This window comes from Spermophilus citellus (assembly GCF_964194105.1).
Source record: "Spermophilus citellus genome assembly, chromosome: 1".
Classification (NCBI taxonomy): domain Eukaryota; kingdom Metazoa; phylum Chordata; class Mammalia; order Rodentia; family Sciuridae; genus Spermophilus; species Spermophilus citellus.
Genome location: NC_138182.1, coordinates 203,839,907 through 203,984,085, shown reverse-complemented (window position 1 = coordinate 203,984,085; position 144,179 = coordinate 203,839,907). Strand labels below are relative to the sequence as shown.

At 33.1% G+C, this 144,179-nt stretch overlaps 1 protein-coding gene across 1 annotated transcript; it reads right to left on the bottom strand.

Annotated features, from left to right (window-relative positions):
* Positions 1-51,496: 51,496 nt before the first annotated feature.
* Positions 51,497-143,098, bottom strand: ST8SIA4 (ST8 alpha-N-acetyl-neuraminide alpha-2,8-sialyltransferase 4). The gene is made up of 5 exons (XM_081289900.1): positions 142,664-143,098; positions 136,616-136,747; positions 128,892-129,149; positions 95,464-95,757; positions 51,497-55,988 (listed from the first exon to the last, which is right to left on the bottom strand). Exons 1-5 carry the CDS (start codon positions 142,774-142,776, stop codon positions 55,706-55,708), a joined length of 1,080 nt encoding a protein of 359 aa, XP_081146026.1. The 5' UTR covers positions 142,777-143,098; the 3' UTR covers positions 51,497-55,705.
* Between the last annotated feature and the right edge of the window lie 1,081 nt (positions 143,099-144,179).

Genomic DNA, 144,179 nt, shown 5'->3' with positions numbered 1-144,179 from the left:
CAACCTAAAGCTTAAGAATATTTTTTTTTAAAAAAGATCAATGGTACAGAATAGAAGACACAGAGAAAAACCCAGATAGATACAGTTATCTCATACTAGACAAAGTTGCCAAAACCATACATTGGAGAAAAAACAGCCTCTTCAACAAATGGTGCTAGGAAAACTGGAACTCCACATGCAGCAAAATGAAATTAAATCCCTATCTCTCACCATGCACAAAACTCAACTCAAAGTGGATCAAGGACCTAGGAATTAGACAAGAGACCCTGCACCTAAAAGAGAAATAAAGACCCAAATCTTCATCTGGTTGGATTAGATCCCAATTTCCTTAACAAGACTCCTAAAGTGCAAGAAATAACACCAAGAATCAATAAATGGTATAGATTCAAACTAAACAGCTTCTTCTCAGCAAAAGAAACAAACAATGAGGTGAAGAGAGAGCCTATATTTTGGCAGCAAATTTTTGCCACACATATGTCAAATAATGCACTAATCTCTAGTATATATAAAGAAATAAAAAAACTTACCACACACAAAAAAACCCAAATATATGAAAAACAAATATATATAAAAATGTTCAACATCTCTAACAAGTAGAGAAATGCCAATCAAAACTACTGTAAGATTTAATCTCACTCTAGTCAGAATGGCAGCCATTAAGAATACAAACAATAATAAATGTTGGCAAGGATGTGGGGGGAAAAGCACACTTATATATTGCTGGTAGGACTAAAAATTGTGCAGCCAATTTGGAAAGCAATATGAAGATTCCCTAGAAAACTTGGAATGGAACCACCATTTGACTTAGATATCCCACTGCTCTGTCTATACCCAAACGACTTAAAATCAGCATACTATACTAACACAGCCACATCAATGTTCATAGCAATAGCTAAACCGTGGAAGCAACATACATGCCAATCAATAGATGAATGGATAAAGAAACTATTGTGTGTATATATATATATATCAATGGAATATTACTCAGCATTAAAGGAGAATAAAATTATTGCATTTGCAGGTAAATGGATGGAGTTCAAGAATAACATGCTAAGTGAAGTAAGCCAATCCCCCAAAGAACAAAGGCCAAATATTTTCTCTGATAAGTGGATGCTTACCATAATGGAGTAGTGGCATGGGGAAAATGGAAAAACTGTGATTGGGCAAAGGGGAGGAGGGTAGTGGAGGAGGAATGGGGTCAGGAAAGATGGTAGAATGAGATGGACATCATTATCCTAGGTACATGCATGACTGCATGTATGGTGCCACGCTACATTGTATACAAACAGAGAAATGAAAAGTTATGCTGCAATTGTGTACGATGAATCAAAATGCATTCTGCTATCACAAACACCTGATTAGAGTAAATAAATACATTTTTATAGAGCTAGCCCTTCTGTAAAAAACAAAACAAAACAACTTATTTTATACCTGATAATTCTTTAGAATTTTTGTCATGTTCATTGTATTTTTCCCTCTACACTTAACATTCCTAAAATCTTTATAAGTCTTCATGTGCCATGATATTCAGACATATCAATTGTAGCTGCCCTCTTCTATGCACAATATTTTGAACTTTTGATCCTAAAAAAAATATTGTATATGCAACTGGAAAACAAACAATTCAAATGTGGGCTGTTAAAATATAGCATACAATGAAATCATAATCATTCTCCACGAGCACACTAAGACATTCCTAGTGAGGGCTCTTTGCATGACTTGCCTAACTACTTTAAAAGGTACCAGACTTTGAAAAACAGCTAAAACTGTATCCAGGTCTACCAACTGTCACCACTGGAATGACTCTGAATCTCTTTAAACAGAGAAAAAGCCATAATCTTAAGTGAAGTTGAATTTATATTAAAAATCTTCTTTCCATAAACTAACCCAGAGAGTTTTGGCTTGTTACTGTCAATACATGCACTGAGATTGATCATTCCTATGGTCATGCATCACAAAACTGCCCTTAAGTATAGTAAATCTGCTATTGTAACTTATTTCACAGGAGATCTAGTTTCCTTGGGCCACTCCAGGGGAAATTGCCCATAATAATGCCCTGACATGTCTCTTCCCTATATTTAGGTAAGATTTTTTCCACATCATTCAACTCTCAGCATGGAAATACCTGAGAAAATATTATAAGGATAATTTTTCCCCTCCAGGAAAGAATGGAGAGAAGCTTAGGAACTAGTTACGAGTTCTATGTGAGGGAAAGTCAACCTGTGAAAAATCCTGTCAACCACAATGACACGCTGCTGTAGTCTATCAGCTCACCTTCCATGCACTATTAAAGGATTAGACGCATCACCTCCTCATGCAAAATCCAGCTGGTATATCAAAATCCAGGGAAAAGACCCAACAACATCATGGTATAAGGAATTTGTTGAAGTTCCTGCCATCGATTTTCTTACCTTTTTCTCCATAAATTCTTGCTTACACTGCTTGAAAAATAAATACTTCTACAGCTCCGAGCTTCATCATATTTTCTATGCAATTTCTAGCTTATTTTGACAAGCTGTGTTTAGGTAGTATTTGGACATTCTAAAGCAATTTATCTGAATGCATTTAGAATCAGCTTAGAAATCTGTTGAATTTTGTCTGATTTTATGCTAGCATAATTTATCTCATCCTTCAAAATCCAAGTTGAAGGTCATCTCCTCGGTAATGCCTTCCCCTTGCTAGAATTAATGCTTTGCCTTTTGATGCTCTTTTTAAAGATAGTTAAGAGCATGATTATAGTGTGCATTCATTCATTCATTCATTCAGAAACATTTGAGTGCTCTTTACAAAGCAAACTCTGTGTTAGGTACTAGAGTTGAATAAAAATTCTTTTGCTTTAAAGAAAATCAAAGTCTATTTGTAGAGACAGATACATAAACATAGAATTATGACAGTGTGGTAAGTCCAATAATGAAGGAATGTGTACAAAATCAGTTTATTAAAATCAAATTGCCTTGGATTTAGATCAGCTAAACCTTGGTAGAAGGAACACTTGACTGAATTCTTCAAAGAAGAGGCATTCTCTTTAAAAAGTAGGTTAGTTTTTAGGTATTGACCACCTCTGCTGGACTGATGTGCTATTTTAGGCTAGAAAACATAAGTTCATTATATTTAAGTTACTATTATCTGTCATGGGAAATGATATATGACAAATGCTCAAAAATACTGGATATAGGGGATAGGGTTATATCTCAATGGTAGAGTGCTTGTAGCATGTGTGAGGAACTGGGTTTGATTGTTACCACCACATAAAAATAAATAAACTAAAGGTCTTTTGACAACAACAACAGAAATTTTAAAAATACTGGATATAGGTGTATATTTTGAAGCAGGGACTATGTCTATTACTAAATGCCCCAAATCTCACCTTCAATAAAATATCCCTCCTAATTATCCACACAGATTATAATAAACAGTTTTAAAACTTTCACTAAAATATAAAAAAGGGGAAAGAAAGTACCTATTATATAGGATCAAAGACTCTAATGAGGAATTTTTTTCTGTCAATCTGTCCCTGCCCCCACTTTATCCTCAGGAAGAACCTAAGTTATACAAGGTTTATGTGGGTTTTGCTTTCCTAGATGGCAGAAAGGAATCATGCTAAATTCTTTTTCATCCGTTATAGCTTATCCTTAGTTTGCTATGGGGAATCTTTCCTGTGCCCTATGACAGCTAATCCTTCTAATGCCGTGTTAGTGGCTTAATATGTTATCTCACCTGAATTTTGTGCCTGGGTTTAAAGCAGGGATCTTCCACAACTGACTCAAAATAGTGACCTCATGGATGGGACTTTTCAAACATTATGACAATTCTAGAGGAAAAATATGGTGAAACAGGAGGACTTCTTGATGTAACTGAAATTCTTTTTAATACATTCATTGAATCAAGACAACTTTTCTAATTTTCAAAGAAGAAAAAATGGATAATTTATAGATGGTAAATATATCTCTAAGCTGAAAGAGCAACCCAAGCCCTCTCCACTTCATCTTCAATTACTTTCTAACATAACAATACATTTTTCTAAGTCTTTTATAATACATTCCTAAAGAAAAGTTATTTCCATTCTGATGTTCATGTCACTTTAATGATTATTAACTTTAAAAAAATAACCACATGCCAGTGGCTATTACCAGTGATTTTAGTCACCTCATCAACAAAAACTCGTAAAGCATGTACATTCTCCCTGTATTACTGTTAATTAAATTAGGGCTCTGTGTATTGATCACATCACACAGGAAGCACATACTTGAATCTAAGTCTATCTAATCTGAAGTTTCAGTTCATTTCATTAAATCACTGTAATCAAGGCTTATAAGTTTGTTTTGTAAATTAATAGATTGTTGACATTCATGAACCAGACATTGGGATATCTGGAGTGGAGAAAAATGGTAGCAGTTAAGGAGAACAAGATCAGACTCTTGCCGTATTAGTGTGTGGGGAAGAAATTGGGTAGATGAAGGTGTTATCCATAAAGGCAAAATGTTGCAACAACCAAGAAAAACTAAGATACAAGTTGTTACTGGACCTAAAAAAAAAAAAAAATGAGTGTGATCAGTCTCTGACACTGTAGAGGAAGTGAGGGAGATGTATGTACAGAAATAAGTTAGGCTAAGGCTGTCAAAGATACAACTCAATCTATAATTTTGTGCTAGTGACCAAGTGACCAGTGAGCAGAAATGAATTTCATATAATTCAGGGATGGTTTACAACTTCTTCTTTGGAGATTGTGGTACACAGCACCCTACTACAGTTTTGATTCTTATTTCTGGAAATGTTGTACCTCTCAGTACTGGTGTCTGAGACAAGGTTGGAGTAAGAAGGTAGTGCTGTTTGGCTGGTCTCCATACTATTAAGTGGGAAACATGTGGTCATTTAATTCCTTTCTTCCTGTGGAGAAGTTATCTGATCCTATCTCCGCATAAAGCCAGGGGAGACAAACATGCACCAAGTAGTTCCTGGATTTGTGCATATGAGATTATCTCACCCCTTGTCCAGTCTGGAAGCTCTAACAGTGGCCCTGGAGAGTGAATTGGATTATTCTTTCTTTCCACCTTATCATTTTTTTGTTGTTGCTGTTGTTTTGCTGAGTTGCTTGAGATCAGGGCACAGCATTAGAGCAGTATTGATGCACTGATTTGGGGTGATTCTCCTTCACATTACACAAAGGATAAAAAGACCATGCAACCATTGAACAAAAAAGATGCTGCAAGAAAGAGTTATCTAGGGGAGACAGTGCTGGGAACCACAGTGGAACTCCCCTGTAGTGACAACAAGAAAGAATTCCCATGTCGGGGATCTTTTCTCTGAGCCAGCAACTTTCTTAAGCATTTTGTAATTGGGAAGGAGTTAAAAATGGTGGTGCTACAATAAATTGAGCATGTCCTAGGAAGCCTTAAAAAAGTATTTTCTTCCCATAAAGACATGGCTTATATGACTGAATTTTTAATTGAACAAAATACATATGTGATATAGCCATGACGGATGTTTTAAGGTTACTATGACTACTTCTTTATGTGTTTACTTCTTTAATTTTATGTCATTTGTCAGAAGTGTGCATAATGTATAATAAAAAGAGTTAAAGAGTATTTTAATTTTCTTTTTTTTTCCTTTTTGGAGAAATAAAAGAGAAAAAAATCTATAAAGAAAAACATGAGGGGCTGGGAATGTGGCTCAGGCGGTAGGGCGCTCGCCTGGCATGCGTGCGGCCCGGGTTCGATCCTCAGCACCACATACCAACAAAGATGTTGTGTCTGCCGAGAACTAAAAAATAAATATTAAAAATTCTCTCTCTCTCTCTCTCTCTCTCTCTCTCTCTCTCTCTCTCTCTCTCTCTCCTCTCTCACCCTCTCCTTAAAAAAAAAAAAAAGAAAGAAAAACATGACATACTGGACAAAAAGCAGAAACAAGAGCCTCAAAAATTATCCACTGAGACTGCCTCTAGCGCAAAGTTGTGATGTTCATCTGGGATATTTCCCTTGGTTTCTGCACTGTGGACTTATTTATGCAGGCCTCATATGGTTGCCAAAATGTGTTAAAGACTGAACTAAGTACATGAGGTTTTGAAGTATTAATACGGATCACCATAGTCACATGCACTTTCAACCTGAAAACTGCTCAGAGCTCATTTCTGCTCACAGTTCACTTTAAACTTCTGAGAACTGAATGAGGCCAAAAGTTATGTCCCATAAATATACAGTCTAGACTTGGGGTTAACTTTCTTCTTGTCCAGTCTATAATTCCACATGGAGAGTGGCTTGAGAAAATTTTAACACAGTTAAAACAGTCAGCCATAAGTTTTTCTCATTTAAATTAAAGCAGATTGATTTTTTTCACAAAAATAGATGCAAACTCTCCAAAAATTATAGGCTATAATATAGTCCTTTGTTGTATTATGTGAATCCCTGAAAATACATTTTAACATATAACAATATTCATCTTATGACTTCTTTAGCGATTAGATTTTTTTTTCCTCCTAGCTCCTATAAGCATTTATGTTGGTATCAACTGATTAACTACCAGTATGACTCTGCACCAATGTATAGCTGGAGGAATGAGAAGTTGTGCTCCATTTATGTACCATGTGTCAAAATGCATTCTACTGTTATGTATAACTAATTTTAGAACAATTTAAAAAATTTAATTTTTTAAAATAAAATTAATTAAAAAAGAAAATATAAGCCAGGTGAAGGAGTCAAAATGATGGGAGGTGCAAGAGAAAAAGTTGGACAGTGAACACTTATATTCTGAAACCTTCTGGTAGTTGCAGGTTAAATGAATAAGTGGCAGTAGGAGAGTTAAGTTTAAGGGTAATTTAGGTAAACTGACACAACAGTTTAGGAAATTTTGAAAATAATAACAATTGAAGGTGAAGCTATTAATATCATAATTAACATACATAGATCACTCTTAATTATCTTAACCTACAACATCAGAAAGTACCACTATCATGTAGCAAAATGATAAAAAATGATTTTTAAAGCACAACTAAAGAAGATTATACTGTAGGGAGAAACAGAATGGGAAAAGGATACGTATTAGATTGTGGGGGAAGGGTAAAGGCTCTATACTTTTTAAGATAAAGCAGCCAATTCAATTAAATATCACTTAAAGGCCTTCCTTTTGAAACCAGCCTCTTTATCTTGAACCTGACCTTCTCCCTGGGTACTTACATTTAAATTGCTTATTGATACAATGCATGATAAAGGTCACAACTAGTATATGCTTGACTCTATGTTATACATCAGGCTGGTTTAATGCTTCTGATCAAATCCCAAAGGAATGAACATTGGCCAAAGACTTTAGCATTAGGGAAATGTTTGGATTTAACTGGCTATGCAATACAAAATTATTTGAAGGACAAAGAGAATGCATAGTTGGAAAGGTCAAGTCTAAAAGAGAAGAGAGTATTGACAGTGTTGTTGCTTTTTTTTTCCCCTCCAGAATATACAAATCCTCCAGGAAATGTTATTTGAAGTACTTAGGCAAAGATCTTAAGCCACCAAAAGGAAAGTCTTCACAATTTGTCTTTACTTTCAGATATTTTAGACAAATTCATTTCAACAGAGTGGGAAGGAGAAAGATAGAAAAGGGTAACAATATGTCAATGAAGGGACTAAATGTATCTTCATTTCATTTGATTTTGTAGTTATTGTAACACTACTTCTAAGTGTATGCCCCTGTCAAAGGGTAAGAAGAGAACCTCCCTAAAAGAATGAAACTTGAGTTGACCCTATGTGGTTTCCCAGGGGAATGAAGTTATGGTTCCAACCTCATCAGTTTGAGGGGAAATTTTGAAAATAATAACAATTGAAACCACATGTTTTTCCAGGATAGTATAAAACTGAGCCATTTACCAGTTTTTTAAAGCATTTTAAGCAATCACAATTCTAAGCACTTTAAATGTGTTCCCTTAACAAGTCAAGTAGCCCAGAGAGGGATTTATAAGTATTTTCCTATTTCATGCTGGAGAAATAGGCAGAGTCTAAGTAGCTTGCTAAGATCACAAAGCTGGTAGAAGGCCCATGATTTGAATCCAGGATTTGAGTTTAGATATTTAACTCTGCTGCCTTCCCTAACTTGGTTTCTAACTCCAACTCTAGTCCTCTGATCATTTGCCCTATGTTGCAACAGAATGCCTGGGAAACACTTTTCTTTTCTAAATTCATAGAATACAATTGTCAGAACAAAGTTCAGTCTTTAGAAGTATATTGTTCTTGACATTTTTTTAACCAATTAAAAAGTAAGTCCTCAAATGGTACCACACTGTGTAAGTATAAAAGAAGAAAGTAGGATCCAACAATATCTCTGGATATGTCTGAATATCATTGGATATTTCTTCATTACTTCTATATTTCAGGCATGGTGTCAGTATAGTTTGTTCCATTTCACCTACTGCAATCCTTCATTGGAAATCCACTTTTAAAAAACAGGAGACACACTTTTATATCATTTTTACAGTAGTCATCAGAGTGGGGTGCAAGGTAAATGTAGGTGGACTGAGTGAGAAATCATTTGAAAGAGGCAGATGAGGCAGTCTCACCCCACATACATCTTTTCTCTTCTCTTTCTCTTAAATGGTTATAGTAATTTACCTGAGATTGAACTTGGGTTCTTCTGTTTTAATTCATCTTCTTACTTTCTTCCCACACCACCCCCATGTTCTCAAAAAGCAACCAAATTTATTCTGGGTGACTTTTCAATTTTGAAGCATTTCCCAAAATACTCTTTCTAATAAAATAAAATTGTCACCAGGCCTCTATTTTCCCAATTGCATTTAGTTTTTAAAGTATTATGCTATATAGTTTCCCATATGACCTAAGACATTAGGAACTCTCAAAAACTATTGTGACAACATTACTGTATTTTATAAGTATGTTACAGAATTGAAGTCTAGATAGTCTTCCTTGACTGTAAGGTATCTATTTACCACTGTTGACTTTTTTTATTTGATTGTACAATGACAAAAAAATAGAATGTTCAGGCTGAAACACATTTATTTTATTAACCAGAAAAAAACATACAATACACTTTGACCTTAAACTATAAAATAATAACAGCAATGTAAAAAAAAGTGTATTCTCATTGTCCATAAAAAACTTATATTGAATTAGGTATTAAAGTGTAATGTACATTTCCCCAAAAAACTTTCTTTAAAGATCAACCTTTTTGAAAACAATCTTTAAAAACGCCCTTTGAATTTCTTTTGTTATTCTTTGTCACCTTTACAAGGTTCTTGCAGAAAGTACCGATTTTATGTTAAAGTTTTAATCAATATTTCACACAATGAAATCTTTTTTTTTTTTACACAATGAGTTATCAAAGCATTTTTTTTTTCTTCCTGAGGCAGCAGGTTTGAGCTGCAAATGACAATAGATTTTGTGGATACTGCCCATGCCAGGATAAGATCTGAAATTATGGGGATTCCTTTTCATGTTTACAACTCTTAAATCAGTATAAGCAATACAAAAATCCCTTCATTCTACAGGTGAGTTTTTTTTTTCCTCAGAGGAATAACTATTACTAATCATATTTGATTTTCATTACTTCAGAAACAAAGTAGAGCTGTACAGTCAGAAATAGACTTGGATAGAGGATTAATTGATTTTTCTTTCTTTCAAAATAGTTGACTCCAAAACTTCAGCAAAATTTTCTCCTTAATATATTTTTTTCTGCAGTTTAAATAACATATGTAATTAAATCTTTCAGGTAAACAGTCCTCTTTCAACACAAACTTTTTTCTTTCATTCAAGAAGGAGAAGAATAAGAGCAGGAGGAGGAGGAGGAGAATGATGATCACCAGCCATACTGTATTGCAAAAAATAACAAAATGGGATTGGATTTAAATCTGCAAATAGTTTTCTGTATCTCTCTTTGTCCTGCTCTTTCCATGTTTATACATATTTTATGAGGTATTTTCTAGTTAGATTTGTCTCAGTAGAAGGATTTTCTCCTTTTAAGACAGGGAGTAGGGCTATGGCATAAGGGCTGACGAGAATTAGACATCAGACTTGTGGGGGCTTGAATCCTCTCTTCTACTTAGTACTTTTGAGACCTTGAACAAATCATTTGAATTCTCTGTGTACCTTTGCTGACATGTAACCCTTCCTGACTCCCTGGCAAGTACAAGAAATTAATGGAATAATCTATGTAAACACTTAATGCTGTGCCTGACACATAGCCAGTGTTTAATATATGCTAGCATCATTATTTATGCAAAAATTCTGAAGTATACAGAGGTGAAATATTTGCTTAAAAGTGGATTCTACTTATTTACCAAAGGAAGGAATTATTCTCTCCCCATTTCTCTTTAATTTATATCTATTAGTTTTTTCCTCCCAGTGAGCCCTAACAGGTAAAACAAAATCATTACTTTTAAATTTTAATTTTATTGGTTCTTTTAGTTATATAAGACAGGAGGATCCATTTTGGCATAAAATTCTGCCTCCAGTACCTCTCCTTCCCCTTCCATTTCCTTACCCCTTGCTCCCTTTCCTCTATTGATCTTTCTGCCATTTACCCATAGTTACATTTTAAAAATTATTTTCTTGTGGTTGTAAATGACAATCAGATTTGCTGTGATGTATTCATATATGTACATCAGAAAATTATATCAGATTCATTCCACTGTCTTTCCTTTTCCTATTGCCCCTCCCTTCCCTTCCTTCCCAAGTGGAACAAAATCACTTCTAAGAGTAGAAAGTAATTGGGGTATAACTAATAGGACATTCTAAGGCTAATATTTAAAACATGGATTTTCTGTGGCTGATGTTGTGGCTCAGTGGTAGAGGGCTCCCCTAGCATGCATGAGGCACTGGGTTCAATTCTCAGCACTACGTAAACATAAAATAAAGATATTGTGTCCACCTAAACAAACTAAAATAAAGAAAAAATAAAGAAATAAAACATGGATTTTCTTATGCAGTCAATAATCTTTAATATTAGGCAATTCCATATTTTTTTTTTATTTCAGTATTCTGTGATCAGCCAAGTTTAAGTCTCTTTCTAAAATTTTCCAAACTGGTAGGTTCTAAGAAAAACATATTATTGAGATTTGAGAGAAATTTTATTGATGCCACCTAATATGATATAAGTTGTGTTAGGGTGGAAGTGGCTATCTGGGTTAGTCATGGCTATCTGGAAACCTTAGAAGAATTGGGTGAGTAGAAGATGAAGCCATTTTCTAAGGCTTGGCCCATTTCCCTGTGGTCTCTTTACTCTGAACATTTGGTGGGCCCATGTGAGCAAGAAAAGAAATGTAATGATGACATGAAAAAGTATGTACATGAACCATGAAGATGCATAGTGCAAACAAAACCATTTTAGCAAAGCAGGGTTTGCAGTTTTTTCTCTGTAAACAGTAAGTACACACTCCAGAAATCAGCCAGTTTTTAAAATTTTAATTAGTTTGAGACCGTAAGTGGACTTTAGATACTTACTTTCATGCTAAAGGCTGGAGGAAAGTTAATCATCAACAGCATTTTTGGGAAAGAGGATTTTTCCACACCCAGGAAATTCTCATACATGCAAAAATTTTATATATGATTTTAGTCCTTTTAACTAGGATCTAAATTATTAATTTACATAATCCTACATTCAAACAACTTTATAACATGCTTTTCTGCACAATGATTCATAAAATATACAAGAGAGATACTGTCACTCTAACTACATAAATGGTAGAATTTCTTAAAAAAATAAAGTCTACAGCAATTATTCAAATGATTAAAGGAAACCTAGTATGGTGACACACGTCTATATTCCCAGCTACTGGAGAGGCTGAGGGAAGAGACCAAGTTGGGCTCAAGTTGGAGACCAGACTTGGCAATTTAGTGAGCCCCTGTCTTAAAACTAAATAAAAAGTGCTGGGGATGTAGCTCTGGCATGGAGTCCCAGGTTTCAATCCCTAGTACCACAAAAACAAAACAAACAAAACAAAAACTTGTTAAATGCTTATGGCAAATGAATGGAACACTACCTAAAGTAGGATTCCCCTTTTCACCTTGGCTATAATTATTCCTAGAATTTTATACGCCAAATCACACTTTTATTTTGTTACTGAGAGTATTGCTTTACAAATGGGCAAAAGAATTGTAGAATATCTTTTTGTGTTGAGCAAAGGTCACAAAAACTATGGCTTATTCCTAGAGTGCCTACTGCTTCTAAGTGAAAAGCAAGTACCTGTTTTGGTAGTTTATCTAGACCTAGGTCTGGGGAAATAGCTTAAAAGTAGAGTGTGTTTACCCCATATGCATGTGGCCCTGGATTCAATCCACCGCAGCACTTAAGATTTTGTATGGTTCTTTGCAGAGTGTGGGATAGTTTCAAGCCACCATCAGCAACTTACCAAGACCCTGCCTCAAAATTAAAAAAAAAAAAAAAAGATCTTGGAATGTAGCACAGTAGAAAGCACCCATGTGTCCAATCCCCAGTGTTGAAAAATAAATAAATAAATTGATTAATTAATAAATAAATCTGAACAAGCCCTATTGATATTTCTCCAATTCATTCCTAACCAATTTTTCTAACAATTAAAATGGAATTTCAAGCTAGGCTTAATGAGATGAATTTTTCAAAAATTTATCTACTGTCTATCTCATTTGTCATGTTGCATGACTATTTTTCCAGTTTACACAGCCTAAACTGAATGATCTGATGTCCTTTCATGGGGATCACAAGCAAGTTTGTGCCAGAGGTGTAGGTGCCTATAAAGAGGAGCAATTGCCCTCACTCTGTGATTTTAAAATGTAACTGCCATTTGCCATCTGCAAGTCCTGTCTCCCTGTGGTGCCTGTTCTCAGAGAAATGTGACAAAGGCTTGGAACCTGACTGCTTGTAATAGAGCTGCCCTAAAATAAATAGAGAGGCTGTGTATCCCCCTCACTGTTAAGCATATCACGTTTCCTTAGTCTGAAAATGACCATTTTCCAACCGAAACCATCAGCTCCTAAAAATTAGAAAAAAGAAATAACTATGCTACCTTTGGTTTTATATCATGTTATGAATCAAAGTTGTAACATAATATGATCTATCTCTGGTCCAAAAGACTTTACAAATATTTAGAATAAATTACAGACAAAACTAAATGAACTAAATCATTGAATATTCTTTTCAAAATGGTATTATAATTTTTATCATTGAAAGAGCACATCCAGAATTAAAAGTATCAATAAAGAGTAATTTGTTATGGACAGTTTTATAAGTTTCTGGTATATAATATGCATGTTGAAACAAACTGGCAATTTCTCTGGTACATATATATGATGACATTGATATTGATGTTGGAAGTGATGGATAATTATGTTTTGCAAGTCCATGTATTGTGTCTTTGTGAAATTATAATTCAAAATTTCAGTGACATTTTTGTACATATGACTGAAATTATGTGATATCATATTACATTAAATGAATCTTGCATACTGATAATTATAAATCAAAGATTCAAGTATGCCATTTATATAGATAACAACATATATTATATGTATTATATGTGTATGTTCATATATGTATATGCCGTATATATATGTTGGTATATTTCCTGTCCCAATATTTGTTAAAACACAGGCACTCTTTGGTGTTTATACTAATTCCAAAATGTTTTGGCATGTTAAGTTGTTAGAAATGCTAAGGTTTTTGTAACTGAGAAGTTTGGTGACTGTTAATTGGTTTGAAGCTAGAGATGTTGGACTTTTTATTCTATTATCTGAAAACTATGATCAGAGTTTGTTTTCCTTACCTGCTTCACTCAAAACTTTCCTATATTTTTCTATTAAACAATGATTACTTTATACCATGTTTACTTTCAGGCAGTCAGTTGGCATTTGTGAGCACACAGTATTTTGCCATTTTGTTTACTATGGGGGAAAGAACTATCTTGTTTATCAGTTTATACCCCAGAGACCCACACATATCCTGGAACATAGCAGGTAATAAAATCCTGTCTTTGAAGGAATGAAAATAAACAAATGCCACGCTACAGCAGATTCCTGAGAGGCCATCTTATTCACCAATTTATGAAGAGTTTACAGTGATGAATTTCTTTACTACCTTGCATCAACCTCATCTGCCACACATCACGCTCTTTAATTGCGATATAAGATGGAGTCTTTCTGCCATCTTTTCCCACATTCTCAGCCAATGCAGTTTTGTATTGTCTTTAAGTATGACAAAGCCTTTATTAGTTTTCCTGCACACATTCTTTTTTGACTTCTGAAATCAATATTCAATGATTAACAAATACCCATACAGTTACACTTTTTGTTTCATCAAGAAAGTTGTCTTAACTTGTTCCTTTCAATTGACAAGGTTGCTCTCCTCTTAAGCCACTACTTCCTCTTTTAGGGAGAAAACATGCACTTTCCCACGCTTCATTTTTTTTTCAGCGTCCGAAGGCATGTAAGACATTCTCCTGTCTTCTTACATCCTGCAATCTCAAGGGGGGGAAAAAAAAAGAAACCTTGTTTCTGTGGTTGAAGACATTTGCAAAGGATCATAAAAACATTAATGTTTGAATTGTTAATAAGCATGAATTATTTTACAAAATATGTATTTTTATATATAGAGAGAGAATTTTAATTTTTTTTTTTTTTTTTTTTTTTTTTAGTTTTTGGCGGACACAACATCTTTGTTTGTATGTGGTGCTGAGGATTGAACCTGGGCCGCAGGCATGCCAGGCAAGCGCGCTACCGCTTGAGTCACATCCCCAGGCCCCCAAAATATATATTTTAAGGTAAAATAATTCGTAGCTGCTGTCTAATTTATGCTCTTCCACTTTACCAGATACATATTCTTCACTTTCCCTTTCTATCTAGCCGCCTGCATTTCCTTAAGATTCTAGAACCTAGCTCAACACTTTCCTTGCTACCATTACTTCCAATATGGTGGGCAGCTTTAGTAGCATCCTGAATGATTCAAACAATATCCTAGAATGACCAATCATTAATCTCATCTCCAGTGGCATTCGTATGGTTTTTACTCCAGTTACTCGCTTGCTAGAATGAGTCAAATCTTATCACCTCAAGTTTAACTTTGAAACCAGAAAGCAAATATTGCTTAACATTACACAAATTACTCCCTTTATTTCTTCCTCATTATTTCTTATTAAACTTAATCTTTAACTCTATCAAGAAATCCAAACATCTTTTTGGTCCATATTTTTTATTGATGCTTTATAATTGTACATAATGGTATTTGTTGCTACAATTTGTACATGCACACTATTACAATATAACCTAATCAATATTATTGCCTGCTATTTACCCTTGTCTTCCCATCCACTCTCCCCAAGGTCACTTTTCTCTTTCTATTCTGTCTGGCCAGCTCATTGTTGATCACAAAATCTGGAACCAGATTACCTGACAATCCTAATACTGATGTTTCAGGTGGTCGTCTCTCACCCATAGATGCTTTCTTCCTAGATCACTCATTTCTCATGACTTTGCAGAAGTATCAGATGAGCAGATTTCTTATTTGAGTCATTAACACAGATTCTTCTCTTGAACTCCAAACCCATACTAACTTCTCCCACTTGAATTAACTCTTGGAAATCTAATATTTAATAACATCAAAATTTATGTTATTGTTTATTGCTTCAAAGGACTGTTTCCTATAATTTCCCTCTGAAAATCCAATCAGCCCTCAGCTACTAGAATATGCTCTTTACTCTCAAACTTCTTTCTTTTCTACATTGAACTTCAAATTTCTGTTGAATCTATCTCTAACTTATTTCTCAAATCCCTTTTGCCTCTGATTCCTAATACCAATCCTGTATTCCAAACTATTATCACTATCTATTTTAGGTAAATTTCTGAAACCCTTAATCTTGCCTCAGGCTTTCTTGATTGGGCCTTTTCTTGTATATTCTGAACTGCACTTTCATGATTAAAACTTCTACATTGTCATTGGGAAATAGTGGCCCATAGATCCTTGAAATTAACCCTCCATTTCATATCATTAAAATTTATACTGCCTATTGGGTACCAATAATTGTTTGAAAAAAGAAAAATTTAAACAAACTAGTTATTTTCATCAGAGTAACAAAGAAATCACATACTTCCATTTCTGTAAATGTTTTAAAATTAAATAAAATTAAAATGGGAGTTACTTGACCAAGATGCAGGATTGGAGCAAAAATGGTGCTATGTCTGTAATGGGATTGGGAGGAATAACAAAGTCTGGGTCTCATGGAGAGTCATCTTTTAGTGAAAAACCTGTCCCCTTCTTTTCCTTGTAAAGAAGATAATGCATAGATGCAACTGGTTTTTCTAAACATTAGTGGGAGATTGATGTAAAAACTGAATTATCTGAAAATGCTGCCTATCCATTTGCCTGCAGTAGCAGAAATGACCACCTAGTCAAGACAAAGAAACATATGGGATTTGACTACTTGAAAATAGGGCCAGTTACTTATTGAGCAAATGACACCTTGAACTTTTGCTTATTACATTATAATAATTGTATTGATCACCAAACTTAGTTCTAGCTGATGCCAATTTTTAAATCTTTTAATAACCAAAGTGATATGTATGCAGTGACCTACTCCATATTAAAATATTGACCAGGAGCACAATGTTTATCTTGGATGGACTCATTAGTTTTAAGGATATAAATTTATGAATGAACTCTCAATTATAGTAAGCAATATTCCTAGCATCTGTATTCTTGTTCACAGTAACTTTCAGAGGATCATCTTAAAAAGTTCTAGAAAAATGCAGGAGTAAGTATATTGAAAATTAAGCTCAAGCTTCACTCAGCCATGATTTCCCCAATGACCCACCCTTTACCTGCATATTCTCACCAGAAGTTATTATTTGTATTTTTGATAATTTTTTATTCTAACAAGGGTGAGATTAAATATCAATGTAGTTCTGATTTTTACTTCCCTAATTCCTAGTAATGCTGAACATTTTTTATATAATTGTTTGCCATTTTTACTTCTTTTGAGAAATGTCCATTTAATTCACTTATCCATAAATTGAATGGGTTATTTTTAGTGTATGGTTTTTGAGTTCTTTATATATTTTACATATAAGTCCTTTGTCAGAGAATATCTGGCAAAGTCTTTCTCCCATTTGTAAGTTATTTCTTTTCACAGTTGTTTTCTATGCTGTGTAGAAGTTTTTTAGTTTGATGCTGTTCCATTTATTGATTCCTGGTATTTTTTTTCTGAGTCAAAGATGTCTTATTGAGTAAGTCCCTGCCTGTGGTTATATATTGGAGTATTGCCCCAATATTCTCTTCTAGAAGTTACAAAGTTTCTACTCTTACTCCTGGTTCTTTGAGAATTTTAGTTTTCTTTTGGGCAGGGTGAGAGGAGGAATGTATTTTCAATGTTTTACACATGGATATCCAGTTTGCCCAGCACCTTTGTTAAAGAGGTTGTCTTTTCTCCAATCTAACTTTTTGTAGATATTTTAATGGGTTTGTCTCTTTGCCTTTTATTTTGTTCTGTTGGCCTACATGCTTATTTTTATGCCAGTACCAAGCTATTTTTGTTATGATGGCTCTGGAATATAATTAAAAGTAAGGTATTGTTATGCCTCCAGCTGTACTATTTTAGCTTAGAATTGTTTAGGCTATTCTGGTTCTTTTTCACTAGCAAATAAATGTCAGGATATATTTTTCTGCTACTGAGAAGAATATGGTTCATAATTTAATGGTTCATATTTAATTTAATGTGTTCATATTTAATTTAATCAATCTATAGATCACATTTGGTTGGCCATTTTAACAATATTAATTCTGCCTATCCATGAACATAGAAGAGTATTCCATTTTCCAGTATCTTCACTTTCTATTTTTGGTGTTCTGTAATTTTTCTTATAGAAATCTTTCACTTATTTGGTTAGATTTATTTCTAAATATTTAATTTGTTGATTTTTTTCCTGATTTTATTCTGATTAATTTCATTATTAACATATGTATTAAACTTTATCTTTTTTATGCTGATTTTATATCCCACCGCTTTGTTGAACTTATTTTGTTCTCTAGAATTCTTCTGATGGAGATTCTGGGATCTTTGAAGTATGTGATCATATCCTCTACAAACAGGGACAATTTGACTTCTTAATGATTAGAGTTCTTTTTTATTTCCTTTTCTTGCCTCTAGTTACCATTTTTCTATTCTTGCAGTTTTCTATTAGCAAGATCAGGGAAGGGTTCTTTGATGGAGTGGTTAGACTGAAAATAAGTTTATTTCAAAGCAGTTTAACAAATGAGACAGACATGTGAGCAGAGTTTTAAAAAAAATAGTAGAAATGCATTTGACTCAATTTTAATTTTTGTGGCTTCTTAGGCCAGAAATGCACAAGCAAATAAAATAAAATAATCAGCCACTTAAAAAAAACACTGATGCATTATAAATATTAATTTATTAATTATTTTGTTTAGCACAACAAATCAGACATCAGTAGAAATGTTTAAGAGTAATTAATCATTTATACAGACTGTCAGTAATCTCTGGTTTGCAGCACATATGTCTACAGAAAAAATAATGCCCTGACTGACAAGAGATTATTACATATTAAGATCTATTTTACCTACTATCACCAATAATAGACTCATGATTATCTACAATCAGTTATAATTTCAGTTAAAAAAACACATTTCCATTCTAAAATAATTATGCAGCATATTTTTGAAGTTTCAATTCATCAAATAAGTTTGTATATTAATTCATAAAATGTAACTAAATTACATTTTAATTATTATATTTGAAAAACATGAGTATTTTTTGACAAAATAACAGAGAAACTAACAAACCTGGGTGGGGGCATAGAGGGTTGTTTCTAATGCTAAAGGGAAAAATAATTAGAACTATTTGAAAATTTTCTGTAATATAGATAATAATTTGTTTTTTAAAAGCTTTTTAATAAAGTACTTTCATAGACAACTTAGAAAGGTGATTTTTGGTAAATCATAGGAAAAATTAAAAATTGCAGTAGCTGTAGGTTTCATTCAATGGCTTATATCACCTGTGTGAAGAGGAAAGCAAGAACAGATTAGTCTCCTTTGAAGGGGTCATTAGTTCAGCAGAAGGCCTGTGACTGGAAAATACATTTACTATTTACTCTGGTAGAATGTTTTCTTAACATGTGGTACAACTTAGGCAACACCTGGGAGCAATTTTAACTTCCATAATATAAAAAGGGGGGAAAAAAGCAAGATTTTAAGAGCTGTCATTTTAAAAGTGTTTTTGAGTCTTTGTTTATTCAGAAATATACTCTACCATAAAGTTATTAAACAGAAAGTAAAATCCACTAGTTCTAACAATGAGATGGGCTAAATCCAAATGGATTACTTCACAAGCACAATTTACCTTAAGTCCCAAAAGAACAAAGGCAATTTTGGTAGTTGAACTATTCTTTTTCTCAGGATTGTTTATAATTGCTACTGATTTGACAGATAAATAAGGTCAAATTAAAAAAAAACTGATGGATTTGCTTATTAGACCTTCTTATTAACTGCAATACATCAATAATGCTTAGAAGTAAAATGGAATCACCTCAGTTGTAGTAGAGGTCAATATACCCTTATACGTTCCCACCACATGTTTATTTTTAAATTTTGCATTTGAAGACTTTTAGCATAGTGCTAGTCATTTCAGTTCAAATCAGAGCAATAAGACTATATTAAGCACTTACTCTGTATAAAGCACAGTGCTAGATGAAATGTGGGATAGGAAGGTATTGAAACTTGACAGCTGGCCTCTAAGGGATCACAATCAAGTGGGAGAGAAACGAGTTTAAAGCAATTAACCATAAAGTCAGACATAGTGTATTAAGTGCTATAATATAGATACCATGTGACAGGAGAGTTGAACAAAAGCAGGAATTAATTCAGACTGGGGAAGAGTAAAAGATTCCTGAAAAGTTTTGTGAGATATTTCATTTTGAAAAATTCTCATTTTGATAGATTCAGAAGGAAGAAAACTCAACACATATGGTGGGGCTTGAGCACATCCTAGGAGTAAGAACCTGGCCAGAAAAGGAGGTGCAGCACAGGTTGAAGCTAAAAAGCAACGTGGAAGTTAGCTCATGAAGGACTCAGGGATGCAACCCTAAGGAATTCTCACTCTATTCTGTATGTGATAGCAATCCACAAAAACACAGAACAAAGCACTCTGACCTGTGTGGGGGAAGGCATGCTCGGAGGCCAACACAGGAAAGGATTGTTGAAGCCAATAGTTCAAGTTAAGGACATCACATAATAATTATTAACACTACATTGAGGGGACACGAAGTATTGAGCTATATAAGTTGTGACAAAGAAAATGTAGGAGAAAGCCAGTGAAATCCAATGACTGATAGGGGTGAGGCAGAAACATGAGTCAAAAAGGACATTGGATCCTGGACAATTAATGATGTATTTAAAGAAAATGTAGACTGAGAAAGTTTGTATGTGCAATGATGATATTTCATGGTTTTAACCATTACAGTTTTGTGCATAATTCTTAAACTAGTTTCATCATCCAGCTCTCTGCTAATTACTAGTACTACATTTCTAATTAGCTCATCTTAGATGCTTTGCTGTCACTTCTAGCTCAATAGAATACATTGAGTAATATATAGTGAGCACTAGAAATTATACTAAAACTTAGAATGTCTGTGATTTAAGAGATCATAAAACTCATGAAATCCAGTTCTTCTTCACTGACTGAACATTAGAAGCAGCTAAGGAGCAATATTTCAAAAATACTGATGTTTGTAATCTGCTTCATGAGATTTGGATATAAGTGGTCTGGCCATGTATCTATTTATATTTAAGTTTTCCAAGTCACATGAAATGTAGCCATATTTAAAACCCCTAAAACAATCTGTGACTTTTATTTTTATTGTAAAGATTATGCTGATATTCAACAAGATTTGGATCCCATTGAGAAGTTTCCATTTTATGGTGGATCATGGTGCTGACTCTTCTTCCCCTGCATCTGACTCCCCTTCTTCCTTCTGTAACCATTATTTAAAAAAAATTGTTCTTTTTAGTTATTCATGATGGTGAAGTATATTTTGACAAATTTATTCATACATGGAATGCATCTTTTTAGGATCCCAGTCTTGTGGTTATACATCATGTGGAGATTCACTCTAACCATTCTTTTTGCATTTGTACAATGAATCTCATCAATGAGGTGCCAAGTATTGTTTAAAAATTTAAAAAAAATATGAAAATGACTACAGCATGTCTACTGTTTGTATATGCAATGGTCATATTTCATGTTTTTCATGGTTTTAATCATTACATTTTGGTGCATAATTCTTAAATTACGTCCCTCTTCCAGCTTTCTCTTCTAATTCCCAGTTCCACATTTGTAATTTGCTTGTCCTGAATGTTCTGCTGTCACTACAAACTCAATAGTTCTAAATTAATTTATCTTCCTTCCAAATATTCATTACTAGTTACACAAGGATAAAATGAGCTACTAACATACATCTTTAGTCATGCAAAACCATCCACATATTCATTCAAATTTAAATGATTTGAGTCACTGTTGCCTGTCACCTTTGATATGAGTCTACCTTCTAGGTTTTCCATGGTACTTTGTATTCAACAGGCATGTTACTGATCAATATTTCCATAGGTTTTTCTCTCAGAAGCATGATCATGAATTCAGGACTATTTTCCCCTTCATCATTTCCCTTTCATCTTCTTCTTTTCCCCTTCATCTTTATTTTTCACTCACCATATGTATACAAACATCTAAACTGGGATAATTTTTCTTTAGCTGACATAGAGAAGTGGAGAGTGAGGGATGGGAAAGCATCCTCCTTACTCCTAACTTTGTTATTTTCCTCACCCCCCCAAATCTAGTGGGCTTTCTGTAACCATTATCTGTTTTATATATATTGAGCTTGAAGTGACAATAGAATATTATCTTAGGTGGCATTTGCCTCTCACACTGCATTACTAAAGTTAGATTTGAGGACAATAAAAAGTCTAAAGACTGGCTATTCCTTTCTTTTTATTAAATCTCATCTTACAATGATGAATATATTGCTTGATTTGGAGGACTTAGGTGGAAATAACAGAAAGAAAAAATTCTAAAAATATTTCACTTTTTAGAGCTTTATTTTAACCTCTTTCTGTTTTACATTCTCAAAATTAAAATAAGGATATTTGTGCTTAGCTCTCATGATTACTACAAAGATTAAATAAAAATAACTGATCAGCATCACTTATTAACTTTTAACATTATTATTTTTTCTGATGGTCTCAGATTTCACCATTGACATCTAGTCAACTGGTGGTTTTTGTCACGAAAAGAATCAGGCAAACAACATGCATGTTTAGGAAGAAAAATATTAGCTATGAGTAAGGTTGCTACAGAATTGTCATTAAAATATATTTCCTATAATATTAGCAAATAATGACTCTCAGAAGGTCTGGGAGTGACAAGTGATCCTGGAAAATACATCTTCAAAAGCAACCCTGGAGGACTTGTCAGATGTCATGATTAATTGCTGTTTCTGAAGCAGAAGTAAAAGCATCACAAAACCGTGAACAAACACCAGACATCCAAATAAGCTCCCATCCAGCACAGTTCCACGCTAGCCAAGGTACTCAGCTGTAAACTGGAGGTACTTGCTTGCCTTCTAAACTCATCAAAAAGCTTAGCCAACCAGTAAATGATAACAATAAACAGTTAACCATGCATGAAACAAGAAATCAGAGTTTTCTACTTGTATGCATGCTTAAGGTAGGAGAGATGCCAGTCAATGAGCTTAAAAAAAAAAAAAAAAAAAAAAGGTCTGAGGCAACAACAAGATGGCTATTTGGAATCTCTGTCAAGACCTAGGAAAATATGTCTAGTGCCTTACATAGTGGAGGGGAGCTGTGGCTCCTGGAGGTCCTATGAGATGAGCTTCCTGCAGTAAGCAGGGCAATTAACCTAAAGCAGATTCTGGTTGCTAAGTGTGGTAGAAGGGTCTCTGGTCAGCCAGAGACTTCCTTGGTTCACCCTTCTGAACCACTTTTTCACGCAAATATAAGTTTCCTGGGTTCAGCATCTTCCTCACAGAAGAGTTGTAAAGATCTCACTTCTGCCATCCTGATTGCACAGCTGAATTGAGAGGACTGAAGGAATTTGAGGGTGGATTGGCCTTGCTGAGAGCTATGTTCACCTGGGGAAAGGAGAGGAGATGTGCTTTCGTAGTTCCTTTGGATTCTGCCTTTTTCTCACAGTTTAATTATTTACTGAAAGTGAGAAACAAAATCATGTGTTTTAGCCCTTGATTAAAAAGAGGATAATGTTTTGTTAGAAAAGTCAGCTGCAGAGATTCAGTCTGAATGTGGCGGCTGCTGCTGCTGAAAGGTTTTGATTTAGCTAATCACAGAGGTTTTTCTGGAATACTAACTAAGGATCCCAAGCAGAACAAATTCATTGCTGATGAAGTCTTGCAGCCGACAACGTGTAATAATTTGAATCACAGACCTGTGAAATTTGATCAGGATGGAATTAAACGACTTTCCCAAAGTGATTTGCCAAGTCTGTTTTAACCAAAGTGCTGCGGTGAACCTCAGTAGCTGGTGAGGGACAATTTTCATTGGCAATCTCACCTGTGGTTCTGCTACTACGAGAAATTCTGAGATCCATACCATGGAGGTCATTCTTACTTGTCTGAAGTCAAATTTGAAGATATGCTGCAAACTCACATCTTCAGTTTACTATCTTTTATGACCCCATCATTTACTAAGATGTCTAGATATTTCCAGGATCTATTTATGCTAGATCCACCTCTTGGAGATGATTGTTTCTTGATGTTTTCATTGTTTGAAATATAATTTATTTTTTCTCATAAAATTTGCATCGTTTACATTTTAAATGGTACAAGCTACATGCAGATGGAGAAACACTCAAAACTAGCACAAAACCCAGTCTAATCTTGAATTATAATGCCCCCAATGTAGGAATTCTCTTTAAGTTTAATCTTGATGAAATATATTGAAACATTCACTTTTGTTCTTAGTGCTTATTGATCAAGTGTTATCAGCTTGGCCTTTTGAGGATAAGGTGAGGGTGGAAATAAGAGAATGAAGGCAAAGTGAGACAGAGGCTAAAGTTCTATAATATCAGCTGTGAATTCTGCTGTTTAAATGAAACAGTTTGTACCATGATGGTGGAAAGATGTATGGATCTTTGAAAGAAAATGTTATAAATCATTATTAAACCATTTTTATCATAAAAGAACATCTGAAAAAAATATTTTTAGTGTTATGTTCTACTACTGTTTTTTTTTTTTTTTAGATACTAGGCATAATAAGGGAAGTTTTTAGAGAATGATACATAGGCCATACTAATCGAATTTTAAGAGGTTAAGATTACAGATGTTTTCAAAGGAAAGAATGATACAAAAGGGAAATATTTAGGGGCAGCTGTGAAACTTAGTGGCAGAGTGTTTATTGAGCATGTGTGAAGCCTTGGTTCAATAATCAGCATGGGAAAAAGAAATTACTGAGTTTCAGAGAAATAAAGTAAATAGGAGGCGAAGATGATTCAGGAAAATATAGCATTCAAATTACTATATTTTTGCAACAAACATTTTATTGATTAATCATAAATGTCATCAAGTGTGGTAACAAGGGAAATATTATTGCTAGAGCTAGGCACCAAGCAAATGGTTGGGTTCTCCTTGCAATAAGAAGGCTTTCACTTTAATGTACTTGCACTGTAGGCTGGTACATCTGTTCTTGGTGGTGTTTAGGGGGACATTATTGGTAGAGACTGAAGGGTGCCAAAGCCTACAATTGTGATATTAACCTACAAATACATATGAATATGGCCATGATTTATGTTTCAAACATTTTCCAAATTCAAAGAGAATTCATTTTAAACTAAGCATTGCTCTTCTAAAGTATTTCTAAGTGGAATGAGGTTCACTCCTCCTTTGTTCATTAGGCAATACTGTATTTTAATAATAAGGAAATTAGGCCAATTCATGTGATGTATTTTCTTCCATATCATGTAAAAAGAAATTACAGCACACAAGTTAGACTAATTCCATACTTTAGTTGAATTCACACATTAGTTCCCCTATTTTTCCCTGTAGTTGAAATGATACAGATGAAGAAACAAAAGCTTCTTCCTATCACAAGTCTATTTTATGACTATCCTCTATGGATTTAAGTATTTTTAACATCTATGATTGCATATTATATATATATATACACACACACACACACACACGCACACACACACGTATCTGGTCTATAATATTCTGTTATTCTGAACTAAGACATGATTACATTTAACAAATCATAATTTTATCGCTATAATTTCATATATTGTATGTACATATTTCACAAACCATAGTTGTTTGTAAAATATAAGACACATACAGAAAGTGCTTAATGAAGAAGTATGTGTTGCTGACTCACAGAATATACTACAAGAAGAACTTTGTATCCTCAACTGAATTCTAATATCAGCATTACTTTAAGGGAGAGAGGAATGCCTTTAGCAAGCTTAGTAGCAACTATTTGTATGTTGTTATGTATTGAATATGTGTCGCCTCCAAAATTTATATTTTGAAAACCCAAACAGCCATGAGATGATATTTTGGAGGTAATTAGCTTATGAGGGTGGAGCTTTCACAAATGGGATTAGCACCCTTATAAAAGAAACCCTAAGAAGTCTCTCTCTCTGTTTTTCTCTCTCTTTCATGAGAGGATATGGCAAAAAGAAACCTGTCTGAAAATCAAGAACGGGGACCTTACTAAACACTGGATCTGCTAGTGCTTTGGTTTTTGATATCTCAGGCTCCAGACAGGTAAGAAATGAATGTCCTATGTTTACGTCTCATAGCGTAAGGTATTCTGTTATAGTGGCCTGAACTAAGTAGGATTATACACAGCCATTATTTTCCTCAGCTACTTTATTCAAAAATAAACTGTGAAAAAGTAGAAAAAAATAAAAATCTTATTTGGAAGCAAATTGCAAGACAATCCAAGTGCTACTTATATTAAATTATGCATATTATGTCTCTGAATTATTTGAACAAATATGGCAAATCACTTGATATCTCCTCCTAAGAATATCTAACTGGGCATGGAGATGCTAATCCTTATGTTATAGGATTAGCTAATATGCTAATATTTGCATTAAATGTCATACATGCTGATAACATCTTTTGATCCATAATAATGGCAAACATCTGTGGAGAACATTTTTTTATATTCTCATGTTGAGTGCATGAGATGAATGTTATTAGAAAAAATTGGATCCCTGCAAAAGCAACTAGTAAACATTTGAGAAATTTCTATACACTGTACAAATTCCTGACTTAGACCACATCATTTCCTTCAGACCTGATAAAAGTGTCCATTTCATGGAGTGTATCTAAACTCTTCTCTTTGGTTTTTCTAACGAATTTTTAAAATGTTCATTAGCTCTGTATTCAACAACAACTCCTCATTAGGTTCCTGGGAGTTTGTCTTTGGTTTTTCTCCTACTGAATCATGCCTTTATTTCCTGTTTTGGGTCTTCTTTGCCCTTCTGCTCCATAAATGTTGACCACTGTCAAGTTTCCATTCTTTTTCTATGATTTCTCCTTCATACGTTTCATATGGCTTCAAATTTTACTACTAAATTGTAGTTTTTTAAACTCATTTCTTTAGCATCAAGGCTATGTTAAGATTTCTGGTTAAAATTTCAGTTCCCTAATCATAGGCTCCATTTATGCCTCCTATGTATTATTTTGGCTTCCAACTTTTCCTAAACATTTGGACTTGGGAAATATATTTTACTTGGTGTATTTGCTTCCCACTTCAAACACCAACTACCTCTCTGATTTAAATATCCCAGCTCCAAATCAATACATTGAATATATTCAACAGACAACTTAATAGTTCTACATTAATGTCAAAATGTTACAGCAATTTAACTTATACATAGAGATCTTGCCTTAAATCTCTCTCAATCTGATCTTTTTCTATAATTCTTTGTTTCCATGAACTATATCACTATGCACATTGTTTCACGAGCCAAAGACATAGAAGTTCTTTTTGCATTACCCACATAGGCAATGCAATCCAACCACACTGCTGACTTAATAAAAGTTATCATTGTCTTTCTTTGTATTACCACACAACTTCCTATTTTCTCCATATAGGCATTTTTTTTCTTCTTTAATCTGCTTTCTTTATTGCAACTAGAGAAAATACTCATTTTCTTTGTTTATCTGAAATTCTATGTATTCTTAAAATCTTAGCTGTGGTTGAATGTTTTCTCAAACTCTTCCATGATTCCCACTAGCCCTGAAATAATATTTTAGTTTTTAAAGTAGCAGTATGATAGAAAATGTATGTGCCTTGCTCATACCCACTAAACAGAGAAATCAAAGGCTTACAAACAGAAATAATATGTCTGAAGTCACCTATCTAGTTGGTAGCAGCAGGGCTTTGAAACCAGATTTCTGTCACTTAAAATTCATCCTTGTCTAAATTACTATGTTGTTTAGTGTTCAGTCTTGCCTCTTAATATTAGTGCTTCACCGTGGTACTCATCTTGTACTTCAATTTGCTCATATTCCCACCTGAAGTAGAAACTCTTTGATAGAGCAACTGGGGCTTCATTCACTCACTTATCAAGTGCTTTTGTGTAAGTACTGTGCTGTCATGTAAGATTTAATAAATAGCAATTTCCAGCATAAAACATGGCATTTGGATGATCTTAGTAATAATTAATAGATTAGGAATATAATCTGCTTTTATTTTAACATTATTAATAATCTCCACTAGATTTTGCCCTTCTAGATTTCAGTCACTAGAATCTTTTAGTTGTTTGTAATATAATTCAGGTTTTGAAGATTCAAATTCTTTCAAAGAAATATCCTTATAAAATAAATACTCAGAGGTACAATTAAATTTTACAAACCCTTTAGAATGTTATATAATGTTTAAAATAAATGGCACATTTAATAGTACATATTATAGCAACTCACTGACTAAATTCAGAAATAATTAAATAAATGGATGTCAGTATTTGTAAGTAATGGGAACAACTTTATTGTGAATAATAGAAGGTAGGTTCAAATGCTCAACAAAAAGCACTCTTGTTAAACCTAGAGGAGACATGAAATTGTAGGGCCTGCTAACTATTCTGGAACACCTAAGCTGCTCTTCCTTATCCCTTTGCCCATGGGAACATAGAACAGATGAGATTATTTAAATATTAGGGGAAAATAAAGGGGCATAAATTAGTCTAGCACACTTGATATATCTAGACTGTGAATCTGTCTAGGAATCTGAGTGTATCCTCAGTGGCCAAATCATCCAAAAAAAAAAAAAAAAGAATAAAAGAAAGAAGAAAAAAAAAGGAGTCAGTGCTTACCAAGCAATTAGTATAGCTATGCTGTCAGTGTGTCACTAGTGGGCACCTATCTAAAGTGATCAGCCTATCTGGGTCACGAGTGTGCTTGGCTGTGTCATATAGCTAGACCATTAACATATCTAAATTGGTCACTATGTTTGGGAGATGTGTTTGCCTGAAGTCATCAGTAAGTTCTGTTCTTGCCAGATGTTGGCTGTGCCTTTGTATCTTAAATTGAGGGTAAGTAGACTCTCTGGTGTCAACTGGAATCTGTCAGCTTATTGTACCACATAAGCAAGATGACTGATATCACCACTCTGGTCTGCCAAAGTCCGGCTGCAGCAAAATAACCGGGGGCGGATGACGAGCAACTTGCATAGATTGATACAGCAGGAATGGGAGCCGTTTATTGTAGGACAACAGAGGTATTTATACATTCCACACATCTTATCTTAATTAGCATAAACTCAAATCAGCAGTCAACCAATAAGGAATCTCCACACTTAATGGCTCGCTGGAGTTACTTCACAAACCACTCCCTCTGGCAAAATGCCAGGCGCCATCCAGACTTGTTTACAGACCCTAACATTTGCCAGGTGCCATCCTGACTTGTTTACAGACCCTAACACTGGTCATGTAGAGAAATTGCTAAATTCTCAAAGGGAAAGGAATCAGCACCCTAACATCCAGTCTGTATCCTAAGATCACCTAAGAACAGGATAATAAATCACCATGATCAGAAGGGTGATGGTATAAAAGCAAAGGGCAGTCAGGCACAGTTTCACATAATTGTAATCCCAGGAATTCATTAGGCTGAGGCACAAGGATGGCAAGTTCAAAGCCAGTCTCAGCAATTTAATGAAACCCTCACTCCAAAAATAAAAATAAAAAGGACTATGGATGTAGCTCAATAATAAAGCATCACTGAGTTCAATCTCCAGTACAAAATAATAATAATAATAAATAATAATAATATCATCAACAAAGGGTAGATGTCATCAGCCTTGACTTTAAATCTGCCTCTGTGTGACAATTGAGTAGTGGCTATAGGGAGACCTGAACAAAGGATCTTATAATTTTCTAGACAAAAGATTATATTATCATTAACTATTACAATGGAAAAAGGGTTGGTGAAAATTTTATGTATTCAATAAATATTGAGAATTGCAATGAATGATATTTAATTTTTTGTAGGGACTGAATAAAACAGATGACTCAGTCTTGGTGTGAGTAACTAAGTAGATGATAAAACAATTTAAGATAGGAAATATTAGAAGAAGAAAATGAGTAGAAATGGTTAGGGGTGGAGTGTTTATGTATGTTATACTTTCTAAATAGGCAGTTATCTATGAAAGTCTTGAAGTGAGGAGATAGATTTGTGCTGAAAGATCAAATTTATTTATTTATTTTTTCAGTGCTCAGGATTGAAACAGGTGTCTGGAACACACTAGCAAGCTCCCTACCACTGAGCTACATTCCCAGGCAACATTAGCTTTTAAAGAAGCTGGTATAAAGAGGGTGCCACCAAAGCCATAGAAATGGGAAGAGAGTGCCCATAGAGAATACAAAGAATGAAAGACAGGAGGGGGATTAGCTTGTCTATAACTTGTTACTGGCACACTGTACCCTACAAGTTCTTGGTACTCATCAAATCCCAATTAAAATTTGATAAAATATGAATAAATGCCTCTAACTTTAAAGGTCTTTTCAGAGCAAAGACATATTTTCACATATCAAAAATATCGAGTTTGGCATGTGCTTCCAATCTGATGTAGTCTTTCCCTGCTGTGTAGAAGTTCATGGTGATGACCTGATTTCTTTCTACAGCTTTAAGGTAAGGGCATTTACACTCTTTCCCCTTGTCCTAGGCTATAAAATCCTGGGGAGAATAGATGCTTCCAGGAGTGGCCACTCAGAGAAAATATGTCCAATTAAAAATAATAAGCTTATGATAAGCTAATTATATAATTTTAGTAAGAGCTTACTAAATATATAAGTGCCTGAGAAAATCCTCTGCTTTTTGGACACTGGAGTGGAGATAGAGAAAAATGGAAACAAGAAATCAAAATTCCTGGAAGACAAAAGAAAATTAAATTATGTGAAACAGAAATGACAATTAGGTAGGTCCCTTAGACTTGAAACAAAATGTCAATCATTGCATTTGACCTACCTATCTTATAGTGTTATTGATACATTTATTATAAGAATGAATCTCTCTTTAGTTAGAATCCAATGCTTCATTGCACATCAATTTTAATCACAGTTCCTATTACCTACACATTAAGTCTTTTAAAATGCTAGAACCTATTCTTTGAACTCTGTCAGGTTTTATATGCCATCTCTGGAAATTTGTGTCTTACTAGTTGCTCCATCTGGGATAATCACACCCTTCCCATGTGATAGTAACGTTTCTGACCTGATTATGCAACAGATGTCCTCCCTTAAGAAACAGTCTGTCCCTAAGGCATGGCTAAGGAGGTGGCTGAGACACATCACCTGTTGAAGGTACGTTTTCCTCAGTGAATTCACCCACTCCCAGTCTCTCAGTCTCTCAGGTGCACTGCAGTACAACTCTGAAATGGTAGGTGACATTTTACTGCTCATTGTATTTTCACACAATGCAGCCTTTGATCATGTTGTCACTTCACATGAAGAGATTCAGGTAGACAGTAGATTGACTTCTGCTGTGTTCTCAGAAATGAACAAAGATGCTCTCTCTGGGAATGTCAGATCTTGAATTTTTTAACCCGATGGAGCAATATTTCACCCAGCCACAAAACTACCATACACTCTATACTTTCCAATTGCCTTTAGACTTGCTAAACACATTCACAGGCCAGAATGTGCAATAGGAAATACATGGTAGGTGAAATGCAGTCTTTTCCACACTGCCCCTTTTATTATTGTGTTATAAAAACCCAGGCTTAAAATAGATTGAGGTAGATTTATCTTTTAATGAAAACCGCTGGGAGGTTTAAAGTCAAATATTCTTATCTTTTTCTCATGTCTCCAGTGCAGAGCTGACCTTGCAGTACCATCCTAGAGGGAGCTACAGTGATTATTGCAGACTGACTTGTTTCAGAAGGGACATTTAAAAGAAATGATGGAGCCAGCATGCCTCTTTTAAAGCTCAATTGTCTGAGGCTGTGGGTGTCAACTATTCTAGAAAGCAAGGACAAAAAGTGCAGGGGAATTGTGTGAAACAGAAAGGAGTTAAGTTCTTAGGACACTGTTAGGAAGCTGGCCTCAAGTGCTCAAGAGGCCATCTGCAGCACTTATTTGGTGGCATCAGTGGTAATGTGAACTGAAGGCTGGAGGCAGGGCAGGTCTGTATCACACACCACACAATGTATACTCCCACTTCCTCCACGCAACATGGGGGGAGACTCAGCACAACAGTGGAGCCTCTGCAGACAGCAACATAAATGGCTCTTTCTGTAGTCATTGTGGTCTCAGGATACCGGAAATGTGTTCTCAGAAACCTGTGTAGAATAAGAGTAATTTTACCAGTTACTTAGTTTTTCTTCTTAAATAGCCCAGTAAAGAAAAATTACAATTTTATGCTTTTTTGTTTGTTTTAAGAACTTTCTTGCATGAATTTCAAAATTTATAATGGAGAACAATTGAGAATTTGTGTTGGGACAAATGATGAGTCTTTTATGTCCTTTTGTGTATTTTTATTTTTTCATAAATTCTACATATTTCTTTTTTAAATGTGTATCTATGTAAAATATCACGTGTGATGTTTCATTAAGAAAAATAAAGATAAATAGGCAAGGACGTTTAAGGAAAGATTTATTGCCAGTCAACATTTAACAAATATCTGCCAAAAAAAAAAAAAAGAAAAAAAAAGAAATAAAGAAAATTAAACTGGGGAAATTCAGTAATGAGAAATTTTTGTCAAAAAATTGTAACATTTTTCCCTAAATAGGCTCAACATGAACAAGAACTCTCTTTATCAAAATTAGAAATAGATGGGGGTATTTCAATAATCTTTTCCAATACTGAATAGCTCTTAGAAGTAATCCCTTTCCAAGTTGAATAGGTAATAGAATAATTAGGATGACTAGTATGTTGTATGTTACAGGGAACACAACTAATATCACACTGATTTTCTGAACTTCATGAACAGAGAGACATCTCAGTGTAGCTGGTAGTAAATACAATTCTGTCAGAATAGACTTTTATATTTGATGTGTATTACTATAAAATCACCTTACTCTAAGTGAGTTTCATGTTCAATGGACAAAGCATATCTAAAACATTTATTAGGACAAGTACATTTTATCTATACCCTTAAATAACAGTGTCAATGAATTTGTATGCCAATTAGCATTTAAGGAATTTTATAAATTGGGGAACAAATATATCTACTATAAAAGTATGCTTATAATTGGAGGAACAGATATATCTGCTATAAAAGTATGTTTATCTGGAACTTACTCATTATAGTACAATCTACCCATTACCCTCATTTAATGCTCATATTTTTCATTGATTCACAGAACCACTTAGCATTAAGGGAATTGTCTTGTATATACATATGGTTTAAGTAGTATGGTAATTTTAATAATAGTAATTACTCCAATCTGCAAGCATAAATAACTTTCCATTTATTTATTGTCCACTTTAAATTCTTCCATTAATGTTTCTTAAATCTCAGTGCACAGACTTTCACCTCCTAGGTTGAATTTATTCCTAAGTATTTCTTTTTTAAATATTATTATAAATGGGATTCTTTTCTTGTTTACTATTTCAGTCTGATTGTTATTTGTGTATAAGAATGCCACAAACTTTTTATGCTAAATTTATATTTGGCAAATTTACTGAATTCATTTATTAGATATAACAGGTTTTGGGAGGACATTGAGCAATTTTCTACATACAGGATCATCCCATCTGCAAATAGAGATGATTTTACTACATTTCTGATTTGGAGGTCTTTTATTTATTTATCTTGTCTAATTGCACTTGATAGTTTTTTTAGTACTATACTGAATGGATATGACTGAACAATTATGTTGAGGAACTATCTTTTTTATATACAAACTATTATAAATTTTTGCAAAGAAGAATTTGAAATTTATTATAGTTTGTATATAGTTTGTGTGTGTGTGTGTGTGTCCTCTAGTGCTTCCTCTACTAGAAGTGTGATCTCCTGTATGGTGATGTGAAAAGTGATACTGTTGAGGACCACAACCAAGTCAAGATGGCGCCTGGCAGTTTGCCAGGAGGAGTGGTTTGTGAAGTAACACCAGCGAGTCATTAAGATGATAAGGATTCCATAATGACTGACTGCTGTATCTAGATGATGTTAAGTATATTAAGCTGTGTGTAATTAGTTAAGTATATATACCTCTGCTGTCCCGTAATAAAGCGGCTCCTGCTGTTTCAACATTCACAAATTGCTTGTCACCTCCAGGTTATTTTGCCCAGCCAGACTGTGGCATGATACAACTTTTAACAAGATGCATGGCCTAATTAAAAGTGTGATTAAGTCACTGAAGGTGCTGCCTTTGGAAGGAATTAATGCTAGTCTCCCTGAGTTAATCAGTTTTTATGAGAGTGAGTTGTTATAAAACAAATAACATGACTTCTGAATACCTCTCTGATTTTCTGTCTCACCATGTTATCATTTCTCTATGCATCCCATCATTGTAATGCAATCCCCAGTGATGGAAAGCAGAGTCCAAATCCTGCCCTTGGCCCTCCAAAACTTTGAGCTATGTAGAACCCCTTTCTTTTAAAATAAATTTTATCTCAGGAATTTTATTATAGCAATAGAAAATGGAATAATGCAAACTTTGTTGAGTATATTTTTTGCTGTGTCAAAGGTATGATCATATGCTTTTTGTCTTTCAGTATGTAACGGTGATATATCACATTCCTTGATTTGAGAATGTTAAATCAGTCTTGTATGCCAGGGATATATCCCATTTCACCATGATATATAATCTTTTTGATGTGTTGCTGAATTTGATTTAGTAATACTTTATTGAAGATTTTGACATCAATGTTGATCAGAAATATTGGTCTATAATTTTCTTTCCTATGGTGTCTTTGCTTGGCTTAGTTTCAAGGTGATGTTGGTTGACTGAAATGTCTTAAGAAGTATTCCCTCTAGTTCTACTGTCTTTTAGAAGAGTTTAAGAAGTATTGGCTTTAAGTTTTCCAGGAAAATCTGATAGAACTCAGCTGCTAAATCATGCAGTCTTTGGATTTTCTTTGTTAATGAGAATGTAAGTATCTCAATATCTTTTGGTTTGGGTCTGTGTAGGCTTTCTATTTATTTTGTATTTCACAATGACAAATTGTAAGTTTTTCCTAGGAATTCATCCATTTCCTTTAGATTAAACAATTTTTGGTATGTATTTGTTCATAATGGTTCCTTATAATCTCTTCATTTCTGAGTTATCAGCTATAATGTTTCCACAATGATTTCTCATTTTTTATGTATTTGAGTCTTTCTTCTTTTTCTAAAGCTAATTTAGCTAGGTGTTCATTACTTTTGTTTAGATTTTTCAGAAAACAGTTTTTAGTTTTATTGATTTTTTTCTGATTATTTAATTTTGTATTTAATTTCTTTCTGTTATGATTATCTTACTTTTATTTCTGTTAATTTATGTTTGGTTTGTTTTTTTTATATATTTCCTTAGGTCTGATGTTAAGCTATTTAATTTTGATATTTTATTGTATTAAATGTAGATACCTATGGCAGTGGATTTTCTTTTGAGGACCACCTTTACTACATCTTGCAGGTTTTGGTAGGTTGGATTTTCATTGTAATGTCTATCAAGGTATTTTAAATTTCTCACTGTTTTGTTTGTTGTTGTTGTTTTTCTTTTTGTCTTTTGGCCTATTGGTTGTTCAGGAAAATTTTATTGAATTTTCACATATTTGTGGACTTTTAAATTCTCCTGGTGTTAATTTTTAGTTTCATGCCATTGTGTTTAGAAACAATATATAACATGAATTTAGTCCTCCTAAATGCATTAAGAATTGTTTTGTGGGGCTGGGGTTGTGACTCAGTGGTTGAGCACTTGCCTAGAATGTATGAGGCACTGAATTTGATTCTTAGCATTGCATATAAATAAATAAAATAAAGGTCCATGACAACTAATTATATATGTGTGTATGTGTGTGTGTGTGTGTGTGTGTGTGTGTGTGTGTATATATATAAAATTTTTTTTCCTATGGTGTCATTGCTTGGCTTAGTTTCAAGGTGATGTTGGTTGACTGAAATGTCTCAAGAAGTATTTCCATTTATTTATTGTCCACTTTAAATTCTTTCATTAATCTTTGAATTACAATTACACACACACACACACACATAAACACACACATGCACTGTGCAAGTGCATGTCGTTTACCAGATGGTCTATCCTGAAAAATGTTCCATGTGCACTAGAGAATAATATTTATATTGTGCTGATGTTGAATCAAAAGTTCTATGTACTTTGGTTAGGTCCATTGTATCTAAAGTACAGTTCAAGTCCAGTATTTTATAGTCAATTTTCTGTCTGTTTGATGTGTGCATTGTTGAAGGTGAGATATTGAAGTCTCCTACTATTGTTGCATTGATCTTTATTTTTCTCTTTAATATTTGCTTTACATTATTTAGTTGCTTTGATATTGTATGTACAGGAGTTTAGGACAACTAAACTGGTATGTCTGATTGATGAAGTGAGTTTTATCATTAAATAATGATAACATTTGTCTCTTATCACCAATTTTTTATCTGAAGTCTGCTTTATCTGATGTAAGTTTAGCTATCCCTGCTGTCTTTCAGTAGCCTTGTGCATTTAATATTTTCCATTCCTTTATTTTCAACCTATATATGTATCCTTGAGGCTAAAGTGGGACTCATATAGGCAGAATATAATTGAACCTTATTTTATTATCCATTCAGTAACTCTGTGCCTTTGGATTGGAGAATTTAATTCATTTTCATTTGAGGTAATTATTGCTATGGTAGGACTTACCACTGCCATTTAGTAATTTTTCTGATTGTTGCATATATCCTTTATTTATTTTTCCTCTCTTGTTTATGTTTGTGATTTTCTGAGTATATGCAGTGCTAGTATTTTTTTCTTTCATAATTCATGTTTTTACAATTGTTCTTTGCGTTTTGGTTACCATGAGGCTTATAAAAGTATTTTGTTAGAGGCTGTTTTACTATGATAAAAAAGTTAATTTTGGTCACCAATAAAAACCCTCCCCCTCACAATTTATATTTTTGATGTCATAATCTTTATCTTGTTATAGTATATATTTCTCAACAACTTGTTGTAGATAGTTATTTTTTATTTTTGACTTTTCATATTTATACTAGAGGTGTATTTGATTTACACAGTGCCATAACACTACTGGGTTACTCAGGATTTGACTACATATTTACCTTTACCTGTGGATTTTATACTTTCATATGTTAGCATGTCAGTAATTAGTGGCCTTTTGTTTGCACTTGAAGAACTCTCTTACCATTTCTTGTGAGGTTCTTTTTTTTTTTTTTTTGTAAAGAGAGAGTGAGAGAGGAGAGAGAGTGAGAATTTTTAATATTTATTTTTTAGTTCTCAGCGGACACAACATCTTTGTTGGTATGTGGTGCTGAGGATCGAACCCGGGCTGCACGCATATCAGGCGAGCGCGCTACCGCTTGAGCCACATCCCCAGCCCGAGGTTCTTTAATAGTAATGAATTTCTTCAAATTTTTCTATTCAAGACACCACTCTAAGAAATTTAATTGTGCCATGAAGATTATGCCTATAACTGGACTTGCTTGAAAATGTCCACTTTACTCAAATTAGTTGAAAACTATGAAGACGTTTCATAGTAAAAAAAAATCCAGAATGATTCAATTAGAACTTGAACCTAATCAAAATCATCAATGTAGGATCTGATTTTACACATGTGCAAATGGTGTGAAATGCAGCATGCTCTCCACCAAGCTACAAAGGAGACTTCTGTCCCAGTCTTCAGTTTAAAAGATCTTGCAAAATGTTGGAAGACTCCTATGTTTTAGTGAGGAAAACAAAGGAGTTTCTGGTTAGGTGAACATATAGGTGAATATAGTCATATTCATATGGTGAAGCCTAGTGACCATCAGGATGTCTGCTTTTGCTATTTGTTCTTTTTATTTTTTAATAAAGTTTTTTTTTAAGATAGGAGAGAGAAAGAAAGAATTTTTAATATTTATTTTTCAGTTTTAGGTGGACACAACATCTTTATTTTATTTTTATATGGTGCTGAGGATGGAACCCAGCGCCACATGCATGCCAGGCGAGCTCATTACCGCTTGAGCCACATCCCCAGCCCATAAATAAAGTTCTTTATGTTAAGAAAACTGACTGCTTAGTACCCTTAGGTTTTTGAACCTATGATGGGGCATTTTATAATCCTATATTAAAGAAAGAACAAGGGGCTGGGGATGTGGCTCAAGCGGTAGCGCGCTCGTCTGGCATGCGTGCGGCCCGGGTTCGATCCTCAGCACCACATACCAACAAAGATGTTGTGTCTGTCGAGAACTAAAAAATAAATATTAAAAATTCTCTTCTCTTCTCTCTCTCTCTCTCTCTCTCTCTCTCTCTCTCTCTCTCTCCCCCTCCTCTCTCTCTCTCTTTAAAAAAAAAATAAAAATAAAGAAAGAAAGAACAAGTGAAAGAATACTAATACCTTGAATATAAGAAATTTATGAAAATCAAAATGAAGACTGAATCAAACATATTTAATTGAAAGATTTATTTATTTATTTATTTATTTATTTATTTATTTATTTATTTATTTATTTATTTTTGTGGTGCTGGGGATTGAACCCAGGGCCTTGTGCATGTGAGGGAAGCACTCTACAACTGAGCTATATCCTCAGCCCAAAAGTTTTACTTTTTAAGGTTGCACTGAATTCCAATGTGTAAAGTTAATGAGTTTTAGTCATAAATAATAGGGTTTTTTTTAAGTAGGCACAAGATTTTTTAATGTTAATTCCTTTATAAGATATCAAAATTATGGTTCTGAATATTGTTTTAACCCTGAGTCCGAAATTATATTTTGCCTTAAAAAACTAATTTTCTTGATATCCACTATGTGTTAGACACTGTTTCAAATGCAACAGAAGAGTAGTGACTAATAAAACAAGACTTCCTGCCTTATTGAAACTAACCTCTTAGTAAAGAAAAATAGACAACGATTAAAAAGTAAAAGGCAGTCATGAATGTTGGGAGGGGGAAATAAGCCAGAAAGATAGGTGTGTTTAAATGTTATATGATATAGTTGGAAAGGGCCACCAAGAGGGTGACATTTGACAAAAGTACAGAAGATGAAGAGGAAAGGAGCCCTGAAGATACACAGTGGCAGAGGGAACTCTAGGGATAGGGCAGATCAGTACAAAGGTTCTGGCTCATAACAGCAGGAAGCCAGTACAGCTGGGGTGGAGTGAAGGGGGACAACACTTGACTGGTTCAGGGTTGCAGCCTGGGAACAGACACTGCTAGGACTACATTATGTTGAGTGAGATGAGAGGGGTGGCACTTTCACTAAAAAAAACAAAAACAAACAAAAAAAAAAAAACACTACTCTCATTTACATTTTTTTTTCTTGATATCAGGGTTGATTTGATGGTTTCTCTTTTTTGAGGATGAGTTTAAAATAAGGCTAATCTTATCCTTGCAACTTTAGCTTCTTCCTTGAGCCAGGAAGAAGAGTTTTATTACATTTTGTCACCTAACTGTCTATATTATCAAAACACATATGTAATAGAGGTCTAAATTGCACCAAAAGACCTAAATGTGTTTTCCATTTTTAAAATGTCAAGGTAGGATCAGCTACACAGAAGACTGATGGAAAGTGTGGGGTCATATGGAATGTGAGACCCAACATGCAAGTGTCCAGAGCCAGATCCCATCTGTGGTGGACCACTTGAAGTCTTATTCTTTAGAAAAACCTGGAGACCATTGAAAAGGCATTGACAGCTCAGAATAAGGAGCCTGGTACTTCCTGCCCACTGAGCCATAGAGGCCTGAATTTTATAACAAGGTATTGCCAGGTGCCCTTCTCTTTTGGCACTACTTTATTCAGTATGCACAAGCAGAGGCTGTCTCAAACAGGAGTTCATGACGTGTACTTCAGATATAATGATATTTGTCTTGGATCATTTGCAGGTGGTTTCTTTTTTTAATTCTTTGTTTCTTCTTTGTGTCCTCCCTCCTTTTCTCCACCTCTCCCCCTCTCTTATTTATTTATTTATTGGTCATTATTGAAAATAAAGGAGATTAGATTTAAGTACACTTTGAAATTCTTTCAAAGGTGCCTGAATGCGTGACCAATGAGACTGCTCAGTAAGAGGAAAACCAGCTTAATAGAGGCATACATTTTTTAGGAACTTATAATCAATTTTTTTTGAAAATGGATAAACACATCCTGAAGACTTATTTTGCTTTCTTCAAATTATTATACTGCATAATAGAGTTGCTGTTTTTTTATTATATATGGTAAGTGATATCATATTTTGTGGCCAAGGTGTCTAAAAATTTTACTCATTGCATGACTAGAGCTAACTTGTTTTCTTGTCTATAACTACAAAGATTTTCTTTGTGGAATGTCTGGTATGATTTACTGATTGGGCTTATAATCAAAGTATTTTAAATTCCTTTGATCAAATTTTGGGTTGTAGTAATTTGTGTTATTCCAACTAGTTGATGGTGCACTAAAGAAATAGTTCAGCAACTTGCATTGAGAATACACATGTGACTGACAGAAAGGCTCTGATCAATACAACTTGACAGTTAATAATTAGGGCATTTCACCTTATTATTATACTATTTATTAAATTTCAAATACAATAAGCAAAAACTGATTTCAAACTTCAAGCACTTTCAACATTAATGACCTTTTTCTTTTTTTTAGAACCAAAGACATCATCAATTGTCATACACTATCATTTGGGTGAAATGGAAACAAAAACAAACCTTCCAAACAGCCCTATGTTGTTGATCAATGTCTGATTTAACACCTCTGATTTTAAATTATTTGAATATGTATGTCTTGGAGTTGGCAAAACACAGTAATTAAATTATTTATCCACATAAAGATATTGAGAACCTACTGTATGCTAGGTATTGTGATAAGCAGTCTGGTCATAAAATCTTGAACTAATAAAATCCAACCTATGACCCTAAGCTATTAAAAACTATGAAACATACAATTAAATAAGTGATAATGATAAAAATTTTCACAGAATTCTGATGAGTTGATGTAGCCTAATAGTTCAGCTAAAACTCAAATGTTAAATAGATGTAATCCAGATAACATGGGTATAGGGAATCAAGAGCGATCTTCTAATAGAAATAGACCAGGATGGTGCACTGAATAGTCTGAAAAAAAATTCTATGGCTAAAACATACGTTTGGCTCTGATAAAGTTAATGGAACCCTATCCCCAAATATGGCACCTTGTTATTGGAGAAAACAGTAGAAGCAGGAAAGTAGCTCTCCTTTCTCTCACTTTTTTTTTTCTTGAATCAGGCTATAAAATCTAGGAAAGTCATTCTGATTTCTCCTGACTTTTTCTTTTGAGGCAGGTCATAAAACCTTCTTTCAAGAGATACCCTCCCTGTACTCAGAGGAAAAGAATCTCCTTACTTCTGAAAATACAGGGCTATAGAGAAGAATCTGAACCAGTAGATTGTGCTAGGTCTTCTTATCCCCGCTCTCTACCACCATTAAAACACACACTTTGTATAATTATGCTTCCCCTGACTGATCACACATCATTAAACCTGAGTACAAAAATGCACATATTTTCCTGTTTCTTTGAGTATTTATTTCTAAAGCTTCTTATGGCATATAAAACTATTATTAAACAATTTGTATACAGTTTTTCTCTTGTTAATTTAACTTTTGTTATAGTGGTCTCGGCCATAAACTTACCAATGAATGGGGGAATGTGCTCTTTTATTCTCCTCTAGCCCATAAGTTTAAGCATCAAGAAATGTGATAAAATGTATGAGAAGACATGAATACCTGAAGGATTGATGAGCACAGAATAAGAGAAAACTACATTTAGATCTATAATAGCTATCATTTAATACAGTCAGAGTTCTTGTCACCCTGAGAGCATTTTCTCCTAAAATACCCTATTTTATTTACAGGCAATGGATTGAAATGTTTGTGGTAAGGGGAAATGTTTACCTGGAGGATCAACCTGTAATTAAGAGAACTTTTTGACTTGAGATATACAGGTGTGCACATGAAGTATGTCTTGCTACATGCAGAGAAACTAGCTTTGCTGGAGCTTGGTTCTTGTCTGAGAATTATTCTTTATTTGAATATTTAAAAGAAACACTTTAAAATTTATATTCATACAATTGGATACTAAATAATAGTGAAATGTATAAATGGTGATACATGCATCAATATAAAAATTGGCCACACATATCATGCTAAGAGAAATCCATTGCTAAAATAATATGGTATGATTCTACTTTATTGAGCTTAAAACCATTCAAAATAAATCACATACCATTTAATAATATAAAATATGTTTTTAAAGCTTTCCTGGAAAATTCAAGTGCCTTCTGTAAATATGTTAATATGTTAATATTTCTGTATTCTATTTGTTTTGAGAAACAAGATTCAACAATTTTCAATATCTAGTATACTCTTCATATTATAATTTTTTTCACAATTAAAATTATTTTCTATAAATTGTTATAACTCATCATTTCTCTCAGAATCTGTGAGGATATTGTTATTCTCTACAGTTATCAGATGCAATAAAAATCAGTGATTTTGCCTTAAATGAGAAAGGGAACTATGACTAAGCCTTTTGCCTTATAGCCATCATCTTTGGCCTACATTAACATAAACCTTTAACCAGGGTTATAGGATGTAAAACTTATCCTACAATTTATCAAGGAAGGAATATGTTGAATTGTGTCAACAAGTTGTCTTATATTGCTATAGAACCCTCTAAATCTAGTTCAGGAAAATTTATGAATTCAATATTTGGAAGGCATGTAACAGAATCTCATTTTTTTAATGCCCCCCCCCAATTTTAAAGTTATGATTTGACATAACAAGTCCCTTTGGTTGAGAGTTTTGTTTTTTTTTTTTAATCTAAGCTTTCTTCTATTTAGATGGTTAAATAAGGGCTTCCTCAGCTTTATCTGCCTTCTCAGTGCAGAAGAATGTCTGTGTTGTCAGTGTTGACTCTCTGAGTGTCCTTTTATCTTTCCTGCTACACTTCAATTGCCTTTTAAGTCACATTTAATTTTTTACCTTTATCTTTTTTTGTGCATCAATTATTGTGCCTAATAGTAGCCATTCAGTCCTATGATCATTCTAATTACTCTTTTCCCTACGTCAATGACCTGTACCATCTGAATTTATAGTTATTATTTTTAATGACGCAACACCAATTTAAGCTAGCAGGTGTCTGTTTCGCCCAGCAACAGGGTTAAATGGATTCCCCATTTCCAACTAGGTGACATCATATTGCTTAATTTTTCTGCCACCTTCAGCATTGCCACAGGTTTAATTCTATTGAAACACACACTGTAAGAAATTTTTTTAAGTTGGGTTTTTATTAGAGACTAATATCTGGGAACTAGGTGGAGAGGAAGAATGACTGGGCAAAATGAGTGGGAGTCAGCTTTTCATCCAGAGCATGTCTTGGTAAGATGTGGACTCCAAAGGATTGAGGCAGCCCTGCCCCCATGGACTGGCAATTGGCAGCACACATGGGCTCTCTTTTGGGCTGACTCTGCTCACTACCTGCAGCATTCCTGAGCAGATGTTCCATGTTCCTGGCATCTCTTACATCTTTGGGTCTTCAATGAAGCTTTAGTTACACTCTCACAGCTTCATGTATCACATGCTCAGGGCCTACCTGCTTCTAGCTGTGATACCTATTGCCTTACTTTATAGGACTGCCTTTAAAATATTGATGCAAGAATCTGACTAAATAACATTCATTCCTTGTGCCTACAAAACTAGCACAACATGGATGATGCCTTGGTCTACTGCCAGCAGTAAAAGTAACTTGACCTAGTTGGACCATGACTGCAGCAACCTCTGAGTTCCTGTATAGTGGAGTGTTTTGAAAAGAATCCTGAGAAACAACTTTTAAGATGAACCTATGTGAGCAGGGTGCCCCACCAGCTGTTTTCTTCTCAAAGAAAAGTCTTACAAATGAGTTTATACTTTCACACACTTGAGCCTGAGGTTGGAAGAGTTGGACCAAACAATTTCTCGATTTCTGAGAAGTCCTCAAGACATCTTTCCTATTGTCTTTGATAAAAAAAAATAGTAGTTATTTTTTCTTTAATGATACTAATTTTTTCAGCAATCATACCTTCCTTGGCCCCAAATTTACAAGCACTATTCTGGTCAAACTGCAAATCTTTCAAATATTTGTGCTTATTCTTGCTCCGAATTCTCAATATAAAATTCACTAAACACTGCCAGCAATACCCAAGCCACAATTTGAAAGCTGTACTTCCTTAAAATGTGTTCCACCAAATTAATTAATCTATAACCTTTAAATTCGCCCTCATGCAAAGTCTCAGGATTTGGACAAAATGAGGACAAGTTCTTTACCAGAATGAGCACATGTGGCTTCTAGTCCAATTCCAGATAGAGTTCTCATTCTCAAATCTAAAAGTACAGTCTTAGCTATCTGCATTCCTATCAGCATTCTGGTCTTCTGAGCCCCAGCAGAATTGTCCATTAAGCTCCACTTACAGAATTCTAAGGATTATCTAGCCTGAAGATCCAAACTTCTCTAAACTCTTCCTGCAAACCAGTTCCAAAGACTTGTGAACCACATGCTTATATATCATCCCAGCAAAAACCTTACTTCTCAGTACCAGTTTTCTGTGTTGGTCATCTTCTCATCTCTGTGACTCAAATATCAGACATAGACAAGGGAGAAAAATTTTATTTTGCATCATGGTTCTGCAAGTTTCAGTCCACTGTTAACAGATTCCATTGCTTTGTTCATGGAAAGGGGTATGTGAAGGAAAGCTGCTGACCTCAAAGGAGCCACAAAGCAGAGAGAGATGGAGAGAGACAGAAGAGGGCAGGAGGAAAGGACCAGAAACAACAATACCCTTCCAGGGCATACCCCCAGTAACCTACTTCTGCCAGTGACACTTTATCACATAGTTTTTACCTCCCCCCAGTAGTCCACTAATTTATCAATGGGTTAATCCACTGATGAGATCATATCATTTCCCAGAAGTCCCATCTCTGACTATTTGCTGCTTTGAGTACTAAGCCTTCAACACATGACCCTTTGTGGGACATTTCAGATTCAAACAATAACAGAAGCTAAAGTCAAATTCTATCAGAGATCTTCAACTAACACTGTGGAAACAGAAAGGTAACTCTAGAACTATCATCTAACATAGTGGTCTCATATCATCTCAAGATAGTGGAACTTTTATATTCTTACCTCAATTAGTTCTTAAATGTGAGATATTCTGATGTTGGAGTAGCTCTGAATAAGGCAGATCTTTTCAGCTGAGGTAAAATCTGAAGTATTGGTTACTAAACCTGTCTGGTATAGCTGAGATAACACATCCCATGTCCTGGGCCGATTATTCAGTTCTGTCATTCTCTTTAATTCCAGACTTATATTCCAACTATCATCTTTTTTTAAATATGTTTTTTTAGATGTAGTCAGATACAGTACCTTTATTTTATTTATTTATTTTTATGTGGTGCTGAGGATTGAACTCAATGCCTCACATGTGCTAGGTGAGTGCTGTACCCCTGAGCCCCAACCCTAGCCCCACCAACTATCATCTTGATGTCTTCATTCTCCTAGAATTCTCAGGATCAATACTGATTAGTCTTTAACATGACCCAGGTACAGTCCTGTGGGACAGCAGTTATGGGAAATCTTCACAGTAAACAGAGTTAGTGGTATTCTTGGTCATTAACTTTATATTGAAGTGGCAAATTATTTTTACAAGTTAGTTGTAAAGGGGTATAAAGATTCAAAAATCAGGGTGACCTTATTTTGGAGTATTATATGCAGATGTATAAGAGATAGAACTAAAAAAATTATAGAGGAATTTTAATAAGGAGGGAAATCTTAGCCACTGAGTGGACAAGATCATTTATTCTGCAAGACATCAGTCAGCTTGCGTCTCAGCTAATATGCCTTCTGTACAATGGGTTCAGAAACAGGCTGTGTAAGGTGGCAGGGTATATGCATGGACTCAATAGTATGGGTTCCCTTTTATTGAAGCTGATTATCTGCTACCATTACTGAATGGACAAACTATAGTTATAAAACTAACTAATTTAGCCTTCTGGAAATTTGACCGACTTCTAGCAAGTTGGTGAATTTGTTATAAACTGGAATTAACCGTGAGATTATGCTTAGACAATTAATGTAATAGAAGGATAATATCAAACACCTCATACACCACTTTGCTTTCCTCAACCTCACCAATGAGTCCAAGCATTAACTCAGTGAACAAGATTGTGTAGACAGTGTCTCATGTCAAGCATTCATTGCCTCTCTTAGTAATGCTCGGATGATTTTTTGACACATGGTAAGTGATATATTCTGGGAACTAATTAAGAATTTACATGTACAGAAATTGAGAGACTGAATGACTTGTGGGGAAATTCTTAATTGAAGATATGGTTTAATGGATAATATTTTCAATCTTTCATCCCTTGTATCCTAAGGTCTGTATCACACACTGAACTGAAGTTCAGGTGAGATTGAATACCCATTTTTCAAAGAAACAGTCAATTTGGAAACATATTTTATGTAGGCTTTCTATCCTTTCCCATTATACTTTGTCTAGTTCCTCACTGCCAAATAATTTCCATGTAAACCCATTCAAACTGAGTTTTAAGAGTAACCTATAGTATAAGAATGCACACTTTCTATGAATAGATTGCTTGATTTTTCTATCTTCTTCAGATGTCTATATATCTACCAAGATTTACAAAAGATCAAAATAAATAAGACCTTTAGAGTGGAAAAGAGAGAAGAAAAAGATTAAAGAAAAATCTTCCAGAAGCACATTTTGGAGAAGAATATAAAAAGAGAAACCTGCAGAGGAGATACAAGTAATATTAAAAGGTTTCCAAATAATATTTTGAACATTTTGTCAGTTTGATTTGCAGGTTCTGGAGTCACACTAAAAGAAAACTTTTAAAAATAATGATAATTTAGAAATTGCTGTTAAAGTGATGAAAATAAATCATTTAATCAACTTGTTATTTAGAATCAAGTACAAGACATTTTCTTTTATAGTTCATTTCTTCAAGCTAGTAACACAAAGTAAATATTAAGACAGTATATTTGGCATTAGAGGTATTACACAATGGTTAATTTCAGAAGTATTCATTTAATTGGTTTTGGTACAAAGTCCTTGGCTTAGGGTAGGCTTCAGTTTTATTTAAACTTATAATTCAGTAATGAATCTGAGAAATTATGGTCAGGATGGGTAGTGGTGATTTCCATAAGTAAAATTGTAAGGTATTTAATTTTCTTGGATAATAAAACTTTTCAGACTCTACTGTTTAAACTAATAAATAAATAAATATATCTGGTTTCTAATATTTGGGTTTTTGTGTTAATAAAAAACTGTTTTTCTTATTAACAGGATATGGTTTGTCTTGATTTTATCATCCAACTACAAACATGCTCTGCTTGGCCCATGTCCTCTGTCAGGATATTTCAAGATTGCAGAGGAGGTTCCATTGTAGTTTATCAGGAAAAAGGGGCGTCTTTTCACCAGACTGAGATCTTTCCTGAAATATTTCTGTTTTATGTCCTGACAAGTCTGTGGCTGAATTCATTCATGGATGATCAGAGGTCTTATATTGCTTGTTATTCCAGCTACTGAACTAAAACTCATAGATGTAAATATTGCTTGTTCCTGGTGAGTACATGTCATCAGTCATTAATGAATACTTGCTGAATTATATTAAAAATGTCCTTTAACATTCAGTTCAGTAGCCACTGGTCCGAAGATGCTATACATTTCTAAAGGACACCGATTCCATCTACCAGTATCTCCTGTGTTCCTGGATCTCTGGGCACACTAGAGTAAAGTACTTGTCACCAAATAATATTTTAAAAATTTCTTGTATGTCTCATCTTCAAATTTTGACAACCATGATAAAAGGTATTCCAAATGTTTAATATTTTTAGGTAGTATTACTTGTTACTTTATATATTAAGTAAGTGTAAAGATGAATAATTTCTAAATTTTGCATGTCATCAAGATTTGCCAATATGTACATACAACATTAGTTTATAAACTCACATAAGAGAAACATGCCATAGGGTCTAGAGAATGAAATACAATGAATACACATGTAAATGCCTAGTATTTTGATAAATATGAGGATCAAGAACTACAAATATAGATAATTATTAGAACAACACACAAGAACACTAGCTCAAATTACGCTGATGATCATGGAAAAACAGGAAGAATATTTTTCTCTCACTAAAGCTCATAAAAGTTCTCAATAAATATGTTTTAAAGTCAAATAAATTCCCATTTTTTTAAAAGAAATATCTTGGCCTATTAGGAGAGACATTAATAAATTTTCTCCATATATTATACAATACCCAAGAGTTGAGCTAGTACTTACCCTGTTAGTGTTCTATTCCTGAGAGGAACATGATCTATTTGAACAGAATGGCCTTATACCCAACTATAGAGATTAACTAATGTAGAATCCAAAGCAGCACAACTCCAGTGGTCGCGATCTTTCCTGGAAAACATCTGCTACCAGCTGAGTGTGTTTACATTTTGGCAGTACTAGCAGATGTGCTAGTTGTCAGCCCATCTGTGTGGTGTTGGGAAACTGGGGCTAAAGAACCTGGGAGGGGCAGGCATCAGTGAGTGAGCTTACTATAATATCCTCAGTTGTTCCAGAAAGTGAAAATTAGTACCTTAGAGCAATTTTTTTTCTTCCCGTGCCAATAACTTAAAACTAACTGATTTATGTGTATTGCCTAGAATGAGCAATAGTGTTTAGCAGTGAGACCTCTATTAGAAGAGTAGCCATGGTGAGATCAATATTTTAGAAAAGTGAATAATTGTTTCTATAAAAAGTATTAAAAATTTGGAGAGTAAATGTCAGTTTTAATATTTATAAATATAAAGTATACGGTCTATGGGAAAAGAAAACACTGAGTGAAATAAGTGTTAGTTTTTGTAAGTGAAACTCTTATTTTTCTCTCTTGTATTTTTGTTATCTTAAATATTATCCAAAGCATGTTCTTTAAAACATATTTTCATAATTAACAGAAAAGTTACTTAGAGAAATTTTCAAGAGAAATCTACAGTTGTCATTTACTGAACACATTTTTTTATTTTTTTCCTGGAACACATCGTGGATTGCTATATTTTTTTCTTTTACTTGAAAAATTACATTAGCAATTGAGACAGAAATCAACAATTTGGAAACAGTAAATATATAAATAAATAAACAAATTACCATATATTTACATTGATATTTAATTTTTTTCACAGTGTGGGTTACTGGTGTTCTAGAAATTAAGCAACTAAGTGACTGAAATCTTTTCTCTCTTATATAGGGAAAATCATTAAACTGTTCTCTTAATTTGAAGATTAGGCAGCCCCCATGCCTAGAAAGAAAGAGAAACCCCAGTTTAAAAAGAAATCAGTATTAAATGATGAACTTAGCTATCTTCAGAAGTCAAACCTTAAGACATTTCTATAAAAAAATTTCTAGTGGAAATGAATGAAACTCTCAAATTCAATCAAAATGTTTGATAGGAACTTCAACTTTAAGATGACTCTAATATAATGAATTTTTTGATACATAAAATAAGATTTCACATAAGGAAAATATAGTGTGCATGAAAAACATATACCACAAGTTTGAAGCAAGAAATGGCAATATTTATTTAACACTGTTTAGGGGAGAAACACTGACCTGGCAGGCATAGATATTCTTATCATTAAAAATAATTGTGCTGTTTCGAGGCAGTGATCATTAATACTTTCCCAAGTCTAAGTTACATATTCTCTCTATATATGTACCTATACTTCTTGTTTCTGCACATTAAATAATAATCTGTTGGGTAACTTAGTTTGCCAAGGAAATTCTTGCCAGTTAAGAGGAGGCAGCATCAAATGTGGCTGTTAAGAGAGTGGGCCCTGAAGTTAGTGGGCTCCAGTTTTGGCTGTCTCCCTTTTGAGCTGTGTGACTTTGAACAAATCACACAACCTCTTATAAAATTGGGATACCTGCAGCATTCCTGTCATAGTTTTGTTATTGAAATTAAATCTGTTACTTCGGTTACTATATGTACATAATTCAGAATCTATTTGATCAGAGTGTGGACAATTTTAGTTTTGTTAACATAGAAGAGAAGAGAAAGATGTGCACTGGTCTCATAAATTGTTGGATTATTATGAGCATGTAGTCAGTCTATTTTACACTAACAGTATAAACCTTAATACATTGAATTAGTTTGATTCAGTCACTTAGAGCTAACAAAATTTCTTCAAAAATTTAGAAAAACTTATTTCAATAAATTGGCAGAATTTGTGCCTAATCAAATGAGCACAAATTATTTTGTATTTGAATACCTGTATTTTAAATTAATACTAGCAAATACAAGAACAAAGACATTTATTTTTATACAAGACACTAACAATAAATATATTATATGGAAAGTGTTTGCCTAGTTTTTAATTTCAGGAAAAAAACTGCAAAAAATACTGTATAATTACACTTCTTAAATCATGCATTTAAGATGTAAAAGTTGAATTTGTTTGGTCATTCTTACTTAGAAAAATTAATTTTGTAATTGCCCTACTTCTCAAAGTTTGCAGTATGCTATAGAGCCTTTTTAATCCCTGAAGATAAATTGGAATTGTGTGAGAAAATATCATTCCTTTGGAAAGCCTGTTGAACAACAGCACACTATAGAGAAAAATCACAGAAAATCTAATCACAATTTCAGATAACAACATACCTACATCTATTCAAAAGAATAAATATTTAGTGACTACTGGGGTGACTCAGTAGTAGAGTGTTTTCCTAGCATGCATGAAGCACTGAGTTTAATCTGACACCACAAAAATAAATAAATAGATAGATTTTGAAGATAAATAAATAAATGTTGTATACAATATTTGATGGTAGGAAAAAAATTAATATTGCCTTTTTGGGGGAGTATTGAGAATGGAACTCAGGGGCACTTTCCCACTCAGCTATATCCCCTTCCTTATTCCTTTTTATTTATTTATTTATTTTGAAACAGGCTCTTGTTAAATTGCTGAGGCTGGCTTTGAACTTGTGATACTCTTGCCTCATTCTTTCAAGTAGCTAGGATTACAGACATGTGCCAGCATACTTGGCTTAACATTACCTTTTTGAAAAATAGCTGAAAGTCACCATAACTCACCAAAATCCTGAAAGATGCTCTGTAACATCAGAAAATGGAGTTCTACATGATGAGATATGATTATACTCCAAGAACAGACAGGAACAATCCACTGTTTATGGATCTTTGAAGGTAAAATATAATAACACATGTATAAAAATAGCATCTATGCTAATTTTTCTTTGTTAACAGTTACTTATTGGTCTACAGCAAATTTCAAAATCACAGAATGCTGAAAGAGACCTCATGAATTTATAGTTAAAATTTACTTTAGAAAATAGTGTAGTAAATGAAAACATGGATTGGCACATATGAAAAGCCATGAGAGAAGAATTAAGTATATAGTCTTTCAAAATCATCCCCTGGAAGGCCACCTGCAAAGAATAGCAATTTGCAGATGAAATCACAAGTCAAGAGGCAGTCCTTGAATATATATGTATAAGGAGTTATTGTCCTCTTCAGCCCTAAAGCTGAAATGACTCAGTTACTTTAGTCAGTGGGAGTATGATTTGAATATAAATGACCATCATCTCTGTAATGCTCCTCCAAAAACCAAAACCAAAATGTACTATACAATAAATTGTTAATGATTTTCTTATGTTCTTGTTTCTACTGATCTTATTCATATTTCTATGCACACACTTTGAAATAAAATGGTTAGCCTAATTTTCAATGACTGGGGCTAAAGGGAAAGGAAGACAAAAACATCAATAAAAAATTACTAAAATGACCACCCAATATTGACATATTAAGTAGAACCAAGGTCTTTGATATAAAAGCAAGAGAAAAAAATTGAAAAAAGGAATTTAATTTATTTTACAATTTTACAAATGATGGAACAATAATACCCAGTTGCTATACACAAATGATAGGGAAACAGTGTTTAACAGAATGAACCTGACAGAAAAAAACCTCATCTCTTAATTCCACAAATAAACGATATAAGAAATTCTCAGTAGCAATTATCCTGTGCAGCAATACTATCTCTGTAAACTGACTTTTTTCCTGCTATATACATTTGAAACACTTGTGCTTTTGCCAACACAAAGAAACAGTATTTATTAAAAGGTGCTACTTAAATGAGACACGCAAGGCCTGGAGTCACGATCTGAAAACTGCAATTCAAATACACTGCCAGCTTGAAGATTTTTATTATTTTTTTTTCATTTTAAAAAAAATGTGGACATACTAGTCCCTTATTTTAACTCTAAGTATGAACATAGAATTCAGTTTTAAAGTAGGTCTCTCTTAAAGCAGTTTAGTCACTGAAGTTTCAAAAGAACTTCTTTATTCCCAAGTGGTCTAATATCTCCAGGGTAGTTCACAGTGCAGACCCTGAAGATGTTAACATAACACAAATCTAGTGTGTACATTTTACAGACTCAGTGTGTATACACACGGATACACATATATAACATTGTATATATGTTACACACATGTCTATTTGTACTATATAGATATATCTATAGCACATATATAATAAAATATCTATTTCTAGGTGGGCTTTATTTGGATTTTTTAAAAAATCAAATACAAACAACAACCCTCACTCATTTTTTTTTTAAACATTGGTATATTAATAATGTTTGATGGGGAAACTTCCAAACTTGAAGAGATAACAACTAACTATACATAACTCTTCCCACACCCCTTCCACAATTACAGATAGTCCTTATAATAACCACATGAAAACAATTCTTTTATGAACCAAATACAACATTATGTGCATTATGACTAACTGGCTCAATTAGAAATAAATTACTTTGTTCACCCTTTTCCTGTGTAATAGCTTAGTAACTAGTCGGTATGTACACTACCCCTAGCATTATTTAAATTAATCACTTCTATAAGCATATATGTAGAAATTCCCATTAATAATTGATATACAATTCATATGATATACAATACATGAAGACATTTGAATGCCCAGCACCTTCTTTCAGTTAGGAAAACTTCCACAGTAGTTTCATCAGTCTTGTGGGCTGAATCATTTAGATTTGCCCAGAAAATCTGTTACTGACTCACTTTTTATTTCAGCAATATAACATTAACCATAGAACAGGCTGGGTAATAATGATGAAATGTTTCCATGGCCTATTCATGTTAACAGCACAGTAACATTATGTTACCTAAACAGGAATAGTTCACAATCAGCTGCCTGAGCATTGCCAGGTACATGGTTAAATCATGAAAAATAAGTAAAAAAAATAATTAAAGCTGTAAGTGTAAGACAGTTTCAAAAGAAAGAAAACCCCCTATATTTCAAGTATGTATTTATAATTTGATTTTGCTCTGATCCCACTTGCCCCCTTGTTGGTTAAATTTCAACTGTTTGTTAGTCTTGCTGTTAGCCTTCAATGATCTCCTTGCCCTATCCTTATAAGAAGGCCACAGTAGGGGGAAGACAGATGGATAGGTATATACAATAGGGAATGAAATAGACTTGTACAGTTGTACAGTTGCCTTGTTTGAACACTGAATACCTTAATTGAATTCATTCTTGAGTATTGAAAGTTCCCTGAGATGAACAAAAATAGTCTCAGTCAATACTGGAGCCCTTTTTTTTATGCTGAACATTTTCAGAACTGGGCAAGTATTTGGAGAACAGAAAGGGTAGGATAATAAAGCAGAGCAAAGAAGCTAAAAAGGCACTACCCAATACATCTATGAGATAAACATCAATACACAGAAACAGTGAATGGCTGACATGTGATTGCTGTGGCCTTAAAATTCTTTAAGTACATTTGTTGAAAATGCAGTAAAAATGGCAAGGTACCTTGCTGTTGCTTTTTAAGACAAACTTTGAATGAATATCAAGTTGGAAGATTTACTTGTGACTTCTACATTTCTACTGAATTCAAGATAAAGGCTACTGTAACAATTTATTATGTGCAAATAGTCCAAACTGAGATACAATTTTACTTTTCAATTATTAAATAAATCATACTTTATGAAAAGATTCTACTTTTTATGTTAGATAAATCATACTTTGCAAGTTTACCTTCAAAGCGTATGTAATTTTTAAAAAAAATTTCAATAGATAAGAGGTTTAATGATAAAAGTACATTAAAGTTCTATTCATTTTTAGCTATGAATCTCCCATATGTATTCCATTTTGCTTTCTTAGGGACACAAGAATCCTAGGAAAATATAGTCTTCTGTATCCCAATGTTCTACCTTATTTTTTAAAATAATAGCACATATCATTAAAAATATTAAAAATCATACTATTCTGAATATCTATACTGTTATAACATGAATATACATATATATTTGTGTGTATATATATATATATATATATATATATATATATATTATTCATGCTTTTATTCATCTCTCACATTGCCTTCTCTAAGAAACAAACAAAACAAACCTATTCCTCATGCTATTTCTTCTTTCCTCAGACACCTTCCCCAAGAAACAAGAAGTCATGTATGTTGGTTCATGCCAAAGAAGAAGTGAGAAAAAAGTGCTTCTGCTTTCTGAATAAACAATTTACCATCAGAATTACCTACTGGTGCAGTATAAATTATAAGAAAACTAACTTACTGACCCATTCTGTTATATTTTATACTTTAAAAAAAATCACCTTATGAAAAACTTTAGTTTCTTTAAAAACACATTTAGGGGTAATGTGATTAAATTTACAGAAAATTATTGGTCAATTGAATTCACTTTAAGTACATAACACTGACACAGTTTCATTGTTAAACCTCTTAACATTAATCATCTCTGATATTAATCATGATATTTTTGCACTAAGTATGATACAAAGAGCATAACAATCTTTGCCTTTGAATCACAGGGGAATATTAAAGAACTAGAAGTCACATTTCTGCTATATCAAACTTTATTCTACACTTATACTTTTATTATATGTTTTTTAAATTTTTCTTGCTTACTCTTGATGCCCCTCTTTATTCTAAAGAGCAAAATGTTTCCACAGAATTATTATAAAATGAAGAGAATATGGAAGATTTCCCTCCAATAAAAATAAAATTTGACTTTGGAAATTTAAAAATATTTAGAAACAACTTTCACGTTAATAGCATAATACTATATTCATTTTAATAATGTATTAATTTCAAGAGAGGAGAATGGTATGTTGTGTAGAAAAATGAGTATAATCTTTGGTACCTAAAGTGCTTTTTTTCCTGTTAATTTTACCATTTTAGATGATCTGGAACGTCTTTCCTTTAAAATGGTCCACTATTACTAAGTGGTACAGTTTAGCTGGTACCTTCTACACCACTGGAAATTAATCTGGAGGTTTAGAGTTGTGCAAAACAAAACTTAAAAATAGAAACAGTGTGATTGTTTTTGAAAATTATGAGACCTACAGTAATGATTACTTGACATTTATTTTTCTCATTCATTTGTATTTCCTATTTCTTTATCTCAGAAAGGATTTCTGAGAATCGCGGTATCTAAATCAAAAGAGACTTCAGAAGACATCCCCCCACCCCCCAAAAAATTAAAAAACACAAACAAAAACATAACATTCATGATCAGACTCAGAGTCCTGACTGAAGGCATTTACTTGAGTTGTCTAATCTTATGGATTTCACTGCTCAAATTGTTCCATCTTGATTTCTGCTGATAAGGATGATTTAATTTCCCAAGGGCTGAGTTGTGTTCCTGGGTTCCTCTTCTCATGTGCTTTGCTTTGCAGCGGCAGCCCAAAATTGACGAACATATTTGCTTTGCTAATTAATGACAAATGCATTGTTTGATCTTGTAAACACTACTGATTATACATTCAAACTGTATTCTTAGTGGAAGTGGCACTTACTAGGACCCTTGAAGTCAAAATATTTAATTTTTAGAGCACTTTGCAGGTATTTCATCAGCTGGTAGTGGATTTCACATGAACTTCCTTTATCAACCTTTCAGTTAATTGGTGAATGCTGAAACCCAGCCTTGTTTTGGATCCTGTTTTCAAATATTCAGAAGCATCTTCAGAACAGAAGTGCATATTCGGTTTGTTTGTATGTTTTAAAATGTGCTTTATTGCTTTATACACTTTCCTGTTGTCAATTTTAGAGCTCCTCTATTATGTAGCACATTTAACGTTTTGAATTCTAATGGCATTCTATGAGGACTTGCATTGGAAAAGTACCTATATTTTAAGTCATCATAGTAATGATATTTGACAGCTTTTCCATTTAAATCCTTAGGGAATGGCCAGAATCCATACAGGTGAATTTCATCACAGAATCTTGTGGCGAGTGTATACATGAGCAGACCTGTGCTGGGTCTTTTGATGGGAACTTTGTTTGTTAGCCAGTAACTGGAAGAAAAAAAAAAAAAAACAATAGAAAAATTTAGAGAGACAGGCAACATATTCTCAAGCAAGTAGTTTCTATATAGAAAATTTTAAAAGCCCCTCATTTACCAATATTTTGAATGATTACTGAAAAAAAGTAACATTTATGTATTTAGAAACTTTTACTTTTATTCTATGGTTTCTTTATTTTCTTGCTTATTCTTGATGCCCCTCTTCTAGCTAGAGAACCTAAAATCTAGGTAACTATTATTCTAGAATCGCACATTCAAAAGGAACTACTAGAAAATAATATACTGAATAGAATTTTGTCAGAAAAGGTTAAATATTGCTGGGAATAGGCACAATTTTTGGATAGAGAATTATCCTTTTAGGAAAAATAATTTGAAACAATCACCTATAGATTTCAAAATATTTAAAAATCCAATCAAATAAATACTTTATCTGCACTATGCCAACTGATTTTTTCAACTCCAATTATAAAAATCATACTTTAGTAAAGCATACTAAAGCAAATTAAAAGTATTTTCTTAATGGAAGTAAGAATATCAAAAAAACACAAATAAAATATAGTTGTAGAATCACTGATAAATACCACTTAGGAAGTTTAACATCTTGTAAGTGTAAATGTAGGTAAAATGTATTTCAATGTTGATAAATATTTTATAGTACCAACTTATGGAGGCAAAGTATTCAAAATATTCAGATCCATCACTGAAACCAAACTTTATTGGCCTTAAAAACATGCAAACTCTCAAATTAATCAGTACTTCTGGAAGGCAGGGAGTTTCCAGTATTTCTTGGTATATTCATTTTCTTAAAGACAGTGTCTACTGTGAAAACAGCTGAAAGGGGAAGAGTGTGGGTTTTCTCTTACTTCAAAAGTTGACTACTTATACATACAACAAACAATAAACAATTTGTTAAATTTTTGTTTTCACTATTGTGTCTTAAGTGGGGAAATATAAATCCTACATACAAATGTAAATGGAAGAATACATTGGATCCTGGTAATTGTTATATTTCATATACTTGACTTTGATTTCACAGAATATTCTTTCTCTGGTTTTAAAGCAATTCTTAAGGGCTGGGGTATAGCTCAGTGGTAGAGTGCCTGTCTTACAGGTGTGAGGCCCTGGGTTCAATTCTCAGCACCACATAAAAACAAATAAATCAATTGATAGATAAATATATCACGTTTATCTACAGCTTAAAAAAATTCTTATGAAGCTTACAAGAGAAATTAAATATATCTGAGTATTAAATAAGAACAATTTTGAAATGTTATTTTACACCATTTTTTTTTTATAAAAAATAAAGTACTTTCAAACTTCACCAGAAACATCCCAAACAGAGAAAACATGTTATTATGATACTCTGTTTTATCACCCCTTATATTCCAGCCAGGATTGAACTTATATGTTTTATTTTTTTTTCTCTTTTGAGAATGCAATGGGTTAAATATTTTGAGCTGTGAAAAATTTATTATGAACATTTTTTATCACAAAATTGTTTTGAGAAAGTCTGTTCTCAGTAAAGATTTATAAGAAATGTTTAGAGAGGAACAACTGAAAATTTACTTATCTAAAGGTAGCTGAGTAAACAAAGTATATTATATGTTGAAGGTTAAATGAATGAAGAACGCACAGACAGAAATTCCATGCAAGGAACATAAAGTCTAGTTTGAAGATTTTGAAGAAACCAATGTGGTCAGAAGATCCTCTGGCACATTTTAAAATGTTGGTGTTCTTAACATGAAATCGTTATAGAAAAGTTTTACCAGTGATTTGTGTATGGTTACAAATGTCCAGTGATGAAGTTGGGTAGTTAAAAAATGCATCCATTTATAAATTTGTAAGGTAAGCTAAGTCATTTCAAATGCACAAAATAAAATTGATTATTACCATCATGGAATGTCAATGTTGGAGATAATCTGCAGTATTATAATTATGCTAAATTATTTCCAAGGGGGGAAAAAACTATTAGCAGGAAATAACATGGTGCCTTATTATTTGTATGGAACTGTAAGGTCTTATTATCATTAGATTCTTTCCATTTCTTAATTGTGGAAACTTCCTAGAAGTCCTTGTAACTGTGGATGGATATTGACAAACACCAAAGCAACTTTTACGTGGAGTACAAGATGGTAACTACAATGTCAGACAGAAATATTCAAGGCAAAGTATCCATTTAAATTCTTCACACCAGTGTCAGAAATGTACAATCATTCAGCCTTTTTCGATCCATGGCATCTCATGAGATATCACAATCAGAAAGCCAGCAAAGTGTCTTGAAAATGAAACTCTAGTGGCAAAGCACGCTATTTTAAAATAACAAGTAGAGGGGCTTTATAAACTTGGAGTATTGTTCCAAATATATTTATCTGTACATTTATTGCAGGAGATTATTAATTTAGCTTTAGATACACTAATATAAGAAGAAAGCGAATTTTTGATGCTTGGCTTACAGCACTTTGTATAATTTCAATGTAAATCACTAATTCAATACAATGTGTTCTAGTTTTAATCTCAATTTTATATCTTTTACCTGGTTTAAAATTTAGAAATATTTCAGCAAATAATGTAGCCATATATGTATTTATGTTATGTAAATTGTTTTTGGAACTATTAAAACAATATAGGTTCCCTGTGGATAATTTAAAGAAGAAATGTATGAAGAAGAAAATACAACTATAATACAACTACTTAGAGATAATTGCTGCTACAGCATCTCTGTCATTTCACTTCTTCAGCTGATTTGAATCTTACTATGTGTTTTAGTCATTCACAGATATATACAGGATGTTTTTCCATCAACTAGGCTGTTTTATTTCTGCTATTATTGCCTTCCTTTTCCTTCTCCCTTTTTCCCTGCCCCTTCTTTTCTTCTTTTTTCTTTCCTTCCTTTGTTCCATCCCTTCTTTTCTTTTGCTTTATTATTATAATAGTCTCTCCTGATGGATGAAACCAATTTGCTTTGAATTCTGTGTGTAAATAGAACACTTATAACATTTTTAAAAATGTGATATCCTCCATAGATCTTATTATTCCCAGCATGGAATCTCTGTCCTTGCTAAGCCAGATGTCTTATCTACTCTTCCTCCAATGTGATAATCCCAGCTCGTACTTCAAACAAACTCAAAACTTGGAATGCCTCTACCTACCAGATCACTGTTTATGGTCAGAAAACATGGGTTTGGATCTGTTCTGTGATGGTTATTGGTCCTTGGAAAAGTTGCTTCACTTCCTTGGACCTCAGTCAGTGGCATTTTATGTGGAAGATTTTTGCAATAATGTAAAAGAGAGTAAATGTGAATAAATATAGCATAAACTTGACATGTCGTGACAGTTGAGTTCCAACATGTCCTATAACAACCCATTCATCAATTCCACACATAAATCCCACTTCTCCCTTGGAAGTATATCTTGGTAGAGAATTGTGGTGATACCACTGAACCTCAAAGAACATGTTTCCTTTGTTCAGAAACATAAGCATTTGTTTCTATGTCTTGGGGTTTCCTCCAGCTATAAGATTTTTTTTTTTCAACTGGGGATTGAACCCAGAGGTGATTTGTCACTGAATCACATCCCCAGCCCCCTCTTTTTTCTTTTTCTGTCTTTTTTTTTTTTTTTTTAATTTGAGACAGGGTCACAGTAAGTTGCTTAGGGCCTTCCTAAATTGCTGAGGCTGGCTTTGAACTTGCAATCTTCTTGCCCCAGCTTCCCAAGCCACTGGTATTACAGGTGTGTGCCACCCAAACAAACAAACAAAAAAAATCTTTTTGTAGTTTAAAATCTCCTTTCTTCACAAAACTGTAAAAGAGTCTTATTCCTCCTCTGCTTCCACCTCATCTTGCTGTTTCTTTATTTTCTTTCAGGCAAAGCCAAGAAGGTACTTAATAAATCTTAATCTTAATAAATGTAATAAATCTTGATTTTTAAAGACAGACTGTATCTCATCATAAAATCAGATGGTAATCACCTGATGAGTCAAAGTATCAGATGGTTTCAAGCAAGCACAATTTTAGAAAGAAAAGCAAAAAAAAAAAATATTACATTTAACAGTACCAATTAGATTGGTGAGAATTTATACTCAAAATATTGGTAAGAATGAACTATTAATTTGAATTTGTATTTATATAATGAAGCCTAAAACTTTATAAATAACATAATTTGCCTTGTAAAATATAAATTTTCTTCAAAAATTTGATAATTCCTAAGAAAATTCAAATATAGAGAAAGATATCTTACCATGCTAGCAGTTATAATTTAATGTTATATTACATGTAAGTTTCTCTTCATGAGCTCAGAAATTCTTTCTGGTATATGAGATGAAGCAAAAAACATAATAAATATGTGTGTTCTTAATTCATAGGTGTCTCCTTTATTTCCCTTCTTGTGTTTATCTCCCACTACTCCCCACCTTCAGAAAGCTAACAGGTTCCATCCATTTCATGTCCCTTCTCATTAAGAATGGCATCATGGAGAAACAAACCAAAAAAAAAATAATAATAATTCTGTGAGATTTCACCTTTTTTATTTGCCAATATATGTGTTCATATAAGGAATATAAGTGGATAAATTCTATAAAATAAAATGTAAGTCAGTCATTCCTCAATATACTGAAATGCAATGTCTCTGCTATCTTCTTCCAAACCGTTAAAATAACTGTTTAGTTGGGTACTGCACCATTTGCCACTGGGCAAATGGTGTAATCCTAGAAGCTTGAGAGACTGAGACAGGAGGATTACAAATACAGCCAGTCTCAGCAACTTTGCAAGGCCCCAAGCAACTTAGGGAGACCCTGTCTTAAAATAAAAAATTAAAAGGGCTGGCCATGTGGCTCATTGGATCAGTGCTTTTTCAGTTCAATCCCTAGCATCTAATAAGTAAATAAGTAGCCATTTATTACATTCCTAGTCTACAGTATACTAGACAAGATGAATGAAATTTTAAGTCCATAAAATAATACTATTTGTAAATTATTTTGGTAAAATTCATGATACATTTAAATATTATTAGATGGCCATGCTACCACAAAAAAAAAAAAAATAGGTTGACAATCTGTTCTTTAAGAAAGATAAAAGCTCCAGTAATCTGTTTACTAAGAATAATTCAATCAATCATGAATTAATCCTTACATTGTGCCTGAAAAGCAATAATAGATAGATCCAAAATATTTTTCTGATGTAAGGAAACAAAGGGAAATGGCATATTTATTGTGACTTGGAAAACTAACAGTAAACTCAGGGATAAAATGATAAGCAATTCACTCAGAGTCAGTGATGATAATAATAATTAATTGAAGTGTACCAGATATATTTCCTCTGTCCATATGTCCCTTTCTTTTCTTTTCTTTTACATTTACTTCTCAGCACAAACTCATGAGTAGCTATTATTTCACAGAGGAGGACCCTGAGGGTTGGTGGACAGGGAAGGTTAAATAAGCAGAATATGCTTCTAGAAATTGCAAGTCACAGGATCAGAATATAAGTTTACACCTACCTGCTTGTAATGGTTTCACTTTTCATTAACAAGAATTTGGACTCTTCAGCTTCTTGAGAACATTCAGTTTGAAATAGCAAGTCTTTTGCTACCATTTTCACATACAGTTCATTGGGTAAATAATAAAGATCTGTGTAGCATTATGATGATTAAGAGACCAGTATCAATAGTAATGCTCTTTATACATAATGGCTTTTTTTGACATTTTTATTTCAAAGGTAAATATGACCTGACTAATACATAGGACCCGTTTTTCCCAATGTACACACTCAGAAAGTGTTTGAAGTCAGATGAGGATTTTTTTGGTTTCAACATATAATTTGCTTAACCACATTGCAAATGCCAGGGGCAGTGACATTGTATCAAAGCATAAGAATTTCCCTGCAGATATGAATAGTGTTCCTTAAAGTATTTTGAAGTGTCATTGAAACGAAAGCAGACATTTGTAACCTCACAAGTCATTTATCAAAGTTTTTCCTGTATGCCCTTTGTATGCTCTGTATTAAGTAGGAAAACCAAGTAAAAGAATAGAATTATGATAGCCATAAGCAAATTCTAAGTAATTCCTTATGGCTTTCCAGCAAGTATAAGACTAATAGCATTTGAGAGGATAGATAAATGTAGACATTATTCTCTATTTCTTTCTGACCATAAAGGATCAGGTGCTGAAGGGACTGCCTATTTAGACAATTGTCTTGTCCTTTGCACAATTTTATGACTCAATTTCAGGGCTTTCCATGAACATATAACTTGAGAAAGGGGCTTCCAGCTGAGGAAAAATCTCTTAAAGGAATAATGCTGAGGCCAGGGATGCAGGTCTCGAGAACTAAATTACATTACAAAGCTGCCTGTCACTAGAAATACAGTAAATTCTGATCCACAAATTTATTAGGGGATAGTTTAAGTTATTATCACAAAAAACTTTGATATAAAATATGACTCAGCAAGTCAAATATTAGTAAAGACATATTTTCCTGCCCCCAAGTCAATCTTTATTTCATGTTATGTCAATCTAATAAAACCAATATTAATCTTCCTTTTATTTCTCCTTTTTAGTCAATGCTGGTATCTTTGACATATTTTATATAGAATCATTTAATTTATAAATAACATTTCTAAAATCGTATCTGAATAAAAGAATATAGAGAATTTTTTGAAAATAATGTTCTTCTGAAGAAAAAAATTAAACACGCAGCTGAAAATACAATTGCATTATGGAATATGCTATGTTTTACAGTGAAAAATAACAAAAATGAAAATAATACTGCAACAATCAGACACTATGTAACAATCAGACACTATGTAACACTATTATTTTTCCCATTATTACATTTCTCATAATATTCAGTTAAAATGTATTGTTGAAAAATAAAGTTTGGCACTTTTATCATGCTATTTACAAAAGGTAAAATAGATCATAGACCTAAATTTAAGGGCTAAAACTCTAACAGGAAAATGCAGGATTGAAGCATTTTGTCTTTAGGCAAAATCTTCCTAAATATGACAAGATCAAACAACAAAAGAAAAATGATAAATTTGAATATTAAAAATTTAAAAAAAAAATTTGCATGCTATTATAAAAAGGAGAAAACATCAGTAAACACATCTTGTAAGAAACTTGCCTCCAGGAATGGGAAAATAAACAAGGAGAGAAATGAATTACAGTAGATGGGGTAGAAAGAGAAGATGGGAGGGGAGGGGAGTGGGGATAGTAGGGGATAGGAAAGGTAGCAGAATACAACAATTACTAATAGGGCATTATGTAAAATTGTGGATGTGTAACCGACGTGATTCTGCAATCTGCATTTGGGGTAAAATTGGGGGTTCATAACCCACTTCAATCTAATGTATGAAATATGATATGTCAAGAGCTTTGTAATGTTGTGAACAACCAATAAAAAAAAAAGAAGTCATCTCTGGAAAAAAAAACACAAATGTAAAATGAAATGGAATCTGAATATATGGCCAATATATATATATCCAATATATGTTCAATATATGTTCATATATGCTCATATGGCCAATATGAACATCAAAAGATATTCCACCTATCAGCATCAAGGAAGTATAAATCAAAAACAACCCTAGTTACTCCACATCATGTTCAACCACAAGAATGAAATCCTAATTAAAATAAATTATAATATATATATATATATATATATATATATATATATATATATATAATATGTCAAAATACATTCTACTGTCATGTATATCTAAAAAGAACAAATCAAAAAATTAAAAAATAAATAAAGTAAAAAGAAAACCCACAATGAGATACCATTTCATGCTGTCTAGAGTGGCTATAATAAAAATATTCAAATAATGTGTTGATAAAGATATAATGGAATTGAAACCCTCATACATTGCTTGTTGGGAAGGTGAAATGGTAAAAGCCCTTTTGGAAAATGGTCTAGAATTTTCTCAGATGATTAAAAATAGAGTTAAAATATGATGCAGCAATTGCATTCCTAAGCAAAAATTCTCCCATTGTCCAAACTCTAATTAAGCTCCTATAAGCCCCTTCTTAACTAAATCTCAACACTGGCCTTCCAGCTCCATCCTTTGCTGAGTCCAGTTGTAGCAAAAATCTTGCTAAACTTATGTAGTGAGAACTCTTCTACTCTTGATAACTGAACATGACTGATCTACTGTCCAGTTACTCATTTCTTGTCGAAATCCTTTACCTGTTTTTAGAAAGAATTCTATTAGGCCTGTTTATTAAGAATCTCCCTGCCCTCCATGTCTCCTCTTAGTAATTTTTTTTTTATCCCTCTTTCTATTCCTTAGCTATAAATCCCCACTTTTCCTTCTAACACATGAAAGTGAGCCCAGTTATATTTAACTAATCTTTTCTCCTGTTATTTTGAGATTTTTTTCCTCCTTCACAAGTTTCAAGAAAATTGAAAACTCAAGTCCAGCCAAAAATATACACTCAAATACTTATATAAAATTACTATTAATAGAAAAAAATCCAATTTTTTATTAACTGATGAATGAATAAATAAATTTTGGTATATCCCTAAGATGTAATATTATATGATGATTACAATGAAGTACTCAGCCCTGCTAAAAACCATACAAATCTCGAAACATGATAGCAAATGAAAAGAGTCAGCTACAAAAGAACACCTAGCCAGGTATGGTGGTGCATTCCTGTAATTCCAGTGGCTCAGGACATTGAGGCAGGAGGATCATAAGTTCAGCAACTTAGCAAGGCCCTAAGCAACTCAGTGAGACCCTGTCTCTAAATATGATAAAAAATAGGGCTGGGGATATGGCTCAGTGGTTAAGTGCTCTTGAATTCAATCCCCAGTACCCCCCCCGCCCCCCGCCAAAGTGAAGAACCCACCTCATAAGAATCCATTTATATGCAATATCTGAAATAAAATAGTTCATACAAACAGAAAGTTACTGGTGGCTAAGAACTGGAGTTGAAGCTCAGGAAAAATGGGACATGATTGTTGATGAATACAGTCTTTTCTTTTTTGTAAATAAAATGTTCTAAAATTCATTATGATGATAGTTAAACAACTCTATCATTAAACTAAAAACTAATTAGACAATTTAAACGAATGAATTGTATGGTATGTGAATTGTATGTGAATAAAGTTAATTTATAAAATTAATTTATAAATAAAGTTAATTTATAAATTTATAACTTTACAATAAATAAATTTATTGTAAAACTTCAATATTGAATATATAAACCTCATATTGGTAAGGAGATAAATTACTGGATCAAGCATTATTTTCTCTTAATGTTATTAAATGCATTACAACTTTCAGAAATTGCTTATAGGGAATTATAATCCTTAAGAAACTGAACAATAAATAGTGCTAAAATTGAGATTATCCATCTTTCAATTATGTCTCTCTATATATTACATACATGTTATATGTATGGTTTATTTAATATTAGAACATTTTTTTTAAAATGAGAAATGGAAAGATTAACTCAGAAGTATGAATGAAATTGACCCTATTGTACTGTATTACTTGCCAGCCTTTGTGCATGAAAAACCCTAGAACTCAAAATGAAGTCAGCTGTTAGAATCCAAACTGAGCCTCTTGTTTATCGTCAGAGACTTGGCTAGTCCTTCTTATGTGTGTGAGGTTCCTGAGCTATAAACTTTGGTTAAAACATCTTACCTTCTGAAATGCTGGAGGAATCAAAAGTTAGCATATAAATAATAGTTCAGTGAATTATCAATATACAAATGAAATTTAATATGTCATGTTACTATAACTACATTAAGAAAATTCAAGCCTGTTACCTATGTAAATGTTCATAGAATATTCAACCAGTGAATCTGAGTTTAGCTTAATGTAGCTCTTGTTTTTGTTTAAAAATTTTAATGAATTACTGCCTACATTATACAACTAGAGCTTGAAAATCAGCTGGCAAAACAAAACAAAACAAATGAAACAACAAAAAAACCAATAGTTACTTCTTTTAGACTTGATGAATTTTAAAAGGCAGGGAGACATGATCATGAAGTATCTATCTTGAATGTGAACTACAATTCCACTTACTCTAGCAATCATGAAATTCACATAAACTTGGAGTACTAAGACAACCATCTATTTCATACAATTTGTTTTCTTTCAGCTACACTGATATAATAGAAATTCAGCAATGAGAGCCACAAAGTTTTTTCTCAGACTCGTTGAATAAGAATATAAGTTGATGGAGATAATTAGCTTGGACTTTATAACAATAAACTTAACAAGGGTGAAACACAACTTTCTTCAAAATGAAAATGTGATTGAAATTGCTTTTTGTTATTTTTATTGTTCAAGAGGAATATTTCCATAATAAAGCATCTCAAATCACTTATTTGATGATTGGTTCTATATAAGGGGAAAAAAATCTGAAGGCAGGCAATCTGTGGGAGTTGTCTTACAAAGTGTGTGTACAGTACTCTTGACCATCTGTTTCCCTCTGTTAGTACATTCATGTAATATTGTTTTGTATGCTGACTCAAATTTATTGTATAAACTTCCATTGTGCATGCAACATGCATAGAGTGCAGAAAACAAGAGATGAATCTGTAGAATAAAGAGGTTCAGGGAAAAAAATAGACTGTCAGAGAATAAATTTCATTTAATCATTAGAAAAAGAGATTAAATTTAAAATATTAAGAAATGTCATGTTTAATCTCTAATAGCGTTGCTTAACTAATAAAACATCGCTAAAATCTTTTTATTGCTGTCTTAATATCTCTCCTTTTCAAATAAAAAGGATAAATGAAATTCAACACCACAGAAGACTGAAAAAACTTAACATTAGTGGGAACTCTAAGAACAGTCCAGAAAGTCTTTCATTTTGTGCAGTGAAGAAAGCCTTTTCATTTCTGGGCTCATAATTGTATATCAAAGCTAACTCAGAAATTCAGGGAATAATTTATGTATCTGAGCAATATTATAGAATCTGAGGCAAATAACAAAATGAAGGTAGGCCACCCCATTCAGTCCCTTAATTAACTAGAAGAATGCACACAAAGAGTTTCTCAAAATGGCATGTATATGAGAGATTTTGCAAATACTATCATTATTCAGCTTTTTAGAGCCAGTGATTATTCCCTGAAAAAGGAATAAACATATGACTTTCTAGAGTAGAAGTGAAGCAGCATGATGAATATGGTTGTTTTGATTAGGTTCAAGTTACACTATTTAACTTATCTTAAAATTCCAAATATTATTAAAGAAAGACATGAGGTTTTATGTTTTCCGAAGAGGAAAAGGCTTAGAATAACTTTGAAGATGGTTTATGAATTCTACATAAACTCATTTTGTAATATTTATATTAAACTTTCTAAACCAGTGCTGTTGAAATAACAAACACAGAAATAAGGAGTGCATTAATGGCTATCTTTGATCATTCACATTTTGGTTATTAAATTTTTTTATGTAGCACATGGAGTTTCCAAATTCTCAAGTGCCTTATAATTCAGTTATCTCTTCTAGGCCAATCAGCAATTGGATTCGCCTCATAGGAAAGCTAAGAATACTTACTATGACAGTTCTTTTCAAATCAAGAAAAACTAGGTCAGTAACAGATTCTAGAAGTGCAGGACAGTTACTAAACTCTAGACATTAAAGGGTCTTTAAGCTTGGGAACTGATTATTGTCAAGAAAATTATGCTGTTTATAAACGAGGTATCAATTTATGAATAAATATACATTTTCCAACTACAGAATTAAGATCTGTCTTAGGTGGATACTTTTGTCACTTTGTATGTTTTATATTTTGAAAAGGGGTCCCGCCATGTTTCTCAGGCTGGTCTTGACCTCATGGACTCAAGTGATCCTCTTACTTTAGCTTCCAAAGTAGCTGGCACTATTGGTATATATCTCCACACCTGGATTTTCTGTAGTTTTTGTATTTTGTATTTTTTTAAAAAATATACTTTACCAAATTTGTAGCTTGTAAAGAGCGTTCTTCAATCCTGAATTCCCCAAAAGCCTCAATAGGACTTACTGTATTTGGGTCAAATAATTCGTATAATTATATAAAATATAGTTCAGAAATATAAACATCTCTTCCAGGATAATAGTCCATTTGTTTTTCACTCACCATTTCACCAGCACTTCCTGCATTTTCAACACTCTAGTGTTTTGAGAGACTATTCTTACCAGAGTAAAACACAGGCTATCCGACTAAAGGCTAGGGGAAATCTAAACTTTTTTTTTATATGTAGTATAAACTAAAGAAATATGGAGTCTATTAAAAAACTAAATGGTGATCTTCCAGTTTTTTTTATTGTCATACACCCTGGCCAGTTTCCCTGTTTTCTGTTTCCTTTCTATCTTAAGAGCTGACTGCATATTCCAATGTGGGAAAACACTGGTCCTTTACATCAGAAGTTCCACGTAAGTTTCAAATTCCAGTTGATTCATCAAAACGCAGCTAGTTCAGAAAGGGGAAAAATTACAAATTGCTTACATCTGTTCAACCTAAAATATTATTCATGATCTGCCAGTGATGATGGCTAAGCCATCTGGGGAATATGATAGGTGTTAAGGGGAAAAAAAATCTGTCACACTGCATTGAAGAAATAGCATGTGTAAAGACCTCAATGTTATTCAAGAGTTCAGTGATGGCTTTCAGGTATTTTGGGATATGCAATTTCTACATTTAAATTCACACAAACTACAAGCACTTTTGTACTGAATAGTTAACTAATCATAACATAAAAAATTTAAAAAATACTTTTAAATAAATTAATGAATTATCGATTTAAGATTTAGGAGATAAGTGAATCAAATGGCTACATATTATTAGGCATTAGGACATTTCATTTAAATTAATAAAATGGATAAAGATATATTACAGGTTTTCTTTTAACTATGATTATAAAATATGTAGTATATTATATATTTTTTACATAAATAAATATGCATAATAAAATACTTCACAGAATGACATGTAAGTAGATATAAAAAGATAAATATGTCTACAGTTTACTATATAAATGTATATATACACACATATCTCTTATGCATATTATAAGCTACATAGTCGATGATAATTAGTTAATTTAGTTAAAATAAAAAATAGTTTGGAACACTGAAATATTTTTATTTGTAGTGTTAGCTGAATCAAATGTTCTCTCATCCTATTTGATTGTATCTATTGGTTGACAATGTAGGTATGCAAAATTCTAGAGAAAACCCTAGCTAAGATGAAGAATTTTTATTTGAGATCTATTAGAAATAGTTTTATTAAGAATATGCTTTTGCATTTCAGGAACTTTTAATATAAAGCTTAAAAAGTAAGAAATTGCCACCCAAATTGCTTCATTACTACTAATCTGGGCACATCTGTGAAAACCTGAGTATGAGTTCTTTATTGGGGAGAATAGTTAATGTGAATCCTAATTTTATTCACTCATTATTTTGACATTGACAATACAAATTAGGAGTTTTAAATCTTTATTATAAATTTTGTGCTTGTGCTATAAATTGATAATAGTATGGAAACAATAAGCTCAATATCAATAAATAATCTCTCTTTTTGAGATGTTCATTAGAATAGCTTGAAGGATCTATAAAATTTTTTCCTTCATTGAGGGAAGAGGATAGAACTGCATATCTTCAATCTGTTTGTCTTTCAAATGTTCCCTATCCTTCTCAAATATAGAGTAGGAAAAATATGCCTCCAGAAAATGTGTGGCAATGAATGACTTGAGGAGAAACTGGGGTCATTTCCACTCATCTGCATATTTAATATAGAACCTAATGTTGAAAAAAAATCACATTGAAATATGTTAGGAGCTGTGCATTTGTATTCATTCCACCATGGAAACAGTTTGAATGTTTTTCTCTGGAGACTTATGTATCAGTGGCAGCTGCATTGCCACAATATGCTGAAGTGGCTCATCTTGACAGGTCATATCCTGGATTTCACATTCTGAATGGCAGCTGGGGGATGCCAGAGAGTTTCTCACAGTGGGTTGGCCCTGCATTTAATAAGTCCCTCTCTGGCCTCAGAGACAATCTGCATGTACAGCCACAAGTAACTGCAAGAAGTCCAGGATATCCCTTTATCTCTCTACCTAGTCCCTAAATAGCAGTGACATTCATGACAGCACTCTCTTCAGGTCTGTAAGAACAGCCTTGAGTGTCTTTTAAGATCACAGCTTTATTGTAGTACTCTACTCTACCTGTGTCTTATTGTAGTACTCGACCCTGATACTAGGTTCAGTAACAGCATCATGTACACAGTTGATAAGCACTGGCTAAGTTATTCAAGTTTCAAATTCAAATCATGCATTTGTATGCTTTTATGCATGCATATACAAAAATGTATAAATTGAAGCACAAATAAACCATCTAATGGTTCTCAGAAACCTCACCAATCAAAGCAAATCTGTGCTTGCAACTATAAAACTTTAGTCTACTTCCATTTACTGGTAAGAAAATTACCTATACTAGGAGAACCTTTGATTCCTGGTACATTGTGGATGTTAGTTTTCATGTCATGGAAACAGTACATTGTCCACTGAGGTCTGCATAAGCCAAGTGCCTTGCAAATCTCTAATGAGGAGATAGGTAATAAATTGATATGTGTTGAATTGAGGAGTATTTCCCTCACTCTTTCAGGGTTCCTACTTAGTGCCTGGCAAGCAGCTTTTGAAGCGGTTCACTCAGAGTGCCTGAGATTTTGCAGCACTTAAGTCTCCACTTTTCTTTTGAGATCTCAAAAAGCAATACTTTTTTGAAAACCTCTCTGAAAGCGCTCATAGTGGCATCAAATCTTTTTGTGTTAGATGGAAACAGGTTGAGTTTAAGTACATCTTTGCAAAAAGGCTCCTCTCAGACCAAAAGTATAGATTGTGTCCTAGGATCCTGTGTCTGCAGGATTCCAGAGACATCTAGGATCACTTTCACTGGTTAAACCTATACTGTGACTATTGATAATTTAAGCAGAAAGTTTCCAGAACTCTAGAGGAGTCAGTGGTTTATATAGGATCTGGTAAATTCTTAGTCCATAATAAATGGTTCGAGAAAGGCAACATACTGCTGAATTAATTGAGCAAATAAAGTATTCAGCTTCTTCAAAGGCCCAGTTCCCTGTGACACTTTCTTATCAGGTCTGAGACTGAGAAGAATTTTTTTAATGGCTGAATTACAATAGGTAGGAAAAGAACAAGCTCTGCCAAGTGAACAAAAAAATGACTATGAATTTTGATACAGACAATATTTGAGCCCAAAATATAGTCCAGTGACAATTATAAAGGGTATTGGAGTAGGCATTTGTATGTTCATGGGTATTCCTATGTCATACACCTTTACCTATGAAATGGTTAATGTTCTGCACAAAGATCCTCAGTGGGCATGTGCGCTTGCTCTCGCCTCACCGCTGTGCTCTGATCTCTTAGGGTAAAAGCCCAAAGAATCCTAGGGCATGATAGAGCTCATGAGCCTCTGTGGAACTCCAAGTAGAGCAATCTTCCCTCTTTTAACCCCCTAACCCCCCCCAAAAAAAAACACTAAAGAAAGAAACCAACTATCTTTAGGTGTGGTCCTTGTCCTTTGTCTTTTTCTTTTTTTTTTTTTTCATCACATGGATTAGAAATGTAAACACAATTCTTTTTCAAATATAAGCAAATATATCCTCTTTGATCCACTTATTCCTTGTTTCCTCCAAACTATTGACTAAATACTTTGGTAAATATTTTAATTTATTTGAACTATCTTCTTAGCCTAAATTCTATTTGGCAGTAATAAAGAAAGGTTAAAAAAATAAAGGATATTGACAGTGATCCATTTATAGTGAAGGAAAAAAGTCATAAGTGAATAAGAAAACAGACATAATGAATTCTTGTGTCCTTAACCTCTAAAGTTTTTGACATACCCAGAATATCTTTTACAATTAAAACAACAATTCTATCTGCAACCTATTTTTCTCTAAGGAAAACTGACTTTGCTAAAGCACAATTAAACAAGATGAAAAAGTACTATTATGTTGCATTTTTTATTATTTATGTTATATTTTTATCAGTACAGTCATTCAATTTTTTCCACAAACATGCCACAATGAAGATAAACTGTTCATGTGTCCCAGTCTCAAAGCTATCTACTATTTCTAAAATTGTTATTTTACAAGACCTTTTCTAAGAAGCAAACAAGTAAAAGGCAATGAAGCTCAGCAAGATGGATTCTTGCACAGTAGTTATGGGTACTCTTACTGGAGCCAGACTGATGGGGTTCAAAGCCACTACCATTATTTATTGTGTGAGTTTTGACAAGGTATTAAACTTTATTGTACTTCATCCCATCATCAATAACATTGGGATAGAATTTAACTAAACAATTGTCATGGAGACTAAATAAGTTAAAATTGTCATAGTTCTTCAAATACTGCCTGGAGCATAGTTAGCAATATAGTATTTATTAATGACTATAACAGCCTGTGCTGTCCCATTTCAGCATCACATTTTTTAAGCCCAATTCATTTCTAACTTATAAACTAAGCATATGAAACAAATAACTACGCAAAACCTATTTGATTATTATGAATTCAGTATATGCCTCCAAAGTTTTATCGGACCTATTTTATAACTTATAGTATCTCTGGATGGGAATATATTATAAAAAGCTTGGAAATTCAGTCAAATAGTCAAAAATGACATGGCAACTCAGTATTGTGCTATTTAGACAACTCTGAATGTGCATTTTGCTTGTGTGAGTGCACGTGTGTGTATAGGTGCACAGATATCTGAGACATACATGCACAAATACATTATAGTATTGTATTTAAGTATATAAATTAATTTTAGAATGATTTCCTTTTTTCATTTATTGCTTCAGTCCTGCAGCAACCACTATAGTTTTGAGAGTTCGGAATTTTTCAGGTCTGCTGGTGAATAAGCAAAGACCTGGACAGACACAGTTCTGAGAGACATAGTTACAACAAACTCCACCCTGGAACTGAGGATTCAGCGAGCTGATCGTAAGCTAAAAAGATACTGTATGGACTGCCTTGATGTCCCAGATCAAGAAAAGCTCCAAAAAATAACTACTGTAATACCAGGATTGCATCTTAAGAAATAAAACACTTTTCATTCTATATACTTCCTATCTCTAACAAACCCCTGCAAACCTCAATTCTAATCTTAAAAAGAGACTTATCGAACCTACTTTTATGTTAACTCAATGGCAAAATACATGGCCAATAACTAGAACTGTTATTGGCAAGGTACTTCTGCCCAGGCAGACAAACACCTCTTTTCCAACCCATCTTCCCACCTCTGCCCACTTCACAGCCCTGTCTCCCTCAGTGCCCCCGACTCCACTGGTCAGCATTCCACTGTAGCTGGCATCCTGTTCTCAGCTCCAGAGTCCCCAGAGAAGTCACACCTCATCATCTATGAACAGGGTTCAAAACAAAAACTTCATTTAATAATTTTCCCCATTTGACTACTGATCTAACTTTTGAACAATTGGGGGGGGGGGTAGGGATAAATAGGTGTTTTAAAAATTAGGACCCAATAGGAATCTCTATGCCAAAGTGAAAAATATTTGAGTATGTTCCCAGAGTCAAGAACCATAATCTTATTTAAAACATTGATTCTGGAAAATACTTATCAATACTTATTAATCAATTGTAAACCTAAGCTAGTTTAAACACCTTTTACTCTTTGTTTAAATAGATGTCAGTTGCAGTGATAGAATTAATATTTAGGTAGGGTGAATGTGTCATGTTCTTTTATATTTAGAACAGGAAATTTAATACAAATCAGTTCAAACTTTAGGTTTTATCTTTTTATTTAGTTAATTCCACATAGTCTAGTTTTTCTTTTGGGGCTCTGTTGGGGCATCACAGTTTTTTCAATTATAACTAAAATATAAAACTTCATATCTGGGACATATGCCTGAGGGAAGCCTTCCCAATACTTACAAAATATTGAAGATATTTTTGTATCACAGATGTTTCATTATTGAAGATATTTCAGTATCACAGATGTTTCATTTTCAAACATGCTTTGGACCACAAAAAGTGCAATAATAGGAAGAAAGATTTCCTATCCCCTTCAGTGAAATGAAGGAAATTGTTCTTATTTTCAAGGTGTGACTTTCCCTCTTTCAGCTAATGCAGGTTCGTACCCTAAAATGTGTTACAGAATTCTAAAAACTTAATACACCCCTGGTTGACTTCCTTTTTCTTACTTTTATTGGTTTGCTTTAGATTATTATTGATTTGCATAAAGTTTAGCAGACTGGCCTCTAATATAAAGTTTAGCAGACTGGCCTCTAAAATATCTTCATGGGCTCCATTTAATCAATAAAACATGAGTTTTGTAAAAGTACAGCTCTGATCCTATTATTTCTTGCTCAAAAAAATGTCTACTGAGTCTCAATTTTCAAAAGAATTGAGTTACTTTCTACAGCATTCAAGGCTTTTGAGAACTGAGTATCAATAAAGCTCTTCAGCAAATCCTCCCACTGTACTCATTTGTACTCAATTAGGCCTCTGACTTTTCTACTCCAGTGCTTTTTGTTCTTCCTCCCTTCTGTATCTTATTTCATTTTGCCCTGCCCCTATGCCACCTTCCATGATAGAAATCCAATCTATAATTCAGGGCCCCAAATGCCTCTTTTAATGAAATATTTCATGATTTACCCTGATGGAAGTGATTCTCTGCTTTATATTGCATCCTTATGTTCAGTTATTCATTACATGTTTAGGCAGGTTTTAGAAACTGTAAAATGAATTTTAAAGTGAATAAGGCCAACTCTATGCCTGCAAGCACACACAGGTGTGTTCTCAGTTGTATTTGCCTTAGGTATTATATATTCTTATTCATTTACATATCACTTGCAGGGAATATTGTCACCTCATTTTAGGCAGAGATAAAACTAAATTATCTTCATATACCTAATTACTAGCAAAGAACCTTGTAGAGGAAGAAGACCATGACTCTCTGTGAAGAATTGAAGTGAATTCCATCTCATTGCTGATTTCTGATTTATGATAAATGATACACAAGCTTTTTGGTGAATTGTGTTGTTTTGGCATTTGTCCATTGGTGTCTATTATAAGTTTACCAACTTTATTGGACTGCAAAATGAATACCTTGTATAATAAATAGACTTTTTCACTCCAGTGCATTCCCACTGTTAAAAGTGGCATGGAATTGAGAGAAAGACTTTAGACAATAGAAACAAGCTGCTTGGCTTGGATCTTGGCTTTGCCTTTTACTAGCTGTGTACATGAGCAAGTTACTTAACTAATGCATTTCTCAGTTTCTTCATGTGGAAAATGAGATTAATACCACAACTAGCTTGCAAAGTTGTTTACATAATGTGAAAATCACTCTAATAATGACTGGCACATACTGTTATAAGAGTGTTAGCTGATATTACACAACGAAATGGTTACACAAAAGCATCTGGTTTCACACTTTTCATTTGCTCTGCCTGAAACACTTCCTATTCCTGGCATAAATTAAAACATCAGTTGTTTCAGCAGGTCTTTTTCTTTTAATCAGTTCCCACCTCAGTTCTGCTAGAAGGGTCCCTCTAGAGAGCATCCATTTCTCCCCCATCTTGCACTTATCACACTTCACTGTCATTTCCTGGTGCTGATAAAATCATCAAGTGAGGTCAGAACCATAGCTACTTAATGCAGATTTGTGTACCCCAGATCTAGCAAAGTCCCTGGAACATGGCATATGTTCAATTAATGTATGCTAAGTGAGTAGATGAAAGAATTTAAAATATTGAAAAGACTGGGAAATCATCTTAATCAAGTTCTTGAAATAATAGCCAAATGTTGTTACTTACTAAAAAATACAAATCAAATATACAATATATAGTGTATTAATATTCGGGACTCCTTTTCCATTTGTTTCCTCTTTTTTATTTCTTTCTCTATTTCTTTCATTTCTTCCTTTCTTTCTTTTCCTCTTCCTTCCTATCTTTCTTTATTTTCTTTTTTATTCTTTTTCATTCCCTCCCTTCCTTCCTTCCTTTCATTCTTTATTTTTTTCCCCCTGAGATAGGGTCTCTCTCTATTGATCATGTTAGCCTCAAACTCTTGGGCTAACACTATCCTCCTGCCCCAGCCTCCTTGGTAGTGGGAACTGTAGGTATGTGTCTGCACTTGACTTTAGAAATTTATTTTTACTAGAATTAGAAATATTGGAAAGGTAAATGAAAATAAAATATGTAATCCTTCAGTGACAATAAAAGGATCAAACTTTATTTTGTTGGGCATGGAAAATGAAGAGAGTACTTAGGAATTAGCATTGTATAAAACTTCATTTCAATATTAAATGAAGTGATTTTATGATTATCTATGTCAAATAAAAAAGAAATAATTTTATTTGTGACAATGATTGTAATTTGGTATCTAAAGTGGCATTAAAAAGAAATATTATCATGGGATTTAGGTGGATTTGAGTTTCCAGATGCTTTAGTATTTTTTAGTTATTTCCTCTTTCGTTCTTAAATTGTAATTCTTGATCAAATTAACACATTCTTTGTAGATTATTTTTTCTCAAAGCTTCAAGACAAGAATGGAATGGGGGAAAAAGAGAAAGAACTAGGGTGCAGAAGTCTTTCAACTTATATTCTTGCTTTTCAGATGTAGTGTTTTTATATCCCAAGCATGAAACCAAGACTCTTTTTCTATTGTACACAAAGTTGTCAATCACAAATTCTAAAGATACTCCTAGGTTCAGATCTATTATCAAATAGCATTTTATTAACTATGCAAAGGAATATTTCATTACCATATGGGGAAGAAAGAATTATTCATGGATATGTGACATATTCTGACAGCCAAGCTTTGTCCTCTATTTATTTGTAAGACATTGCCATTTTCTCAAACATAAGCAAACTATAACATAATCATATAAATATAGATAAAGGTGTGGAAAATATTTCTAAAATCCTCCCTCCAGCTAAAAATCAATGTGGCTACTTGAAATTTTAAAATGTCCAAAGTCTATAAAACATAAACATTGGAAAATTTATGTAGTATTGAGATTACTGGTAGTTGAAATAAACTTTTCTACAAATTCATATTCTCTCATGGCAGGTTACTTGGTACTCAGAAGTTGTAATTGCCATTCATATGAAAAGCTTAATATGAATTTTAAAATTATAAAAAGAAAAGGCCTTTATGGATGCTTTGGTTGTCAATTAGTATTTCATAAATTACATGGTTTAAGACAATAGAGATTTTACCATCAAATAATGTAGGGTCATTGCATCTGCCAGGTTTGAAATATATGTATTCCTTTGGGAAACACGTTGGATGTGTTCATCTATTATTAATATCCACCTGAATGAAAAGATAAATATCAATTGACTTCAATCCAAATTGAGAGAGGGATGGAAGTGGAGAAGAAAAGAAAATTATCCACCTGAATTAGACGGAATTTTTAAAATCAAGGTATGGCAGATGTAATCATCGATTTTCTTATTTGTTGTCCTAACCCAAACTCTTTTTTAAATTTACTTCAAGATACTTTATTAGAAACAACTGTGATTAATTTAAACAAAATAGTAGAAAGGGAGGTGGTGTCTGGAGAGGAGAAAATACCTTGAGAGAGAAATGGGCTTTTCCTAATTACCCAAAGGAGAATTTACTGAATCTGCTTTTCAATGACGCACTAATAGGAGTTAAGCCTTGTTTAGCATTTGTGATGTGCCAGACTCTGTTCTAAGCGCTTTACAAGTAGCTCAAGTGATCTTCTCAACAACCCTATGAAGTAAAGCTCTCAAAAACTACAGATGAGGAAACAGAAAATCCATGATAGCGAGTAACTGGCTCAAAGTAACAGAGTGGGCAAACTGCAGAAGTGTGGATTAAAAAGCAATCTGGTTCCAGTGTCAGTGCCCTAACACCAGGTTGAGCTGGAGCTCTGCAATAATATTATTTTGGCTATATTGGATTACATTAAATTTAAATTTAAAAATAAAATTACTAAGATTATTGAGGGTCTATGTTTTATAGTTTTCTTTTTGTGGTAGTCTGAGATGAGTCATTAGGTGATTTACCCTACTGATAAAAACATACACAGAAGCACAAATCCTCCTAAAATCTAATGGATACAACATTAATATGCTTGCCTCATTAAATATATAGTACTCCTTAATAAATGTAACCTATAATTGAGCAGCTTTCTCTTTTCTACTGCAAATGTGCACATCTTTACTTGATCCAAAGTGATCATTGTTTTTTTCCAAAGGGCACAAATGAGTTTTAGAAATAAAAATTAATTTAAATATTCAACTTGAACTGTTATTAAAAAATCACTTTATTACTTTCAGATTCAATTTTTACTTATATTTGGAAGAATATGTTTATACCTGGGAAATAACAAGATCCCTCAAAGGAAATTGCTACCATTTTGTGCTGACATTAAAACGGAATACTTTGGAGACTTAACTTTCCAATTTTCGGCTAGAAATATTCCCATGTCACTTATTATCACTACTGACTTTATTCACAGGAGCTTTAAAGGAAGCTGCCTTAAAGGAAGCCTGGGAAATTTTCTCATTGGCGCTCACACACATGTGCATGCCCTCCCCCCCCCCCCACACACACACACTTTATTACACAAGGGAAATACAAAACCATTCTGATTTTTAGTTCTACTTTCCACTTATAAAATCTAAATCGGTCAGAGATGCTTCAGGAAAGCAGTTTTGAATTGGTTTATAAAAGAAAACAAGAAAGATGAGGGAACAGATTGATTCCTCACATTTTATTTCCCCTATTGCAATTTCTTTAAATTTGTGGGCAAAAATAATGAAATGAGAAGCCAATTTATATGTTGCTCTCATGCAGCTATTGCCAAATTCCTTCTCAAGGATAATGCTAGAAACTTGCATACAGACTATTTTACTTTTCTTTTATATTTTTTCTTTTCTTTGTTGGTGTTCTGTTTGTTCCAAACTCAAGGTACTAACTTTCGCCAACTCATTGAAAAAAAAAATAAATAAACAAATAAAAATAACATTTTCACTGATATTATGGGTAAAGAACAATAACTGCTTTAAGTGAGTCTCCCAATACACACAGACACACACACACACACATTTTTTTTTTCATTTTGCCAGTCTTCACAGTTCATATATCCTGAGAGCATCAGCAACCTGATAGTAGTATTGGAATAATTTTCAGGATATTCTATTTTTCAGGATATTCTATTTTTCTTGCTTTTGCTAAATTAATTGTCACATTTTCTATTACCTTATTCTTTCTTTCAATACAGGGCAGTTAATGGAAGCAAAAGGGGCAGATTCTCTATCTGTAATAATTCTGGAACTTTGGGAAAATCTTCATACAAGAAAGGTAAAATATTTTTGATGAAATGGTTGCAGATGGAACCACATTCAACCATAAGAATGAATTTAAAAGCTTTTAGATTACATAACCACTAATTTACTTTGCCTGTTCATCCCCACAAAATCAATTTTTGATTAAACCATTTTATTTTATTATAATATTAATACTGGTAGAAACCAGAATATGGTCTTGACTATTGTTGCAAATATTTCCAATTCACTTTGTGAGATTCTTTTTATTATGGAAAACAGAAGAAATACTATTTCAATTCTTAACCTTATTTTTTTTTTCTGAATTGACAGTGGATAATAAAATATCACAGGTGAAAGTTGAGCTGCTACATTGCACACATTATTTTTGTTTCTATTTATAAATGAATCTTAACCTTTATTAACAATTAGTTCAATAAAATCTTAGGGTTCTGAAATTAGAAACTGAATTGAAGGCATAATAATTGATGTGTTTATATATGATATTTCTATAAGTATATAAACTGTAATATATATGCATGCACACAAATGTGTACAATTAAATAAATATTATTATTATCATTATTATTACTAATTTTTATACCAGAGCTTGATCCCAAGTCCCTTAACCTGAGCCATATTTTTTTATTTATATTTTTCATTTTGAAACAGGGACTTGCTAAGTTGCTGAGGCTGGCTTTGAATTTTCGATCCTCCTGCCTCAGCCTTCTGAGCCATTGGGATTATAGGTGTGTGTTACTACACCCAGATAAGACTTATTTTTAAGTGAAAATTTTGTCATAAATGATATCTCATGCTATATATTTAATTGCGATTAAAGGAAATTACAGTGTAATTTTACTTTATCAGATAAGCTTTGATTACTTTTACTAATGTCCTTTTGGATTTCACCTAAAGTGGTTAAGAAATCTAATTTTCCCAATTATTAAAGTAAATGTGTATTTTACTGTGGGAATCAATGTCATAAATAGAAAAATTTAAATCTTGTTAAATTTATCACAAGCATTTATGATAGAGAAAATAGAGTAAATGAATTGCGCTGTCATAAATATTACTAATTATCTCATAATTTTTTACATTTTAGAAAAATGACGAATATTTCAGTAAATAATAACAGGTTTAGAATAAATATCCATCTCTGACAAATACTATGAAATTTGAATGCTATTCAAAAGTATTTAGTCAGACCTAGCTCAATAGTAGAGTGAAGAATTTAAGTTCTTCTTCTTTAGTCAATAACATTTAGACACTCCACTTTAAGGATTATTATATAAAATGTCCATTATGCATGGTTATATTTAATTAGAATAATAAACCAGAAGAGGCTAATTAAATAAAAGCTATTGATTTGCTTTTATAAATATCACTGTTGTCAGTGCATTTGCATTAGCCAATCTGAACTATGATGACAGATACAATAAAAAGAAAACATTCTGATAAATGAGATAGTATTTCTGATAGAGCTCTCTATGTGATAGAAAGGATTTCATCTAATAAGGCTGAATGTAAGTGGCTTCATTTTTTATTTACTCAATACAGACAAAAATTTCCTTTAACTACGTACATATTTGGGTGTACTATAGCTGGAGCTTATTAATACACAAGGCTTATCAAATTGTCTGAAATTTTGCAATCCAGTTAATATTTTATCATTAACTTGAAAATGGATATGTTGGGAGTATAGACACTATGAAAATCGGCAAATATGAATTCAGATTATTTTGTTTACCTAGCTCATTGTTAAACATTCACTAGCACACATTGCCTGAAAGAAACTTCTCATTGGTAAGATGCTGCCTAACTTTCTGCAACTATTTAACATTTGTTTTCTTAAACTGGTGACAAAATATGTGCATTTGAGACCAAGTTATTGCATATATATTCTTACTAAGTCACTTAACTGGCTCAAGAATATCTTAATGTGATTATTTTAATATGAAATCTTGATTGATGTTATGCAAAGTCTTCTCTACTTCTATGAATGTCTGAATCAATTATCATACCAGTTTATACCTTTTCCTACTCCTCAAAGGCAGAAGAATGAAACTAAGGGTTAATGATCTGGTGTCAGTGTGGGAGAGACAAAAGGGTACCTGGGTTGTAAAGGACTGGATGGCAATACCCAGGCCACAAAAGAAAGCACAGTTAGCTGTTATTACAAGGAAAGAAAGATCTATTTTAGATAGATTTTCAATTTTAAAATAAATTCTTGCAATTTGGAATTTCTTTTGAAATCTCACTATTTTTAAATGTTGGCATCCAATTTAATTTTTAGTTATGTGTCCCTAAGTAGGTCAGTAGACTTGAAATAAACTGTGAGTCATTAGTTTGCGACTCCTATTCTATAATCAGAAATAGGAACGGAAATGGAAGTAGGGTGTCCTACAAGAGAAATGAGAGAAATCAGGGAATTTAAATAAGGACCAATGTTATATTACACAAAGTGGTAACATCAAATGGACATTGAATAATAGCATTATAAAAATCTGTCTTGTTCATAAGTAGTGTTCAATTTATACTTTTGTAACTAGGTCCATACATTAGTAAACTGATTAAAAAGAACATGCTATATTAAATATTAAAAGTTCAACACCACATGTATTTCCTTATTTATTAATGAGAATGCAATTCATTCAATCTGAATTTTTAAAATGAAGTCCCTCCTACCCCACCGTCTTGTGTTCCAGACAATCAACTCTCAACATTGTAGACACTTAGAATATAAATATATTCTCTGGTAGTTCTTCAAGTATATCCTTGACAATATCTGCTTTGAAAAGAATAATAAATATGTATAAGAAAAAACAAAATTATCAATAGACAGTGTCAGTATGCCACAAAATTGTTTTGCTAACACCATGTGACCCACATTAAACCTTCTAGTAAAATAAAGTAAAACTGTTGACAAAGCATGCCCTAAAAACTAAAGTTTTTTTTTTCTTTCATTCCTATAACCCTTTACCAACTTTGAATGTGTACAACTTGATATTTAGTTTTAAAATGAATTCCATTTGTTCTTTGGCCAAATACATACATTAAGGTCTCTGATTTTGTTTCAAATTTCAATTAGCATAAAATATTTCAAATGTAGATGGTTTGAGTTTTACAAATAATATGGTGCATCATCAATCAATTTTCCAGAAGAGATCTTGATTTTGCTCTGCAGATGTCAGCTGAAAGCCTGAGTAGATAAATGAACTTAAATTAAATGAAATGCTTCCAAACCCAGCTATAGAATTTGTGCTATCTTTTTTAGAGTTGAAGAAAAATTGGAATTCTATTTTAGAATTATTTAAAACTTAGACTTGCAGTTTGGGCTATAAATCCATCGCTATATAAGCATTTTTAAGTTTTTTTTCCTCTTCTAGTCTGTGAAAAATAATCTTTCTTTTAAATTTGTCCAGGAAACACAAGCCAGAAACAGCTTCAGATATGTGATAACTTATAAACTGAAATGCATTCAGTTTCTAAATATTACTTTGAAAGAGTAAAATGGTATATAAATTAATACTATTATATTGAAAAATCATATATGAAAAAGAATGATAAAATGGCACAGACATTGTTATCCCAATATAAAGCTGCACTGTTCTACAGAAGGATTGCTAGAAAGATAATCTGGAATCAGCAACTCTGGTTGTGCCACTAAATGAGTGTTTATTCTTGAATGAGTCTGGGCTTCAAAAGTGCCCTACATAAAATGAGAAAATTAATAGATTACATAAGATATAACTGAATTATTTTCATACATATTTATTAGCTATGCATAATATATACCTATATTTGTATGATAGTTATATCATTTTACTATTTATATACATATATATATATATATATATATATATATATATATATATATTAAATATTAACTCCTCATCCTGAACTTCTATATCATATCATATCATATTTGGTCTCACCAGGGAGACAGAGTACACTTGCCTAATGCCTGAAATGAAAATCTCCAATGCTTTCCAAGTGACTCATCTCAAGTGACTTAGATTGCTTCAAGAAGTCAGAAGTTTTTTTTCAACTTTTCAACATTTTTAAACATTTTCTACTTATTTTATGGAGTATTGTAGTGCTTTACTTCTCTCTGAAGTACAGTGCAGTTATTTAATCAAACACACACACACACACACTACACACACACACACCCCCCCACACACACACACACACAGGATCAATTCCAGACTTTTCTTTAGGGTGAAAATGGGGGAAGTTCTAAAAGACTATGAAACTAGTTTTCAATGTATTGCTATAATGGAATAAAGAACAAGCTCTTTAATTTTTTTCTAATATCATCAAACAACAGCTTGGCCAGAAAGTCCCCAGTCAACCATACATATTAACAATTGAAAGGTCCAGAGCATTCAGAGGCATCCAAAATTCCCCCAAGCAATTCATTTAGTCATGAGTCACAATGCTTGGATAATGCAAAGTCATTTTCAAATATGTGAACCACTGGAGAGGAAGCTAGATGTCAACATCATCTGTTTCTCAGTACAGACACAATATCATTTTACTAGTTTTTCATTGGGAAAAATCTCTTTCTTATGTTTCATCTGGAAAAATCTCTTTCCTATTTCTTTCCTCAGCCTATGTTTGCTCATCTAACATTTCAGTCTCCTGGTTACTTAAGGATATATATATATATAATTATCAAAATTTTCTTGTTATGGATATCTTAAAGAATACAACAAATAAAGATAGTTCATTCTTTTTGTTTTTTGTTTCTTCTTAGTTTATCCTTTTAATTTTGTTTTGTTTTGTTTTTGCTCTATTCTTCAGTAAGGGTCCCTTTCCCTGGCTCCCACTTAATCTTTGTGATCACAGTATGCTTCCTCATTATCACACAGGCTGTCACAGTGAGAAACCCAAGAACTTATTTCCTTTGTACACCAAGTTAAATGAGAAAACCAGAGTAAGGGAAATGCCAAATGTACAGTACTTCATAGTAGAGAGAGAAAAGACATTCATAAATCTATTTAAAGCATACTTTTGTCATCTTGAATTATTTCTTAAAAGGTTAGTCACTGCAGTCATCATATAACTATTTACTCTTATTTTCTTCTAACCTTTGTATCATAAATTTCAGCATGCAGGATTATATGAATTGGATCCTGAATCTTTTTTTTTTCCCAAAGGGACCTTGACAATAATACCTTTGTATTCAGGTCATAAGGTACTAGAATCATGTTTCATTCTTTCTAAAGAAGACTGTCATGTAATATACAGTTATGACCCAACACAGGGATGGACACCACTGTACATTCTTGGTGTATACTATTAGCTTACCATTAATGCTTCCTGGAATCTCTTCTGCGAATTTCTAATTGGTAACAGCAATATCTCACTGAAGATATGCCAAGTGCTTGCCAAATACCTTGGGATACCCATTCCCAAATTATCTTGCAGCTTCTTTATGGAAACCTTTGGAATATCAGGCTGGGAATTCTGTCACTTGAGGAAGCACAAGTTTTTGTTATTCTTCTAGGCAGCTCCTGGCTGAGCCCAGCTCCTGGCATAGAACAGCATTCTATAAATGTTCAGCAAAGGAATGAATGTGCTGTAGCAGAAGTGGGTCTATTCATGTTTTCCAAATGTTGTAGAATTATGTGATTTCAAGTATTTTGTTGCTTCAATAAAAATGTTTTAATGAAAAAATCTGCATTTCATTTTTTATCCAATCTGATAAGCAAACCATATTTTGTGCACTACTGAACTATTTGTATGAATATATTCTGAGCTAATTATTTCCTGTAAAATAATCAGTTTACTAATTTTGATACTGACAACAATTCTGTTGTAGGCATATGATTCAGAAAAAATAAAGAAAATGAAAATATTTGCCAGCTGAACAAACTTAAAAATATTAGCAGCTCTTATTCTTCCTTATAGTGACAGTTATTAGTAGAGATTTTTGGTTGGATTATTTGATTATAGCATCTATAGGTGACTTCCACAAACTACTTTTTCCCTAAAAAAAAAAAAAATTCTGACGACTAAGAAGCAAAAACAAAAATAAGATATCTGGTAAAAGTAAGTCATTTCTAATGACTATAGTATTTTCCCAAGTGCTGTTGAGAAACTGGTATTTTGGTGTAAGATTATTGTATCATATTGTAAATATTTTATATGTTGCTATAGGACCATTTTGATTAAATCTTTTAGAATTCTACTTTGAGCAATAAGGTTATCAGTGAAAAAAATGCAATTTCAGTTCTTTAGCTGCAAATGATAATCTTACTTTAACTAAGATCCACCAGAGAAGATGAAAGAGAAAGAGAAAAGTGGGTTCCTACTGGACTAAATTATTAAAAATATCAATAGAGTAGCACAGAATTCCTGGCATTTTATATTTTGTTAATACATAAGAGGTATTTGCATGATTTCTGTACCTATTAAATGTCATTTGAATTTGTTATTGGTCAAAATATCATTATCTAAAGCTAGGAAGTTCTAAATCTAAACTCAGTTGCTTGTTGATGCAGATTAATTAATTTCTGGCAACTTTAACTAAAATTGGTCTTAAATTGTAAAAATGTGATGTGTAACCGATGTGATTCTGCAATCTGTATTTGGGGTAAAAATGGGATTTCATAACCCACTTGATTCTAATGTATGAAATATGATATGTCAAGAGCTTTGTAATGTTGTGAACAACCAATAAAAAAAAATAAAAAAAGACACAAACAAATATTGTCATTTGGTATATTTGTATGGAATGCAGAATAATCCTGGCTGTTGGGCACACACGTAGATTAGGGCACTCTCACCAGGACGTCATATCAGACCTCAGAAGCATGTTTTCTTTTCTTATCAATGAACCTGGTGTTGACCAAGGCTTCACATTGTGATTATTTTCTTGCCTTGCTGAATGCTTGTCTTCACCTAATTCATCCATGGATTGTGAAAACATAAGGGACTAAATTAAAATTAAAAATATTTTTGTAGCCAAATTCTTCAAACTTATTTTTGCTACAATGTACTTTTACCCAGTTTTTTTTTTAATTTATTGTTGGTCGTTCAAAACATTACAAAGTTCTTAATATATCATATTTCACAATTTGATTCAAGTGGGTTATGAACTCCCATTTTTACCCCGTATACCGATTGCTTTATCACATCAGTTACACTTCCATTGATTTACATATTGCCATTCTAGTGACTGATGTATTCTTCTGTTTATCCTATTCTCTACTATCCCCCTTCCCCTCCCCTCCCCTCCCCTCCCCTTTTCTCTCTCTACCCCCTCTACTGTAAATCATTTCTTCACTTGTATTCTTTTTCTCTTACCCCTTCTTTCCTCTTATATGTAATTGTGTATGACCCTGAGGCTCACCTTCCAATTCCATGCGATTTCCCTTCTCTCTCCCTTTCCCTCCCACCTCTCATCCCTGTTTAATGTTAATCTTCTTCTCAAGCTCTTTGTCCCTACCCAGTCCTTGGTTACTCCCCTTATATCAAAGAAGTCATTTGGCATTTGTTTTTTAAGGATTGGCTAGCTTCGCTTAGCATAATCTGCTCTAATGCCATCCATTTCCCTCCAAATAAAACCATTAAAAAAACTGGGTAATTTCTGCATTAAGAAATTACCCAGTTTTTTTTAATGGTTTCGAGTAAGGTTTTAGAGGAGAGAGAAAAAGGAGAAACAGAGGTATTTCCTACCTTTTCTCTTTCCAACAAGAAACATGATATGCTGGCATAGTGGTCTTTGAAACAGGCAACAATAAATAGCTTGTTACCTACATGATAATTCTAGTGTTCTAGCCTCAAGTCTTTTCCCTTATTCTTTTATTTATTACTGGCCTATTGAGCTGGCATTACAACTATCAGTAGCCATAATTTGGAAGCTGTGGCCTGAGGCTATGACCATATTGTCAACCACATCAGGGGCTGATTGATTATGATCAATCACAAGGAAACACCTAATCTAAACTATTTCTGTAAAGCTAAACTACATCTAAATTATTTCTAGGAGACAAGAAACTGTAACTTTTTAAAGATTTATGAGATTCCTGATTCAATAACCTTTCTCAGCAACTCAAGTATCTACTCATGCCTGCTGTCTAAAACTGCATTAAATATATTTGCCATTTACTTTAACTTCACAATTAATTATTTTAATATATGTGAAAAGTCTCTGAATAGCTGGACTTACAACTGTTTTATGCAGATTAACTCAATAGAAAATGTTCTTATTGATCAGTCTTCCCCTTTTTTCCTGAAAGGTCAGAGATATAAGGGGTTTTCTGAGGTTTACTATGTATTTTCTGACATTCATTAGAAAAGTGAGTCTTAAAAGCATAAAGATCATAGAACAAAAGCATATAGTGAATATAACTCATGGTAAGAATTCATGATTTTTTCCTGTAGCTCTTGAATATAGCAGTATAAGCCTTTGTCCTACTTGCTGAATTTCAGCCTTGAAATTTTTAAAAAAAAGTAGTGAAAAATCAAGTTCTTTCCCTGGCTAGTGTGTTTGAAGTAATCACTTTCCTCTAGAAAGCACCATGTTAAATTAATATTGTTTAAAAACTGATTCTTAGATTAATTAAAAATTAATAGATCAAATAGACTAACTGAGCTAAACATCACAGTCTTACTTTATCATAGTTTTGTCCTTTTGAACAACTCTAATCTCCATCCTTTGCACAGATTTCAACATAGCATATTCAGAAAATTTATGCTTTTTATTAGGTTTATGCAGATAGGAATAAATTGGTCTTTGCTCTCATGAAATTTACCCATGGGGAAGAATATGAGCAACAATGACATATTTTGATCACTGCTCTAAGAGAATCATGTATCACTTGTGAAAAGAATATAAGAACAGCCAAGTCAATCTAAGTGAAAATACAAAGAGTGAGAAATTGTGCCCAATTGGAAAATACTTTCAAACTGAAATTGAGGAGTGAATAAAAATGATAGAAAAGGAAGAAGCCAATATGCCAGTGTCACAGAAGTGCCCTTAGGCTTTATCATTCCTACAAAGAAATTCTGGGAGCTTTGCAAAGAGTTTTCAACTCAGTGGAGATAACCAACAATTGGAAGGTGTATTGGACAAAGACATCCTGCAAGCTGTTGTACAGGAATTCATGTAAAAGTCATATGTGTATGAATGTCTTCTCAGGTACAAGGTCCTTTACAGGATCACATTCTACAATGGAATTCAAACAAGAGGGATTAGCAAGAAATACTACTGTGTCTGAGGGTAACCAAGTTTGACCCTGTAGGTTAGAATGGCAGAGGGCCAGAGTGTACCTATAGGAGTCCTCTTGTTAGGGAAAGAAATACAGTAGAAGTGTTTCTGATACAGTATTTTATGCCATTCGGCATAAAATACCTCCTATGTAGTGTCTCAATAGTCAAAAACATTTAACTAGGACACATGCTTTATGAAGAAGTTTTACAGCTGTGTTGCTCATAGGTCAAAATAGAAACTATACGGAAATGTTTTTAGCATAAGACTAATTTTAAAGTAAGTAAGCCATTTTCAGAAAACACTTGGAGTGAATATTTCCATTTTCAAAGTTGTTTTTAAAATTGCTTTTCCATATGTGTCTTTGAGTTGATTCAATACTCCAAAACAATCTATTTGAATGACTGTAATGAACTCAATTCCCTGAAGTCTACTGATGATATATGTTGTCTTATATTTTCACTGGGGACTCTACTGGGGAATAGTCTGATTCAAATTCTTCTGCAAGTCCATGGCATTCAATGAAGTTAGTTTGGCATGGGGAAAACATCTTAATTTAAAACAGAGTTTTACATTGAAAGATGAACTCAACTGAATTTCTGAGAAATGGTGTTTTTGTGTTAATCATAAAACTGCAAAGAGTTTAATGCTTTAATATCCAAAAACAAAATGTATTTGTAAAAAATGACATAAAAATTAAATGTTCTAATTATGTGCATGTATGTGGAATATGTAGTATGCAAAATATGTGCATGTAGGTGGAATATGTAGTATGCAAAAATATGAATTATTTGTAAAGAATTATATAAAAATTAAGTTTTCTGAGAATCTTCAAAATGTATATATGAACCCCAAATTAGAAAACACTGCTATAGGTAATTATGTGGTTAACAAGTATTTCAAATGAAAATTCTTAATTCCAAGAAAATATAAAAAAGTTATACAATTGATTTCATATACTTGAACATTTTTTGTAGTCATTCAGTTCAACTTGATAAGATTGTAAGATTTTTCAAAGAGTTACATATATTCTCCACAAAAAGATAAAGATATGTGAGCCTTGGGTTCTATCCCCAGCGCCGCATACACACACACACAGAATAAAGTCTGTATTGAATAAATAAAACTTATTTTGAATAAGTAAACTGTATTCAATAAATTTCTATAGAATAAAAATTTTAAAACTAGCTGTGAACTGAATTGAATATGCAGTGAATTACTATGTTTGTTGTAAATCTTTTTTCTTTTTTTTTTTTTTTTTGGTACCTGGTATTGAACTCAGGGACTCTACCACAGAGCCACATGCCCAGTCCTATAATGTATTTTATTTAGAGACACGGTCTCAGTGAATTGCTCAGTGCCTCACTTTTCTGGAGGCTGGCATTGGACTTGGACTTGTGATCCTCCTGCCTCAACCTCCTGGAGCTGCTCAGCTTACCAGTGTGTGTCACTGTGCCCTGCTGGAAGTCATTCTGGTGAAGATGTTTGTTTGCAAAAATATTGGACATCTTTAAAATCATTATAATGGTCATGACATTTCAGGACATTGCATGCAGATGGGAATAGATGCTAATCACATGGAAGTTCTCATTCCAAGTGTTTATCCTGTTTAATACACAGCAGCAGTTTCTCTGTTCAATGATAACATAAGCCCTATTATATTAAAACAAATTAATATATATAATGTTGTTACAAAATAGGACAATTATATTAGTATTAAATGAACTAGGGGACATGCATGCTTAGGAAATAATTGAGTTAAATATTTAATTGTAATTTATATAATTAATAATAACTAAAATAATTGCCAGGAGCAAAAAGATTCAAATATAAGTGTTTTAACATATTTTTTACAAAACTTATGACAAAGAGATCAAAGTTCAAACCAATTAATCTCCTAAAGTTAAATATTTGATTATAGGCAAAAAAAAATCTCCCTCTACATTTATTAAAGTCTTTTTATTTGTAAAATGAAAAAAAATTCTGTAAATGTATTTGTAGATACATATGTGTAAAGGCATATGTGTACATAAGCACAGACAACAAGAATAGAAAAGTATAGTGCAAATTTTAACTATCATTAGCTCAAGAAATTGTAATTGAAAAGGAATTATAACATATGACATTATATATATTATATGTTTATATATTATATTATATATACACGCACACACATATATATATATATACAGATATACATATATATGTATATATATTTTTGTTTAGAGTTATTATAATGAGTATACTTGAATTTTATATTTTAAAAAATACTGTTATTGTATAAATTTGATAAAACCACAATTGTATATTTAAGCTCTCTTTCCCATTAAATGTTTATTACAAAAAAAATAAATCATACTAAACAACAACAACAACAACAACAAAATAGGGTTTAATATAAAAGTTTATCAAAACTGGCTGGCTAAATACAGAAAAGTAAGCAATGGGGTAAACTTTCCATTGTAAAGATTGGGCTGTATCTTTAAGTGTTGAGAAAACAACAAATCAATTTATATAAACAAAGTGAGGAAGAGTACATGTGAATATACTTGTGCAACTACTAGCATAACTACATGTTTACTTTTATAAATATAGAAATTTAAAATAGTCTTATCAGTCTATCCATCTAACTGCTAGAAAAATCCTTAAGAAATTAATTCTGATTGTTTGGTAGTACAACTGAGGCTCCACTTTGTGTAATGCTTGCTTTTGTGTTTTGTTTTAACATGTTGCAAATTAGAAAACAAAGAATAATAATTCCACTTAAAAAACTCATAACTACTTGGATATTATAAATAAAATATAGGAATTACAAAAATATAACGAATTTTACATAATGAAATATTTTTTAAAATATATTTTGACTTGAAGTATGTTTTCAATAGTAATTTAACATCATATAAAACTGTTTCTATGTTAAAAGTTTGTTGTTGTTGTTTTGTTTTCTTTGTGATGCTGGGAATTGAACTCAAGGCTTACCACTGAGCTACATCTGCAGACCCAATTAAAAGTTTTTTAAAGGAGATTTTGAGTTGTACATTGATTATTTTATTATAAATGTACAACATATTCTTTTTGTTGCATGTAAGAGTAATTATGAAGTTTCAAAGTGCCCTCTGTATTCTTAAATCTTGTAATTATTCATTCTTCACAAAATGCTTTAAAAACCATAGACCACAGGGGGCTTTCAAAGAAGAAACTATAGAAAGGTCCCAATCCATCATGGATTTAATGTGTTCTCTTAAACTCATGAATATATATTTTATTTGTGTCCATTAAATTACACTTTCACTATTTTGCAAGACTATTCTTAAATCACAAATTATCTATATAGTTTTCCCTTAATATGACTTTCAAAGAATTATACATTTAATCTTATTCCAATAATGCCATTACACTTTATGGTTTCATTTTTAGAGCTTTAAAAAAATAAAATGAGTGTTTAAAGTTAGTAAGCATTTGCAATTCTCAGAGGAAAAAGTTGAAATAATGAAACTGGACCATGTGATAATAACCTAAATGATCCTTGTTGTGTTTGGGAATCTTGATGTTCATTATCACCTAAACTTTCCACTTGCAGTTGCAGTACTTGGAAAGGTCTTGACATTCAAGCACTGTCATCATGCCCACCCTGAAATGCGTGAGTTGGTATTCTAACCTTTCATGAGAATCAAAAAAACTCCCAGTAATCAACAGAGGATATGAAACTTTTTCTTAACAGTATTAACCACAAGGCTTCAGAGTGATAAATCAAGAGATATGAAACAAATACTTAAAAAACAGTCTAATGGGAGTTCGCCCTTGCTTTCGTTTCATCTAAATTTTCTTTTACATTGGTGTTCACACGTCCTATGATTTTTTAGAGTTCTAATAGCTTTTTAGCATACACATATTACATTGAAATACTACCTTGTATGCATAAATATATTAGTTTCAATAATTTTATAAATAAAATAGCCTCTCACACGCACATAAGTACTTAATTCTATCTCATTTGAAAAGGGATAGGCCACTCTGGAGCTACTTTTAAACATTAGGCTATACTTCAGAACTCTATCCCTTCACTTCAAGGAAGGGTATGTATATATAAAAGGAAGAAAGTGGTGGAATGAGTTCTTTTTTAGTTATATATGACAGTGGAATGCATTATGATTCTTATTACACATATAGAGCACAATTTTTCATATCTCTGGTTGTATACAAAGTATATTCACACCAATTCATGTCTTCATACGTGTACTTTGAATAATCATCATCACATTCCATCATCTTATATGACTCCATGCCCCCCCCTTCCCCTGAAACACCTCTGCCCTATCTAGAGTTCATCTATTCCTCCCATATTCCCTCTCTTTATCCCATTATGAATTAATCTCCTCATATCAAAGAAAACATTTGGCATTTGTTTTTTTGGGATTGGCTAACTTCACTTAGCATTATCCGCTCTAACTCCATCCATTTACCTACAAATGTTTTTTTTTCTGGAGAATTCAAAATAAGTCTGGTCAGAGGTGGGGTTGTGGCTCAGTGGTAAAGTGCTTGCCTAGCACACATGAGGCACTGGGTTTGATCCCCAGCACCACATTAAAGATAATAATAATAATAAGAAGAAGAAGAAGAAGAAGAAGAAGTAATAGTAGTAGTCTGTTTAAAAAAACTAAACAAACTAACCAAAACAAAGCATGCTATTAACTTCACCAGTAGTCAGAGTCTGACACTATTTTTCTCTGGGATACAACACCAAAGGATCAGCACTGTACTTTATATGTAAATGATTATGGAAGAAAAGCAGATAACATAAAGCATAAGAGAAGAGTATTGGAAAATTACTCAAAGAATCCCCAAGTTTTACTGTTCAAAATGTCTAAGCCAGGTGTGGTGGGATGTGCCTGTATGCCAGGTACTCCATTGGTTGAGGCTGAAGAACTGCTTGGACACAGGAGTTCAAGGGGAGCTTGGGCAACATAGACTCTTTCTCAAAAAAGCAAAGCCAAGCAAAGCAAAACATCTGTAAAAGCCTATATAAATCCACTGTTCATCATTATTAATTCTACCTGGATCTTACCTTATTGAAAGTACACTATTTCAACCATGTCTCTGATTTCATGCTTAATTGCTTTTTTATTTTTAATTTTGAATCGTGAAACATTAACCAGAATCTAGCAAACTAAAATATTCATTCAGCATACTGTTAAAGTATTTCTTTTGTTTTCCATGGTTAGGGGTTACTTACTCATAGCATTTGTTTTTAAACTTATGCATCTATCTCTGTAATGTGTGTTTCTAAAATTGAAAAGTAATTTCTCCAAGTTTGTTTTCAGAACCAAATAATACTCAACTTTGTCATCTCAAAAAAGTGTTCTTAATACATGCACTTGTAAAGTTGCTCTTTGATAAGAATATATCATATTTAGAGTCAAAATTTAAATATAAAACATTTTAATTTAAAAAATGACAGTTACTTGCCCTCCAAATGTACAGATTCTATCTTATTTTGTTGAAATTTTCAAACACAAAGAGTTGAATGTTGAATAACCATGATCTTATTATAAAAATGGACTTTAACTGTGTGAAGTATAATACAATACAAAAAATTATCTGCAGGTTTAATCAGGAAAGGGAAAATCCTTGCAGGAAAGGATCTCAATACCAAAACAAATAAAACAAAACACCTTAGCCTCCTGTCTATTACAGTACATAAAGGAAGTTATTTTTAACTCTGGGCTTGGAACACCGTCTTTTTTTTAGGAATTCTTTCTATTATATTTAATTGATCCCCTGAACCTGTCATGCTCAGTGCTTCTGTACTACATCTCCATTAACCTATGAGTAAATTAATCAAAAAGTTTAGTTGGCCTTTGCAATTTTAGTGTTTTACTTCTCTTAAAAGAATCTGCAGTTAAAAGTGTACCTTCTCAAATTGATACTGTGTTTATATAGGATAAAACTAATTCCCTGCCCAACCATATTCCCACTTAGTTTTCCAACTTCATATTCCAATTCTCCACAATGGACTCCATTTTTCCATACCTTTACTGTGCACCTAATCATTTCCTTGTGTCAGTTTCCCCTAATGAGGCAATGATATTTCCTTCTGTTTGGTTCCCTCTCTCACTTTCACTTTCTCCTTTTTTTGCCCAACAATGCCATGCTGTTTTTAAAGTTCAGTTCAAAATGCTAAGCCCTCTAGAGGGACAATTCACCCCTTTACTTTACTGCTAGAATTGTATACACCTCTGTTTCTACCATGAAGCCTATGCATCTAAGTAGTGAGATCCTCACTTTTGTGCTGACAGTATCTGACACTCAGCATACATACATTCAGTAAATAAACATAACTGCTTATCTGCTTATGGGTTTTATGACTGAATTTGGCCTTCTGGTTACTTGTCACTTCTAAGCAAGAGATCATTTCTTATACTTTTTCCTTGAGAATAAAAAGCCTATGATAATAAAAGGGAAATGTTGACTTAATTCATGAAGTTGGCATCTGTGACTTTGGGGTAAAGTGTTAAGCCATATTATCTCAGTCAGTCTTTTCTCTCAGTAGTAGGCCTCTTGGTCTACAGATGGGACTTAATTGCTCCTTAAATATGTTTAACATTTATGTTTCAACGATATTATCCACTAGTCATTTAGCACTTCTGTTGTAGCTTTGTTATCCTAAACTCATCAATTTTACTATGAATTCTTATTACTCTAGCTCAGAAAAATATAAAAATCTCTAGTTTGTTCATGAGTAGACATAAATAAGTGCCAGGTTCAACAGCTTGCTTTTATGAGAAAAGGATGAGTTAAAATAGTAAGTACACAAACAAAAATTCATGATTGTGAACAGGGTAACCGTTATAAAATAATGGAAACATATATTAATTTGGAGATTTTACTGAGTCTCCTTCCTGTCTAGCAAAAATGTTTAGTTATGTGTTCCATTGTGCCAAGGACAGACTAGTCCTTTCCAGTCACTTACCCTCTGACAGCATGAATAAGTCTCAATGATGGATAGGCAGTTCGCACTTTCAGTTTATTCTTAAGGATTAATGCATTAACCCATTCCACATGCTTCTCTCCTCCTTTGACCATGAAAGCAGGAATCCAAAGGACACTGTCATTCAGCATGGAAAGTCTATGCACAAATTTTTCTCTGTCACTCTCATTCCGAAAGCCTCCAAATGCTCTTTGCACAACTGATGGATTCATGGTAATAAAATCTGATTTAGTTCCCACATCTGCAGCAAACTCCACCACAGGAGCTAGGTTACACCTGAAGAAGAAAAAAAAAAATAATGGACAAATGACAAATAAATATGAAACATTCACTCATAAAATGACATACATGAAAAGAAGAATGAGGAACAAGCGTGTTATTTTTTTTTCTTTTCCTCTTCTTTTTTCAACAGGTGAAGGAAAAATTCCAAAGATAATCTGCCTGGTAAAATTATGTTTTCAGTAAGTCACCATACTTTCAAAAATATTGCTACCAATAAGCATGTACACTACTATTATAAGACTCAAATTGCCACTTGTATTCAATCTGTTGTCTAAGAATATTTTTACTGTTATTTTCATTAAACTATATGATAGAATTCACAGTAAGTGAATTTATGATGACAAATTCACTATGGCTCTGTTGCCATGCAGTAGGCAATATAATCCATATGCTGTTTGTGTAAGTACGTAAAACACATCGGACTTGGTATCTCAATTTGTACAGGTTGTCAAGCTTACATCTTTTCAACAACTTCATATATATAACCGAATGAATTCAACTTCTGCATGCTCTGAGTTAAAGGGAATTGTACATTTCCTTACAGCATTTTGCACAAACATATTTTTTCATCTGTGGGTCAAGTGGGGAAGAAAAGAAAGAAAAATGTGGACATAATATTTATTAAGTCTTTCTGAGATTTGAAGTAAAAACAAAAAACAAACAACAACAACAAACAAACAAACAAAAAACCCTTTGATGTAAGGTCAAGTATCCTCCATCAGGTTTCTTTTGAGGACACCTTAAAGGTACCTTCTTTCTCCGTTAGGACTTCTTCATCCCTAGGAAATGTTCAAGTTAGAAAGAGAAAGAATTTGTGGTTCTGAGCCAAAAGGTCTTGAAAAGTGCCTGACCTGATTTTATTCATGTAACTAGGTTCTATTCTTGTATTATAAGACAACTTTGGAAAGCACCTTGAATGTCTATAATTCATTTGTGATGCTTTCTTGATTCCATCATATTAATTTGGGGGTATTTGATGTAAACTATAGCCTTTTAAAAACTCACTATGTTTAATCTGCTAAAAAAAGCAGGCTAAAATCAAATGATGAATGAAAAACTAGATTTTTAACAAACATGAATTTACTAAGAAAAAATTCATTTGAATTTATTCAATCTAAATCATCACAAAATATAAACATACCCCTCACACACACATCCACATGCATACACACACATAAATAGAACTTCTCTCCCCCACCCCTTCTCTCCCCCGCCCCCTTTCCTTTTATCAACCTTTCAAGGGAAAGAAACATTAATAGATTTTCTTTTTCAGTATTTTTACAGATTTGATTTCATTTATGAAAGCATCTCACATTTCTCTTTCTCATATATTGTACTGCGTTAATTACATTTTTCCAACAGCTAAATTTTAATTAAAAAATAAGCATGTGTTTTATTAAAAACATTGTCTTGTATATTGTTCTTATATCTCTTAATTAATACATTTTATTTCTTCCCATATCTTGTATAACACTTAGCTATTGAACAAATCTCTTTCATCTCACACTGTTAAGAAAATTCTACAGTGAGCTATTAAAAGAGAAAAAATGTTAATGTCAAGATATTATCTGTAAATTATAGATTAATTATTATCTTTCAATTTATGTATCTTTATACCCACTATATCGTATGACAGAGTATTTGCTTTCACCACTACTTGAGATTGGATATTGTTTATTTCCATCCTGATAATGATATTAGAAACAGGACTGCCCAGAAAAATAATTGTTACCCATGAACAGATACCAAAGTGAACATTCTATTGTGAATTTCATAGGAGATTAAGATTTTGTATTTTTGAAGTTCTAAAAAAATGTGCTGCACACAAAAGTTAAAAAATCTAAAATTTTAATCAAACTGATTATAACATGAATTTGGATACTGTGTAAGGAGGTGAATTCTGAATATCATTATTTCAGTCACTTCTCCTTTTTGACGTAAAATGTCAAGAACACTTGTTAACATTACAGTTAGCATGTTCCTGCCAGGGGAGACGACAGCATACATATTTTTCTGCTACACAGCAATGCTTAGCAATTGCTTTCAGAGGGTGCTCACTGTAGAAAAACAGTATCTAAACTCTATTTCTCCATAACATAAAAGTAATTAGAGCAACCCTCTTGAAGAGAATAAAAATTATATTCTGTTGAAAATTGTTAAGAAAAACCTTACTTAAGTACATTATATTTTTAGTTGTTTTTCCTCACCTCATGCTTAAACATCCTATGTCTTATGCCATGTTTGTCAACACCTACTCTTTCAAGATTGATTACATATATTTCCGACACATGTTTGGGCATTCATCTTCTAAGAAGTGACAAAATGTTCATCAATTAGAGCTGAGGGCTAAACTCGGGTGCTTTTCACTTTGGAAACAAAAGGAAGTTTATCAAATATTTTTGGTGGACAGGATTGATCTAGGAGACAAGCACATTTGATGCAACTAAACAATGATAAATGAGTTTAATGACAAGGAGGAGAAACTGGATATCAAATGATATTAAATCCATGCTTATATACATAGGACATGGAGCAGAGGGGATTTGAGCAAGCCAAAACAGGTCTTGTGACTTATGGTAACTGAGGCAGGGAAAACAGAAAGACAGTGACAAATCATACAATATACACTGTGCCAGCTCTGGGAGTCCACTTGTCATGTTTGTGGGAAGGAGTATGTGTAATTTCTCACTGGAAATAAAGAGTAATACCCTGGTCCACATGTGGTCAGTAAATTGCTCTGTGGTTGAGTCAGATATTTTGTCATATAATTAGCTGAATGTCACATAATCAAGGAATAGAACTCAAGAAAGCCAAAATAAACAACCAGCTGTGCTGTACTCAGTAAACTCAAGAACTAGAGAACATTACTTGGAGCAATATTGCTGATTCAGTAAGATTCTAAATGCTTTCTCAATCTCAACGCTTTCATCTTTTTAAAAATTTTAGAGGTTGTAATATTCAAAAGTAACTGAAATGTTTCTCAAGGATTTATGAAGTGATACATGATTACTCATATTAATGTTAACCTCATAAAATAGATGAGTGTCCAGTTTTTAAATGGTGGATTTTTGTGATCCAGAGCTGCTGAGTGCATTTAATAGACTCAAGCTCTATTGTTTTCAGCCAAATCAATTGTTTTTTGTACCGTCAAACTATTTGACAAATCAGAATCAGGATAATGTACATGCAAAATTAGATGTGGTGAGCAAACCTTCTACTTATTCTAAACTGTTCAGGACTCTATTTATTGAGGTTGATTTCTCAATGTTGGTTGATTGCTCACAAGAACAAAGCTAGGTCCCCTTGTATTCTAGACCTCTGAATTTTCTTCTGCACACACCATAGCATATCATGCTGCATATCATCACTTCTCAGCATTCTTTACATGCAGAAATGAAGACATTTCCTTTAAATTTAAGGCAATATACAACACTTATTTTAAAATTCATGTGGAAAGTAATGTTTACTTCATGTACGGATACTACAAGATCACAGAATTTCCTTACAAAAAATGTTTCTAGGATTTGTGAATGTTCTCTGCATTTCTCTTAAGTTATAATTCCAAGGTCGAAGCAAGTAGGAGGTCTCCCGTTTATTTACATAACAGCCATGCACAGTTCATTGTGCATGACACTAGTGGATAGAATGCCTTTTCTAGTTTAGTTATTTTGTAATTCATGCTACCTTACAGTGACAGAAATCCGTCCCAAGTGTAATCACAGATATTCCTAATAATATTGATGAGATAAGGCTCATTCATTTAGCCATCTGCTTATTCATTCTATGGTATGTTTCACATATTTTTGAACTAGTTACCAAGTTTCTGATGTAAAATATAGATGGTACACTGAAAATTTTGGAATTTGTACATTCTTACATATTCAATGTTGATTAAATTAAATTAGAAGAAAACAATTCTAAGTGGGTTACACCCACTTTTTGGTTAATATTCAGACAAGTCCTAACCACATAATTATCATATTTCCTTTTTCCTCTTTTGGCCAATCCACTGTGTCTTTCCTTGTACTAAAACTGAAATCTTTCATCCTAAACTATCATTATCAATGGGACCACATTTGCCAGTACACTGAAAAATAGGAGAGTCTCTTCTATTCACGGAGGAAACTTCTGGAAGCTTACTCTCTTCTTGCTTCTTGGCTTCAAGAGTCAAGAGAATAAGCTCTGTTTTTTTTTTTTTTTTTTTTTAAGCTTTATGGTTACACGCTCAGAAAAGAAGCTGGAATATGCGATCTGGATCTGTTCACCTCTGACTTCTTGAGGTGAAAGGTAGTAGGGCTCCAATCATCCTGAAACCAACCATTTTTGGATGAGGTCAGGAATAGAATTATCTATATATTTAAGGATGAACCGCAGTAAAGGTGATTAGGAAACATGCCCAAGGGCATGGAGATTATGAAAGAAAAGGACAATCAGGTTTGGAATTGCTCCAGGACTGGAGTTTTAACTGGCTTTGTTTGTACATATGATTTCTTTAGAAATGAGGGAAAATGTCTATATAGTCATCTTCACACAAACCTTCATATAGAAGAAAGTCTGCTTTGTCTTTCTTACCTAGGTTTTAGTCTCAAACACCCCACATTAAAGCAAGGCCAGGTTATACTAAGCCATTCTGTCATGACTGTCCCCAATTCTAAACAGTTACTAAACAAAGGGTTTTAAATACCTACAATATTAGATTAATGTCTGTATGTCAGATCTTTTGATGGAATAGGTTACCAAAATGTTAACTAACTACTTGATAAGACTGTTTGACACATAAAGAACAGGAATAGAAGTTGATTTACATGTAGTCTGGCATTAGGTAGTAAACAAATTACAAGAAATAAAGATGCAAATCATGTTGAAGATTTACATTCTCAGTATACCAGATGAACAAGAACACACACACACACACACACACACACACACACACACCCCCCATATATTATGACTGCTTAAACATTGATAAAATCCTCAGTGTTATAATTGAATACAAACACCACATTTTGTGAAAATAATGATGTGACTTAACAGAAGAGGAAATTTTTCCACAAACCCAGGTTTGTTTACATTACAGGCAAGGGTGGGAAGAATACTGTCAGATAATTTCTAGGGAAATCCACAGAATGAAAAACAGTCAAACTCATTTTACAAAACAGATCTTGTGCTGAGAAATATGTCAGACTATGTCATTACAGACTTAGGTCAAAACAGAAGTGGAATTAATGGTCAAATACACTACAGCAGCAAAGTCACTTAGATTTCAGAGGAGTGGGAAATGGGGGGAAGTATACCAATGAGTGGTATAAGGTGTTTAAATCAAATAAAAGTGTTAAATATACACTTAGAATTTTATCCAACCTTGAGTACAACTTTTAGGAATAAAAAGTGTCCGATTACATTTCTGTCCTTAGTCATCTCTAGTAGCAACATTTGGGTCACCTATGTTGCCATCCATATATGTGTGACATCAGGTAAATTTCTTACCTGAGATTATAATTATTCTTTTATGTTTATTGGGATATAATTGAAAAATAAAATATTTCTTGGAATTTTTTTGCTTTAAGTGAGACTAACACTGAAATGCTATAGAAAAAAATTAAATGCAATAGTGAATTTCCCCTCAAATTTCCTTTCCCTGTGTTAATAGTGCTTGCTAGAATAAAGTGATCCTTTTTACATCATCCTTTTTCTTTTATAATCTATCTTGATTGTAAATCTTTGAAATGCATGAAGGAATGTTAAAAGGCATGTCAAAGAAGATCATTTTGAGATACAGTGTGAGAAAGCCCAGCCTTTATGACATTTAGTAAGCCATTTTAGTGGAATTTAGTTTCAGTCTCCTAGAAATTGGGGCTTTAGTAGCTGATGGAGCTTAACTGCAAATATCTTAATTATTAAAGAAGGCAAATTTTATTCCATAGGCAGTATGGAAATTTTAATAATTCTTTGACATGGTAAACTGCATTTAAAAAAGAAGAATGTGGCTCAAGTGTTCAGGAGAATAAAGCCATCCAATTAAATCTTCATAATGTAATGATTCACATATAAAACAACTAAAATGTTTTGTTATGATTGCAAAAAGAATTGTAGCCAAGTTTTCTTGAGCCCTTATTATGTGCCTTTGCAAGCAGTATCACATATAATTCTCATAAAACCCATGAGAGAGAAGTATTGTTGTCATACTTTACAACTGATGAGAAAGCTGAGTTGCAGGAAAATTACACAAGATTACATAGCTTGTAATTACTACAGGGAGATTTTTACGTCCATATTTTTAAGCCTTGTGTATCAATCAATGGTAATGAAGAGAAAGTGCCAGAGCAAAAATATACAGAATATGGCCCCAAATATGTGGCTATAAATTCTATCACCTTATGGATTCTAACATCTGCTTTGAAAGCCTGGTTGGTAAAGGTGAAGGTTATCCTTCCTCACTTTCTTATAAGCACCCATCCCCAAAGTTGGGGTGTTGGATGAGAAATATATTAAGTAAGACTGAGGAGAGAAGACTGCCCATTAAGTTTAATATTAAAGTAAACAGATTGGAATATGTCCTCTTTTTTCTTTGTCTTCTTAAGATTTCTGTTATTAAAAGTGTGTCCATCATGAAAAACTACAGATGAGCAAATGTTACTGCTGGAGGGCAATTCCTTTACCATTGGAACTCAGATATTTCTAAAAACGATGAGGCTATTGTAAGTTTTATCTCAGATAAGAGGATACTAGAAAATCATTAGTAGTTTTAATTAACTTCAATGTAATATCAAATACAAGTATCTTCTATTATATAAAGCAATGTATTAAGTAAGGTCTAATTTATCAGTTTTCCAAAAACAACAAAACCTTCTTTCCTATACGATCACTACTAACCCCAGCACACCAACAGACAAGAATCTGGGGATGAGGGAAAATCATTACAGTTGGATTGTTTCATTGCTAATTCACATTTTTAATCAAGCTCAAGCTTCACGTTTATCAGCTTTCTCTTTGGAGCCTACTTAGTTTTGAGTGGTTGACTAATTACAAGTCAGGACTTGTTTTTCAGGAAAGGATAAAAAAATAGAGGGATAGGCAAAAGGAAACACGGGAGGAGTGAATGGGGAAAATGTAAGACATCATAAAGACAATTCACAAAGTATTTTTCCTCTCAATTAAAAGTACAATTTAACAGCCTCTGGCAATCAACACATGATTACATGCACTAAGCAATGTAGAAAATAGAGCTCTAACTTTTGTTCTCAGACAACATAGAAAATAACAGAAAATTCTGAAATGACAACAAAATGCAGGTCCTAATAGTGCAGGCAGCTACTTTTTCTAATTCACTATTGTAGTCTCATTGCCCAAGAACATTATGCAGGTGTTCAATAATAATTTTGAGTGAGTTAACTTCCTTATTTATTAAATTCCATAAGGCCCTGAGGGTAGTGACTCATATGTGGATTCCCAGCAGCTGGGGAGGCTGATACAGAAGGATTGCAAGTGCGAGGTCAGCCTCAGCAACTTAGTGAGACTCTATGCAAATTAGTGAAAGTCTATCTTAAAATTAAAAAATAAAAAAAAGGGATGGGGATGTTTATCAGTGGTTATATATCTGTGGGTTCAATCCCCAGTACAAAAAAATCATAATCAGCAATATCAATGAAACCTAATAAGTAAAACCTGAAAGCTACAATGTCAAATTTTTATTCCAAAATTGATCAATTATTAAACTGTTTTTTATTTAATTTGTATTCTCTTTCTTAAATTTCAGTGCTGCATATTTCTCCTGTTTCTATTCTTAGCTCTTCTGTATGCTTGTAACCAATAGTCAAAAATAAATTCTGGCTAATTTGAAAGAAAAGTGATTTGTTGTAAGGGTGGTTGCACAAAAGAAATCACTAAAGAGATCACATTAACAAACCATTTTTAGGTGTGGATGTGGTTGACTCTGCCATTTCCCTATGTCTAGGACTCTGTTGGGTCTTGCTGTCCCTGAACCTTTCTCTCACTATCTAAGGCCATAAACTGGAACATCTTGTTGGACTACAGTTAGCCACATTCCATTCCCTTGTTGCCTAGACAAGGAGGAGAAAATATCTGTTCCATTTTTTTTTCTTTTGCAATGGGCAAAAGTGTTCCTTCCCAGTGTTTGTGGATTCTGCTCAACTAACAATTATGATTGATCAGTCAGTTGTCAAATAGCCAAAAAAAAGGCAGAAATGTTCAGTTAATCATTAGTTATCCTCAATTTTAAGATGCTGATGTTTGCTTGAGTTTCAGTTAGCAGCCATTCCTTCTGTCTCAGTCCACACCTTGCCTCTTGGCAAGTTCCCCTACTCCCTTGCCTTCAGTCATCATGGTTACGAAACCCTCTGTCTCCAACTGTGCTCTTTTACCTTAGATCCAGTAAGTTACTGAACTCAATAATTGCTCCAAAGATATTTCAAAACAGCAAGTCCACACTAGAAACCATACCTGTAGTGTTCTCTGTTCTCTTCCATAAATCCCCTATTTATTTTATTTTATTTTTTTTTATTTTCTAACACTGTGTCAACCGTCACCTCTGCTGTCAACAGAATTGAAACATCTGCAAGGCTTCTTATACTTCACCTTTTATTCCTCATACCTACTGGTCACCGCATTCTGTCTCATGTTCCCCATCCCTCCATTCAAATAGGAGCCGTTTTACTTGGTCTCATTGACACTGTTTCATTTTAATAACATCTTACCTACATTTTTCTATAATCTAAATTGTTTTACAATCTGTAATCACACAGTCCTCTATTCAGTCATGAACATTGCTGCTTTTGAGCATTATGGTCCATAAGACTGAAAGATTATGAAATTTTAAATCTGATATTTCAGGATATACCTCAGTCTGCTTTGTAATATATACATGTTTTAAGGTTGAACATCCCCTAGCATGGTCAACAGTAATTCTTTGGACCTTCAGAGCCAAGTACTCAATCTCAGAATATAGAATGTAAACACAGCTTTTTTTTTTTTTTACAAGGTGCTGTCTTGCCTTCATTGACAAAATGATAACACAATGCATATTTATCTCTGCCATTGCATTTATCACATTGTATATTAGTTAAATGGTATGTCAGTTTCTCCTAATAGACTGCAGTTTCCTTAGACCATGTCTACTTTCATGTCTCCAATCCCTGACAGTTCACATCTAGTGTATACTAGTAATGTTATGTTTGGTTGTGAGGTGTTCCTTAAAAGCTTATGTGTGAGACAATGCAAGAAGGCTTAGAGGAGAAATGACTGGGTTATGAAACTCTTAACCCAATCAGTGAATTCATCCCCCAATGGGGATTAACTGAGTGGTAACAGAAGGTGGGTAGGGTGTGGCTGAAGGAGGTGAGCATTGGGGATGTGGTTTTGGCTTATATATTTTGTACCTGGCAAGTGGATTCTCTCACTCTGCTGCCTATCATGTGAGCTTCTTCCCTCTGCCACACTCTTTAGCCATAATGTGCAGCCTCACCTCAGGCCACAAGGAATGGCGAGCCGTCTATCTATGAACTAAGACCTCTGAAACTCTGAGCCCCAAAATAAACCTTCCTCCTCTAAAAGTGTTCTGGTTGGGCTTTTTAGTCACAGAAGCAAAAAAAGCTGACTAAAACATTAAAGTAATTAAAATATTTGTCAAAATGAATGTTTTTTTGATAAATTTAGGGTTAATTTTTCCACAATTTTCTATCATGTATTGCACCTAAATTTACTTTTAAAGAGTAAACTGAGCCTGGTGCAGTGGCACACACCTGTAATCCCAAAGGCTCAGGAGGCTGAGGCAGGATGATTGCAAGTTCAAAGCCAGCCTTAGCAACTTAGTGAGGAACTAAGCAACTCAGTGATACTCTGACTCTAAATAAAATACAAACAAGGGCTAGGCATGTAGCTCAGTGGTTGATTGCTCCCCAGTTCAATCTCCTGTACCAAAAAAAAAAAAAAGCAGTAACTGAAAAATATTGACATAGTTTAAATTAATGAATATGAAATGCATTCTTTGTATGTGGCTGGAAGATCAAACCTAGGGCTTTGTGCATACCAGACAAGCAATTTATCACTGAACTACATCTGCAGAACATTAAAATAAACTATATTTTTTAAAAAATTTATACAAACACATGCACACACACACACACACACACACACGAATATATATACAGAATTGCCCCCAATATCAATTATTCAGTCAACTTCAGGTATAATATATTTTTTAAAAGTTAAATCTGTATTAAACATGTACAGACTTCTCATCATTACTATTTCTAAAACATCACATTATAACCATTTATCTGGAATTTCCATTGTATTACATGCTATAAATAATATAGACATGATTTAAAGCATATAGGAGAATGTACATAGTTTACATGCAAATTCCATATTACTTTATATAAGGGAAATGAGAAAGTAGAGAGTTTGGTATCCACAGACAGTCCCAGAGTCAACACCTCATAGATACTGAGGGATGATTGTGTATATTCATAAGGACATACACGCGCGCGCGCGCACACACATATACACACACACACACACGCAATCATTTAATCCTCATGTCACCACAATAGAGTAAAACCATCATCAATATTTTACAAATGAGTAAATTAAGGCTCAATATATGCAGGATGGATGAGAGTCCAAAGTCATTTGGTACAAACCAATGTGTTAAAAATGTTGTACACATGTGCAACATAGCTGGAGCTCAAAACCAAGCAGTCTAATTCATGATTCTACACTCAAGCATTTTTAACACCTGGAATAAATAACCAAATAAATATGTAGATATAAACAAAACGTGTTTTATTTTGTATGTCTTGAACTTCATAATTTTCCTAAGCATTGTCAGAAATTTTTCACTATGCTGAATGAGTTATCAAAAAAACTACAGTATATAAACACAATGGGCTATTATATAGCAATTAAAAAAGAACAAAATCATGAATTCACAGAAAAATGAATGAAACTGGAAGTCATCATATTAAGCAAGATAGACGAGACACAGAAAAACAAGTATCACAACATGGGGCAGGGAAGGGGAGAAGATGATCTAATATTAGAAGAATAAGTTTTAGGGAAGAGGAAGTGGACTGGGGCTAGATAAGATGAAAGGGTTAGGAGGGTAGTAGGGAATATGACATGAATATACCATAATATATGCACATTTGGAACTATCTCAGTGAAAACCATTAATTTGTACAATTAACATAAGTTAAATATATAATAATAAAATTATTTGCAAATGTAGCTAAAAACATAAAATAATTCATTCTAAAAATAATTAAATATGATCTATTAAATTCTCCATTTATCTCAGGCCATTAAAAACTAAAATGTGGTTGTGTCTTCTTTTTTACAAAAGTCAATATGGATGTATATGGTAGCAAGACCAATATTTATTTGAATCATATTCCTTGAAATATCATATTCCTTGAAATAGCACATAATATTAATATCAATTGAATCGAGTGAATCCTTCCTTGGTAATTACAAATTGGAATCATTTTTATTTTTCTGAAGGGGTACAAGAGAAAACTCTTGAAGTTTTTGAGAAATCCTTGTTTATTGTCTCAGGCAAAGTTTCATGATTAGGATATAGAAAACTAGGGGTTCTCAGAATATATTTTGATATACTTTTGCAATAATTGTGTCATTTAACTGGACCACTCCTTGATCTGTCCTTGCTGAGCAGTTTCTACTGTTTCACAAAAATAAGAACTGATTCAGTACAAAATTTATATCCTTAAAAATTATGTTGTACATTAAGGGCTGGGGTTGTAGCTCAGTAGTAGTGCACTTGCCTAGCACATATGAGGCACTGTGTTCAAACCTCAGCACCACCTAAAAAATAAATAAATGAATAAAGGTACTGTGTTCATCTACAACTAAATATATGTATTTTAAAATATGTTTTACATTAAAAAGCAAGAAACAAAATGAATACAATATTATGATTGGTACTTTAATCACCCATGCTAGAAAAAAAAGGCAGAAAATCTGTAATTTTTCCTTTTGTAATTCATGATATTAAGAAATTATGTAATGGGGTCATTGCAGGGCTTATAATAAAGATATTTTTGAGTTCTATAATTTATAGCAATTATACCTTCAATGATGTCACAGCAACATTGTTTTGCCATTTAATTTTATTATTTAATAAATTTTTTAAAAACATAAGACTGTTTTGGTTTGCCATTCTTAAAAATAAACTTTTCTTCTTTTTGAAAGTACAAATCAAAGTTAAGAAATGTTGTCTAACTTAGTATGTATGATTTGTTTAACAATGAGTCTTGCAAAGAAAGTACACTGCTCAGAAGATTTGGCATTCTGATACCAATCAAGCGTTCAGAAACTTATCATAAGTGTATAAAAATGAAGACTTCAATTTCTGATATCACAAGGTAGGCCATGGCAACTTCAAATTAATTGCCTTGAACTTATTCTAATGAGATCATTCTCAATCTCTGTTTTAAACTGTCACACATTAACCTGGTTCCCAGAACTGTCTATTCTCCACACTGACTTATTAGAGACATCTGAAAATTTATTTTAGGAATTCACCTGTATGTATTCTCTCTTTCTATTTTCTCTGCTGACCTGAAATGTACCCATGTTTCTTTGAAATATTCTTACAATATTTCCCTAATTAATTTTCCAACAATTAGCTAGACCCATTGATGGACTATGGATTATTTGGGGACTCATAGGTCAGATTTTGAAAGGATGAAAAAGAATAGAAAATGGCAATATTCTCTTCATATAATTTTAAGAAAATTTGCTTCACATGTCTATGTGTGTTTCTGAAGAGAGTAATAATAGTAGTGGAAGCAGTAACAGAAGTTGATAATGATATAAAAATACATTTTTACTATGTATCTTTGTTCAAACATTTAAAGACATTGAGTTTTCAGTTCATTATCTCAAGAACCCTTTATCAATTCTCTGTTTCAGAGATGGCATTGGGTTGTTAAAATTTACAGTTGATCATGTGATTCTTACCAAAAATCTTAAGCAGCTTCAGTTAAGACTCCTAATCAAAACTCATAACTTGTCCCTGTCCATCCCATAATTTCTTCTCTATACGTCCATTGCTTATCTTAAATTCAAATGACATTAGATTACTCCATGAATTTTTAAAAATCTATGTCATTGTGTGTGTCTGAAATAACCTAACATACTGTAACCATTAACCTGAAAAATATTTGTTTTTAAACATCAAAAATTAAAATCTATTATTACTACACTTTTTATTTATTCTCAGGAAGATCTAATTGCTTACATTGCTCTAGTGTAAAATACTTACTTATATCTTTATTCTACAAAGTAAAACATACTGGCAAATTTAGTTACATGGATAGGCTTGATATCTGTAATAAATTAAGAGTTAAATATAACCAGATTTGGAGTTATCCTGTGTTTCTGTATGTGTGTGGGTGTGTGAATTAGAAATCTGTTCATAGTAATTTGATCTCTCAGTCTTTCAGGAGTACTACTGATGCTCCTAACCAAGTCTTAGAAATACTCAGGTCCCTGGGTAACACAACTCTACAAAATGTATAATTTCGCATGGATGGGCCCGATTTTAAAGAAATACCAGGCTTTTTTGGGTTTGTGATAAAAAAAAAATACCAAAGAAAACAAAGCTATCACCAGGACTGGGTCCCAAGGCTGTCATCTGGTAAGCTTTGAACTGTTTTCTTGTTCTATGTACAATTGCTTCAATTTTTATTTTTAACATATTGGTTCTTTTAAAAATGTTAAAGGTATTTCTTTAGGAAAACCACTATTGTATTGTGTGTTTGAGGAGGTAAGCTAAGAAAAACACCAAAGGTAAATAAATGGGTCTTAAGCTGAAAATAGCTTTTAAACTGCTTCAGAAGTTACACTAACTAAAATGGACTAAAATTTAAAAAAACAAGTATGTGATGATGGAATTATTTAAATTTAAATCTACAATGTAATTGCTTGAACTGATGTAAACATTTTAGATAAATGGTGTTTTCCTTAAGCAGGCACAGGACCATTCATAACAAGTTAGAGACTAAAGAAATTTTGAAGAAAATTACTCTGTTTTTCACAAACAACCGTAATATAAAATTTACTCATAAGAATTGGCACGTAGGGATGATAAATGGGCAAAAGAAACTATGATATTAAAATCTCCTCCAATTGTTAGAATGACTTCCCACTATTCATCAAACTCTAACAGCTTTAACTTGAAATTCATATTAAAAAACTGCATTTTTACTTAATCAATGTAGTATTCTTTTTTATGTCAAATATCACATAAAATCTGGAGATATGCTTAAATGTCTATTATATAATAAAATTGCCTCAGATTTGGAAATCTTCTCATCAGATAATTAAAGAGTAGAACAAAAATAGCTTTAATATAAAAAGTGCCAAATTAAATGTTCTAATATTAATAATTTTTTTAATTACTTGTAGATGATCAGGTCTGAAGAATCCGAGAAAGTAAAGAGCAAGCCATGTGTTTAAAAATAAAGTGAGTTAAACCCTAACAGTTTTGATATATTGCTAATGATCTTAATCTTTGAGGTTAAAATTCTTGAAATGCACATGCCCACAATATTGGGTTAAGATGATGTGCATAAAAAATGAAGGCAGGGACCAGCATAAATCGAGAACATTCTTGAAAGGGAATGACTTTTCCCTTCCGTAATACTACCTTTGCACTTAGTTTAATTCAGTTTTGCAATGAATTCCTTCTGTGTCACTGCCAACAATGTTTTCTCCTATTTCTATTACTACTGTCACTATACTATATTGTTATTCTTCTTTACATGTCTGTTTCCTCTTTCAAGCTACAAACTACAAGTAAATAGAACATATAATTTACCTTTCTATCCCTATTACCTACTGACATTGGCCAGAAGTTGCTTCCCTGCTGGCTGTTCATGACTGTTCATTGAATGAATGAAATACTTGTTGAATTAATGTAATAAAGAATTAATAGAACTTATGATTCTATTTTAAAACTTCAAGTAAATGATTTTTAATTTTTTACAATACCTTATTTAGAGGTTAAACATTTATGTCAAATGTGAGATCACTACTCAAAAAGTAATTATAAAATAATTTTGAATATTTTTCCAAAAAATTTATGAATCCTAGTACAACATTTAATCTCAAATCCCTATACAGTCACCACATTTTTACTTGACTGTGATGCTTATTCTTATCATTCGTGTAACTTAGTAAGCATGAGGATTATTACTTAATCACTACCTTGTGCCAGGTACTACACATGTCTGAGTTATTCAAATTTGAAGGAATATTTGTATAATCAAATATTAGTAGTCACATTTCACTAATGAAGAAGAAAACCCCTTCAGATTACAAATCTTTAGAGCTGGGATTGAAACATACTTTGAATCAAAATACTGAACCCAAAACTGATCAGGCAGAATTGCCTTTTCAAATTATTGAGTATTCAAGATATAGATTTTCCCTCATGAAAATAAAATAAAATAAAAACAGTAGCAGCAACTCCAATGTCAGCACTTAGGAGGGACTATGGAAACCTACAGGTTACAAAATCTCACAAATTAAGTATTTTTGTGTTTTAGAATGACATGCTAAATTTCACTCAGTCTTGTAGCTGGAAGATAAACACAATTCTCTTTATAGTCAGAATAATGTCACACTTCCCATTCTTCATATTTTTAAATTTAAAAAGTTAATTAATTTGCTTTCATCCTCTATCTTAAAACACTCTGAGTATTCACTCTATAAGAATCACGTGGGTGTGCAGGTGTGTGTGTGTGTGTGTTCGCGCGCACACACACACACACACTCACATACACGTTGAAAAGAAGCCTACCCCCAAAACAAGGTAAGCTAATTTTTTAAATATAAAACTCTTGTAATATTCTTTTGAAGGATAAGATAATCACTGATAATACTTGGCACCATAATACTGCATATGTATGTACTTTCAGGTTTTTTATGTGTGTATTGTGCATGTGTGTGATGTGGAGCTATATACACATACATAAAGCAAATTTTTATATATACACACACACACACACACACACACACACATATATAACACATTACACATAATAACATAAATACATACATATGTTTCCTGTAATAACATCAGTCATATAATATTTAAAGATCATATTCTGTACTTCCAGGAATTTGGGGGGTTACCAGTAAAGTAGATATAGGAACTGGGAGGTCTTATCTCCCAGAAAAATGTCAGGGTCTTTCCTCCAAAGCTATACCGAATGAGGTTGATGTAAAACAGTTTCTCTCTTTTGATATTTGCACTTACTGTTTCTCCTTTATATCTCTTATACATCCTGTGACTTCACAAGGCTCTGGCCTTATATTTCCAGGCAACTCTATGACTCACTTAAAAATAGGTTTCCTTTCCTTTGGCTAAGCATTGATACTCTTGGCCTGATTTACATCTTAACACTTGCTTACTCTCATTAGGAGGAAGGGAAATACTCCTGGAACAAAGGAAACAAAAGGCCAGGCTACAGGACATAGAACTAAGTGGAAAATGTTATTTCCACAAGTTCACTGATGAGAAGGAAATTTATTCATAAAATATGGCAACCAAAAGGGAAAATATATCAAACAGCAATTGAAGCTGACAGTACCCAGTCCAAAGGCATTTATGAAATTATAAGAAAACAGAATCATAGAGTTTCAGACTCAGAAAGGTATTTATTTATAAGACCATTTAGTTCAACTGCCTTATTTGGGAGATCAGACTGGGAAACTGAAACCCAAAGTGCTTTACATCTTTTGTTCAAAGATAACTATACTTACCTGCAATACTAACAGGAGAATAAGGTTCCTTAACTATCAAATGACTATTGTTTTTTGACTATACATCATGGGGATGACGGCCATTTAGTTATAAAGTTTGCATCTCCTCTGTGCTCAAATTAGAAATATAATTGCCACACTCTGAATATACTGAAAGTTAATCCTAAATAGCAGAAGGGAGATTTGTTTTTATTGAATAATAAATTTCTGCTGTTTATATTAGACTCCTTTACCCATATTATCTCGTTTTTAACACTACAAACTACACACACGCACACACACACACAAACACACAAACACACTTTCATCATATTATAAGAGATGAATTTGGGGCTTAGAGCAGGTGTTATCCATTTAAGATTGAATTCATATTAAATGAAATAGCTAGCACTTAAACAATAGATTTAATTTTTTATCATGCCTTTTGATTAAGGTATGATGTGATAAGGTAAAGGTCATAAGTTTCCTTCTTATTCATCATTAGGATGTTCTGATGTGTTTTTGATGTACAGTACAAACTCGCTGGACAAAAGAATTTCACATATAATAGTCCAGAGACCACAACTGGAGAAATTGTTCAACATTATAACTTTCAGTGGACTTTATCTTCCTTTGATTCTTTCACATTTGGTTTATTAGCCTACACTTTGGAGAATTACTGGTACCTCCTTAAATTATCAGATGTTACATTGGTATTGCCTCTTCTTTCATGATAAGCTATTAAAATTTGGAATAGGGCTGGGGTTGTAGCTCAGTGGTAGAGTGCTTGCCTTGCACATGGGAGGTATTGGGTTGAGGTACTGGGTTTTATATTTATGTGATGTTCATCTTCAACATCACATAAATATAAAAATAAAGGTATTGTGTCCATCTACAACTAAAAAAATATTTTTAAAAAACAAATTTGGAATATAGCCTGAGAAAATTCTTGCTTTATTTTCTATGTTTCAGAGTCATTGTACAACAAAAAGCCTCTCGATTGAAAAAAAAACAAAAACAAAACTTTTTTCTTTATAAATGAAAGACATAAGTGCTTTTTAATTTTTACTTGAAAATAAAGTATTGGATTTTCAGTTGGGGAGAAGAATGCTGTTTTTTTTTTTTTAAGAGAGAGTGAGAGAGAGAGAGAGAGAGGGAGAGAGAGATAATTTTTTTAATATTTATTTTTTAGTTTTCGGCGGATACAACATCTTTGTTTGTATGTGGTGCTGAGGATCAAACCCGGACCACACGCATGCCAGGAGAGTGCGCCACCGCTTGAGCCACATCCCCAGCCCAAGAATGCTGTTTTGTCATTCTTTCATCAGCTTACTGGGTACACTGAAGGAACGCATAGGAAATCCTGTTCTATGGAACAATGCATTAGATTTGCCTAAGCATGGCTACCTTAGAGAAAACAAGTAGAACCAATGTGGATTATTCAAAAGTAATTTTTTGTCTGTAAAACAACATGTCAGTGTTTTTCAAAGCAGCATATTCATACACATGGCCATTTGCATGTCCCATGTACCATACCAATTCATATCACTTCTGCCTTCTTGACTTCTACTTGTCTTTCAAGTCCCATTCCCACCATCACTATCTTAGTTTACCCTTCATTATCATCACATTTCAGCTGTTTTAGGTAATATAGGTTGGTCAATAGTAATACAAATACAAACACAAATCTGAAACATTCCAAAGTCTGCAGATTTTTGAGTGCCAACATGATGCCCCAAGTGATGAGTCACAATCAAAATGCAGGTGTATGAAAATATTGCTTAACATTAATTACTTTCAGACTATGTCTGTAAGGTGTATATGAAACATGAGTGAATGTCTTGCTTAGACTTGGGTCTCATCCAAAAAGTATGTCATTATGAATATGCAAACCTCCAAAACCCAATAAAAAATCCCAAACACTTCAAATCCCACGTGTTTTGCATAATAGATATTCAATCTGTACCACCTTATCTCCCTCTCTTTAATCTATTGCCTCAAAGATTGCTTGGAAATTCAAGTTTAATCATACCAGTTCTCTACTTAATGGCACCCACAGTAATTGAAAAATTAAATTCAGCCTTCTTTTTTGTGATTAATAATTAACACTTTAATGTTAGTTACCAAGAAAATCACAACATAAACTGTTATGTAACACATTGATGATGTTCATGGAACTTTTAGTGAGCAGTTGGAGCATTTGAATACAACAAACAAATAGTAAGCACAATGGATTGACTTACCTCTACAAACTCACTTGCTTCCACTGACCCATGCACTCTTCTATTCTAGCATTCTGAAACTACTCTTCATGTCTTTGGACCTAGAAAAGCTACTTGTACCCATGCCCTGGTCCCTCCACACATCATAACTAACTTTTTAATATGCTTCACTTGTTCTTCTTTCCTTTCTACATTCATCTTCTCAGTCTTCATGGTATAATTCAAGCACTGCTTCTCCCAAAGAAACCATCCTTGACTATACAGGTTAGGTTTCCTCTTTGCCTCATCACACAGTACTAGTTCTATAAATGTCTCTAATATTGCAATTTGTATATTCTCTGGTCATTAGTTTTTCTCCTTCCCTGGATATGAGCACCTCAAAAGAAGAGACTTGCTCTCTATAATTGTATCACTACTTCTTGGTACACTGAAATGCAAGAAAATTCTAAGAAAAATAAAAGCATACACACATATTCAAGACATGTGCATATACATATATATATATACACACACACACATGTATATATACATATATGTATGTATATATATATATCTTCCAAGCTATGTACACACACACACACACACACACACACACACATAGGGAGAGAGAGAAAGAGAGCATGCTCACGAGCGCACTTGGAAAAAATATATATATGTATATAGATAGATAGATAGATGATTACTACAAATGCCATACAAATTCTTAACATCGCATAATATTTCTTCATCTTCCACATTCACCATAACTTGCCATTTCCTTTCCCAGGTTGTTCTTTCATAGGACCCAAATAGTAATGTGGTCCCAAACTTTGTCTTATCCTAAGACCATGGAAACAATTTGCATTAAAATTTGTCTTTGTGTTTACTGGTTACAATGCCTCATATTTCTCTTCTTCTTATATTGAATAATCACTCTGAAGAACATCACTAAACTGTCACTTTCTTGTTGTGCAATGCTTTTATTATATACACACACAATATTATTTAGTCAAAAAAAAATATATATATATATACCACATATATAACTGGAAATCATGAGTAAAGCAACAGAATTATTGATTGTTAATGTTCTTAATAGGTAGCATCAACTTGATTTTTAGAAAAAGTTTATTAATCTGCATTTTAAAGCATTTCACTGATGTGTGAATATCAATGCAATAATGTGCTGGACATTAAAAATTTTTTAAACTTCTTGCTGGATTGACAAATGTAAAAATTGTCTATTTATATTTATTTGGAAATGAGAGAACAATATTTTAAAATTTTAAATAGTTTAGTCCTTTTTTGGCCATTTTTATAGTTATCTCATAGATAAAAACTTTTCTTATCTAAGGAATGACATGTTAGAAAAAATAATAGCTGTGTATAACATCAAAATTCATAATAATTTTTTGTATTTAGATTCAAGTTAAATTTTAGTAGCCAAGAATTATCAGAATAAAATTTAAATTCTGGTTTGTCCATAGGACATAAGTTTTATTGTTAAAGTCAATAGACAATAACAATATAATTAATTTTTTAAAGCTTACAGAATTTCATAGATCAAAATAATGAACAAACTATTAAGCAAAATAGTGCACAGCAAATATTATAAGTAATATTACTATTCCTAAAATATAAAGTTGGTATTAAAATTAATAAAAAAAAATGAAAAATATGTCTCATGTCTGGTGCCTCTCTCTCTACGAAAAAAACTTCATTGTTATCTACTATTCAAATTAAAATATATATATATATATATATATATATATATATATATATATATATTCTCTGTGAAAGCATAAGGGAAAGAATTAAAGACAATCTTAAGAACACATAGGAAAAAGGTCATTTTTACCATCTCCCAGAAAAGAATCTGTTTTGTTGTAAAACTGTTAGCATTCATAAGTCAAAATTATGATTTAAAGTTTGCCATAAATTATCCACCTGTGTAGAATAAAAAATTTATTTGAGTTATAAAAATGTGTTGTATCAGTCAAGGATAGTCGATTCCTCCATCTTTTTCTTTTGTGAAACATATCATCCCTTATCATAGGACTATAGATCATCATAAAATAATACATCTTTACCATATTACTTTAGTTTCCAAAGAATACATATCTTCACTACATTTACATCTAATTTTATATACTCAGATTTTATAGATACTGCTATCATTTGAGCAACATTGTTTTTGTCTTTGTGTATCATGTTGCTTCGTATGTTATTCAGATTCACTTATATTCAGTCATTTTGCATGAAGTTGATACACATTTCATAAATTTGGGGAAAGTTTTTCTTTTTTATTTGTATTAGATGAGGGTTTGCATATCTTATCAATGGGCTTCCCTTTTAGCCATGACTGCTGGGCAATATAGCATTGAATTTCGTTTTCACCTATAATTAATTCAAAAAATATATGCTTTAGTCAAATGTTTTCTCTGAGAGGCAGAAGTTAATCCAAAACAAAGGATAGATTAAAGAAGAGAATAGAAGCAAGAACAGTGGAGTAGACAAAGGCAAATGAAGGGAAGAGGGAAGAAGTGAATCCATCTGACCTAACTTTCCTGTGGATATATGAAATATATGAATATACCACTGTGAATCTCACAAGCTTGTACATCCACAAGACACTAATTTAAAAAAAAAGAAAGAAAAAGAAACTATAAGTAGCACAAATGTCAGTGGAGTGGGGTGGGGGGAGAGGGAGAGGCAGGAAAGGAGGGACAAAAGAAGTTCTAGGTCTGAATAAGAACAAATTATATTTCATGATTTCAAACTTATGTCAAAATGAATCCTACTGTTATGTATAGCTAAATATAGTCAATGAAAATATATGTTTTAATATGATTCAAGATTAGCTTAGATTTATAGTTTACACTTTATGTGTTTATATGAGTATGTGCTATATAATTTATATTGATATCCTTTATATATTCTAACTGATACCTTATGAATACACTATGTTATTGATAGGATTGTTAATATTAACCTCATTTTAAAGGAAAAATCATATTTATTTAATAATATATTTCTAGTCATTGTTAGGAATCCAAGTTTTGATTCCCAATATCTGAAACATTTTACTATATTAGTATTTAAATTTGTGCATTTTCTTGCAAGGGTTTGAATTACATTTATATCTGACTCCTTTTAAATTTTAATTTTGGAATTCAGTAAACTATAAAGTCTAAGACAAGAAATACATGAACACAATCCAATTTGTATCAAATCCTACCTTAATTCCTTCAGTCATTTATTCATTCAACTTATAAATGCTATATACTTAAGTGTATCAATCTTGTTCAGTCCTAAAGTTACAGGGTAAGTAAATCAGACATACTATGAAATGAAAAAGGGAAAGATGGGGAGGTAATTCAGTAGTAGAGAGCTAGCCTAGCACATATATAGCCCTCAGTAAAAATCCTAAACAATTAAAAAATGAATGAGTAGAAGAAAGAAAGTGTTTTAGGATAGAGGGAAGATGCAGAAAAGGTACAATGATGGAAGAAGAAGTAAAAATAAGTTAACAAAACTAAATAGAAAAATCTGACTAATTATCCAGAATAGATACATGAAAGTGTTCTGAAGCTTTTCATTGACAATTTCTGAGTCAATTACATCAGACTCACTATTTTTAAAATATCTGTTAAGACAACATGAGGAGTGTGAGGAGTGATATTTGATGGCCATAGAATATTAGTTACTAACTGCAATAGTTAATTATCCTCTACCCCAGAATCCACCACATGATGCAAAGTCAGCACAGTGCAGGACTAGATTCACTTGTGACAGAGTCTAGACATTTATTTTTTATGAAAATCCAGCATTTAAATGCTGCTTGATATTTCCTATAATCTTCAGTTAGTCCCGAGATGGGAAAGAACCCACACTACACTTTCAAAAAAAAAAAAGTGGGTGAAATCAGACTAGAATGATTTCACTTGCATAAAGTAAAAATACCAACAAATGTAAACTACATTGCTTGGGAAAGTATATAATGAAAGAAAGGGAGCAAGGCAGGGAATTCTGAGGGCTAGTACTATATTTGTTCCTGTTCCTGGTCACATTCTTAAAGATAACAATGTGAAAATGGGTACTATCCTTATAATCGGTTCAAAGTTTAAATTGTGGTATTAGTAAAACAATACACAAGGAAACAGAAGAGAATCAAGAAAGAAATGTACATTAGTGTGGACTACTGATTTATGACCAAAATCATTACATTGCAGTGGTGCAAAGAACATTCTTTATAATTTATAGTGGTATTTTGATTGACTATCTTTTGGAAAAAAATGATAATTTTATATCAAAATAAAAAATTTATAACTTTGAGAAAAACGCTTGTAAAGAGGTAATAGGGAAATAGAATGAAAATTTATTATCTACCATTTCTCAGGGATCTATATTAGCAAATATATGAATAATTTTGTTCTCATCAGAAAACCATTATTATTAAACTTGTGGAATCTGGAATATAGACACAAATACTAGAATAACATTTTTGTGGATACAGATTGGAGTTAATTATATGAAAAACTTGAAAGATAGCTACAGAAAAATTTTAAAATATTTTAAAGGTTTTTTTTGCAGAATTCAAAACATTTATTACCATTAAAGAAAGTAATTCTTTCATGGAAGTTGTACAGTGTTACAAAGTGAAAAAATAACCAAAGAAAGGACTCAGTGGCACTTTGAACAGATTACAAAGCTTCTAAGTCTGTTTTCCTTTACCCATCATAATATATAAATGATATATGCTGCCTTGCAAACTCCAAATTAGTGAAATGTCACAGCACATTTTTGGATAAATAAGTATACATGATGGGGTGAACATTCATCAGGCTTTGGGGTGTAATTCTATCATTCTGTGATCTCTGTGAATATTGTAATAATGTAAGTAAAGAGGAAGAGTGCATACAATCATCTCAGTTTCTAATTCAGAAAATAAACTATAGAAAGACTAAACACCATCTATTATCACCTAAAATAAACCTGGTTAGACTCCAGGAGTTTATAATGAGTGATGATTTTTCTATGCAAGCACAGCATTGATACTCATACTGTCTGTCTGTCTCTCTATTACTTCTATTACTATGTTTTATCTTCTATCATCTATCTGCCTCCATATATGTAACTCTAATATTTCACAAATCAGATAATCCAAATACAAAGTTTAGGAAAAAATATTGATTGGACAATTTTTCTAAAAATTGCTAATTTCTATTAACTTAATGACACTCTAGTGTTATCTTTAGTTTTGTTTATATGACACTAAAAATATTTTTATTTAAGTTAAATTTGGCTCAAAAATGGCACTCTTCAGAGTTTTTCAAAAATTGTATAAAAAATTGTTCTATATATGTAATAATTGTGATGCATTCTGCTGTCATGTATTTAAAAAATAAAACCAATAAAAAAGAAGTAATGTATGAAGACACAAATTGGGTGTCAACATACTTTATATACAGAAATGTGAAAATTATCGTATACATGTGTAATAAGAATTGTAATGCAAAAAACAAAAACAAAAAACAAAGTACATCTGTAAAGACATGAATTGGCGTGAACATACTTTATATACAAAGATTTGAAAATCTTTGTGTATCTATATGTGTAATAAGAATTGTAATGCATTCCACTGTCATGTATTTAAAAAAATAAAATCAATTTAAAAAAAAAATAAATAAAATAAAATGTTCAAGAAAACTAAAACTAAATTTTAAAAAATCTAAAAGTACACTCAATTATTCTAAAGTACCACTAGAGTAGAAATAACCATAAACTTGGGGCTCTATTGAATATTACTTAGTACATGTTAAAAGTTAAACAGTTAGTAGTTGACTATTCCTATAAGCTGTGTATATGTTTGCTGTGTTCTGCTTGGTTTGTGGCAGGACAGTTTTTGGCACTATCATAATATTTTAAAGTTATCAATGATATCTTCTTGAAATGCATTACTTGTAATATCCAAAAATTAGTAATCTATCTAGAGCTATCCTGGAATATCTAAAAAGACTAGGTAAAATTCCGACTTTCAGGATTCCTGTGCTGTACTGAAATCATATTTACTTTCTTTTCCTAACATTTTATAAATCCTTCAGCATTATTTGAAGTAACAGAACTGTTCACAGACAAATATTTTAAGTTCGATGTGTGTTTTCAGAGATATTATTTTAGTGATTATTCCAGATCCCAATCAGCTCCATTCTCCCTTTAAAAAGGAATATAATGATATTCAGGTATGAAATCAGGCCCTTCTCATGATTGGCCTCTGGTTGTCACACAAGAAGTTTTATTGTATTAATAGTAGAATGCAAAAAGCTATTAATGCATTTGATGAAATTATTTAGCATTTATCTTTAAACAGATTAACTTTAAATGATTACAAGAATAAAAAAAACTGATGTGTTTTAGTCCTTATAATTTTAGTTAATGTGGAACTTGGGTAGAAGATAAATATTATGGAATCGTTTCTGGGGACTGCCAAATTTACTAATGTTGTAAGGAGTAGCAAAAGTTAGTGTTTGGTCATTTACAATTTTAACAATTCATATTTTAGCTTATTTTGTCTATACACATAATTTTTATTAATGTTAGAAGTATAGCATTGGTCAACCAAATATATGGATTTTTGTTTCTTTTAAAAAATAAAAAGAACTAACAGGCCTAAAATTCACTTTTCTGTACTTAACTATATCAGATACACAGATTTTGTTTTAGAATAGAAGAGATTATCCCTGAGAGGAAAAAGAGAATATTGAAGATGAAATTGTGCATGGCACTGACTTCTTCTGTAAAGATCATGATCTGTGCTTACTCTCATGGTGAGGAATCTCATCTTGTAGAAGGAAATCGTGGTTTCCCACAGTTACAATGAAGTGCAACTGCAGCATTCAAAATTTTCATCAATTTTTGAAGAAATGGATCTGGGAAATAAAATCAAAATAATATGTCCTCTCATGATTCCATTTCCTCTTTTTCTCAAGCAGGTGGGATATTACATATAACTGATACATTAATGCTAGATTAAGTCAAAATTTTGCTTCTCTGGAGGCATACCACAGAATCATTGACTTCTTAAAAACTTTATCATCCTTTGTAAACTACCCTTATCAGAGAAGATTTCAGGCCAAGAAATAAGATATATTCAATTTGAGTCATTGATTTTTCTCCTATCTGAGCTTCCTTAGATGCTGCAGGGCATTTTTTTTTTTTTTTATTGAGGAAACACATGCAGATGTCTTGAGGTTTGCATATATTTAAAAAACATTGATCACAGTTTCCTTAATACTGCTGTGTGCATTATGATTTTGGAAATTTTTACTAAGAAATATGTATTTCTTCTTTCTTTATTACCGAGTACCAGTATACATTAGATTTAGATTTTGGAAACCAGTTAAATATTTAGTTAGTCATTACACAGTCAAAATTAGGTTTTAATTGATTTTCCTATTTTCATGATTTGTTTCACAGTTTTAACTTTAAGAATCAAGTAATTATATGATAAGGAATACCTTTTGTTTAATATCCCACTGAAACAACAATTTAATGTAACTCATTAATGATACAAGCAGTCACTGAGAGAGTTCCTTTTATAGGAAATGAATTTCATTTCCATGTGCTGTCTGAATGTCTACAAAAACATCCAAGCAATTTTCACAGGCTTATCTTTAATATTTTTTTCAGGATATTAAAAATAGTTTTCAAAACTACACTTAAAAAGATAATAGTGCAATTGTTATGCCCCACGTCCCTTTTCCCAATAGGAAAAAAAAAAATGTTTGGAGCAAGAGACTCCCATTCACAGACAACAATGTATTCTGGTACACTTGTAAAGACGATTACATTGTGTTTATTTAAATCTCCCCCCCAAAAAAGTCAAGCTAAAAATCTAATTAATGTTGAAAAGGATTTTATCTAAAAATAGTGATTACATTTGTCAAGTTAGGATGAATCTGATCCTGGAGGAGTCACTGTAAGCAGACCCAACACAATTTATATCTCCCTCAACAAATTTTTTTTTCTAATAGAAAAAGTAGGAAACAAGTAAACAAACTGGGAACACAATGAACAAACAATAAACAAAGATTGAAAAAACCAACTCTGTGTGTTGCCAAGCAGAAACACAAACAATACATTTCCAAGAAGGTAAGATATTTGAAATATTATAAATGTTATTACTAAGAGCATGTGATAATTTTAATGTGCTCAATGTGGATAAGAAAGTTTTTCAAGCAAGAATGACATGACGTTTTGATTAAATTTTAAAGCAAATTCTGGACTGTTGAGTCTCTAGGAGACATATGCCAAAATAACAATTAACAAACAACAAAGTCCACATGCATTTAGGCAAGTAAAAACTATTGGGTACACAAATTATGAGCCAGAATGTCATGGAAAGGGCAAAAACTGTTAGGAGGGATGGGAGACTGGCATGATTATAAGTTATTGAAGACCCTGTGTCCACAATCTAGTGATATATTTGTTGATATTCATAAAGAAGATTAGAATTTTATTTTTTCAAGGGTTAGCAGAACCCCCAGATCATTAAAATAGAGCACAATAGAACTAGGTTAATAGAAAATAATAATACTAGGGAAAAAGTTATAAATAAGAAAAAATCTATATGTTGAACACATATACATATCTGAAGGAATATCTATTATTAAAATATTGCTAACTGGATCTTTGGTCTCTGCTTAAATGCTCATATTTAAATAACTCATGGTCTTGATTCCTACTTTTCAATTACAAATTAGTATTTCTGGGATGAAATCAGCTTAATTTTTCTCTTGGAAAAAATGTGGGTAACATTGAATTCTATTTTAGTCTTTCCCTATTATAATTCAGATATTCATATGTCTGTTAATGAATCTTTTCAAAGGATATAACTAACAACTAGTTTAGGCAGTGGGAGAATTTGCCTTATCATTAAGATTACCAGACACAGCAGCAAATTTTCTGGTTCACTAGTTTGAAAGATGTTACATTCACAGGAGTGTTCTAATTAATAAAATGAAAGAAGTGGTGTCACATTCTCTTTGGCAAGAAGTGACAGTCTTTATTAAGAGGTGACAAAGTTTTGATTGACATGCATTTTTTCTCAATTTTTTCTCCATGTAGAATGATAACTCTTAAGTACTAGTTAAATTTTGCCCGAAAACACCAATTGATAACCAAGTGTTAAGACTTTGCTTATTACATCATTCAGTGGAAAGAGGCACAAATTTTTCAGGGTATGAATACTGAGAAAAGCTACCAAATATGTCCACTACTTAGTACAATAGGATATAATAAATAATCATACAGATCCAAAATACAAGTAATAAAATTAAACCCAAAGGAGTGATTTCCCCAACTAGCTATTAAAAGTGAGGATGGTATTTCTGCAGAGATTTTTTTTTTCAAAAAATGAACATTTTTTCAAAAATATTTTCTAGAAAGTCACATTTTTTTTTTCTTGGCAAAAATCAGCACCAATTTGTAGTCCCCAAAGAAGTACAGAAATTCCTCAAAAACCTAGGTGTAGAACCACAATTTGAACCAGCTCTACCACTCCTCGGTATGTATCCAAAGATTTTCAAATCAGCATACTACTTTGATGCTATCACATCAATGTTTATAGCTGAACAATTCACAAAGCTAAGCTATGGTTCCAACCTAGGAACCTAGGTGCCCTTCAATAAATGAATGAATATAGTATGTGTATATGTGTGTGTGTGTGTGTGTGTGTGTGTGTGTGTGTGATTTTTATGACATTTGCCAGTAAATGGATGGATCTGGAGATTACCATGCCAACTGAAATAAGATAATCCCTAAAAAACAAAGGTTGAATGTTTTCACTGATATGTGGAAGCTAACCCACAATAAGGGTAAGGAGAGGAAGAACAGAAGTTCAATATTTTAAGAAAGTGGGATGAGGTGAAGGGAGAGGGGAATAGGAAAGACAGTGGAATTAATCTGACAAAATTTTCCTACGTACATATATAAATACATTACAGTGAATCTCACCATTGTGCACACCTATAAGAATGGGGTCCTATTAAAATAAGATATATGTTATGCTTGTACAATCACATTAAAATGGAATCTACTTTCATGTATAACTAAAAGAACCAATAAAAAAGAAAACTCAGCAAAAAACTTGGGCTACATATCCTTAGTGTACACTTTTTTCTAGAAAATCTCAAATTCTATTTTTGAAGAATGGTGAAAAAGTAAAAAAAAAATAAAGAAGAAAGAAATGGTATAAAATATACAAGTGTGTCGTGTACTTTTCCAGGTACTGAATCTAAAATGAAGCCATGCAAATAATGTTTTTTTTTTTTTCTCTTATATTTTAGTTGAGGAGGCAAGCAATGAAGTGGTAATCGTGGAATGGAAAAGTTCCAAAGATCAAGTGGAAGGTCACAGATGGTGATGGTGGCAGACTGTTTCATATAATGCAGGCAAGGAAATTTTTGGCTTCAGGCAAGTATGCAACCAGGTTGATCAGTTAATGGACTACTTCAAGGTTCCAAGCAAGAGTTGTGTTAGGGCAGTAGTAGAATTCATGAGAAATCATTAGATTCAGGATATATTTTGAAGGTAACATCTGTACAATTGGCTAACATATTGTCAATGACACTCAGCAGAGAAAAGGATCAAGTCTATCTTAATGATAATTATAATTTCTTCTATGCACATTTAACATAAAAATAACTAAAGATATTGTATGTGCCTGGGATGTGCAGGTGTGTATATGAATATAAACCATGAAAGAAATCCATATAAGCTATTTCCCACATCATAATAATTTAAGTGCTAACTTCCCCTAAATATGCCTTTTTACACTTGACCTTTTACTCTGATCTAAAGTTTCTAGTTTCATGTAAAGCTAAGATTTATATAACAAAATCATTAACAATGTAATATAGGTTCTAGTACAGTGTAGATTTGCAGAAATACATATGAAAATGTACAAAAATATTCCAAAGCCATAAGTATATATTAAAACTCTAAGAAAGCTATGGTTTATTTATAAACTGTGGTCTTCATAACTCTTATTACAAACTACAAAAATAAGTTTACTATCAATTGAGACTATAAGTATTTCCTGTGACATACATTCATATATAGTAATTATCATTTTAGTCCATGGTAGGCCTTTGTTTTCTCTTGGAAGAGAAATCTTTTGGAAAACCCTAGCAAGAAAAGACACTAGCTGATCAACTATTTCAATATTATTCTTGAAGTTTTCAAAGTGTTTTTTTTTTTCATACTGCTTTATTTTTGTTAGTTATGCAAGCAAAGATTTTTACCTTTAAAAGTTTTATTATATAAGTAGTAGACTCATGGAGTCTGAAAGAAAGCAAAGCATATATATTTCATACAAAGTGTGGAGTTGAAATGTCACTGTGGATTCAATGAGGTTACCACAAAGGAAGTGGTAAAGGTATTCTTCACCTTGTCCTTCTAAAGCATTCGTCTTGTGTCCTGTGTTGACGGAGACCAGTTACCCAGGTATCAACAACACACCCTCACATCCACCCACTAGTTAGCAGATTAAAGACACAGGAGCCACAGAGTGTAGAGTTAAAACAAGTAGATCAGTGTAGTGAGTATTTACTGGAGCATGATTGCTGTAGGAATAAAGAGTATTTCAAAATTAGAGTGGAGTTTATTAATTTAAAGCAGAATATAGGGTTTTTTAATCCTAGAAAGACACTAGATAATTAAAGGAAGAACACATATATATGTTTGTATTATCCCAGTGCCTAGAACCTCAGTATTTTGCTGGAGGAGCCCCTAGAGTAGCTTAATAGTGATATAAATCTGCAGTTGTCCACAATAGAGGACCTTGATAACAGGTAGTCTGCTGTTCCTGTTTACCAGCAAAAGAGAAAACAAAAATCCTTAATTTTAGAATAAAAGAAGTGGCCTGTATGATTCAGGGAATCAGAATTTTATTTACAGATGGATGAGGGCCCAAGAGTCTCCAAATCTACAGATTGGTCAAAGCCAACTACAGGAGAGTGAGCTACAGTGCAGAATGTATAGTTTCTAGGAAACAGATGCAGGAAAAATGAATATGAAAGACTGTCTTACAAAATAAGGACAGTTACTGGTGATTCTTAGGGCATTCCAGAAAGAATATAGGAATCCATTCACTAGACATTTAAATGAAATGAAAGATAGGTAACTGGGCTGGGGATGTGGCTCAAGCGGTAGCGCGCTCGCCTGGCATGTGTGCAGCCCGGGTTCGATCCTCAGCACCACACACAAACAAAGATGTGTCCGCCGAAAACTAAAAACTAAAAAATAAATATTAAAAAATTCTCTCTCTCTTTCTCTCTCTCTCTCTCTCTCAAAAAAAAAAAAAAAAGACAGGTAACTCAGTAATTTTTGAATTGGAATAATGCAAAGAACTCAGCCAATAGAAATTGAAGTAAAGGAGTCTGAGTTGAAAATAATATTAATAAACTGATATTAAAGGATAACTTCCATCAGGCCCTTCTCATTGCCCACAAATAATAAGAGTCTTCATTCTAGAGTCAGAAATAGGGTTGAATCTAAAAGCTTAGCTACGCCTCATTGTCAAAGCTTAAACAGACACAGGAGCAAGAAGTGAGCCACATTTTGAGAGTTTTCATCCAGTAATAATCACATTTTAAAATACCATTCTTTATTTTACAACAATTTCTAATGTACCTTAAATTTTGCTTATTTATTCTAGCTGCCCTGATGTTTTCTTCATTTCAGAAATCTAGAAGTCTTACATTTTTGTCACTTACCACAAAGACATGTATGTTTGAAACTCATTTGTTCTACTTCCATTTTCATTTCCTCATATAATATTCTTTCTCCTTTTTGTATACAATTTCTTTTTGCATATTTACATGTTGATGGAATTTTTCTCAGAGTCTACTCAATTTAAGAGTCTATATGTTTAAAGGTCGCACTCATTACAAATCAGTATCTGACCAGGCAATCGACAGAGAAGACAATAAAATAAAATGTTTACAGCCATGTTTGTTATTGTAAATTGTGCTCACCTGATAATGTCAATGGGATTGTTTCACAGCTACTACTGTTTTATTTTTTAAGTAGTAGCCTAATTATGGTCAATGCATATGTAATTAATAACTATATTTTTAAGTAAAAAAATACAATTTTTTAAGAGTTATATTTTCACATCATATTTTTAAAGGGATTCAAATATTTGTCAATTTGTCAGCTCAGCATATTTTACTACATATCTTTATACCACACTCTTGCATATATGTATATGTTTCACTCAATAATTTTTTAAAAGTATTTATTTTTTAGTTGTAGTTGGACACAATGCTTTTATTTTATTTACTTATTTTTATGTGGTGCTGAGGATTGAACCTAGGGCCTCACACATGCTAGGTGAGCACTCTACCACTGAGCCAAAACCTCAGCCCCTCACTCAATAATTTTTATGAACAACTAAAACAAGTCAAAACCCATACAGATATAACAACTGAAAATTAAAAATTACTAATAGTTATGATGTATTATAATTACTTTTCTACTGTTAATTTTTTCAGCTAATAAAAAGTAAACCATAATTAATCCAATATTTAATAAACACCAATGAAGACCAAACAGACATGTTCAATTATGTGAGAAATCTCAAAACCTAAAATATGCTAACATACACAAATACTGCAAATAATGAATAAGAAACAATTTCACTTGGATATCAAATATAAACCTGATAATGACTATATCCTTAGAATCCGCTAAATAAAAAAGTAAAAACAGCTTACATCTATCTCATCACTGCAGAGCAATGTTCATAATCTTTATACAATAAATGAACTTGTACAAAACTAATGAATACAAATATGAGTGATTAAGAAACCATTGTTATGTTAGTTTTAAATTTTAAAAAATGGTTACTTGCTTCCTGTCTCCCCAAGCTGTTGTGAATCATTGCTACAATGGGATCACCTCATTGAATATTAAAATGAGTACAGTCATTTTAATATTCTATCCAAGGTAAATATAGGTTAGGATACAATACACAAAATAATATTTTAGATAAATGTTTGAGTTCTCAGTAATACTTAATATTAAATTCCAACTTTTCATCATTTTTTTATTCTTAAGTAAAATGAGGAAGCTCACCTTATTACAAAATCATGACTGTCAATCTCCTTTCCACATTCACTGTCTAGCAGAATGCCAGAATTTCCAACAACTGCACAAGTCTTAAACCTTCGGTTTTTCATTGGCGAAACTTCAGGTAGGAGGCTATGTAGATCGTGAGAAATATTTAATGTCCGGCGCCTGTCAAGCACGTAGTGAATGACATCACCAGGCTTAAAACTGCTCTTGACTACTGAGACATCTCGTTCAGCATCTAAGAAACGAAGAATATTCTTCCTGCATGTGAAATACAAGCAAGATTTAACATTAATGACAACATATCCAAGAACTGGTTATATCATTTGCAAAGTAACATGTGAAATGTCAACAGGTATACTACTAACCTTAAATTATTAGTGGTAATCAAACCAACCAGTTAAGTAGATTTTATAGGAATTGGAGTATATTTCTTAAAATCCTTCATGCAGAAAATTACAATGGCTTTGTAAAGATGTATAGTATATACACCCATTTGTGGAGCAAAAAAAAAATACTTCATTTATCAAAATATGCTTAAAAAACCAAACTATTAAATACAGCAGTCACTTGATTTTACAAAATGAAATATTCTACTAGTTTTTTCTAAATAGTCATTTATTTTGTTTAATGTTGTTTGGCTATGAAGAATAGAAATAACTTGAATGTACTTTTATTTCGATCATAGATTGTACTTAAGAAGAATAAACTTTACAGAAAACATATGTAGTTATCCAAGACACTTATATTTTACAATATTTGAAGAAAAATTAAAACTATAGCACTAAATTTATATGAAAAATTTCTTCTAAGTTTAGGACCCCAGGAAGTAAAATGGATAAAGGAGAAGATGAATTGACATAGCACTGGATTATATATGGCAGAGGTAGCTTATTTTTCCTTATTGACCTTTCCTCCCATCTGCCTTTTAGTATTGAACCTTCAAACTTTCACATGTCATGGATGGTCATCCAGAACATCTCCAAGTTTTTAAATCCATGTACAGCTTGGTTTGGTCATAAGAGTTAAGTTTCCTAGAAGGGGGGTATGAGTGGATCATGGACATGATCATATAAGAGAGAAAGAAACTTCCCTTCCAATTTGTTTGGCCACTGAATTTTGAGGAAATCTTTTTTATGGAAGCTTAGCTCATCCAATACCTAATCTATAAATTAGTCACAATGTGAGATGTTATACAAACATAAATTATATGCATATGCTAAATATTTAGAAGATAGAAAATGAAAAAAAATGCATACAGATCACTTCCTAGAAATTGGCAAACCTTGGCATGAGCAGACAGTGCATCATCTGCCTGTCATAATTTGAAAGTTTAGCCTTATATCTAATAAATTTGTTGCCTTGGAAAACTGATTAAAAGAGTCTATTTGTTGCACTATGCTGGTTTCTCCTTTTAGAAAAGCATTAAAAGAGATGAAGTCAGGCTAAGTCATAGCTAAGTTAGAAGCTGGGATGAAAGGGAATGTATCTGGGTGTGTATTCTGAAATATATGAGAGTCTAGTAATTTGGACCTCCCAAATGTTTCTGTATCCCAATTATTGAGAGATGTGACTATAAATTGAAGACATCTCAACAACACAAAGGGTATTGCCTTTCCATGTAAGACTATAGACTCAAATGAAGTAAGGATAGCTATCATTAAATTGAGGAAAAGGAGAGAGAGTTCAGAAGAAATAGAGGAGAGTAAAAGCATAAGAACCAGGCTCAGCAGATATTTGGTGTTATTTATTGCCGTAGTCTGGCTGGGCACAGAATCAGGAGCCACTCAAGCAGGAACAAAACATTATTTTTGAAAATGCCGCCAATACCCCGTATGCGTCTGCCAAGCAAGCCGGTCCACCCACGCAGTCGCGACTACCAGAACCCGGCAGGATCTCCCCTGGAATTCCCTCCTACTGTCCTTCCCCAACCAATGGGAACTCTCCAGGAGTCCCATAACGTGAGTCAAGGTGAACAGCAAGGTGAACAGCAGGAGTCCAATTTCCATATGAATGTAAATCTTAACATAATCATATCATCTCAATGGCTAGCTGGCATCACCTTACAACCAAAAGTGCCAAGCATCATATTATTTGGTTGTGGCTCCTAGCAATTTATACCTGAAACTAACTAGAAGAAATCACTATAGGACTCTAGTAAATTTTTTAGAAAATTCTATTGTCAAAAAAAAATTATGAACCTGGTCTTCAATAATTTGACATTATTTGATCCATGGACTACAAAGCATATACTAACAAGAAAGTATCAGAAAATTTCACTCCTATGTTGCATATTGGAGAGTATTATAAATTTGCATTTTCAAGTGATAAAAAAAAAATTTTAACAACTAGCACCTAACACCAAAAGTGAAATCACAAAGAAGCTTTTATACATACTTATTAACTAACATTTATTTGTCTTTTTGGAAAAGTAAGTAAATACTTTGACACCTGGATTTCAACAAAAATGTTCTCATTTCCTGTGAAAACGACAGGGCAGCCTCTAAAATAAAGACTGCACGGATGTGGGGAAATCATCTAACTAGGTGATGCTATCATTTTCCTTTGAACATACTTAAGTAGGTTGCTGTAGATGTATTTGAAGATGTATTCACACAAGTACTGACATGTTTGCAAGCTTGAGTTGAGTAGGTTAGAAGTTCAGACAAGAAATTCTTCATCATGGAAATCCAAAAGGGAAAATTCTTTTTATTGCATCAAAAAAGTTGACACATATCTATCAAGTAGTAGAAAGAGGGACTTTCCAATATTGGTACATTTTCCATGTAATAAAAAATTAGCAAAAAAAAAAAAACTGTACACATCTTCTAAATTATTAAGTATAATTAAACATCTTTGTTTTATTGGAAACATAAAACATCTTGGAAAAAATTATACAAAAATCAGACTATAAGAGTTGAGCAAAGTTAAAATGTTATTTTAACTCACAATTGGAAGAAAAGAGTGTTTAATGATATAAAAAAAATATTAAGTGCAAGTGGTAATATATCCTTCCAATTTGTATCATAGTGTCAGCAGTGTTTTATTCCCTTAATGATAGCAGTAAAAATAGTAATAGTGCTTTTCAAAGCAATAAAAACTCAATTCATATAGATTAATCAAAGAATAAACATGTAAAAGTTACTTAGATAAAATTCAAAACAATTTTTTGGGGGGTATAGAATTGACCTTTTTAAACCAAAAAAAAAAAAAAAAAAAAAAAAAGGAAAGGAAACCTTAAATAACTGCAGCTTGTTCTTATACTGACCCACACTTTTAACTTTTAATTTTTATTTTAGGGCTTTAAGCAATGCAGAGAAAAAAATTGATATAGATTCCTGATATAACTGTATGAAAGACTAAAGAATCACTAGGAGTGAGTAATATCATGACTTAAGTGCTTAATACTCTTCAGAAACAGGAGAGGTTAGTTTATTTCTTCCCTGCAGCAGGCTGAAGGCATTTTTTAGATTATAGATGCAATGGACCATAACAAGCTCTGTGGATTTGCTAAGTCGAGTTGTTGTTCAGACTATAAATATGTGAGGAGAAAAAAGACAAATAAAAATAAATAAATAGGGCTGGGGATGTGGCTCAAGCGGTAGCGCGCTCGCCTGGCATGCGGGCGGCCCGGGTTCGATCCTCAGCACCACATACCAACAAAGATGTTGTGTCCGCCGAGAACTAAAAAATAAATATTAAAAATTCTCTCTCTCTCTCTCTCTCTCCTCTCTCACTCTCTCTTTAAAATAAATAAATAAATATATATATAAATAAATAAATAGAACTTGTATTTACATATATTAGCTAAATGTCATTGGAAGCATTAAAATTTCTTGTATTAAGGTAGATGAAGCAGCACTCTAAGTATCACCAAGGAGATATATATGCTTTTGTTCAGACAAAATTGATATGAGTTTAAGAGCAGGGTAAACAAAATTACTTCAGAGCAAAGAAAAAAGAAAACTCAATTAACATCTGAGCATTAAAGAAACATGAATCAAAAAAAAGAAAAAAGAAAATGTTTAATAGGCTGTACCAGTACAAGTTTTCCTAATATGTGGTCAAGTTACTATCAGGTATTCAAAGCATGGGTTGTGCTTTCTGTGGAGGCCTTCAAAGAACAACAGGAGATTCCTCTTAGGTTTTCTGTGGTCATTTGGTGATCCTTATGAAACCTCTTTAGATAAGTAAACATCTAGATTCAGCAACTGTTTTAATGTTAAAGATAACTGAAAAAAATCTGAAACCATGTTTCACTTTCAGTTGGACTAAAAATCTTAGTCATAAAAACTATCTTTCGTTAGGCAATGTTGGCTTAAGATGAAGGGTTGGTTTAGACTGTTAAACTGACAGGAATAGATTCTATACTGAAACTTTTCAACTGAATTCTCAACTAGAAGTTCCCTTTCAGCATCACCCATCATTGAAATAGCAGCTGCAGAGTTCTGGAGCATTAATTTACTAAACCTTGTTTTCACTTGTGAAATGTTAAATATAGCTAACCTATCACCAGATGCCATTCTTTTTTTTTCTATAGGTTTCTTGTCTACAACCATGCATGCTCTAGCATCTAAAATTTAGAATAAATGGCATAAACCCCATCAGAAAGTATTTTTTGACAAAACTTTCAGATGGAACACATCACAAGTTGAAAATAATATATATTATACATCATAATACATATATCAAGAATCAGTTTTTGTATACTCTAGCCAGTGACTCCATGCATACCAGCCCCCCAAATAAAAATCACTGAATGAATTCAATCGGTAATGCAACAGTTCAGTAAAAAGAAAAAAAAAAAAACCTTAAAAAAGGATTAATGGTTTATTATGCCTACAAAGATAATTAGAACACACATTTTTTCAAAGTATTATTTCTACAAGAAAATTTGCCTCAGAGGTCTAAAAGAACATTCTGTAAATAGTTGATACTTCTGAACTTAAGGTCTAGCTGTTATAGGGAAGATATTCCAGTATAAAAAGTAATATTATAAACAATTACAACCAAATAAAATGCAAAATTGTCCCCAAAACCTTGAAGAAAAGCATTTTTATTTAATTTATACACTAGACCATGTTTTGACACTTGACACAGAATATTGGGTAAATAATATTCTATTATTTCAGCACAAAAAGTGCCATGATGTTGTCCATAAATATGCATGCTAATTGTTCATATTTTTAGTATCAAAACATAAACTTCCTAGAAATTTGTTTTATAACAAGACTGGTTCAATATGAACCTGTCAGACAAGTAGAATTTGAGTCTTTATTTTGTTACTAATATGCTTCATGACCTACAATTACCTATACAGATCACTCAATATGAAAAATAGGAAAAAGATGGTATAATCCTTTTCCTAAAGCAAATATATGCATGCACTACCAAATTATTTTTGACAGGTAAGCAAATATAAATTTGCTATCATGTTTAGTTAACCCATATGCCTTACCTGTTTGGAAAACTTGATATATTATACTAAAATATTCTATAAATTGTTGAAGTCCTAAGCTCTTCTCATAATTAACTAAACTCATACATTTCTACATATCTATATTTGGCATTTGTATTTCTTTAGAATTTATTTGATATATAAAAATGAGAAAAATATGAAAAAAGTCAAACCACAAGAATTGGATATAATCAAATAAATCATCTCTCAGTACAAAGTTCACAGATGCATTCACAACATCTAACGCAACTCAAAAATATAAATGTAACTCTCATGAATTTGTAAAGTGGGCAATAAGTGTATTTCTTAGGTCAGTTTATGTTTAACACCTTTACCTTGAATATCTTAATAAGAACAAAATCTATAGTGTCATATGAACATTTATAAGATTCACTTTTTATAGATATTAGGAAGGCATAGCTGAATGTACTAATCAAACTAGTGTCAACTCTTTAATTCACTTGCTAGATTTTAATTTACCCAACATTATTTAGCTTGGCTATATATGTTAATTAAACTATTATAATTTTCTTATTTTACTTAACTCTCTTTCACTATTTTGCTTTACCTGATTTGTATAGTCTAACCTAGTTGGCTTTCTTCTTGCTAAACCATTCAATGAAAGTTCTCTTTCCAGATATTCTTATTCATCAATCAGTTTTCTTCCTTTTTATTTAACCATATTTATGGTTTTTCCCAATGTGCCTCCAAGAAATATGAATCTTTTTAATTATATCTAGTCTTATGGTCTTCTGCTACCTCATTTCTCATAATTATCTCACTTGTTGCAGAATATCTAAATTCAAATAGGAGCTGGCGGTCTGAGGCAGAAAGGAAAACAGTATGCAGGGATCATGAGAGAACAGAGCCAAGGACATAAATATATCAAACTGTAGGCATCGTGTTCCTCACCAGCTGTTCATAACAGCTCTCAGGAAGAATGCAGGTGCTTGGAATCTCTTAATCTTTAATATTGGCTTGAAATTACTTTCCCTAACCAAGTGAAAACAAATTGTCCTCAAAAGCCATGATCTCACCAGGGGGCATTAATTAATAAAGTCATTAGTCTCTACACATCTCCTCATTTTATAGTAGATCAAGAAAATATACAAAGCTCCCCCTAAACTAAAAGCAACCAAACTTATATCACTGGGCAGTACTGTAAATTGATTCCTATTTCCTTTCCAGTCACTTCCAAACCTTTAACACAAAGTTGCCTAACTTTTTCTGCATTTTCCTGCCATCATTTTTTAAACTTCCAGACATCTTTCAAGTATATTTCAACTTACAGTGAGTGTCTTTGCTGAAATGCATTCTATGAATGGCTATACATACTCTCAGGATAGTTGTAATAGACTCTCCCCTAACCTTGTTTACGGTCCACCTTGTGTGTAGTTAGGAACCAAGAAGTGAGTAGGCAGAAACCTGGGTAGATAAACCAACCCATTTTCTTCTAATGAAGAAGCTACACTTACAAAGTATTTGCATTAATATTCAGCCATTGTGTAATAAACATTTGATACTAGAAAAATTCAGTGGTTTTATTATGTAAAGGATGTATTCTTTAGAAATTTTAGAGTTATGATTTACTGAAATACTCTAATTTAGACTTCATCTAACAGAAATGTAATGAAAAGATAAAGAGAAGTAATATCCATAATTAGGAGATTTCTTACAAGTAACAGGATTATAATAGAAGAAAATAACTTAATGGATACATGTAGGCACTAAGCTTGATTTCAAGTCTATTTTGGCTAAAATACCATGTATTATAAAAAATAAAACAGAATCTAGAAGTTTATTTTCTGGTTTTTATCCATTTTATACTCATACAGATGTAACCATTTAAAAGATAAAGTCAGATCTATTTTTAATGATCACCAAAATAGGAGTTGAGTAGTCTCTATTTTCACATCTTGATGAGAAAACACAGGATCAAATGAGGTCTAAATAGAGATCAGTATTCTCAAAATATATGTCCATCCTCAGTAATTAAGCATATTAAGTACTTTTACCTTATTGACTATTTTGTTCCATTAATATAAAGACATATATATTTGAAACTTACATATTTACCTTTAAATTTATGACTATTTAATTATTTTATTTTATGGTTTCAAGTTCTTCAATGAACAGCATTAAATATAGCTGTATCACTCTTTTGTTAAAGTAGTCATACTTACACTATAAATCAAGTGTTCATATTAGTTTGCAAGCCCAACCTATTTGAGAACATGATGTGAAATTGTGCCTTATTAAAGAAACTCACCTTATCTCCAGGACTAAAGAGGAATTGATTTTCCAACCTTCCACAGAGTGCTGGAAGATTGTCGTTCCAGCCTTTCGAATGATTTTATCAGAACTATTCACAAGTGATCGGCTCAAACACAATTCACCATCCCTGAAACAAAACAAAAATGACAGTTTTATGAAAGTTAGAATTTTGTCTAAGTCGCACAATACCTAATTTAAAGTTAGAATTTTGTCTAAGTTGAACAGTACCTAATTTGATTAATCATAGTGGTGAAAAATTAGATATAATTTTTTCTGCAGTTTTGAAGGAAAGTATAAGCATGATGAAAGATGTTACAAGAATAACTGTGAGAAACAAGTGGTTCTCTGTATTAAAAAGTAATTTATAAAGCATTATTGAAATGCTAATATAAAAAATTGGTACCAAAACATTTTCTCAACAATAAGATAATTTCCTGATAGTAGGTAATGGTTGAAAGACAGGGATTGTAGTAGGAAGAAACCCATCAGTAAGCATAACTTTTGATAATTTCTGCTGTGTCAAAAAAAAAAAAAAAAAAACTATCTCCTTTCAATCAGTATTGTCAGCTAGTATCACATGGGGCATGGTGTGTTGATTATCTGGAGGTAATGATGATGGCGAGAGACAGCACTGTTATCAGTTATATCATTTAGACATAGCTAAACAACTTATTTTTCAATATGCTATTCTCTTGGCACTTTATATATGTATCCGATTCAGAGAAAAAGCCAATTATTATGGAACATAAAAAGACATAGCCAACTCAGTATGTAAATTTATTTATTTACATGTCACTTTTAAAATTTCTTAGAATCTCAAAAGCAGAGTTAAAAAGTAACATGACTATTTGTTCAATCACAAAGTCTAAATTTATGTTTTATTATGTAGGCAATCCTCTCCTACTATCAATGGAAACATTGCTTGTGTAACAGCTGTTGGATGAATTCCATAATTGGATGCTGATAGTTTGGTATTTTGGTTTGCATTCTTTTTTAAACATGTAGTTTAAATTTGAAGCATCTCAAAGCATCAGATGAAGCCACTCCTTGTGAAATTTGGAACTCTATAAAAATTAATATTTAAACTCTCCTACTGATGAAAATGATACATTTGCATGCCTGAGCATGGCTAATAATAATCATTTTACAGAGGTCATTTAGGATGCAAGGAAACAGGAGTGTTTTCTTCACTACTCCGTGGCCCAGAAGTCAGTCTTCATATTGCATGTTTAATGATAATAATTGCATGTAAATGATAATGTGAACATGTACAGAAGTTAACTTTTACATTTTTGAAGATGTGCCTTTAAGAGCATAAGCATAAATTATCATTTTTTTTTTTTTTGTGGAAGGAGGGATCTTTCCAATCTTCCTCATTAACAATTACCCTGTCGATATCATCTTTCTTAGTTGCCCTCTGCAGAGAATGACTGCTCAAGAAGAATAATGCTACATAGTTTTCTATGATTATAATAATTATTTCTGATACTAACTTATCTTCATAGAAGTACAGATACACATGGTTGCACTTTTTACATCTATAGGAGACTGTTGCACTGACATGTGGATGCATTTTTATCTATACAATGATTGTTAGGAGGTACTTACTTACATGGAGCCTTTTCAGGACCACCAAAATTTCAGGAGCAATTTTAAAAGTTTAGATTAGTTGTATATGAATAAAATGTTATCATCTTGCTCTGTTTGAATTGTGTATATTTAACTAATGATAGGCCAAACATCAGATATTAGTGACTGGGAAAGAAATTTGAATGGGATTATCTACAAGTAGTGACACTTTTCCCTTATAGTCAACAGAATTCATGTGGGAGATGGCCAAGCTCAGTGTAGTCTGAGATTCTAGGGCAAATTTTTTGTGTATAAAGTTCAATAAGTCCCAAGAGATTTTTCACATGTGGCCTTGGTAGCATTCTGTCTTAGAAAAGACTTCCTTCCTGTGAATGTAAGGCATGAGGGATGTCACCACCCACTGCTTATTTCGTATTCCAGATTGGACATGACTTTTGAACAGCTGCACCACAAACATGTTTTGCATAGGACTATCTACCAAAATATTTAATATGTGTTTTTAAAGGCAAAATAGAAAACACATCAGATAAATCACTCATAAAGCAATGTATTATACATTATTCTTGCTTATAACTGAAAAAAAAAAACAGGAAGACAGTCATCTCTAAGATTAAACTAATCATTATTTTGTTACCTAGGATCTAAATTTTTTTTTCTCTTTTGATATGAATTTACAGGCTTTACCACAATTTATCCATTTTCGTTCTGCAGTTCATAACAAATATGATTTAATTCTTTTCTGGAAACTTGATCCCCAAAGACCTACATTCAAGCCTGATGAAACTCTTCATAACTTGGTTTCAAAATGAATATTTTCCCTTAGGGCTAGGCTAAACTTCCTCCCTAATTTAAAGTTTTGAAAGTCATTTAAAAGAAAAGAACTCACATCAAACTAAGATTGAACACAAACAGCAGGCAATTTGGGGTTTTTATTTATTACATAGGTACCAAACAACTGAAAATAAAGATGAGATGTTCTACTTTAACTTATTGCTTATGGGTTTTGGCAGAATTGCAAATGTAACATGGGAAGTAAGTGCAAATTCTGGAATTCCTAATTTACAAGAGTATATTCTACCCTAGAATAAATTGAAACTACCTTGGCTGATAACAGTAATACTCTGAATACTTGTTTTCACCATCAATTTTATCACCAATTTCACAATATGTTTGATAACTTAGTAATATAACCTCAGTAATAAGTCTATTATGAAGGAAATCTCCAGATAAGAAACATAAGTTAAAGTGTCATTTATGGTCAACCAGGAAAATAATGTGTAGCAAGTTTTAAATATAACAATCAAACATCTATATCACATTAAAGTTTGTTACAGTTTTTGTCACATTAAATGAGCATATCATGTATTTTACCTGTGGGAGTCATATTACCCCACAACTTTCAGTGCCATTAAGGTGTGTGGGGGGGGGCGGTAGAAGCCTGTCAAGACTATAATACTAATATAACCAATGCCTTTTGACTTAAACTTAATATTAAGTTATAACAATCACATGAGTTCTTTGCAATTCTTTGAGTTAATCAATCACATAAGTTCTTTTATCACTTGACCTATTCTAGAATAATTCCTTATTAAAAACATACTCCTAGTGTTCCTTTGGACATATGAAAACGTGGATATTTAATCAAAAAAGTTGCGCTGGTCTTCTTTTTCCCTCTGCAGAGAATGACTGCTCAAGGAGAGTAATGCTACATTATCTCTAGATGGGACTCCGTTAAAAGAGGAAAGGGGTCAAATAGATGCTTGCCTGTGGGTGGCGGGGCTGGGGGAATGGAAGCAGGAAACCTAAATATATATTTGGTGGGATGTTGTAATATTAAAGGGCTATGGGAGTCCTGTAACTGCAACTACTGCCCACCTGCAAGGGACGCAGTGCCCCCCAAAGGCCAGAAACTGACTGTTACTTTACTTTGAAATTAAGTACCGATCTGAGCTTTTGGCACCAACATCCAGTTTAGTTTAAACTCATTAAAAAAATAAAATAAAATAAAATAAAGCCCGATCTCCCCTCAAGGCTTGAGTAGAAAGAGTCAAAGACATTATTAGATAGTCTGATGAGTCAACTCCGCTACCAGAAGCACTCTTTGGGATTTGAAAGAAAACCACGAGTTTGTATCACGAGCTTTTCTACTGAACGTTTCATTCTGGGGAAAAGGCAATGGGCGCTCAGGGACACTAACTACCGTTCTGGAATTGCTCAGAGCTACGTCTGGGGCAGGAAGCCGAGGCGGCACAGCAGCCCGGACACTTAGGGGCAGGGGTAAGAGAGTGACGCCTGTGGCCAGCTTTTTGCCTTGCCCCAAGGGACTGAAATTGCAGGTTTTAATTAAGGAGGACCGACTGGGTTGCCGCCAAGCACTGAAAGTGATTTTTTTGTTGTTGTTGTTTTAAAAGAAGGGAGTCTGATCCCTGCAAAAACAGATTTCCCCCGTTTTCTCGCTCATTCTCCTACCCTGGATGCTAGCTCACTGGGGATAGATCCAATGCGCACCACTCTTCCTGTTTGGTTAACTCAAGTGCCCGCCCCATGCCTTCTCAAAGAACTGAACCCTCAGCTCTGCTTGGAAAGGGTGCGGAGAAGAGCTCAGTCCCGCTAGCCCAACCGCTGCGCCGGTGCCCGCCTCTTCTTCCTCGGCGCCCAGGGCTGCGTCCACTGCCCTCGGCATCCGGTAAAGGGCCACAGAAGAAACGTCTCCTGTGTCATATGAACTGTAATGGGTCTGTCAATTCCTCTAAAAGGACTGATAGCGCGCTCCTTCTTCTTGCCTGCAGTTTAGGGCGGCTCAGAAAGGATGCTTCCCTAGGATCTGGCGCCCCCCTTCCTACATCCACCCCTCCCACTCCTGCTCTCCAGGGTTGCCATCCAAGGTCCCAAACCCTCAGAGTCCTTGCTGGGCTTGGCCGCTTTGTCTCCACACAGACTTATCTTCAGAGCCCACCAACGTGGAAAGGAACAAAGAGCCTCGACCTTCACACTCTAGCCTCCGCCTATTATCAGAGCCCCCACGCGCGGGATCACCACCTTGCTAAAGACCTCTTTGTCTTCCTGGCAAGCACAGGTCACCAGAGATTGCTCACCCTGCCGCCCAGTCCTAAGACACCAAAGTCCTCCTTTCTGACAACTGTCATGACTGAATTTTCAAACCACCCACTCCTGTGTAAAGGATCTCAGAGGGTTCTTTTATTTAATTTTTTTTCTTTCCCCGAATGAACAGATCCTGAACAGATTTGTTGATGTATAACAACCATTCAGCCCATTCTTTATTTGCTTTTCTTTTTTTCCAGTCTCTTTTGGCTGTACTACTGTTATCCCGGTTTTTATAGAATAGCAATGCCTTCTGTAAGGATAAATGTGAGTTTTGCACTTAAATACTCGTTAATTAGGGAGGAACAGGAATATTAAATGGGCTGCATGAAGTTTAAAAGTATATTTTGGCAGTGCTATAAACACACACACATACACACACAAACACACACACACACACACACACACACACACACACAGGCAAGTTCTCATTCTTCGTTTCAATAGTGTCAGAGAAAATAAAAACCAGAAGGGAATCTCTGCTAGAGTAGAGTTTCCCACAGTGGACGCCTCCGGACTAGGGAGGATTTCCGAAACAAGACTTTGAACAGAGTTGACAACCAGGTTCACATCCTTAGAAAATCGCTTCCAAGCTATGTCCCCAACACAAAGTTGCACCACCCCCTGGGTTAACTTCAAAGGCACACAGCCCAGGAGGAGGGAGGAAGGAAGTGTGATATTTAGAGAACTTAATGGGGTGGGGAGATTCTGAACTCAGAGACAAACTAAAGAAATAACAGAAATATTGCCTGTTAAGATGAAGTACCCAGTTTCCTTCTAAAACTCTATCCAGGACGCTAATGCGTTTTATGTGGTGGTGCTGGATTTACTAATTCAAATTAAAATGCACAAATCTGTCCAATGTCAAAAAAAAAAAAAAAGGAAAGAAAAAGAAAAAAAAGAAAAGAAAAGATGGATTTCCTCCTTAGTGGGCTTTAAACTTCATCTTTTCAGGAAACCAGCTTTCTCTAGTATCTCCCTAGAGTGACAGGGCAGAGAAAGAAGGAAGGACAACCGTTTGGTGAATAAAGATATCTCGCTTGAGTTTTGCCCACGGATTAAAAGGACAAGGACACGTTCTTTGTTGACACTTCTGCAGTGACTTCTCCTTTGGCGTGCGAACAACCGGCACGGATAACAATTGTCACTACCGCACAGGGCAAGTTGAACTCCTACTGGGAACAGCGTAGAGAAGCACACACACACACCTCAACAACAGCCTTTGTTATTTAAATCACGAGAGAAGCCACACACAAGCTCAAATACTCACAGTATCACAACCATCACTCTATGCACATTTCATTTATGGCTTGACTTTGAGTCATATCCTGAAATGAAGCTTTGAATTTACCCAATGAGTTGCGTCTCCTGGTGCTCCTCAGTTCTTGCTATTTCTTTTGTCTTATAAAAGATCAGGAGCAGACTTATAGTGCAGATCGTCCACCTCTTCCTAATGGAGCGCATCTTGGGTGCCCGCGAAAGTCCTGGTTGCCCCAGCTCCCGCACCTTCTCTCGATATAAAGGCTCCGTTTTGGAGAATTAGACCGGTGGTGGGGGGGTCTGAAAAATGCGAGGAGAGCGTGGAGCCTGGATCCTAGGATCAGGTTCGCTAAGGTCCTCTGCGACGGAGCTACCTCTGGTCCTCCAGCGCTGCCAGGAGCCCTCCCGCGCGGTTAGCGCCAGCCCGGCCTGGGTCGCTCCGCGCCCGCCTCCCTGGGGCTCCGGTTTCTTTTTAGATGTGACACCTTGTGCTTTGGAGGTGGCGGCCGCTTCTGCAGCTGGGTTCGGGGGCGTCACTGGCCCTTCCCTCTTGCTAGCAGGGAAATGATGAGCAAAACCAGCCAATCACTGGGCTGAGTGGGCGGAGGCTGCAGTTGCCTCGCGTTGCGGGAGGCTGCTTGGATAGTATGGTCGCGGGCTCTGTCTGCACTGTGCCTGGAGAGGAAGCTCACGGTCGTCTGCGCGCGCGCACTCTCGTACACACACACACACACACACACACACACAGAGAGAGAGAGACATACGCGCACTATATCCTAGGACACCAAAGCGTCAGCTCTCTGGACCCGGAAGCTAGTGTGTTGGCATTTACATGGAGAGAGCACCTTTACAGAGAACAGATTAGGAAAGCGTCCCGCCCAGGAATGTTGTGAATAGAGCTGGGCGCGGGGAGGGGGAATTTGCCAGAGGGAAAGCTTCTTCCAAGCGTCTTTGCTAAACATGCACACTCGCACTGTCAATACACGCCCTTTGAGGTAGTGTGGAACCGAGCAGTAAAGAGGAACAAGGAGAGCGGACGCTTATTATTCCATGCACAGCTCGATGTAGAAATCACAAATACAAACGACTCAATTAGATCACTCAGAATAAGTGGTGGACGAAGACCCTGGTTCAAGATCTTCAAGAAACAAGTGATGACAGAGCTGTCATTAGAAACGTTATAGATATTTATGTGACTCTCCCATTGTCATTTGGAAACTCCTCACGAAGAAGTCAAGGAAACTCCAATACCACTTAAACTTCACTGCGGAGAAAGAGACATCTGAAAAAAAAGTAGCTACCACGGACCTGTCTTAAAATCAAGCACACCTACAAACACATTCAGAGTCTCAGGAAAGAGGAAAGCTAGGAAGGAAAGAAGGAAGGGCAAGATCCTCTCTGAAGGTCTCATTGGTACTTATTTGATCTCTGGTTTTCACTCTGTTCTCCTTCCTAGCATTTTCCTTATTCTATTGTCAGGCAGATGCAGGTCATTCTTGGTCAGTGGAATTTACATGTTTCCCTGACTGGAAATGGTGAGTCCCACCATCACTCCTTTACCAGCAAGGGGTAAGAGAGGATGTTCTAAGTTACTCCTTCCCAGGCAG

What these genes read in the sequence shown, in the direction of transcription:
- ST8SIA4 (XM_081289900.1), bottom strand. Translation starts at nt 142,776, where the DNA reads ATGCGCTCCATTAGGAAGAGGTGGACGATCTGCACTATAAGTCTGCTC. An exon ending in TCTTTAGTCCTGGAGATAAG is followed by an intron (nt 129,150 to 136,615) that starts GTGAGTTTCTTT and finishes TTTCACATGCAG; the next exon opens with GAAGAATATTCTTCGTTTCT. An exon ending in AGTCATGATTTTGTAATAAG is followed by an intron (nt 95,758 to 128,891) that starts GTGAGCTTCCTC and finishes TTTCTTCTTCAG; the next exon opens with GTGTAACCTAGCTCCTGTGG.